The following is a 121,896-nucleotide window of genomic DNA, read 5'->3' as shown; positions in this document are numbered from 1 at the left end:
ATTCGCTCGTCTGGCTTCACACGCATATGAACTTGACATCCCATTCTTAATCCATAGGGCTTTAATATGATGTTGGCCCACCCTTTGCAGCTATAACAACTTCCACTCTTCTGGGAAGGCTTTCCACAAGGGTTAGGAGTGTGTTTATGGGAATTTTTGACCATTCTTCCAGAAGCGCATCTGTGAGGTCAGACACTGATGTTGGACGAGAAGGCCTGGCTCACAGTCTCCGCTCTAATTCATCCCAAAGGGACCTTGCTTTGTGTACTGGTGCGCAGTCATGTTGGAACAGGAAGGGGCCATCTATGGTGATGTCAGGCTTGGATGCAGCTGCTCGGCCATGGAAACCCATTCCATGAAGCTCTCTACGCAGAAGCAGTCTGCATGCCCAGGTGCTTGGTTTTATACACCTGTGGCCATGGAAGTGATTGGAACACCTGAATTCAATGATTTGGATGGGTGAGTGAATACTTTTGGCAATATAGTGTATATCTGATGTGCATTACTCTAATGGATCTATTATGTATCTATTTATATTGAAGTCTACCATTCATATCTCTGTTCGGGGTTGTTTCTGCAACATATGCAATTTTGCAGCATCCTGTTGACCTGCTTTCTGCTCAAGAACTTCCTGTTTTTCATTTGAGAAAAGGTCACTTGGCATTGTACTTTTTCTTAACACCCTTCAGTTTTCTCTCTTACACGCACACTTCCTGATTCAAAACAAGTGCACCGCATCAAGAACACTGCTAGCTGGAAAACATCTGCAGATAAGAGAATAACAATGGCTCAACTCCAAATAATAGGTAAGACTTTTCCAAATTACACATACTCTATAAACAGAGTCTTCTTCTTATCTAGAGATATTAGACATCTAGAAATTTTATCTAGAAAAGTAGTGGTGTGTAGTAGAGCAGGGTTGCCAAGAGAAATTACTTGTAACACAAAATCCATTTATAAATTACAACAGATCATGTTCAGAAAGTGTAGAAACTTTAACAATTCAGAGTACAGCGATCCAGCATCTCCAGACAGAACAAACGTAATGTAAAGTATCTGGATCTGCTCTTTCCACATTTAGGGTTAGTAAATGCATTGCTGTTTACAGTTGTTATATCTTCATGCAGTGGATCTTGTCTGTGTATTTTGTCAACTCTTCTATACACAATATCAGAACAGTTCATTGGAAATATCTTTTCCTGGTTAAAAGCATGTTTTTGACTACAGCTTCTACACAAATTTGAATGTATTATTCATGTTTAGCTCTAAACTCTCAAATGTGTTGGATCAATTTCACTTTTCTTTCATTCAGTGCATTATTTTATGCACCCTGTCCCATATTTAAATAAAGATCATGAAATGTTTATGCAGAAAACTATTTTAAACCATAAATACAGTATGTTATTTATGGTTTAATTATTTCTGTCTAGTCTAAAAAACAACTTCCACAGTTACTAATGACACACACACACAACCCAGACCTTGATCTATTATTAATTTTCCATCAGAATGATCATTTTGGTCCAGGTTGAAATTTCAATGTCAGCAATATGCTGGATCAGTGTTGAACTGTCAGTGAAAGTCAGCAGCTCCTAACACTGTCAACTGTGGTGTTGAATACACACTGGCTTTAGATGAGAGTAGCCAGCTTTTAACACTGACAGCAATGATACTGAATAAACAATGATTTGTAGTAGACCATAAGATCATGTGATGGACGCACCAATGTGAACTTACATGCCCGGCTCCTCAAGTCCTTCTCACAGCTTGATGCTGTCTATATTAGAGGTAAATGAATATTTCTAATTCTTACCATTATTTTTAAAAGTTTGATATGTGAGGGAGAGACAATATTGTCTTATAACTGAATATTAGTCTCTTTATAGTGTTACCTGATTTACAAAATTATTCTTACTTTTACTCATTACAACATTGCTTGATTTCTTGTTTTTATTTTTCAGAGCACCTAAATATAAAGGGCATCTCATGAACTGAGCCAGTTGTCTGATGTTTATGAATTACTGACAGTTTCAGTATGAGTAATGTTGCACTATTAAAAAAGTTTTCTTTAAAGTGTGCTGTTATCCAATCTGAATAAAGAAAAAAAAAATTAAACCAAAGAAATGTTTTATGTTTATTTAAGGCCAAATAGATTTGCTGTAAATAAAGCAGGATGGCTCTGATAGTATTTTACTTCAATAGATTTTTTAAGGGTTAAAATTGGTTAAAACTTTCAGTGTTTGATTCAGAGTGCAAATGCGGTTAAGAATCAAAATGAAGTTAATATTGACACTTTAACATCGATTTGACATTGATTATATGATGGATTGTTATCTGGGTATAACCATATTGGTAGAGTTGTTTTCGTTGATTGAATTAAAATGAAATAAAGAAATTATTCATCTGTTGAGAAATTCTGACAATTAGAGCATGCATACCAACAAATTCAATCATACATTGTGAAATTCCACATTTTCATTCTTACAACCAGCCCCCTCCAGCCCTCACAACTGACACTGAAAAACTAAAAGGTAGGCCAGTTCTTTCTTTCATTGAAACATGCATGCAGAGGCATCCCACAGGACAAACATTAAGTGGTGGTGTACACCAAATTAAGTGAGCTTTTTTGGGCCTCCTCCTTTGGGTCTTAGTAAGTGAAAAAAAAAAATATATATATATATATATTGAGTGTGTTTACATGCACAGCAATAATATGATCATTTACATGTGACTTTTTTCATACCACCACACACAGTTCTCCTACTTTAAGATTCATTCACAAATAAAATTGCTTCTGTTCATATGGAAAGCATTGCCATTCAAAGTGCCACTCTTACTTATCAGTTAGTTTGGAAAGGAATAACATTTGTCATTTGTCATCTCAGATTTGGATCTGTCCTCTGGTCTGAATGTTTCTGTATTCGTGGTTCCTGTTAGTGGCACTTCCTCATGCTCTTAGGGAGAACATTGCTGGTGATGTAGGTAAGGTGCTGCAGCTAGAGCACCTTTTTTTCTGTGTATTTTTGTTCACACACTTTCTATCATATTGCATAATGCTAAAAATGCAAAAAAAACAAACAAAAAAAACTATATTAAGGTCCATAAGTATTTGGACACTGACACAATTTTTGTAATTTTGCCTCTGTACAACACCACCATGAATGTGAAATGAAGCAGTCAAGATGTGATTGAAGTGTAGACATTCAGCTTTAATTCAAGAAGTTTAACAAACACATTGCATATACCATTTAGGAATTACAGCTGTTTTTCACAGTCCCTCCATTTTCACAGGGTCAAAGTAAACTGTACAAACTAACAATTGTAAATGCAAGAATTATGTTTAAGACTTGGACGCAAATCCTTTGCAGTTAATGAACTGCCTGAAGTCTGAAACCCATGGACATCACCAAATGCTGAATTTCCTCTCTTGAGATGCTTTGCCTGGACTTTGCCGCAGCTGCCTTCAGTTGTTGCTTGTTTGTGGGTCTTTCTGCCTTCAGTTTTGTCTTCAATTAGTGAAAAGAATGCTAAATTGAGTTGAGGTCAGGTGACTAACTCTGCCATATCAGAACATTGAATATATCTACCTTTAGAAGCTTTTGTACCTTTAGATGTTGCTTTTGTGTTTTGGGCCATCATCCATCTGTACTGTGAAGTGCTGTCCTAATTGTTTTGCAGAATTTGACTGAATCTAAGTAAAAAGTATAGCTCTATACACTTCAGAATTTATCCTACTACCGACAGACAAAATAGGCTGAACAGAATGTTCTGGGTACGAACACATCACATGCACAATATTCAATATAATAGCATATAACACAGTAAGACGTTCCTCCATTACACTGTAGAACGTACTATAAAATGTATGTTCTTGCCAAGTTAATCAACCTTTCCTATCCTTTTACAGAGAAATATGGCCAGTATTTCCCTCCTTTTAAGCATCTTTTACACATGCTAAGACTCTTCCTTTCAGTCTGTGTACAGACAAATGGGGAAATTAAGTGTTTCCATGTTTATAAGGACCGTCTATGCCAGTGTAGTTTAGTCATTAAGCACTAGAGTAATTATAGGTAATAGCAGATGACAGTAACTAATACTATTGTTCCTAAAAAGGTTAATACATAATGAAGCAATTGTTGTAGTATCCCAGAAAACTTATCTCCATAAGTATTACCGACCTAGTTGAACATCTTGTCAAAAAGTTCTCCCAGATCAGCATTAAGTAGGTCATCCAAATTGTTAACAGCTGGTTGTTCACAGGGTGACAGGATATATTCAGTAGGCAGGAGACCAGCCCTTTTACCTGCATTATCAGCTAAACAGTTACCTTGATATTAAAAAGAAGCGGCAGAAGAATTAGCCTTTATTTTAATAATAGCAACCTACTTTGGAAGTGTGAGCACTTCCATGAGGTCATGCACCTGCTGAGCATTTTTCACTGGGGTACCATTTGCTACCAGGAAGTGTCTCGGTTTCCAGAGCAAACAAAAATCATGGCTAATGCCGTGTATATATTTTCAATTCACATAGATGTTCTTAATTAAACCTTTACCAAGCACACAGGTATGAGTTAGTGCTAGCAGTCCCACCCTGTTGTCCAGTGATTCAGCAATCTGCCAGTAGCTATTGCCTTATACTGTGTTGTGACAGCCTAACCTGCATGGGTCCTCACTCACTATCCTGACATTCAGAAGGCAGTCCTGACATTCAGAAGGCAGTTCTGTCCTCAGATCTGGGTATATTTTTGGCCTTCTTGGTGTTAATTTACAGTGGACTACAGCTTGATTTGACTTTATTTTCTTGCAAATTTGTCTGATGTTTCTGTTGCAATTTTTCATACGCTGACTCCAACTTGTCAGTTCTAGTTTTGAGGTGTGTTATCTCTTGCTCATAGTATTTACACTCAGTCTCCCTAAATTTACCTAACCACTATCTTTTCATATTGCACATCTAATGACCATACTTTATCTGGATGAACAGGCAATTTCTTTTGATAGTATTTGTCTAAACCTGCTAATGTCTAAACTGTTCATCCAGTCTGACATTAAAATCATCATCAGTCCAATGAGATGCCTCTCTAACACTTCTACCAATGATAGTAGGTCTCTCTCCAGCCATAGGCTTACAGAGAGCAGGCCTCAGTACAGGTCTGTGCACACTCTACTGCAGTCTTCCTCTCCGTTTTGTCAACATTAGGGCTTGCTTAGAATGGGCCAATCACCTACAGTGAAGCAACGATAGGTCCAATCCAGGTAATGGCAACAGATGAAGAATTCAAACCCTCCTCAATTCAGAAAGTGGGCGCATCAGCTTGTGGGTGCCATGTGAGAGGGCAGTCAGAGGGGCAAGTACACCCACCCTTCCACATCAGCGGCGGGCAGCAGCTCAGTTTTAAGCCACACTACCCAGAACATATACAACATAATAAACAGACATGTACTAAACCACACTAGGTGCACATTCCCCAAACTACATGCTAAATTGCTCCAAATTACGAACCAAGAAGGAATGGGAGGGAGGCATCAGGCCACCAAACTCAACCTCAGATATGATTATAATCACTTTATATACAAATAAACCAAAAACAAACCACATTAGCATAAACCAAAACCCAAAGAAAAGAAAAATAAAGAAAAAAAAAATATTCAAACACCAAATTAACCCAGCAGTGAGAAAACAGTGGTCATCAGGGCCTTTTTTGGTTCATATTAAAATGATTCATTTGTGATACCGACAAACTGTGGTCACTTTTGTGTTTGTATGTTTCCTTTATATTATTATTGTTATTATTATTGTTACTTAAATTTATTTAAATCTGCCATTTTAATCCTGTTGTAAATGCACTCCAGTTCTAAGAATATAGGCATCCTTGCTATTCCCTGATGCTACCTGAAGGAGGCAGTGTAGCGCTGGCTGTGCTGTGATTATCTATGGTAGTCTCGAAATTTCCTCTCAGACCAAAGAGGCATTTCTGAAAAGCGAGTCATGTCTTCTGTCTCATCCTTTTAACCCTGTTTTTTTAGGTGAGCACTGTATTAAAAATACACTAAAATTCCCCTGAACTATTTAGTACAGCATACAGGTACATATTTGTACATTTCTGTTGACTTACGTGCATTAAATCGAGGTTTAGTGGTTTATAGATACGTAGATGTACAAATCCGTAGGCGAGTTGTAAAATGGCGGACATACTGGGTATTGTTTGGTACTTGTGTTCTAGCTAAGCTCCTAGAAACGCACGTGTTTAAACACATTTTGATACTCATTCATATTGACAAAATTGCAGAACATTATCAAAACAGGTTTCAGCATTTTCTTCACAGAGTACCAGAAAGTGTTACAGACATTGTAAGAGATTTAATAGTGCCAGCTGTTAGCATTTTTGTCATTTTGAGTTTAATGAAACACGGTAAGCAACTGAGCCTCGTCTGTTTTTCTGTCTTTGGTACATGATATGTAATGGATGGATAGTCATAGACTACATATACGAGCTTCAGCAATTCTTTTAGCGTATGTACATTCTGTTGTATTTTGAGAATATTATGTCCTTCAAACCTAGACAAAAACAATGAATTTAGGATGCTGTATTCATCTACTGGACAAAGATGCCTAAGTGGGACTGTAGTATGCAGCGTCCCTCTGATAGGGACATGTTCAGCCTATATTGACGTATGTTAGAAAGCAAGTTAAATATTTGTATGTTTTGTGCTAAATGGTGATGTGTGCTGAGCAAAGAACAAAAGAAAAACAAACAGGGATTCTTTTTATAATGAGAATTGTTTAAATAAACCCAAGACCAGAGAGGCATTTGTGAAAGCAAGCCGTGTCTTGTGTCTCATCCTCTTAACCCTGTTTTTCAGAGGCAAAATCTGTCCCATGGGTCCCAACCCTGGGACCCGTAACACATTCATATACTAATACATCAAACTAATCAATGTCTGCTACATATATGGGCAGACTAGGCTCAAGGCACATCTATTCCAAAAGGAAAAGAATCAAATGTACATCTATTCCAAATGCTGTCAATCAGCCAAGACATGTTTGGTGAGGTTTTATTGCTGTGGTTTACTGCAATATGTGCAGTAAGTGTTTACATGGGTGTTTTGATGATTTTATGTTTTCATGTAATGTCATATTTTTTCTCAGACATTAAGGCATTGGAGAAATTATGTTAAGTAAAGTTGCTTTAAAAATAGTAGCATTGAATGAATATTGCGTATTGTGGGTTTAGTCTGTTTGTCAGTTTAGATCTGTTTAGTTTACTTTTGCCTTTTGCAAATTTCCATGTTAAATAGAATCAGTGCTCTTTACTGTGATTTTATTTGTCATGCTCCAATATTTCTTAATTTTGATCTAAATCTAAAGTGTGCATTTTACATGTGAATTAGCGGTGTAGTTTATTTGACGAGTTGGTTGTTGCTATAAAAACAGGTCACAACCTGATTTAACAAATAATAAGAGTGTCATCAATGCATTTTGTTATTTTTGGTTGAAAAATGCTATAAAGTTGAAAAAATTAAAACACTGAATCTAAAGTTAATGCTATGCTTAATGTGAAAATTACTACTGTAATGAGATTTTATGATGACTGTATCTGGCAAATATCTGGCCATAGATGCAGTATTGCTAGTTAATAATATCAAACGCACAGCTAGCAAACTCAGAAATAATGCAGCATCACTAAATAAACATAAATGAAACAATAACTTTTCAAATGTCTGATATCTGACTCTTACAGGTGACTCACACCATCTCTTTGAGCTGAGGATTGTCCTGCTGGGGGACAGATATGCTGGGAAGAGTTCGACAGGAAACACCATCCTGAACAGAGAGGAGTTTGAGTTAAAGAGAACTGCTCAGTGTGTGAAGAGACAGAGAGAAGTAGCAGGGAGACACATCACTGTGGTTGAAGCTCCAGGATGGTGGAGCAATAAACCTGTAGAGGAGAGCACTGAGTTACTGAAACAGGAGATTGTGCTCAGTGTGTCTCTGTGTCCTCCAGGACCCCACGCTGTACTAATGCTCATACGTCTGGATAGTGTTTTTAAAGAAAATAAGGAAAAAATGCTATATGGGTTTTTGGGGCTTCTTACTGACAGAGTCTGGAGTCACACTATAGTTCTATTCACCTGTGGAGACTGTCTGGGAGACACACCCATAGAGCAGCACATTGAGAGTGAAGGGAAGGAGCTCCAGTGGCTGGTTGAGAAATGTGGGAACAGGTATCATGTTCTCAACAATAAGAACAGGAGTGATGACACTCAGGTCACAGAGCTGCTGGAGAAGATAGAGAAGATGGTGGCAGCAAACAGTGGACGCCATTTTGAAATGGACAGAGAGATTCTACAGGAGGTGGAAGAGAAGAGGAGAGCAGAGGAAGAGAGAGCTAAAGAGAGGATGACGAAGGTACAGAAACAGAATGAGCACATCAGAACATGGATAGGTGAGTGATTTTAAACCAAAATTAGGATACAATAATTATTAAGCCATAAGTTTCTGTATGTGCATTATGTGTCTTATAAGGATGTACAAGTAACCAGAGGAGTTGGCTGAGTATGTAAAAATTCAGGGCTCAGCCTAGTTCATTATAGCATTATTCTTTTCACAGAAATGCATTGCTGGTTTCCATTAGAAAATTGTTAAAAAATAATTTGAAACATACAGACAGAGAACACTGCTTATAACAGAGAATGAAAACAAAAAAAAAACTTAAAAATTCAACATTAGCTCTTACTACAGACAAAGCACTGAGATGTTTGTCTAAATAATTCCATCCTGTATTAAAGTCTGCAAGACAGTGAGTGCATTTGCATGGACCTAATAATGCGATAACTGCAGAAAATCAGATTTTGTCAGTAATCTGCTCAACATGTTTATATGCACTTGAGTAATTAGATAATGTAAAACTCTGGGTCTACGTGAGTCAGGCAGATTTATGCTTTGGAACCAGCCAATAAACTCACAGAAGAAGAAAGTAAAAAGTAAAGTCGAACTTCATGCCACGACTTCTTTTTAAACATCGCGCCACTTTACCTGAAAATATGAACATGTATCATCTAGAAGATGAGAAATATTTAAATCCTTCATTTTGTTGAGAATGTAATTGGTTTCAGCGTCGCTCCAAAAGTGTTTTTCTGCATCTCGTGGCAACGCTGCTTGCTTATTTTCTGGTACAGCAGTCTGTTCTGCACATGCGCAGACTGAGAAATTCAGGCAAGAGTCCACATGCACTTAGAAATCTGATTACTGAACTAAAATCCAGCTCTCTTTATCAGATTCCTTAATCAGATTTCTAGCTCGTAGTGTGGTGTTTACATGACCATTTGAATAATCGGATAACTGCAGATATCCGATTATGATCTGATTATTGAGTGCATGTAAAAACATTCAATGTGTCAACAATATATTTTATGTTGTAAGGCAGTAATGTAACTTATTACAATTTGCTGGTATCCAAGTTGTTGGCTACCTTTGCATTTGTTCACTGAAACTCATTAATTACTGAAAGAAATAGAAATGATTATTAGTCCTAATGGGTCTCACTGGTTATAGTCATTAAGGAATAGGCCTATCCTCTGTGGTCGTGCATACTGTTCCACCTGCTAACCTCTTCTTTCCTTTGATCAGTTCAGTCCTCTCCACATTTCCTGTCTCTCCACATTACCCATGTCTACACATCACTGCTCAAATGTTCTGCTAACACAAACAGTTTTTCTACTTTTTTTAAACCGTAGTTTACTGATACTTTTAAATGTTAAACAGTAATTATGTAAAATTGTCCATGCCTAGAAACAAGCTAAAAACATTCATATTCTAAATATTAAAAAAAAGTTAAAACATAAGCCATTGCACCAGGCATCATTTTGTAAGCCATAACACTAAAAACAAGTATTTAATTTAATTATTTAGTGTGCTTCTAATACACTGTTTTTCAATACCTTTCCAGTGCTCCATATTTAGAATTTGATGGCTGCAGCACATTTAAAAAGCTGGGACAGAGCCAAGTTTACCACTGTGGTACATCACATTTCAAGTGGACTTTTTACCTTTGCTTGATACAAACTTCAGTTGCTCAGCTGGCTGTTGTCATTGTTGGCTGAATCTCCTCTTCATGCATTTTCAATAGGAGAAGGATCTAGACTGCAGGCAGGCCAGTCAAGGACATGCACTCTGTGGCTCCAAAGCCAAGTTGTTGTAGTACGTGCAGAATGAGGCCTGGCATTGTCTTGCTGAAATAACAATGGATTTCCTGGGAAAAGGCACCATCTTAAAGGCAGTATATGTCTTTCTGAATCAATATAGGCCTCTACATCAGTGGTACCTTCACGCATATGCAAGTCTCCTATGCCATGGACCCTGATGCACCCCACAATGACAGATGTTAGCTTTTGCAGCTTTTGGTGATAAAACTCTAGAGGGTCCCTTATGTCTTTGGCATGGAGAGCTCAGTGTCTGTTCTCCCAAAAACAAACTGAAATGTGGGCCCATATGACAACAGTTCCATTTGATATAATCTTAGGCCCAGAGAAATCGGTGGCGTTTCTGCATAGAATTGGTATATGGCTTTATCTTTGTGTAATAGAGTTTCAAGTTGTATTTCTTGATGAAGCAGTGGACTGTGATAAGTGACACCAGTTTTCCAAAGTGCTCTCGAACTCATGGGGCTATATTTAACAAGGTAGCATGACAGTTTCTCATGCAATGCCATCTGAAGGTTTGAAGGTTATGCACATTATACAGTGGTTTTCAGGTCTTGCCCTACATGCACTCAGATTTCTCCGGATTCCCTGAGTCTTTTCGCAGTATCGCGTGGTAGATGGTGAAAGACCTAAATTTTTTGCAATCTTGTGTTGAGAAATTTTCTGCTTGAATCATTTGACAGTTCTCACACGAAGCTTGGCAGAAAGTGGTGAACCATGATCTATCTTCGCTTGCAAAGGCTGAGCCTTTGGTGAATGCTCCTTTTATACCCAGTCATGATATCCTCGCTTGTTAGCAATTCACCTGCTTCTAGTGGAATTTTTCAAAATGGTGTAAATTGAATATTCTATAAACTTTTAATTCTTATCTTGCCTTGTCCCAACTTTCAAGTTTTTCTTGCAAAATATTAAAAATAACTTATTTGTACCCTTTCAGTTAAAAACATGTTCAAGAGAACCAACAAATCATATACTTTTTATTGCATTTAACAAAATGTCCCAACTTTTTCCAAAATACGGTTTGTAACTTTTTATTAATAATTAATAATTAATTAATTGACTTAAGTCAATAACTGTCATGAGAGTACAAGTACTGAAATTGTAATGTGCTACAGCACGTTGTTACTGGGAAAATAATCATTTCACACTGTAACTTTGTACCATGTTACCTTTAAGAATGTTCCTGATGGAGCTGTCTCAGAGGCAGTGTGGATTGGAAGCATAGCAGTCCTCATATAAAGTTCACTATACTTACATACTCTATATTGCCAAAAGTATTCGCTCATCTGCCTTCACACGCATATGAAATTGGGTGACATCCCATTCGTAATTCATAGGGTTTAATATGATGTTGGCCCACCCTTTGCAGCTATAACAGCTTTAACTCTTCTGGTAGGAATTCCACGAGGGTTAGGCGTGTGTTCATGGGAATTTTTGACTTTCTTCCAGAAGCACATTTGTGAGGTCAGACACTGACGTTGGACGAGAAGGCCTGGCTCGCAGTCTCCACTCTAATTCATCCCAAAGGTGTTTCATTGGGTTGAGGTCAGGACTCTGTGCAGGCCAGTCAAGTTCTTCCACACCAAACTCGCTCATCCATGTCTTTATGGACCGTGCTTTGTGCACTGTTGCGCAGTCATGTTGGAACAGGAAGGGACCGTCCCCAAACTGTTCCCACAAAGTTGGGAGCATGAAATTGTCCAAAATCTCTTGGTCTGCTGAAGCATTAAGAGTTCCTTTCACAGCCCCACCAAACTTTACAGCTGGCACAGTGCAGTCAGACAAGTACCATTCTCCTGGCAACCGCCAAACCCAGACTCGTCCATCAGATTGCCAGACGGAGAAGCGTGATTCGTCACTCCACGTCTCCACTGCTTTAGAGCCCAGTGGCGGCGCTTTACACCACTGCATTCGATGCTTTGCATTGCGCTTTGTGATGTAAGGCTTGGATGCAGCTGCTCAGCCATGGAAACCCATTCCATGAAGCTCTCTATGCTGTTCTTGAGCTAATCTGAAGGCCACATGAAGTTTGGAGGTCTGTAGCGATTGACTCTGCAGAAAGTTGGCGACCTCTGCGCGCTATGCGCCTCAGCGTCCACTGACCCCGCTCTGTCATTTTAGGTGGACTACCACTTCGAGGCTGAATTGCTGTCATTCCCAAATGCTTCCACTTTGTTATAATACCACTGACAGTTGACTGTGGAATATTTAGTAGCGAGGAAATTTCACAACTGGACTTGTTGCACAGGTGGCATCCTATCACGATACCACGCTGGAATTCACTGAGCTCCTGAGAGTGACCCATTCTTTCACAAATGTTTGTAGAAGCAGTCCGCATGCCTAGATGCTTGGTTTTATACACCTGAGGCCATGGAAGTGATTGGAACACCTGAATACAATTATTTGGATGGGTGAGTGAATACTTTTGGCAATATAGTTGATGATTTATAAAACTTGTGGTGCCTCCATGGTATAACATCAGTCATGACCCTCTGGTCGGACATATAAAGCGTGTTTTGGATATATGTTGTATACATTTTGTTTCTGAATTGCACAAAAATAAATGTGTAGCACTTCGTCCTTGTTTTTTAATACAATATTTTCACACAAAAGTTGTCCAAAATAGTATGTTTGGTTAAAACAACACTATTCAAAATTTCCAGCAACAGTCAATAGAAAGTGTTTAACAATATTTGTCATTAACATAACTCTGTGAAAAAATTAGTGATGTACTTTTTCAAATATAGCTATATAGTAATGTTGCCTCTGCTTATACTGTAGGTTTTTAAAAAGTACTATTCAAACCCCCAAAGTTCACATATTAAATATTCATGTATTTTTGTAACAGCCATCGCCACCTCAAGTTCACCATGGCTACAGCTAACATTAGTGAAAAAAGTTACGGGCAGCTCATTATCATCACACTTATTTCTAATCACTCCAGTGTTCAACTTAAAGTTACACCCTTGATTTCCATCAGTGTCGTAGATGCAGCATTGCTAGTTAGTAATATCACACACACAGCTACGAAACATGCAAGTAGCACAGTGTAACTATCACCCAAACAGCAACTTTTCAAACCTCTTATATCTGTTTCTTACAGGTGATGCTCACCATCTCTCAGAGCTGAGGATTGTGCTGCTCGGGTACAGATATGCTGGGAAAAGTTCAGCAGGAAACACCATCCTGAACAGAGAGGAGTTTGAGTTAAAGGGCACTGCTCAATGTGTGAAGAGACAGAGAGAAGTAGCAGGGAGACACATCACTGTGGTTGAAGCTCCAGGATGGTGGATTCATAAACCTGTAGAGGAGAGCACTGAGTTACTGAAACAGGAGATAGTGCTCAGTGTGTCTCTGTGTCCTCCAGGACCTCATGCTGTACTACTGATCATGGACTGTATTTTTAAAAAATATATAGACAAAATACTAGATGGATATTTGGAGCTTCTCACTGATAAAGTGTGGAGACACACTATCGTGATGTTCACCTTTGGAGACTGTCTGGGAGACACACCCATAGAGCAGCACATTGAGAGTGAAGGGAAGGAGCTCCAGTGGCTGGTTGAGAAATGTGGGAACAGGTATCATGTTCTCAACAATAAGAACAGGAGTGATGACACTCAGGTCACAGAGGTGCTGGAGAAGATAGAGGAGATGGTGGCAGCAAACAGTGGACGCCATTTTGAACTGGACAGAAAGATTCTCCAGGAGGTGGAAGAGAAGAGGAGAGCAAAGGAAGAGAGAGCTAAAGAGAGGATGATGAAGGTGCAGAAACAGAGAGAGCACATCAGATCATGGATGGGTGAGTGTTTTTATTATCAAAACTAAGTTAAATTAATTATACATTAGACCTTTTACACCCTTTAATTCTTCATTGTTATTACTACATGCGTTAAATAATGTGTAAAGTGTAATAGTTATCACTGAATAATATGCCTTATTATCTGAATGAATAAATATGCGCCATATATAGTTCACTTATCATAATCATGATGTTAGCCTTTGCAATGCTAATATTGCTGAAGGCTGCAATATGCAAATGATTCATCTAGCCAATTAGCCAATTACAATGTTTTTTACTGTGTTCCATGAAATCCAGACCACTAACTAAAAAGCACTGTAGCACAAAAACGAATTGCAGTAAAACTAAACAAGCAAACTCCAAGCACCAAATACATCTTTGCTGATTAAATATATGAAGAGAAATCATATTAATTGGATTTTTATCAAACAGTTGTTAAAATGTATTTATAATTTCATTATGTGGGTTTAGAGAGTTTGTCAGTTTAGCGTACTTTTTGCTGTAAAAAAATTGAAGTGCTTCATTAAAAACGGATTATGTTTGGTTAAATAAATGCTATGATATTGAAAAATTTGAGAACATTTCATCTAACTAACAATGTAAAAATTGATACATTAAAATTTATACAGCAATGAGAGAATGGTAGGAAAAATCTTTGAATTTAAATTACGGAAGAAAATAGCACAATTATAATATACTTGACAAGTTACGATAAGTTCAGGTAACAGGGTGATACTGACCCTTTGTTTGTTTGTTGTATTTATTTATTTATTTATTTTTATTAGAATCTCTATTTTTGGCTATTTTTGTTGAGGATGAAATTTGCAATGTCACCAGAATGCTCAGTGTTAAAATTAGGGTTGCACAATACTGCAATGTTTGATAAAGCTGTCAGATAGGACACTGATGATATGAGAAGTGAGGAATTATTAGTAAAATACTGTGCCTCTAACAAGATGTGAGGCAAGTACAGACAATTTTGTGAATGTGTACAGAGAAATCGAACCTTTCCTTGAAGCAAGTAGCAAAGTACGAAATTACAAAAGCACTGCTCAGTATCGTATAAAATAAAAAGAAATGAAATACTAACAGCTGCTAACATCATAACTGCAAGCATATTGTTCACTGAAATGTGCACTGAAAGACTGAGAAACAGTCAGCATTACCTCAGCACTTTTTTCTAAAAAGGCTGCAAAAACACACACACATCATCTCAACCGCTTATCCTTCTGGGTCACGGTGGTGTGCTGGAGCCTATCCCAGCTGTCATTGGGTGGGAGGCAGGACACACCCTGGACAGGTCGCCAGTCCATCGCAGGGCAGACAGACATACACACACAATCACACACACATTGGCTGCAAAAACAAATAAAAATAATTTTATTGTTAAAGAGGGATACGAAAACAATAAATATTTATTAGTTTATTTATTGTTTAGTTATTGAATACATTTGTTGTGATAGTAGCTATAACTGCCTTGCATGCGTAAAATACAATACTGGGTGTGAGAAGAATCCTAATTTTTTATGCATTTTTACAGGCTAGTAGTTCAGGATTGGGGAGTTTTTGAGTTCTGCGTATATGTGTTTTGTAATATATTCATGTACGTATAAGTTCCTAAATAAACATATACCAAACAACAACTTTTCAGGTGACTCACATTGTCTCTCAGAGCTGAGGATTGTGCTGCTGGGGGACAGATATGCTGGGAAGAGTTCAGCAGGAAACACCATCCTGAACAGAGAGGAGTTTGAGTTAAAGAGAGCTTCTCAGTGTGTGAAGAGACAGAGAGAAGTAGCAGGGAGACACATCACTGTAGTTGAAGCTCCAGGATGGTGGAGTAATAAACCTGTAGAGATGAGCACTGAGTTACTGAAACAGGAGATTGTGCTCAGTGTGTCTCTGTGTCCTCCAGGACCTCATGCTCTGCTGCTGATTTTACGTGCGGACTGTGTTTTTAAAAAAAATAAGAAAAAAATGATAAATGGATATTTGGAGCTTCTCACTGATGCAGTGTGGAGTCACACTATAGTGCTGTTCACTTGTGGAGACCGTCTGGGATCTATACCCATAGAGCAGCATATTGAGAGTGAAGGGAAGGAGCTCCAGTGGCTGGTTGAGAAATGTGGGAACAGGTATCATGTTCTCAACAATGAGAACAGGAGTGATGACACTCAAGTCACAGAGCTGCTGGAGAAGATAGAGGAGATGGTGGCAGCAAACAGTGGACGCCATTTTGAAATGGACAGAGAGATTCTACAGGAGGTGGAAGAGAAAAGGAGAGCAAAGGAAGAGAGAGCTAAAGAGAGGATGATGAAGGTGCAAAAACCGAGAGGGAACATCAGATCATGGATGGGTGAGTGTTTTTATTCTCAAAATTAGAATAAAATTACTATTCATTAACCTCTTAAGCCATAAGGTTGCACATGTGGGAATATAATTTAATTTCTCAGGGTCATAACTAAATACATTACATAGTAGTTTATTAGTTTTTACTGAAAATGTATGTAACAGCCAATTATTCCAAAAAGTTCACTATTACTATACTTCTAACTTTGGTTGTAAAAGCTATCCCTACATTTAGCCACTTGTAGCACCCTCCACTCTTAACCGTCTACAAGCTGTAAGTTATTTATATGATGGTCTCTGAGTTCATTAAAGCTTTTAGCAAGACCTACTCTTGTAGATGTGTTTTACCTGATTTATCCTGTTTGTTTGGGGACTTTTTAACTCTACTCAGTCACAAGTACACAAGTGTAACTAAAGTAAGATGAATAAATTTAATTATGGAACTATTACTGTGTTTGTATGTACTTCCTCTAAAATAAAATCAAAAAGGAAGAAAATAATTGTTAAATAAATTGTTATACTTGGATAGATTAGATACATTCAACTTTGTCATTGCTCAGTACAAGTACAAAGCAACGAAATGCAGTTAGCATCTACCAGAAGTGTAAATAGTAACAATAGTGCAAAACGGACAGTGCAAATGTGCAATAACAGCCATAAATGACATATCTATGAAATATATAACTATATGAACAATGTATGCATTATTATAAATAGATTTATGAATGATACATACACATGCTACTTTAAATAATATATATATGGTATGTTACGTACTGTTAGAGTAAGCGTTTATGTGTTGTATTCTATATACAGTGAACGATCTGTTGTATGGAAATACAAGAGATCATAAATAAATATTGTGGGCCCACCACCTGCAAGATCCAGCATGGGGGACCGGTGCAGTGCCGTATAGGCAGTGGGAGATGGTGGGAAGGCCCTTGCTGGCATAGACCCCTGCGGCAGAAACTGGCTCTTGGTACGTGGAATGTAACCTGACTGGGGGAAGGAGCCGGAGCTTGTGCAGGAGGTTGAGAGGTACCAACTAGATATAGTTGGGCTCACCTCCACCCACAGTGTCGGCTCTGGAACCAAACTCCTTAAAAGGGTTTGTCCCTCTCCTACTCAGGAATTGCACAGGGTGAGAGGCACCAGCGGGTGTGGGGATACTCACAAGTCCCCAGCAGGCTGCTGTGCAGTTGGAGTTTATCCTGGTGGATGAGAGGGTCGTCTCAATGCGAATTAAAATCGCAGAGAGGAAAACTCTGACTGTTCTGTGTGCTGATGCACCAAACAACAGGTCGGAGTATTAAGCCTTCTTGGACTGAATGGGCGGGGTTCTGGAAAGGGCACCACCTACAGACTCCATAGTCTTGCTGGTAGACTTAAACGTTCATGTTGGCAATGACTGGGAGACCTCGAGTGGTGTGATTGGGAAGAACAGCCTGCCAGATCTAAACTCGCATGGTGAATTGTTATTGGACTTCTGTGCTAGGAATGGATTGTCCATAACGAACACAAAGATGTTCATAAGTGTACATGGTACCAGAGCTCTTTGGGTCAAAGGTCAATGATCAACTTTGTTGTCATTTCATCTGACTTGGGACCATATATTCAGGACATTCAGGTGAAGAGAGGTGCTGAGCTGTCAACTGATCACCATCTGGTGGTAAGTGGGATCAGATGGCAAGGAAGACTGATGGTCAGACGCAGTAGGCCCAAGCGAATAGTGAGGGTGTGCTAGGAACGACTGTCAGAGGCCCCTGTTCCGAATGATTTTAACTCCCACCTCCGGGAGAGCTTTTCTAGAGGTCTGGAAGAGATAGGCGACATGCAGTCTGAATGGACCCTGTTACTACTCCAGGCCATACGATTTCTGTACTCCCGGAGTGAGAGCTGTGTTCTTATACTCTGCGTTAAGTCAAGTTCTTTCAGTGTTAGTATTGAACTCCGCCAAGGTTGTGCCTTGTCTCCACTCCTGTTCGTGATATTCATGGACAGGGTGTCAAGGCGTAGCCGTGGTCAGGAGGGCATTATGTGTGGAGGCCGGAGGGTGGCGAGGATGTTCTTTTGGCTGGATCGCATGGATGCCTCTAGTGCTCACTGGAGCGGTTTACAGCTTAGTGTGAAGTGGTTAGTATGCGGATCAGCATCTCCAAGTCTGAGTCCATGGTCCTAGCCCAGAAATGGATGGCATGCCCACTCCAGGTAAAGGACCTGCCCCAGGTGGAGGAGTTTAAGTATCTCGGGGTCTTGTTCACAAGTGATGGAAAGAGGTATCGTGAGATCGGCCGCAGGCTGGGACGGGCGGCAGCAGTAATGCAGTCACTGTACCAGACTGAAGTGGTGAAGAGGGAGCTAAGCCAAAGCTAAGGCAAAGCTCTGTTTACTGGTCAGTCTACATCCCAGCCCTCACCTATGGTCATGAGCTGTGGGTAATGACTGATAGAATGAGATTGTGAATACAAGTGGCAGAAATACATTTTTTTCGCAGGGTGGTGGGCTGCACACAACTACATAGGGTGAGGAGCTTGGTCATCTGGGAGGAGCTCGGAGTAGAGGCGCTACTCGCATTGAGAGGAGTCAGTTGAGGTGGTTCGTGCATCTCACGGCCCCCTGGACGCCTCTCGGTGGGGGTGTACCAGGCACGGCCTACTTGGGTGAGACCCCGGGGTCATCCTAGGACCAGCTGGAGGGATTGTATCTCCAAGTTGGCCTAAGAGCGGCTGGGGGTCCCCAAGAATGAGATGGAAGAAGTTGCAGGGGTCATGGTTGTCTGGGATTCTCTGCTCTCCCAACTGCTACCATGACCTTGTCTGGTTTAAGTGCTTAGTGATGATGATGAATAAATATTGTGTGCAACATGCAAGTAGGAGTATAAGTGGAATGGTGTGGAGTTCAGCAGGATGATGGAGGGAAAGAAGCTGGACGTGAGCCGACTGGTTCTGGTCTGAATGCTTCTGTATCTCCTCCCAGAAGGGAGGAGACCCATCTGTGCACACCGCGCTGGTGGTGAACGTCTCTGATGGCAGAGAGCCGCGTGCCAGTGATGCGCTCAGCGATCTTTACCACTTTATAGAGGGACTTCTTGTCAGCCACAGTGGAGCTGCTGTACTGCACCGTCACACAATTAGTCAGTACACTTTCGATGGTGCTGCAGTAGACGTCAGTGAGAATCTGAGGAGACAGATGTTCTATTTTTAGTCTCCACAGGAAGTAGAGGCGCTGCTGTGCCTTCTTAACCAAGTGTGAGGTGTTGAGTGACCGTGAAAGATCTTCGGAGATGTGTATTCCCAGGAACTTGAAGCTGGAGAAACGCTCTACTTCAGAACTGTTGATTCGGACAGGAGAGTGTGTGCAGCTTTTGTTTTTCCAGTAGTCCACAATGAGCTCCTTGGTTTTGTCTGTGTTGAGTGAGAGATTGTTGGTGGCACACCAGGCAGCCAGGTGCTGGATCTTCTCCCTGTAGACTGATTCATCATTGTTCCTAATGTGGCCAATCACTGTAGTGTTGTCTGGAAATTTATTAATGATGTTAAATGTGTGCAGAGGAACGCAGTCATGGGTAAACAGGGAGAAGATCAGAGGACTCAGCACACAGCCTTGTGGAAGACCGTTGTTCAGGGTGAGGGTGGACATATGATTGCCCAATCTCACAGACTGGGGTCTGTTTGTCAGGAAGTCCGAGACCCAAATACACAGGAGTTTGGTGATTCACACATCACTGAGCTTGTTTAGCAGCTTGGTGGGGATGACTGTAGTGAAGGTGAAGCTTAAGTCAGTGAACAGCATTTGAATGTATGTGTTCCAGTTTTCCAAGTGGGAGAGGGCAGATTGAAGAGCTGTGCAAATGGCATCCTCTGTTGATCTGTTTGAGCGGTATGCAAACTGGAGGGGATCCAGTGATGGAAGGAGTGCTCCTTTTAGATGACTTAGAACCAGTTTCTCAAAGCACTTCATCACAATGGGTGTGAGTGCAACAGTGTGGAAGTCGTTCAGACATGCTGCAGAAGAACGCTTTGGCAATGAAATGATGGTTGTAGCCTTCCAGCATGTTGTAACAGCAGCCTGGGCCAGTGACAGGTTGTAGATGTCAGTGAAGACCAGGACTAGCTGTCCAGCGCACACTCTGACGGCTCTTCCGGGGATGCCATCTGGGCCAGCAGCTTTACCTGCATTTACTCTGCTAATTATGCTCAGTACTATACACACCTCCACTAAAGATAGTGTGGGGAGGCTACCATTGTGAGGAAGTTCACTCCATGTGTTGTGTTTAACAATGCCCTGGTCAAAATGAGTGTAGAACTGTTTAAGCTCGTCTGACAGAGAGGCACTGCTGGCTGGGAGGATCAGTGGGGGATGTCTGTAGTCCGTCAAAGTCTGGATGCCCTTCCACATGCGGCGGGGGTCAGAGTTGTGGAAGTACGCTTCAACAGACAGTTTGTAGGCATGTTTGGCTTTCCTAATGCCCTTCTTCAGGGCCTCCCTGGCTGAGCTGTAAGCCTCAGCATCACCAGATCTGAAAGCAGCGTTACGTGCCTTCAGCCGTAGCCGAACCTCAGCATTCATCAAGGTTTCTGATTAGGAAAGATTTTCAGACACTTGACAGAGGTGACATTGTCAATATAAAGTCCATTTGAGGGTCTGTAGAGGCTTCAGGGCAGAACATACTCCAATCAGTGTTCTGAAACTGATGCTGTAGAGAGAAGACATTCCCCTCTGGCCACACTGTAACAGTCTTTGTAGATGTTTTCACACGTTTGATGAGTGGCACATACTTGGGAGCAGAAACAATGAGATGTGATCAGACTGACCCAGGTGGGGGAGGGGGACAGCCTTGTAAGCGTCTGCAATGTTTGTGTAGACATGATCTACAGTTTTGTCTCCTCTGGTTGGGCAGGAGACATTCTGGTGAAATTTTGGCAGCACAGATCTTAAATTGGAAAGACAGAATAAAAATCCTCAGTGCGATTTTTGAAAGTGAACAATTTAGTAAAAATTGGGACTGGGACCTGACAGCTCCTCAAATGATAGATTACATACAAGTACAGGTATGGATAATTTGTGTAAAGATAATTCACCTTTTAGTTGAATTGTGCTTAATTTTTTTTATTCTCTTAAGGAAGTATGAGAAACGTAAGTTACTTCATATTATCACAATTCTTATTAAGTGTCACAGCTCCCGCTGGCTCAGCAGAAATTAACACCCCTCACTCTGTTCAGAACTCCAACTCCCAGAATCCTCTGGGGATCACATGACCACGGACTCTCAGCCATCTACCTATCCACACTCCAGTTCACCTGATTGTTGATTGTCAACTGTTCATGTGCCCATAAAACCTGTTTGTTTCCATAGCCACCTTGCTAATAAAAATAATAGAAGATTGATGATTATACCATGCTTCTTGTTCAATCATGAATTGCATTTCAATTTCTTTCTCCTATTACTCCTAGTGACTGAAGATGAGAGATCAGAGGCTTGGTCTTTGGCAAGTTCTGGGTACATTTCAATGTCAGGATCTGACAGCAGTTCTGTTTATGGGTCATCACGTGCCAGCAGCTATGAATCTCTGACACATGATCCTAAACATATGCGACGTCCAAGATACGGAATGCCCAAAAAAATATCTTCATTGCTACCTCTCTTCAGTTGGAAAAAACGGTGAGTGTATGTAACTACATGTTAAGTTGTTAATTAATCTTTTTATTAATTTTAATCTAAGTATTATTATTATTATTATTAATAATATTAATATATGAAATCATTACAGTACTCGGTGAGATAGTTGTCTGCAATTTGCAAAGGTCGAGACTGAATCTTATTTACTTAGTGTGTATTAACAGTGCTTTTGTACAAACATTTTCCAACAAAAGTTGAAATTCATTAAAAACTACTACCTTGTAATTTTTCTTACCATACAAAAAAAATTTCTCAGACCACCTGTTCTCATTAATTTAATATAATATAATAATCCTTTGGATCCTTTGGGTTACAATTACATTTTTTAACAGGTAATCAGTAATTTGTAACAGAATACACTTTTAAAGTAACCCTCCCAACCCTGCTGGAAGAACATCTGCCTTTTTAAAGTTTACTAAGTGCTGAGCGAGAATACTGCAGAAACAATGCTATTTGGACAGATAAGGTAAAAATAGATTTTTGTACAGGCCTTAATGAGAAATGTTATGTTTAGCAAAAACTGAATACTGCAATTTAGCAAAAGAACATCATCCCAATGGGTCATGACGGTTCCTGAAAGCAGAGGTTCACAAACTTTTGCAAACAAGGACATTAAATGTTTGATCACTTTGTTTAATAAATGAAAAAACTATATAATAGTTGGTACTATTTGTTTTATTGGGTTATGTTTATCTATTGTTGCACCTATGTAGAAATTCACATAATTCCAAATGGTTCACACATGTTCAAGCAGCACTGTATCTGGAGGAGGATGAGTTCCCTTTAACTCCTGGCTCTTTTCCGGGGTTTTTTCCTCAAGCTCAAGAAATTTTTTCACTGCTGTTGTCTGATGGGACACTAGATTTCTGTAAAGCTGCTTTTTGACAGTGTCTGTTGTAAAAACTAGTATAATAATACCCATAAAATTTAATTTGAATATCATTCTAGATTATCAAATCCAGGAGGCTCAACAATGGAAAATAGGTCAAAAAGTGAACCAAATTACTACTCGGGTGAGTCCTCACAAAATAAAAGTTAAAATGCAAAATAAAAAATGCAGCAAAGCAGCAATCTGCGCCATTATTACGTCAGTGGAGACCTGATGGGTCTCCGTTGACTCAAAAATGTTTGGCTTAGATTTGAAATGTACTCAGTTACCAAATTTAAAATACATGGTAGTATTTGTAATTTACACAATCAGTTGAATCAACACTGTCAGCAATTTAAACAGTGTTTGTAGAATAGCATCAGTACCACTTTTTTCAGACTGAGTACAAGTACACATTTTTAGTATTTACCATACAGAGTAATCCATGTAGAATTATGTAGTTGTAACTGTAAATGAGTGCAATGTACCTTAACAGTTAAATCATTAAAATCTAGCCATTTTTGTGCATTAGCTAGCTATGTTACATTATTTACCTTGGATTGAGTACTGCTGCAGTGGAGAAGAGTGGGTTTTATTCCACATTAGAAAAGTTCTTCTGTAGAGATGTAAGTAAAGTATGTTTCATAGTTTTGATCCTCATCTGTCTGTTTCAACATAGTCTCTGTATTACAGTGACAACAGGACACACATCTGAGGCTAACGCATACGAGGAGCTCACTTGTGGAGTTTGTCTTCTCAGAGACTTTTGTTTGGCAAATAGCTGTAGCTGAGTATCCTCTAAAGCCAGACATACACTGTGTGATTTTAGAAATTTTGTTCTTTGGTGTCTCGCACTGCATGTTTAAATAGTCCATTGCGTACAGACTAAGTTTTTCTAGACTACATGTCTCCACCCATATTGGGGAAGTGGTTGTGATTGTGTCTTTAAAAACGGGCTACAATCACACAGTGTAGGTCTGGTGGGAATCTGTCAAGGTGAATTGTTTATTCTTCACTGTGTTTGTCCATTTGTGCAGAATTGTACACTTAGCTTACGTCACAAATGGTACCAGAATGTTAGTGGATTTTTATGAGTATGAGTAAACGAGCATGGTATCTGCCCGATACCAGTATCAGTATTAATGCATACTTAGTAATCACTTTAAGATAACTGAAGATTCAGAACAAACTGCAGTTTGGCACCACAGGTTTTAAGCTATGGTTGTGGAAAATACTGCCTCAGCTGCTGGGTTTAGCTGGGCTAACTGTGAGAAAGCTTCCCTAGATTCTCCTACAAATGTGAGGTTGCGTGCTTGAACATATTACTACAAATGACAACATACCATTAGTTACATCTAACCTGACTCAACTCTAAGTCTAATACAAAAAATAATTTTATTTGTGCTTGTGTTTTTTTTATACAGAGAAGGCCCTTTCTAGAGACCGTGTGAGTTCTTTTGATTTGCTGGTAGAAGACTGTAGCTCAGCATCTGCACCACACTCTTACACTGAACAAGTAAGTGCATTGTTACCAACTGCACAGTCCAAAGGGGTCTGTTGCAACTAGGCCTGCGACGATATAAAATGTATTAATTAATAACCTAACCTTTTATCATAGTTTATATCATCATAACATTCTGTTAAAAACATTGCATGAATACGGTAAGCATGCAGTACATGTTCTTATATATTTTGGGGACTTCTGTCTTTGAAAAATTCTGATGTTACTTCGTACAATTCTTTATTCTTTTTCAACTATCTTAATGGGAAGCATGTCTTTGGCGCTCAGATCAGTAATACTTTAAGTAGCTGTGTAAACACCAAATGAGACATGGCATATTTCACAAACTGTTTAATCATAATTATGAGTCAACCTAGCATATCATTTTATAACAGAGTTTTATCTAGAAACCTGTACTTTCTAAGCAGCCATCATTCATTCAAATACCATTGCTATAATAATGATAATGCTAATTTCCGATTATACCGATCATTCAGAATATATTGTAGCCTGTTTGGAAAGTGTTTTCTCTGCTAGTTTTGGGTTGTTTGTTTCACAGCATTTATAGTATTTAAGCCCGGGCTTTACCTTAGCACTTTGCGAAATATTTCCAACATATCTGTTGTGTACTGAGCATTCCTAGTCTGTAAGTTTACCAGTGTATGACCTGTTTTCTGCCCTTTTTGCTTGATTGCTGTGATCTTTTCCTTTCATGTATTTGGACATGGACTGTTTACTGGAATGCTCTTGAAGCTCCCTTTGTTCTGAATATTGTGCTGTTTTGCCCTTAGCCTGATATGACTATGCTCTCTGTGTTAACCATGAAACCTCCAGCAAGGTCCAACCCTGTTTTTTAATCTGCGAGCATCTAATCCATTTTGACATCATAACAGAATACTTCACCACCATGCAGATGACAGATCCTGACATGATAGCTTCCGCAGTGAGTAAACAAGTTCAAATGCTGGGACAACACCACTCTTCACTTGAGGAACTTTCTCCATCTGTGGTTCTTCTTACCCAGCACAGAGCCAATGGCAAACTCAAATGGTGGTTGTAATCGATCGCCTTAAAGAACTAAAGAACTAACCTAAGCTGCAACCCCTCAAAACCCACTCGTAGTAGCTACCCTGTTTTATCATATATTGTTAGTAAGCTGGATAAATATGGTGGCTCAATGGACAAATACAAGGGATTTTTACTCCAGTGTTCAAAGTATTTTTGTAATTGTCTGCCCGGTTGTGATCATACTCACATTTCTTTTTTAGTGTCTTATCTAACAGGCAAAGCTTTAGAGTGGGCTGCCACTGTTTGGCCAAATGTAAGACTTAACAAGCACACATGCATTATGCACACAGACAATATTAGCTTGTTTGTCATAGATTCTTCTGAGTATTCCATCATTTTAGGGCTGCCCTGGCCACACAAACTTGACCCCCTTATTTCATGGGCAGATGGGGAGTTGCTTTCCTGTTCCTTACTAGGCCCCAAGTAGCTATTCACTCAATTTTCATAGAGAGCCGCAATATTGAGACCAAAACAGAATTCCACCTGAGTATATAGATGTAAAGGAAGTATTTAGTAAGATTAAAGCCACCAAACCTCCTCCACACCTCCCGTATGATTGCTCCCTCTACAAGCTGTATGGCACAATCCTTCCCAAAGAGTTTATCCTTTGCAGGTTTCTTTTTTGTAGAAAATAAGGGTGGAAGTCTTGGACGTTGCATTGACTACAGAGACCTGTAGCCCAGGCCACAAACTGATTTATATGTGCTTTAGTGTTTAAATGATTCCATTTAGGCATAGCATAGCATAAACCTAATTTTTTATTATTAGACTCCTTTGCCAGCATCCAGGAGAAAAACCCAGTTTTTAAGGCATATTGAGAAGGTCCTGAACAGAGTCATACAGAGTCGGTTTGGCAAAGGGGGTGGAGCAGAACATTAGACTGTGCAACGAAAAGATATTCCAGAGGCGTATAGCTCTGGCCAACCTAGATGACTTGCAGGGACTGTTGGCAGCAGGGATCTTAAAGGAATCAAAAAGCCATTGTGCATCTCCCATATTCCTTGCAAGGAAGAAATCTGGTTGGTTACACGTGTGTGGACTCTAGGACTTTGAATTGACATACCATCCCTGATCAGTATGCAGTGCCACACAATGACACTGGGCTGTCTCAGTGGAAGCAAGTGGTTCTCTTGCTGGATCTCCGTACTGGATATGATCGAATTCCTATGGCAGAAGAAGGTAGAGAGAAAATTGCTTTCATATGTCCACTTGGGTTTTTCCAATTAGAAAGGATGCCACTAGGGGTTAAACGGGCTCTGGCAACCTTTCAAAGTCTTATGGAGAAGGGAGTTTGGGACATGAACCTGCTAAAAGTGGTTGTGTACTTAAATGATTTGAATGTGTTTGGGAAGACTTTGGAGTAGCACGAAGAATGGCTGCTGAAAGTCCCATCAACAGACAAATGCCAGTTCTGTCACTCCCAAGTGACGTACTTGGGGCATATTGTTTTGGAGTACAGCCACACACACAATTGACTAAAGGATACCCCCCACCCAAAAGGGCAAGAAGGCAGCTAGAACTGCCAGTGAGCAAACCTACTACAAGGTCAGTGAGCCTATTGGTGACCGGTGGGATGCGTCATGTACTAAGACTTTTAACCAGATCATTCAGTGCCTCACCCATGCCCTTGTCATTGCTTTTGCCAACCCAGCCAAACCCTATGTCCTCCACATAGATGCTGGCTTGCAAGGTTTGAGTGCATTGGGTAATCAGAGGTATCCTTTGCATGCCAAAAGCTCAGCTCCTCAGAAAAGAACTACCTTGCCCATCAACTTGAATTTCTTGCACTAAAATGGGACTGTGGTTGACACAACTGGTCATTGTTTGCTTGCCAGCCTTTCAGCATATGATTTCGCCATTCACTACAGGCCTGGATGCTACGACATGGATGCTGACATGATCTCCAAGGAAAGCGAGGAATGCCGAGACATGTCTTCTGACAGCATTAAGACTCTCTGCAAATAAGTATGTTGTGGATAAAGTGTGGCCATTTAGGTATAGAATAGTCAGCTAAACTTATTAGAGACTGCTTCTACTGTCCCAAGATGGGTGCTGACATCGAGTAGTATGTCAAGAATTGTGGACGGTGCATTGCACACAAAACACCACCCCAGAGAGTGGCTCCTTTGAAGTCAACAGTAAATGACCATTATTTCTGTATGCCTCGACTTTTTTGTCACTAGAGCCAGACAACCAAGGATTTGCAAACACGCTCTTAGTGACTGACTGTTTCACTCGTTATGCCCAGGCCTTAATGACAAAGGATCAAAAAGGTTCAACTGTTGCTAAGGTTCTGTTTGAGAAATTCTTCATACACTATGGGCTCCCGATAGTTATTTAATAATCAGTATTGGTGGGAAAATATGTTGGCAGATGTTCATTGTTTTGTTTCTTCTTGCACCAGTTGTTCTAAATGTCAAACTCCAAAGACTTTGCCTGCTCATTCTTGGTCTCACATAGCAATTGATTTTGTAACAGATCTACCTCCCTTACAACAATTTACCACTATCATGATAATAGTAGACAGATTCTCATGAGCAGTCATTCATTCTGTTCACTAAATTACCCACTGCTTTTGAAACTGCAAAACCCTTGTTCAATCATGTATTTAAAATGTTTGATATCCCAGAGGACATTGTATTAAGCAGTGGTCCTTAGTTTAAGTCTGGTGTATGGTCAGCATTGTTTGAGCGTATAGGTGTCAATGTCAGCCTAACTTCTGGATATCATCCCGAGTCTAATGGTCAATGTGAAGGGGTAAATCAAGAACAAGGCAAATTTCTCAGGGCACACTGCTATGAAAACCAGTCTGACTGGGCTCGATTCTTACCCTGTGCTGAGATGGCACAGAACTCTCATTATCTCAGCTACAGGCATCACACCTTTCCAATGCATACTAGGATCCCAGCCTCCACTTATGCTATGGACTGCTGTTACCACTAGCGTTCAAGCTGTAGATGAATGGCTGAAGAGGACTGAAGAAGTCTAGGCATCAATGCATCAGCGCATTGAACGGTTTCTGAGGAGGAACATGGCCCAAGCTGATCGTCGACGGGATGACACCCCCCTCTACCAACCTGGAGACCATGTGTGGCTTTCGACTCGGGACTTCAAGTTTGAGGAGGGCTACAGAAAACTAAAGCCAAAATATATTGGTCTGTTCAAAGTTATGGAAAGAGTTAATGAAGGTACTTATAAACTTGATTTTCCCAGACAGTGCTGTGTCTTATGCTCATCTCATGTCATCCTCCTTAAGCCTGTTGTTCTAGGTCCATTGGATGAGGCTCCATGATGAGCCGTCACCACCGGTGATCATTGAAGGAGCCCCAGTCTATGCTGTTCGCAGGTTGCTGGATTCCAGGCAGAGAGGAGGTCAACTACAGTATCTGGTGGACTGGGAGGGGTATGGTCCTGAGGAGCTTAGCTGGGTAGCAGCCCAAGATATATTGGACAGCTTGTTTCCTCTCTTCTGCAGGCTCAGTTGAGTCTATCGAATGTCTTGAGAACTCCATTTCCCATGAGTCATCACCATCAAACAATAGACTCTCATTCCAATGCTCCTCCTCACTGGATTTTTGAGATTACACACCGGTTTTCTGTTACATGTAATGAGTTAGATAAAATTTAAGCCCGGGCTTTAGCTTAGCATTTTGTGAATCACTGCCAACATCTCTATTGCGTACCAAGCATTCCTAGTCTGTAAGCATTCCTGTGTATGACCTGTTTTCTGTGTTACTCTGACTTTTCTTTTTGGTTTTGCTATTGCTCTCATGTTTTTGGACCTAGCCTGTTTACTGGATTGCTCTGGATGCTCCCTTTGTTTTGGATACCATGATCTGTGGTTTTGACCTTAGCCTGTTATGATTACACTCTCTGTGTTAACCCTGAAACCTCAAGTAAGGTCCAACCCTGTTTTTTAATCTGTGAGCGGCTAATCTGTTTTGACATCATAACAGCTACAATATTTAATCTGAAAAGCTACCTTTCCTTAGTTTGTTAGCAGTCAGTCAAGCTGTTCAACAAAAGGTGATGTTTACTATGGTTTGAGACGTTTTATCTCATACACATATGCATGCATTTGTGAGATCTTGTATGTAACATGATCAGAATGTACCGAAAGCTTGTGAAATTGAAGCTACTCTGCATATCTAAAAATCTTTATTCTGCATCTCCACAGTTGTCTATGGCTACTGTAAGATTTATTCCTGAAATAGTTGAAAACAATTCAGAAGTTAAGAATACTAACTTGTACAGGTACAGTGTTTGTTTTATGACATTACTCAAATAAGAGCAGTACAGTCAGGTTGAGAAAGATGTATTTGACCTGTTTGGTCTGAACTTTCCTCTTAAGGTTTCAGTGTCCTCATACTGGCCAGTTTCAGTGCAGATTGACCAACCTTGTGTTTGAGATGGAGGGGAAAGGGGAGGTGCTGTACAGAATAGACTTCTGGGATACCCGTCTGTTGGATGGGTTAGGTCAGATGGAGCCTGCTGGACCTCTGTACAATATCGACTGCTTTGAAGGTTCTATCAGTCATCTGCATCTCCCACATTGTGAAATACAACATGGTGAGTCTAATTTTAATTAATGGTATTTTTTGCAGGCATTTAAACATGATTACAGTTTTACACCTTAAATGCAGTGCAACAAAAAAAAGAAGCTGGTGAAAATGAAGCTGATGTCTGATTCATTGAGAGTAGAAAGGCATAAAAGGCATGAGGAGGTTGCTCCTGCTTGATAGTTGGGTTACATTAGCTTATTTTTGCTGTTTGCAAAGTTTGCTAACATTAACCTAGTTAATGTTAGTTACATTACGTGCTATGTTGTTGTTCACTCTGTTATATTATTGTAATATAATAATATTACCATAATCTTTAATTAATTATCATAATCTTTGCAAAGGGTTTTATTGCCACAAAGATCTGTGGACCCATGCCCATAAATTTGGGGGGCTTCAGTGACTCAGTAATTGTCCAGTCTTCAGTTTGTAGGTGCATCATTTTTATGTTACTTAGTTTGAAACTGTCTTTCTAGGTCTATGTACTTTTTGAGTCTTTCTGTTTTCATTCAGAATTTTTAAGAAATGAAAAAATAAAGCTTATTTTCATTAAAATTCCAGACAAGGCATTTTCCAGTGCTCAATCAGAAGCAACAGGAAGGAAATTTTCTACTTATTATTTACTTACATGTCTTATTCTTTATTGTTAACCCAAAACTAAAATCTCAAGGTACACAATGGTAGCACTTTATTTTACTGTACAGTAATTACCTAGTACCTTTTTTCCAGTGCATAAGCAGAAGAAAAATGAGAGATTAAAGTTTATTTTATTCTTGTTTCAAAATCCAAACACAAGAATTGAAAAATCAAGACATTTTCATTTTCAAACTAGAAAACATAATGGTAGCGCTTTTCCAAAATAGATTTTTTCAGCACAGACTTCATGGGGTGGTTTGACTCCAGTACAGAAATTCCATATTATTTGGTACATTTACTGGTACATTCTCTGTAATATGATGGAAAGACAACTATATAATAATGTGTATTCACAAAGTAACATTGTTTTCTTGTATTTGTGGTATGCAAAGCATAACCATACACAGCGTTCATGACTATGCACAGTGTTATAGATCAGGTCTAGTTTAACAAACAATGGTAAAAGGTAAGTGGTGTGTTTTATGCTACAGAAAATCTGGCCATGTTTTGTAATATAAAACATGGCTGGATAAAGCCAAAACATCGCACAATATTATGGCAAAAATGGAAATGTTTTTTACTAGTACAAGCAAACCAATGAAACAAGACTTTCAGTGCAGAGAATATCTACATAATATACATAAATAAAACAAATGACTAATCTACTAAATCCAAAAATCAGACAGGAGAATTCAGTAACACTTCAGACACAGGAGTTCAGAGCAGAATCTGACGAGTAAGCATGCATGTGTTTGGTAATCAAAGACAGAGAGAAGTTTCTGTTTATTTTGTTTATTGTTCTTTTCCTTCTATAGGTTAAGTAAGTTAGCCACTGTTATCTTCCAGGTTGTTTGGAATTTTGTTTGTTATTTTGTCTGTGGGTCAGAGGACACTGAAATCCGGTTAGTTGTTTGTCATTTACTACTTTAGTACAATATATTTAAATTTTTCCTTTAATCTTGGGTGTGTTTTTGATTCATTCATACACATTTCACACTACAGTATAGACAGTGCTACCATTGCTGTGCTTTAACCTAGATCAGATTTATAATATTGTGTGTTTATGAACATTATGCTGCGAATAAGACAAGAAAGCAAATAATTGGTGTGTAATTACTCTGTACAGTGCTATTTCCATCACATCACAGAGAACTTACTTGTATGTACCCCAGTATAAACCTGCTAGTATGTCTGGTTCATTTCTGCATATGATGACAATAAGAGAATAAGTAGTTACTGTGTAATTACTGTTTACAAATTACACTTTTTACAGTTCTGTTATCACAGTATTAACACAATATTACAGAGAACTTACCAGTAAATGTACCAAATATGGAATGAAATATTGTACCATAATAAAGGTACTCACTCTATCTTTACTCTGTGCTTTACTGTCACATATGCATGTACTTACAGAACCACTGAATCATTAAAAGCTGAAATACACCTTATATACATACATTTCTCACATTAGTTACTCTGTACTTACATGCTGAAATTGCAAAATTCTGCACCAGATATTACTAGTAAGTGCTTCAAATTTACCATTTAATCCTGCTTCAGTTGTTATACATAGTTGATGTTTTCATATAGTTACTAAGCATGTGCAAATATTATACCAGAAAATGACATGTAAGTGCTACATATTTAGCATTAAATTCTGAGTATGTTCTGTTACACATACCTTTTACATGTTATGTAGTTACTAAGTATGCGCAAAGTATGTACCAGAAAATTAGCTATGAAGTACTAGTTATTTAGCATACCATAAAATAAAATAAAGTGCTACCATCAAACAGTTAATCTAAGCACACATTCAAAATGTTCAATAGCACTGACACTTATTTGCTTCAAAGTAAATTTGAACATTGCTCATACACTGTACATTTTAGCTGCCATGCGGTGCTATTAATAGAGTAATTTATTGACAATGTTTCCAAGGTAAATGCCTTTCACGCGACTTTGCTTCCTAAAATCTGAACCCTGTCACTCGTGCAGTATGGCATTTCAAATTAGACCTCCAAAGACCTGGAAAAATACTGCATGACGCACCTTAGAGGCCAACATTATTCATACCATTCGGCTCTTACGCTTTTTGATATTCGCAAGAAATCTCTCTACTTTCAGTGCTATAGAGCGAGCATTCTTATAAATCTGGAAGATTGTCAAAACAGTCCTCACCCAGCGTGCAAGGTAGTTGTGGAACACGTCTTTGACATAATTGCAACCTCAGTGCTGGCTATAAGCCATTTGTGTATAAAGTTGGTATACACATGTATGGTATCTTTGATGATGAAGGCCTAAAATCATTCCAGAGCCTTGAAGAAAAATGTAATTTGCCTGTTTTATCCTTTTTTTATGCATTGAAAGCTTCTGGTGTTCCCTGGTCTAGTCCAAAACCTTCATATCTTTCATAGTTTAGGCAAATAGTTATATTTTATTCCTTTCTTGAAATGCATGGTATCCACAATACATAGATGGATACAATATGAAACTGCTTTATTATATCAAAGAACTCCTAAATGATCTATTCAAAATAGTATATAAATAAGCCATATATTACACAATGTATTGAATTAATTAAAGCTTAGGCAGGAGCCATAGTGTCATTTATCTAACAAACCATAGTTAGTGCATACATGCCTATGTTTTGGACTTATTGTGGATTATGGATACTGTGGATTTATTTTGGTCTTAAGTTCAAGATGCTCCCTCATGATTTTGGCAAAGTCTGTGTATGAAGATCCATGCATTTGAGATCCATGAGATCTTTTACTTGATTACTCCATAGAACCATTGTCTATCCTCACAGCAGCCAAAAAGACGAAAACATTCAAAAACTGTTCCCAAAAATGACACAGACTCTTTGCTCACCAAGTAGTCTAATTCGTTGTTGTCCTCAATACACTGCAGTGTTTTTTCTTCTCTTTATTTTTATACAGAGGAAGACCAGGCTGAACTGGTGGTGGCACATTTCACTGGAGAAAATATAGAGGTCATACAACCACTGAGAGTGACAAACACTCATGTGATCATTTCCATCCAAGACCTTTCCCTCTTTGGCCTTCTTAAAAAAATATTACCTCCTGGTCCCATAAGTGCACAAGTCCTGCTCTTCTATAAAGAAATGATGTGCAAGGAAATCAGGAAAAAACTACACATTCACTTACTGCCAGGAAATGTGCCAGTTGAAGAGGTAATCAGCGTTTTTGCCTTCTCATATTGTCTTCATTACCCTGGAGCCTTCTTTCGAAATCCTAGAGGTAGATTTATTGAAAGCAGCTCTAATTAATGACTGCGCTGGTGGGGGTTGCCAGTGTAGCAGGTCTACTAAGAACTTTCACGCACCTGAACATATCTTGACTTGTATGTCTTTGAGATAATAAGCTATTACTTTGAGAACAGTTACTATATTGAAAAAAAAAGTAATCATGTCAACATAGTAAAAATTTCAAGAGGATACATTTTGTAATAATAATTCAAAATTTTGAAAGGTTAAACATAAGCCAAATTTAGCTTGTGCAAATAGTGCTGCTGGACTTTTTTTCACCTGGCAGAAAGAGGGTTCTGTTTATTGGACAGGTGACTCTGAGCAACAACAATGGGAGTAGGTGGTTCATTATAATAATGCTAACAGTATTTTGCACTGTGAGAAAGAAACTCCTGTAAATGTATGTGCAAAATATGTAAGCAAAATTTGTAATATGTATTCAAAATGTTTCAAAAAAAAGCTCTAAAATATAAGTTCTGCTCATATTTGTCAGTATGTTTATTATACTTTGCTCCTAAAAACACGAGTATCTTGTCATGAGAGCATTGCCAAAGACACATTGTTAACGAAGCTATTTAGTAGGCAGAAGGACTAAGAACTAATCACTTTAGCTAGCATTAGCTAGACACGAGAACAGTGAAAGATATTTCTCTGTTCTCAGTGTTACTTCAACAATTCTTGCATAACTCATCCAACCAGTGTTTCTGCTAGATTCTATGCTATTAAATTAAAATCTACTAGCATTGGTGCTTTGTTGTCTGATTTGCATGCTTTATGACAAGTGCAACAGCCGATGTCTGTGGTGTTATTTTCTGGCTAAGTTAGCTCCACCATGCCTGTGTTCTGTCACTCTGGATTCAGCACCAGAAGACACATGACTCCCGCTGCTGGTACTGATGTAATATTTTAGTATCGGTCAGTATTCAGTGCAAAACTACTCATCCCCCCCCACCCCCCGTGTAAATGGGAATTCAAAACTGGCTCAAAAAATCACACTGTTGTACAAATCCTTTTTTTTCTATGACTAAAGGTAGAAAAAAAGCATAAAGTCGTCACATACTTTGAGACCAGCTCCACATGCCAACTTATCGCAGGAAGAAAGTACAAACCTTCCTGTGATCCCCATGTATCTGAGCCGAAGGTAAAGTCCAGCCTACACAACCACATCAGAAAGGTTGAAATTGGATTTTTAAGACATTTTTCATGCTTTCATTTCAATTTTGCTGCCATTTTGTTTTCCTAGGTTGCCAGATTTGTCCGTGACTATGGCCCAAACTATCACCCAACGTTTGTGGTTTTCTTTCAAGCTGAGGATATTACAGTAAGTATTTTGGATGAAGATGGCGTAGAAGTGTGGGAACCACATCAGATCTTTCTTACAAGCGAAAAACCAGGTGAGACAAGTAAGTAGAGTGTAAAATACATCAGAAATATCTGGATATTATTGAAAAAGCTTTTTCTCTTTGTTTTAACCTTCTGTCCACACAAAGATTTTTGTAAAGTTTTGTAAAACACTCTTCACAGTGAGATCTCTGGGGAAAACACAGCTATTTTGACATCATGCTGTTAACTTGTGCATGGTTGTGGCCTTTTTTTCATTTACTGAGCATGCAGATGCCTGTCTGAAATACAGCAGATGCCAGTATGACAAGGGTTCGATCCCCAGCCTTATTGCTTGTTTAAGTTTCTTCCTTAAATTCATTCTTCCAGTTGTACCTTAGCTTGGCACTTGGGTCTTGCCTTAAACCTGTGGTGGCTCACCTGGTAGGCCTCTGGGATATAAGACAGTGAGGAGCGCCTCAAGGCCTTTGTTGACTCGCACAGTGGGGAACTTCATTGATGCCGCACTAGCCAGGGCTCTCTGCCTTTGATCGCTCTAGACAAGCCCCTACCTGTCTTGGATGGGTAATCTCTCATGTCAGGGCAGTCTCTCACCAAACCAAACAGCTTACGCTGTGCATTGGACAACACACTGAGCAGTCTTTTGATACCTGATCAGCACCCCCAATGTGCAGTGCTGGTCAGATCACGTTACCCTATTTCTTTACAGTTCACATTTACCAGTTGTAAAGTTTCATATTAACTACATAGTATGTAATAGTATGTATATTTATATTGTGTTTTATTGTATAGTATTGCTTTACATGCTATACATTTTTTTTATTCTACAATTTTTTATACTACCAGTTTACCTTACTTGTGTATTCTGTGTTCCTCTTGTGTATATGCTGCTGGCAAACTCAAATTTCTCTTTGGGCTTTATAAACTGTTATTTTATCTTATCTCATTTACGTAAGAGGTGTACCAATAAGATAACTTAATGGTTCACAATAGTTATGTACCAGCAGTCAGTGAAATTAAAGAAGCTGTACATCAGAGTAAAGATTGGACAGTGGCCTAATGTATTCATTCAGATTGTTGGTTAAGTAGTAGTTATGTGGTTTGCTCCATTTCTTTCCCTAATGAAAAGTACAGATGTATTCTGAACTTTGGTCCTACTTCTTAGGACCTTTCTGAAGAACAAAGTCTATGTCAGATTCATGACTTGTTCTTAAACTGCAGAATTGTTTGCAACTTTGTGCTCTTGAGTGTGTGTAGATTCTGTTCTTACCTAAATCCCAAATTGTTGTATGTCACAATCTTTGTGAAAACTGTGTAAGTGGGTTTTAAGAAATTTCTGCTTAAGAAAGTTTGGTGAATGGTGTCCATTGTTCTAGATCACATTATTTCAGGTGTTTATTTGGAATGCTAAAAAGCTTTGGGTTTCTGTCTCATTTTTTCAGGACAGAGTACAGAAGCAAATCCACTTAACATGGAAACAGGGTATGATGTTTTTAAATAATGTATAACTGTTTCACATCCTTTGGTCTCATACAGTACTGCCCATTAAGGTAACACTTCATAATAACTTTGTTTAATAAACTATTAATTGCTCATTAAAAGCTGTGAGCAAATAATTTGAATTGAATTTGAAAAAGTTCAAAATTGTAATAAATGACACTTGGTGTAGTGAGCGGAGCGGCTGCACTCTACAGCAGACGCAGACGCAGATGGACATACAGGGCGGGGGAACCTCTAACAGTGCAGACATTGCAGACCGCTGCCCCAGCATTCACATGGCAAATCTTCGCTCTTTAGGGAATAAATTAGACAAATTTTCCCTTCTAAACAGAACTAATAAGGTCTTTTCTCTGTTGTGCTATGCTTCACTGAATCTTGGCTCACTGAGTTTACTCTAGACAGCGCGCTCCAGCTCCATGGCTTTAACCTCTATAGAGTGGATCGCTTCACAGAGCTCTCAGGCAAGAAAAAAGGCAGTGGAATCTGCTTTTATATCAACCAAGGCTGGTGTACAGATGTCACAGTGTTAATGAAAACATGCAGTCCTAACCTGAAACCAGGTGTGCGTGAGCGAGGAGCTGCACGTTCTCGCAGATCACATCACAAGCATGGAGCTCAAACACACAGACTTTGATTTTATCATTTTAGGGGACTTCAACAGAGTGCAGCTCACAAGCGAACTGCCTAATACCCACCAGGGAGAGTAATATTTTAGATCACTGCTACACTGTGTTAAAGGGGGCTTATCACTCTGTTTCCCTGCTTCTCTGGGCCTGTCCAATCACTCGCTAATCCACCTTCTTCCAACCTATAGGCAAAAGCTCATGTATGCCAAACCTGTAGTCAGTACGTTGAAGAAGTGGACTATCGAGGCTAAAGAAAGAGGCTTTCGGACCGCATGGAATTAACAGATTGGAGTGTGTTTGAGGATGCTACAAGTAGCCTTGATGAATATACAGATACTGTGACATTCTATATTAGCTTTTGTGAAAACACCTCTGCTCCCACCAGGACTCGTTAAATATAACAACGACAAGCCCTGGTTTGATGCCAAACTGAAACAGTTGTGCCAGTCTAAAGAGGCAGCGTATAGAAGTGGAGATCGGGCTCTGCACAATCAGGCAATAAACACACTGAATAAAGAGTAGCAAACGCAGAGCTATTCAAACAAGCTAAGCAGTATGATGTCCACAAACAAGCCCTCAGCCATCGGAAAGTGCCTGCAGAACATCACCAGCTACAAAAGGACCCCCTCCTCCCCACCCCCCACAAGACAATCAGTGACTGTCAACTGGCTGAGGAGTTTAACATCTTTTACTGAAGGTTTGGAAAGCCCAGCTCCTCACACCCATTCAGCACAAGTTCACACCCTCCTGTCATGCAGCCACCTATTCAGCATGCCCTAAAGATCGGTGAGAAAGACCAGCCGTGCCTGTCTTCACAAAAATCTTCAACAAATCACTGGAGCTGTGTGTCATACCATAATACCAAATCTTAAGAAAGCGACCATCACAGGATTAAACAACTACAGACCTGTTGCATTGACCTCTGTAGTCATGAGTCCTTTGAGAGACTGGACTGCTGCTTACTCATTTCAAGGACATCACAAATCCTCTGTTAGACCCACCTGTTTGCATATCAGGCAAACAGGTCAGTGGACGACGCAGTAAACATGGTACTCCATCTTATTCTCCAACAGCTTGAACATCCAAGAACTTGGGTAAGAATTCATTTATTGGATTTCACTTCAGCCTTCAATACGATCATCCCAGGACAGCTACACAAAAGACTGGTCCAACTCAGCATGCCAAACCCCACCTGCAAGTGGATCACCAACTTCGTCACTGGCAGAGAGCAGCGGGTGATATTTGGGAAGTTCGCCTCAAAAGCCCAGATCATCATTATGGTCATTCCACAGGGTTGTGTACCCACTGCTCTTTTCACTGTACACCAATGACTGTACCTGAATGCAGTGCATCATCAGGTCTGCAGAGAAGATAATTGGTTTTAAGCTGCCGTCATTGCTGAAACTGCATGCTTCCAGAACCAGAAAGCGTGCAGAGAAATTCTCCATCTTCCCTCAGGCCAGCACTTCAGCCAAAAGAAGATATTAAATACACATGCACTAATTCCAACTTAAATATATTGTTATATAGTGTCATGCTCAACATTCCATCCTCTGAAACTACCATCTCAGACCAGCGTTTTTTCTTCTAGCACCTCACTTGCCTGATTTGTTACCTCACTTCCCTCTTTTTGCCCCTACATATCTTTTAACTGCTGCTGCACTCAGCACTTTACACAATGCAAGGCTAACAGGTATGACAGTGTGAGTGATGGTCTGAGTGTGTGGTAGGAATGCATGTTTTATTTGACTTTTTTAGTGCTGTAAAATGTTTGTCACATGCTGTGCACTGTGAGCTCCTTGTATGTGTAAGCATACCTGGCCAATAAAGCTTGATTCTGATTGTGATGTAGTTGTACAATTCTGTAATTATTACTGAATTTATTTTCTGAGATTATTTCTGAGTTTGTTGTAAATGTACACAAAAATACTATGTACATAATTTATAAATACACATCAACAACTACATGAAATGTCTTTTATAAACATTTTCAAATTGTGATTACTGATTTGTTGACAGCTATTAATGGTCAGTTAATGTTAAAGCATTTTCATTGCTTATATTAGTTTTTTTTGCAGGGTAGTGTTATACGACAGTTAGATTAATTATATAAGATTCTGTGGAACAAGCTTTAAATTGAACAGTGGTTTGCTTTAAATGGTATGCTTTAATCATAATTTGATTTTATTCTTTATTTCAGAGGCTGAATTTGTGGATGAACACAGACAAAAGCTCATTCAGAGAGTTCCCTCAGTGATGGAGATAGTGGACTGTTTAAAATGTAAAAACATGATCACTGCTGAAATGTACAGCAGCATGCAAACTGCAAAAATGTCTCAGGAGCAAATGAGGATCTTATACAGAGCTCTAGATTCAGGAGGAACAGCAGTGAAAGCAGAATTCTATAAAATCCTTCAAAAGATACAGCCTTTCTTAGTGGATGAACTGGAGGCTGGACCAAGTAAAGCTTAGTGGACTTTTAGAGGGGTTTTCCCATTTGAAGATGTGAACTTAGAAAATGCCCTTGTTTAGGCAACTTAGTATTATTATATATCAGAGATTGCATGAATTTTTGAAGTGTAATAGTGTTATCTCAGTATTTTGTCATAATAATATGAATATTTTTAGTGTTGCAGTAAACTAAACATAAATCTATCTTATCTATATTTACAGGCAGACATGAGAGTCTCAAATATTTCTATGTAGACAAATTGCTTTTTCAACTTAATTTGTTGGTTTGATCCAGCTTCATATGGTGATTTGTTCGTAGTCTACATATTTCTGCCTCATGTTGTTTAAATGTCTCTAATGTTTGCTGCAGGCCAGAAGACAACTGCAGCCGTGAGAAGGTTGTGAAGTTGCTGAGTGTGTATATGGCTGTGTGTATATGGTTGTGTGCTCGTGTAACCTCCCCTCACTACCTACTTTAAACTTAACCTGTAAATGTCACAGTAGTGTAAAGTCTTGTAATACTTCTGTCTACTTACATGTTTGAAACAATGCACTTGTATTGGCTAGGATTAGCAAAGTAGCTTAGAAGATACTATAGAACTTATTCACAAGAAGTGCATACTGTAATAAGATTAGAAATAAAATAATCCATTTGCATGATTAAGGATAAAGTCAAAGCAAAACAAGTGAAACAACAGGAGTTTCTAAAACTGGAGTCCAAGAAATGATTAAAAGCTACAGAGATAACGGGACTCTAAGAACTGTGCAAGACCTGGTAGATCACCAAGAACAACTGTCTTTGAGAGTCGGGAGAAAATCAACTCCACTCTTGGTCAGATATGAAAAAAAGTGTTTCTGTCCATCTTTCCACTGTAAGAAGACAATTCAAGGCTATAGATCTGAAAGGATGTGTAATTTTAAGAAGCCCTGAGGAAAAAAAATAGCTTGTCAAATAAAGAAGCTGCAGGTGTTCTCTGAACATTAGACTGGCCAGAGCTCAACAACATTGACTATGTCTGTAATTACTTGAATTATGAGAAGCAGAAAATGTCACCACCTTCTAAGAATGAAACTTAACAAATCCCTGCAGATTTCTTGTCAAAAACATCAGAGGCATGCTTTATAGGGAAGTGTTGCTGTGGCTATTGGGTTATGTTAACCTGTGCTCTAATTGATGTGTTAAAAATAATCTTGTTATTGTTTTGTCTCAGTTGGACAAAAATGTGTTTATAGTAGTGCCCAATAACGTGGTTAGTATGCTGCCGTCGTGGTGCTGAATAGGCCTTGTGTAATCTACTTTGATATCGTACAAATTCACTAACTACCCAAAAAAGAGTAGCAAGGAAGGGGCCCACAAAATATCTGTGCACAGGAGCTGATAACTTGATGATCCAGGACTGGTTATAGAAGTTAGATAATAACTACTTCAAAGGTTATCTAAGAAGTGGGATAAACAAACTAAAAAACTCAAATAAATTAGTTTTGTTTTCTCAAATCCAACAGTAATGCAAACTGCTGTAAGTGGTTTAGCCTAACTGCTTAGTTTATAGACAGTCCAGTGTTCATTGATTAACTTTTAAAATTTTGACTTTAATTTTGTGACATGTTGGTTCTCTCTTATCAAATCTTTAAAGAAAAGGGGAAAATAAGAAAGCAAATGCTCATACGTTTGTCGTTGTCTTTGGCATCATCTTTATATAGTCACCCATCAGTTCTTTCCCACGCGCACACACTTCCTGAATCAAAACAAGCATTCTCAATCACTGCATCCATAATACTGTTGGCTGGAAATCGTCTGCAGATCAGAAAATAACAATGACTGATCTCCAAATAAGAGGCAAGACTTTTCCAAATCACATGTACACTAAGTCATATTATAGCTATAGATTTAAATAAGAAATTATATCTATAAATGTAGTGGTGTGTAGTAGAGCGGCGTTGCTGAAAGAAATTATTAGTAACATATAATCTGTATTTATATAAATTACAGTAGATCATGTTCAGAAAGCTGAGAAACTTTAACAATTCAGAGTACAGGGATCCAGCATCTCCAGAAATAACAAAAATAATGTCAAGTATCTGAATCTGGTCTCTCCACGTTAAGGGTTAGTAAATGCATTGTTGTTTACAATTGTTAAATCTTTATACAGTGGATTTTGTCTCTGTATTTTGTCAACTCATCTATACACAATATCAGAACAGTTCATCTGAAATATCTTTTCCTGGTTAAAAACATGTTTTCATCTATAACTTCTATTAGAATTTGAACTTATTATTTATGTGTAGGTCCAAACTCTCAAATGTCTTGGATCAACTTCACTTCTCTTTCATTCAGTATATTATTTTATGCACATTCTGTACCATTTTTCGGACTGTCATAATTACACAGTTCATGGACAGACCACGGTAAACAGAGCCTACTATAAACATTTTCTCTAAACAAAACCTCAATATAATACAGTATGTATTTGACCAAGCTTTTTTTTTAGTACTACGTATCCAGATATCACAAAAACAGTACTTTCAAGGTAAGTCAATGGAACCAGAACTTTTTTCATGTCATTTTGTCAATTCTTTGGTCCATTCATTATGAAATTTACACACAATGAAAGAGCATCAGAACATCATTTTTAAATCATGTCAAAACCAGAACAAATGTTTTTGACATATATTGCTCTAATAACATAATTGTTTTAATAATAATAATAATTCATAATTGAAAATGAAGACAAGTAATATCCAGAGAGACATTTATTTAAATAAACATGGTAAAACTACCCAGCTAGCAGGGTGTTATTGATCTATTACTGATTTTCCATCAGAATGATCATTTTGGTCAAGGTTGAAATGTCAACAATATGCTGGATCAGTGTTAAATTGTCAATGAACGTCAGCAGCTCCTAACACTGTCAACAGTGATGTTAAATACACATTGGCTTTAGATGAGAGTAGCCAACACTGACAGCAATGACACTGAATAAACAATGATTTATAGTAGACCATAAGATCATGTGATGGATGAGCCAATGTGCAATCTCACACACCCAGCTCGTCAAGTCCTTCTCACAGGATATTTTTAATTCCTTACATAAGGTAAGGTTTACTGCTATGAAAGAAGACGCATGATGTATGCACAAGTTGTTCTTTATTAAAGGCTGTAGTTGGCCCCAGCCATGCCATACAGAAAGCAAGGCTTTAAGCTAACAGCTAGCTCTAGTATTAGCTCAGGTCTGCATTTACTTTCATCCAAACTCTGACTAGTTCTTCCTGTTGTACAGGTATCAGCACAGAACAAATTGGACTAACCTCGCCTTCACAATAAAAGTCCTTGTAGAATAAACTCAAGAGAATAATGCTGTAGATCCCAAAACTGGATCCAACATGACACACGTTTCTTGAACATGGTAAAATAAAAAGTAAAGTTTGTTGTTTGACTCATAGGAATAACTAAATATTGATCCTTTTTAAAGCACTACCTGATTAGCCATTATGAGGGTAAAATCCTTGCTTATGGCTGTTCATATTAGCTACAACAGCAAACTATTTAACAGTCATTTATTGAGCTGGGAAGTGTTCCTGAAACAACAAATAGAAAGAAAAGTATGCTTACTGTTTTGCATACAAAATTGCTTGATTTCTTGCTTCTATATAGAACTGTTGTATTGTGTAGTGCAGTGGCATAGGCTGAGGATGGTACAGTGGGGTCAAGGTCACTCAAAGTAGCCTCAGCATGAAGTTAATTTTTTAAATCCTTCCTTCTTTTTCTGTGAGTTTATTGGCAGGTTGTAAATTAGGAATTCAATTATTGTTTCCCTCATGTAGGCCTGAAGTGTTCCCCTATCTGACTTTGCAAGTGCATGTAAATATGTTGAACGAATTACTAAGAAAATCTGATTTTCTGCAAATATTGGGTTACAAAGTGCATGTAAACACACACTGTGAATATGAGCATCTGAATATATATATATATATATATATATATATATATATATATATATATATATGTATATATATTGTACAGTGCATTATCATTTCAAATTATGTATTTGTGTTAGATTTTATCCTTCATACACACGTACACAAGTAGATCCCTTGCATTAAATAGCAATGACACTTTGTAAATCTGTAAGCTATGAAGGACACTCTGAATTTTAAATCTATTGAATAGATACATATAGAGTTTAGTAGTTTTCACTGGATAAAAAAGAAAATTAAAGTGATTTTACAGAGGCTCTGTTTTTCTTTAACAGATAACACAGACAACCTCTCAGAGCTGAGGATTGTGCTGCTGGGGTACAGATATGCTGGGAAGAGTTCAGCAGGAAACACCATCCTGAACAGAGAGGAGTTTGAGTTAAAGAGAACTGCTCAGTGTGTGAAGAGACAGAGAGAAGTAGCAGGGAGACACATCACTGTGGTTGAAGCTCCAGGATGGTGGAGGAGTTCAGCTGTAGCTGAGCTGCTCGAAGAGGAGATTGTGCTCAGTGTGTCTCTGTGTCCTCCAGGACCCCATGCTCTACTACTGGTCCTTCGTGTAGACAGAACTTTAAATTTGAATAACAGAAAAATATTTGAAGGACATCTGAAGCTTCTCAGTGAGAGAGTTTGGAGACACACTATAGTGCTCTTCACCTATGGTGACTTGTTGAGAGACACACCCATAGAGCAGCACATTGAGAGTGAAGGGAAGGAGCTCCAGTGGCTGGTTGAGAAATGTGGGAACAGGTATCATGTTCTCAACAATGAGAACAGGAGTGATGACACTCAGGTCACAGAGCTGCTGGAGAAGATAGAGGAGATGGTGGCAGCAAACGGTGGACGCCATTTTGAAATGGACAGAAAGATTCTACAGAAGGTGGAAAAGAAGAGGAGAGCAGAGGAAGAGAGAGCTTAAGAGAGGATGATGAAGGTGCAGAAACAAAGGGAGCACATCAGATCATGGATGGGTGAGTAGTTACATTCTGTACTTAACATCAGTGTCTTAGGACAAGACATTCAGTGTTGCTTTGAACACAACACTTTTAAACATATTAAAACATATTTAAATATGTTTCTATATTTAAATTTCTTTCTGTGTCCAGTTATGCTTACTTTTAATACAGCATGTGTTAAAAAATTAAATAAACAAATAGAAAAAAGATACTACTACTACTACTATTAATAATAATAACAATAATAATAATAATAATAATAATAATCTTTATTTAAATAGCTTCTCTCATACAAATGGAGCTCAAAGTACTTTAGAAATGGAAAACAATGCATAAATGAGAAACAAAATATTTAAAAATTAAAGCATTGAAAAAGGAAGATGAAAATGTATAAAAAAAACAATGTAACATTTTAAATATAAATACTAAAGATTCAATAACAATAAAAAAATCTACAAAAAGAAAAAATAAAAGAATAAAATAGAATTAAAATCAATTAACTAAAATTATAATACACACTTGATCACGTCAAATAATTCAATCAGACAAACTACAGAGTAGACGAAGTATTAAGAAAAGCTTCTTTAAAATTACTTTTTTAAGCTATGCATTAAATGATTCCCGATTCATAATAATATCATTTAATGACTTTGGACCAGGCTTCCATCTAGAGCTGGGCGATATGGCCAAAAATGTTATCATGATAAACAAAATTCATATTGTTCAATATCGATACATATCATGATAAATGTCATTATTTCTTTTTTTTTTTTGCTCCTGGGTGGTTAACTGCTGTCTTAAACTATCCTTTATGGTCAGAACACGAAAAACACTCACCAGACAGTGGAACATTTCACAAATCTGTCATGGGACAGTGGGAGAAAGTTTCTGATTGACTGTTTTTTATCAACTGGAAAAGCACAGCCACAGTTTTTGTAATAGTCACAATTTAAGAAAGAAAAGATTATTTATTTTTATAAACGTATGTTTAAACGTGCGTTCCAGATTATAAAGTATAAACGTATGTTTAAACTGAAAGCAGTGGTTTTGTGTCTTGTTTGATCTATAGTATCATCAGTTCGCCGTGTTGTGCAAGTGATGGAGCGCGGCTTCAAGTTAGCCAGCTGCTAAAAACAGCTACCCTGGAAAGACAGCGCTCGCTCACTCTCCAACGCCTCACAGCTTCCTCAGTTTACTTTTCTTTAAATAACTTGCATGAACCCACTTCTTACTTTCACTTTCATTGCTTGGGAATGCACTAATACTAAAATATGACTGAACGCTGTAACAGTGCTGTAGTTGTGAGGAGCAGACGTGATTTAACGCTGCCAAAGCTTGTTAGGATGTTAGGAAAGAGGTGAGTTCACTGTAGGTCAGTACAGTTACGCCACTTATCTCGTCACTCACACTTGGTCACAGGAGAACAGATGGCCGGTCACTCCACTCAAAAAGGGAATGTATAACTCCACATTTCAGACGTTGCTAAAGTAAATGTTACAGGTCCCAGGCTTGGGACCCGTGGGACAGACGTTGCCCCTGAAAAACAGGGTTGAAAGGACGAGACAGAAGACGTGGCTTGCTTTCACGAATGCCTCTATGGTCTCGGTGTATTTAAACAATTCTACTTATAAAAATATCTCTGCCTATTTTCTTTTGTTCTTTGCCCAGCAAACCTCACAATTCAGTACAAAACATACAAATACTTAGCTTTCTTTCTCACATATGTTAAAATAGGCTGAACATGTCCCTATCAGAGGGAGACAACTGCATACTACAGTCCCATTTAGGCATCTTTGTTCCGTAGCAGAATACAGCATCCTCAATTCACATTTTCTTCAGGTTTGAAGGAGACAATATTCTTAAAATACAACAGGATGTCCATGTGCTAAAAGAATGGCTAAAGCTCGTATATGTAGTCTATAACATTACATATTATGTACCGAAGACACAGATACAGATGAGGCTCACTTAATAACTGCGGTACATTGAACTCAACAAAGAAAAACATGTTCAAAGTGCTAATAACTGGCGCTATCAAATCTCTTAGAACATCTCTTACATGTAAACACATTTTGATACTCATTTACACTGTCAAAATAAAATCATTCAACTTTCTCAAACAAGTTTCAACATTAAATTAAGCTAAACACAAGCAACTAAAAAGTATGTCCGCCATTTTACAACTTAGAATCGGCACGTCTACATTTCTATAACCTACTAAACCTCGACTCAGTGCACGTAAGTCAACACAAATGTACTAATATACGTATCCGTATGCTGTACTAAATAGTTCAGGAGAATTTTAGTGTATTTTTAATACAGTGCTCACCTGAAAAACAGGGATGAAAGGATGAGACAGAAGACGTGGCTTGCTTTCACGAATGCCCCTTTGGTCTGAGAGGAAATTTCAAGACTACCGTAGATAATCACAGCACAGCCAGCGCCCCCTTCTGGTAGCATCAGGGAATAGCAGGGATACCCGCATTCTATTGCCAAGCTTAGAATTTAAGTGCATTGAGAAGAGGGTTAAAAAGGTAGATTTAACAAAATTGAACTAACAATAATAATAATAATAATAATAATAATAATATAAAGAAAACATGCTAACACAAAAGTGACCAGACTTTGTGGGTGTCACATAAATTTGGTGACACATTTCACTCATCACCCTCTCCCTCTCTAATCATGTTGAAAAACTCAGAAGTACGCCCTCTCCTGGTGACAGCAGAGTTGCTTTCCTTTCCTTGCAGTAGAAAACGCCACCAGGGCTGTTGCTAGAACGTGGGAGTGTGAGAGAATGGTCTATTATATTGAAAATTTATCTAACCTTTCTTATCGCTCTATCAAGGAAAAGTTACATCGCGATAATTATTGTTATCGTTTTATCGCCCAGCCCTACTTCCAACCTTATGCTTGAGAAGGAGGGAGGGAACTTGGGCTGGAAATAAGGGTGGCTTATGCTTTAAGATCCCCTTTTGATGAATTGTGATGAGACTGTGAGGAGAAGACCTAGGACTGAGGAACAAGGAGGAGACGGGAAAGTGGTGGGGTATGAAAAATGTGTCATGGAAAGTAGAAGAGGTGGAAATTTACAGGAAGTTAAAGAGGAGAGAGGTGGAGCTTCATAAACAATGATTCTCCTAAACTAGGCTATTTAATTTCTCTATTATTGGAATTACGGACATAGGAGTTCTGTCTTTTTTCAGGAATTCCTGACTGAACCCAACCTGTTACACCTGCTTTTCTCAAAACTGGCAGAATATAATGAAGATATTTAAAGGAAAACATTCTGTATAAATCTTTGCTTTGCCTATTCTAGTGATGATCAACAAGGTTCAAAAGTAAGAAGACACCTGCCCTCCTAATATTATTGCTGAAATAAAGTATATAAATTTGGAGCTTATACTGTATTTACAGCCATAACAGCCTCTACTCTACTCATCTGGGAAGGCTTTCCACTAGTTCAGGGGTTCCCAATTTCAGCTCTGGCGACCAGTGGCGTAACTAGAGGGGAGGCCGGGTGGGCATTCACACTGGCTGGTAGTTTGACTTGACAAATGATGAACTAGAGCACAGCAGCCACATTCATTACTATGTAAAAAAAAAATAATAATAAAAATTAGCGCCCCTCCGCCCCCTGATCTCTCACCAGATTGGTCTTAAAGCACATACACTGTATACGTCATTTAATAAACAAGTTAAATCAGAGCACAACTAGCTTACTCACCTGACCACTTAGACCTACACGCTACTGTAGGTTTACCTCAGAAAATATCACACATCCACCACTGACCAAGATGATCTCCATTACTGATCTTCAGACTGTATCTACCTGATTTTATTAGCCATGGCACGTTGAGCATTTGCTTACAAAAATAGTCCAGTTTCTGCTTCCTAGTGTAGCCGTCTTACATCTAATTATAAACAGGACCCAACAGAACCGTTTTTTATTTTTAAATTAATATTTTAGAGACATTACAGAGGACTTACAAAACACAGACATTACATCATGCATACAGAAATGCTGTTACATTTAAAGGGTTAAGGTAAAGATGTAAATGAGCTTTTTGTACCTACACATTTCCAAGTATTTAAAAAAATCATAGGAAATGCATTATTATTTCCACCAGAATGTTTAAGTGACTGAGCTGATTATTGTGCTTTCATACATGATCTACATTCAAGTCTGGAAACACTTCTTATTGTAAACAAATAATAACAGGCATCTTAAAAAATGATATGTAAACTTATTTATCTGGGCAGTAAGTGTTTATAAGTGCTTACCATTAGAATGAATATAAATATTCCATTGTGGTTTGATGTGTGTTAGCTAAACCATCTTCTAAATCTCTCCTGGAGGAAGTCAAGTGTTTACATTCACTATCCAGTACCTTGTTTATCAAATACATTGTTCAATAAATTAATACTATTTAATAGTATTTATCAAACCTACATAATAAACACCTTCCCTGCCAAACAACACATTTTTTTTTACTGTATCTGTATTTATTTGTATTTATTCCAATGTTATACAGCAATGTATATTAGATGCTAGTGGGTGGAGTGGCATGCCTTGAGAGCATCAACTTATATTTTATTAATTGAAAGTAATTTTTGTATGGTGTGGGGGGAGGCATTAATGGTTTTTGCACTGGTGACCCTGTGCACTGCACATGTGTGTGTTTTCCCTACTCCACACACCTGCCTCAGCCAAGGAGGAGCTTGTTAATTGCTTAATTGCTGAATTGAGTCAGGTGAGCTGGATGAGACAAAGCACAAAGAGGTGCATGATGTTGGTTCACGAGGACTGGGATTGTGAACCTCTGCACTAGATGTTTGGTCATTGCTGCTGGGATTTGATGTCCTTAATCCACCACTCTGCGATAAAAATGGAGTTGCTGCCAACTTATGGGGTCATTGTGTTTGTATATTCATTTTTTTGACAGGGACAATACAGGGACAAACACTGTTACATAAAATGTTCCGTAAATGTCTTTGCTTTTAAGAGAAGAGAAAATGCAACATAATAAAACAAATAAAACAGCATGGAAAATAAGTGTAACAGAACATGTTTACAGTGTACGTTGTTAAAAATATTGGTATGAAACAACACTTTAAGCAGAGAGAAATAACAGAAACCGCTTTACGTATGTAGGTGGTGTTGTAGAACCCCACTCTGACTGCAGTTCACTAAAACATGATCCTGCTTTTATATGGTGACATCTTAAAAGGCTGAGAAGGTTTTTATTTACTTTACTGCTGCATCCAGGGAATGCTGTTAGGTTGACCAAACGATCAGATGAAAGGATGTCCTTGCTATCTCAGTAACGCTTGCTAGGTTACTGTGTGCTCATCATCAGCTTCCTCTCAGGATGTTTCTTCAGCTTAAACAGAGAGAAAGGACAGAGTTTTGCTAAAGCTGTGTGGGTGGGATGACCCACATCAGCATTGTGATTGATGAGGACACAGATTATGTACCCATTAAAATGAGCTAGTTAACGTTGGAAAGTTATTTACCTAGACATGCGTTGTACATTGTGTACAAAGTACACTCAATGAAAAGCTTAGGTGTGTAGTGCCCTTGTAGAACTTAAATACAAAAAATATAAGAAAAAATATATTTACACACTCTAAATATATACACATACACACAATATAGGCATTAATATACACCACTATTGCATTATTTCCAATGCACAGTAATATAAGTTATGAAATGAAAAGCTATGATATGTACAGTTTTACACATTACCATGTATGCAATTTGTGAGTCTGAGGTAGATAAATGAGATGCAGGGTATACAGGGGATAGAATACAGATATATATATATATATATATATATATATATATATATATAGATATATATATATACATATCCAGATTATGCAAAATAAGAGTAGATGTGCAAGATGACCATCTATATGTGTAAGCATAGATTTGAGACTGGACTTAAGGTACAGTACGATCAAAATAAGTCTGTTGAGATGTGGATGCAGTGTAGATTGTCCATGAAGATCATCATGATGATGACTCAGAGGTGTAGTAACAGGCCTATAGACCGATACACCAGCACTACTGGCTGTTCAGCAGCCTGATGGTCCGGGGGGAAGAAACTGTCTCAGAACCTGCTGGTTCTGGACTTTATGCTTCTGTATCGTCTCGCACTTGGCAGCTGTGAGAAGAAACAGTGGCTTGGGTGGGTGGAGTCCTCCTGGTCAGGCAGCAGCTGGTGTATAAGTCCAGGAGGTTTGGAAGCTGGACCCCGGTGATGTGCTGGGCTGTCCGCACCACCTTCTGCAGAGCTTTCCGCTCAATGGCAGTGCAGTTTCCATACAAGGTCGTGATGGAGCCTGTTAGAACGCTCTCCACAGTACATGTGTAAAACGTCCCAAGGATGTGGGGGTTCACATCAAACCTCCTCAGTCGCCTGATGTAGAAGAGGCGCTGCTGTGCCTTCTTCTGCACCCGTGTGGTGTGGTCGGTCCACGTCAGTTCCTCTGAGATGTGAACACAAAGGAACTTGAAGCTGCTGACCCTCTTTTCAATGGCTCCATTGATGGTGATGTTTGTGTGCACTTTCTCTTGCTTCCTGAAGTCCACTATGAGCTTCTTGGTCTTGTTGACATTGAGAGAGATTGTCCTCCTGGCACCACTGTGTCAGGAAGCTGACCTCCTCTCTGTAGACCTCCTCGTTGTCATTGGAGATCAGGCCCACAATTGTGGTGCCGTCTGCAAATTTAATGATGACATTGGAGCTGTGTCTGGCTGAACAGTCATGGGTGTACAGGGAGCGCAAGAAAGGGCTAAGCACACAGCCCTGAGGAGCTCCTGTGTTAAGGGTCAGTGAGGAGGACGTGATGTTGCCCATCTTTACCACCTGGCGTCGGCCCGTCAGGAAGTTCAGGATCCATCTGCACAGAGAAACCCAGATCAAACCCAGATCCCAAAGCTTTATGTCAAGCCTTGAGGGCATGATGGTGTTGAATGGGAGAGGGCAGTGTGTAGAATCAGGGCTATTGCGTCATCAGTGGCTCTGTTCTGTCTGTAAGCTGCAGTGGGTCCAGAGTGGCATGTAGTTAGGAGAAGATAAAGTCTCTGATCAGTCTGCGTCATCCAAACATTCCTGGAGTGCAGAGTCTGATTGGTCCGACCAGCAGCAGACCTCTCTGATGGTGGGTGGTACCCTTTTCAGCTTCTGCCTATGGGTGGGCAGGAGCAGAATGGAGAGATGATCCGATTTGCTAAACGGAGGTTGGGGGCTTCGTACGCCTCACGGAAAGGGGAGCAGCAGCGGTCCAGCGTGTGTGACTTTTGTGTACTGCATGAGATATGTTGGAAGCACTTTGGGGCAACTTCCCTAAAGTCCCCAACAACAATGGAGGCAGCCTCCAGCACATGGTCTCCTGCTTGTTAATAGCCTTGTACATTTTCCTGAGTGAAAAGGTCTGTATGAGCATGTGGTGGAATGTACAAGCGGTAACAATGGCCCTTGAAATCTCTCTTGGTAGCCTGCAAGAGATGATTAGATATTCCAAGTCCAGGGAGCAGAAAGACTTGATGAAGTGTACATTCCTCCTGATCACACCAAGCACTGTTCATCATAAAACATACACCTCCCCGTTCAATCGTCCTGGAGAGGTCTTTTGTTCTGTCTGCACGGTGCACAGAGAACCCCATGGGCTCGATGATGGTTAGTGGAGTCACATGATTCTGAGAAGTCTGCAATGGAATGATAGTCCGTCTGAGAACCGGGAAGCGTGACAGACATAAAATAGTTCAAGACGTAAAGTAATGGCTAAAGTCAGTAATCTTGGTGATTACTGAAGATTTCATAAATATTAAAAATAATTTATTTTCATCCCAACACATTCCTCCAGAGGCTTGGTTCAGCATATACGCAGGGCCTATGTTTACAGAACAACAGAGTACAAGTAAACAAGACATAGAGTACACACAATGCACACACAATACACACAAATAAATACAGTAAAACTCCAACTTACAGTTCAATAACTATAGAACAGTCTAACACTAGACTTAAAGCTCAGTTTAAAAAGAGTGGAGTAGATACACAGAAACATATAGTATGAGGCAGATGAAATTGGTATGAAAGTGAGTCATGCAAAGTGTCCTTAGCACACTGAGATCTAAAACATTAGTGGAGACCATGTAAATATAGGAAAAAAACTGTGTATGTGTGAGTTACCACAGTAAACCATTTTAAGCTCTGATGGCCGACATGACAACATGATTGAGTAGAATACCATGTAAAAAGATTTTATACCAAAATATGAAATATCATATTTGTAAATTTAAGCCTGTAGTATCTTATTGAGATGTCAATTGGAAACTGTGAACGATGCATAAGGAAAAAGAGGTTTGAAAACTAAGAAAACAACAAAACTAAACAAAACAAGAATTGTAGTGACAAATATACTTACAAAACTTTGCGAACTAAAAGACAAACCTAAAAGCTCACAAAAGAAATGGTTCCATGCTGGTAGAGGCAAAAAACCCAAAAAAGTATCCAGTCGGCATCCACAGGGCACGTGCAAAATAAATCTCAGAGCAAAGAAATCCCAGGCACACCTTAGAAAAAGTATTAAAAGCCTTTACTGAAACATGGCAATGAGTATAAAAATGTGCCGCTGCATTGCAGCCTTCTCAGGCCTTCATCACATAGAACAATGGCATTTCAATTCATCATTCTCTTTTCACAGTGAATATAGAGGAGAGCTCAGATACATCTTCTGTGGGAGGATCATTCAGATCACGAACAGGAGATTTTTATGCATCAACACGTTCCAAAGACTCATCTCACAGCTCTGGATTTGGATCTTTAAGATCAATTCCTGAATCTCTGTGCTTGGAAAGGTCTGATAGCATGAGATTACCACCTTCCAGTGAGTACAACATATTTGTTATTATTACTTTATTTTTTTTTACATACATTTTAAGTAAAATTTTAAAATCTTGAAAAAGATACAAGGTTATAGAGGAGGAATGAGTAGAAAAAGAAAGCTTCAGAGCAGTCAGAACAGAGTGAAAATGGTTCATAGTGCAGTCGCCCAAGATGAGGACTCCACATGGTGCACAACAACTGCAGTTATTTTCAATATGAGAAACTGCGCCAGCGCTGTCACTTATCTTCACCACAACCAGAACATATCAACTAAATATATGCCAACATTTGTCAGTCTATTCCTTAGTTGGTGAAACTAAGAGACTGGATAATTTTGCACCAAGTAATTAAATAACAAATGACTAAAGGCCAGAGAGTGAAAACTGAACCATGTTCTTTTCCTCATTCTTTACAGTGAGTAGAGAGAAGAGCTCAGATAAATCTTCTGTGGGAGGATCATTCAGATCACGATTAGGAGATGTTTTTGCATCGACACGTTCCAAAGACTCATCTCACAGCTCCGGATTTGGTTCTATTACATCCATTCCTGAGTCTTTGAACTTGGAAAGGTCTGATAGCATGAGATTACCACCTTCCAGTGAGTATTACAGATTTACATTTTTAAACTGGCGTTATATTTTTTTCATTTAATAAAAAAATTATTCTTTTGAAAAGCGAAGAGTTCATTTTGAATAGAAAGCTTCTGGTTTAGCAAATGGCTTGTGTAATCTATTCGACCAATTTTCCAACCAACACATTTCAGGTATTTTATTAGATCATTCCTTTTTTCCTCTTATGAAATTTTTTCTTACTTTATTTATTTATTTTTTTACTGTTTTTACCCTATAAATTATATGCTATAAAAGGTGTCAATATACATTGCTCAAAAGTAGTCCTAGGACACTGTGAATACAGTTCACATGTTGCTCATTTATTACTTTTCAAGCTAAAGTTACAATTTATCTTTTGTATCCATTTGAAAAGTTATAACAACCAGCAATAACGACCACATTTGATAACTGAAACTTAAAATGACCCCAGTAATGAACTGAAAACTTACACAAGGTAAATAAAAGTACTGAAAAATCAGTTGGACAATCTCTGTCCTTTATTAGGTCAGTATTTAGCTTTTGGAGCACAGTTTAAAGTCTTCTAGGCGTGCAGTGCATGAGTCTGCAAAACTCAAACCCAGGCTTGTTGGAGTTTCTGTTTTAGATGGTCAGAATGTTGTGGATTTTAAACACTTTGTGTTCTCTCAAGATTTCAATACATTTCTACTCATGATTTTGGAATTTACAGTGTATCTGTAGACATTTTGTTACCAGAATGAATTACCAAGAGACTCAGATATTTGACAGTTTGACTCAATATTCAATATCCAAAGCAATGTCTTTTAGAATGTTAATGAAACTGAGTCTGTTGTATTGGATTGTGACTTTCCAAGTATAGCATTGAAGATTTCTGCTTTAAACATATGCCTTTGGATTAATGTCCCAACATTTGTTTTGAAGTAAAGTGGAGGTTAGGTGAATGTTTTCTAGCTTTCTATTTCTCAATAGGACCCAGTATATTAACTGATTACTCAAAACCACTATATGGCCAAAAGTAAGTGGATACCTGACCATCACACTTAAGTAAGTTTGTATGCGCTTGTTGGACATCCTATTTCAAATTATGGGCATTAAAATGAAGTTTCCCCCAACCCCCTGCAGCTATAGCAGCCTCCACTCTTCTCAGGAGAACTTTCTACAAGGTTTTGGAGTGTGTCTGTGCCCATTCTTTCAAAAGAGCATTTGTGAGGTCAGGCACTGATGTTGGACGAGAGGGTTTGGCTCACACTCTCTGTAGTGAGTGATGCCACAGAGGATTTTACATACTACACACTTCAGCACTCAGCACCCTGCTCTGTGAGTTTGTGTGGTCTGCTGCTCCCTGGCTGAGTTGTTGTTCCTAGAAGCTTCCATTTCACAATATTAGCACTCACAGTTGGAATTTCATGAACCTACTTGTGGCAAAGTTGGCATCTATGTTGACAGTCTATAGAGATTGCATGGCTATATGTTTGTTTTCATACACCTGCAATGGGTGTGGCTGAAACACCTGAACTCAATAGTTAGGACCAAGTTGTGTCCACGTACCTTTGGCTATAAAGTGTAGCTGAAATTATGTATTTTTGAATTTGGTTTAGCACAATTTCCCAGCCATGTCTCAGCAGAAGGAAGGAGCTGCTCTCTCCCATCATGGCTACATATAGTCCCTTTGACTGCTGCGCTATGTTTTAATGTGCTTCATAAAGGCTTATAGAGTAAAGTGCAACATGAAACATCATATGAAATAAAATGCAATTTATTTGGAAACTGATGCTATATAATATAGCTGAAATTATGTTATTTTTGAATATGGTAAAGCACAATTTGCCACTTCATACTCGGGTGAAATTTGGTGACTTGCCATGCTCAAATATATGTTTACATTTGAATTTATTTAATAAATGATCCATACTATCTCAGAAACTAAAACTCATGATACAAGTTTTCATTCTCTGTTTTCTTTATTGCTCTTTCCAGTGAGCAGAGAGGAGAGGTCAGATACCTGGTCTCTGGGAAGTTCTGCGTATGGCTCATTCAGATCTCGATCAGGACCTGACTCTAATTCTGTTTATGGATCAGCACATACCAGTGTCTCAGCCCACAGCAGTGGATCTTTAACAACAGTTCCTGAATCTGTTCAGAGTTCAAAATCTAAAGAAAAGTTCTGTTTCCAAAAATTCTGAAATTTTTCAGACGTACACCCAGCAAAAAGGATGGTGTCAGTGAAGACACAGTTGCAGTGAAGCTGTTGTTTAACGATGCTGGAAGAAATCCTTTTTTTAGTTCTTAGTATCTGTATATAATGACAACTGAATATTTTCCACATTACCGAAATGAGCTTTCATTTAGGACAGATGTTCCTCCTAAGAAACACCCAAGTTGACTTTCAGAAACTGCTCATTTCTCTCGTTCCCTGTCTTTCTTGTGTCTCCATTGTTAAGCTGATCAGGATTATATTTATCTATATACTTCACAGCATAATGATGCAACTCCGCTGCAGTTCGTGACTATTCAGTGGAATGGAAGAACAACAGCTTTGGCCCATGATTTTCTAATCTTACTATTGTTTTATTAAAACTGGAAGCCTTTCTGAAACAACTTTCTGAAAATGCTCACATTTTGCTCTGCTTGAGTTTAATACCAAAGAAGTGCTCAGTGCTCATACAGAGTCAGAGTTTTGAGTTTGAGTTTTTTTGAGGTTTTTTTCCATAAAAAAAATAACACAAGGTCAAAGAGGAGCTACCTTCTGTGTTCTTTCATTTTGTATCTGCTTCACCAACAACTGAGAAACAGGTAGGAGAGAATCATTCGCTCATTATTTTTTGTTATTTTCAAAGGAAACTGGAGCTGGAAGTGTCCAACTAACAGCACATCATGTTCATGATCCTTAAGGGGAATATATTTAATGATTTACAACATTTTACACCAGCTTGTTTGGTATAGTACACTTGAAGAATATCACTGCTGTCAGAACAAAATCTCCATTTTTGAGTTTTTCAGTTTTTGACATAATTTGATGTTTGTTGCCCTTTACATTGTATGTAAAGTTCATGGTGAATGGACCAAAAGTAACGGCCCTTGGAAAAAAGTCTGGTTCTATTGACTTACATTAAAAGTAAAGTAGGTTTTTTCCTTCTCCTGTAAAGTTACCATTTTGAAGATATGAGGTTTTGTTCTGACAGATGCGAAACGCTGTATATTATACAGGATGATGATACAGTTTTCTGCATGGTGATTAAGTTTAGCTTTGTCTGAACTTCAGTCCAGAAGGGTGTTTTTACTCCTAGCCAGATTACAAGAGGGCAGCGAGCCACTCTTTGTCCACTGATGGATTTATCAGTTCTGGTAATTTAATTGTGTAAAAATGTGTTCTTGATTGTATATGATGTTTTCTTTCTTATCTAAAAGGCTATGTGCAATTAAAACCTGTCTAACACACAATAACACTCCATCACCAAGTCAGTGTCACTGCAGTGCTGAGAATGATCCACCACCCAAATAAGACTTGCTCTGTGGTGGTCCTGACCAGTGAAGAACAGGGTAAAAGGGGGCTAACAAAGTATGCAGAGAAACAGATGGACTACAGTCTGTAACTGTAGAACCACAAAGTGCACCTATATGCAGGGATGGGGGAGTAGGGGGAAGTGGCGCACTACTTTTTGTAGCTAACTACAGATTTTTGTAGCTAGTAGCTGTAGCCACTACAGTTTTATGAAATATAGCAAGCAAGCAAGCAAAGTTTATTTGTATAGCGCTTTTTACAACAGGTGTTGTCACAAAGCAGCTTTACAAGGAAATCAGCATTACAGAAAGAAATCCGGGTCCAAGCCCCCATGAGCAAGTCAGAGGTGACAGTGGCAAGGAAAAACTCCCTAAGAGAAACAGGAAGAAACCTTGAGAGGAACCAAGACTCAGAAGGGGAACACATCCTCCTCTGGTCAACACCGGATAGTAAACGTTAGTATAAAGTATTATAGTACAAAAACAAGTGGAGCAAATTATTAATTTGATTAGTTTAGTTCATGCAGCAGCAGCGGCAGCAGCAGCAGCATCAGTGGGGTCAGGTTGTGAGGGTGAGGTTTGCACGGCGAGCAGTGGCACCCGATCAAGGCAGAAGAGGCAGCAGCATCAGACACACAGGATGGGCAGCTGTTCAACTCGGCAAAGGAAAGAAAGAAAGGAAAAACACACAGAGTCAGTTCTGTAATGGGTGACTGATTAACTTGATTAGTTTCAATGATTGATTAGTTCAAATGATTAATTTTGATTAGTTCATGTAGCAACAGCAGCAGCATCAGTGGGGTCAGGTTGTGAGGGTAAGGTTTGCATGGTGTTGTACAGCAGGAGGCTCAATGTTGGTAAGCCGGTCCAGAGGGCTGGCGAGCAGTGGCACCCGATCAAGGCAGAAGAGGCAGCAGCATCAGACGCACAGGATGGGCAGCTGTTTAACTCGGCAAAGAAAAGAAAGGAAAAAAACACAGAGAGTCAGTTCTGTAATGAGTGCCTGATCACATATTACAGTATTACGGAGCAGCAGAGACTCCGGCAGGTCTAGATCTGACAGGGAAAACTAACTATCAAAGGTGTGACTATACAAGTAAGTTTTTAGTCTAGACTTAAAGACTGAGGAGGCTGTGTCTGAGTCCCGAACATTAACAGGAAGATTATTCCAAAGCTGGGGGGCTTTGTATGAGAAAGCTCTCCCCCCTGACGTAACTTTATTAATTCTAGGTACTAATAGTAAGCCAGCACCTTGTGATCTAAGTAGGCGTGATGGTTCACAGTGAGAGAGAAGTTCACTCAGGTACTGAGGGGCGAGTCCGTTTAGAGCTTTATAAGTCAGTAAGAGAATTTTATAATCAGTGCAAAATTTAACTGGTAACCAGTGCAGGTTTGATAAAACTGGGCTGATATGGTCAAACTTTCTGGTTCTTGTGAGATTCTGGCTGCAGCGTTCTGGACCAGCTGAAGCTTGTTAAGGCTTTTGCTGGGACATCCAGACAGCAGGGCATTACAGTAATCTAGCCTTGAAGTAATAAATGCATGAACTAACTTTTCTGCATCCTGTAGAGATAATGCATTTCTTAATTGAGCAATATTGTGGAGATGCAGGAAGGCTGTTCTAGTAATATTAGTTATATGTGCGTCAAATGACGGATCAGGATCTATCATCAACACCAAGGTTTTTTACAGATGAGCTTGATGCAACTGAGAAATTGTTAAGTTTAAGTGTTAAAGTAGACAGTTTCTAGCCGCTTTTGGACCAAGAAGCAGAACCTCCCTTTTAGCTAATATCTTTAGCGCCTACAGATTTTTGTGTAGTTATAGCGATAATTTTCGCAACAATTTCGCTAGACGCTTCAGGCAATCCGCACAAAATCTGAACCACAGAATGCGGCCGTTAACTGGGCTGGTGGCAATTGTGCAATCCTGACTGAGCCGCGGACAGTGTGAGCAAACGGTCACACGCTGCACCCACGCGCTGATCACCCCTTACAAGTAGGCTTAGCTCAGGGGTCGCAGCCGAAATGTTAAGAAGAGGCATTTTGTCCTTTCAGCAAAAATGAAACCACCTTGGTAGTCACAATTTTATATCCATTTTACCATCTTGGCTGTAAATATGTCTCAGTATGTGCTGATGTACTAGCACAGGCTATAAATATAATATAAACACAAGTGCAGACTTTGCTCTGCTTTAGGCTTTAGCTCAGCAATAGTTGCATTTCTCGCATCTCCGTCAGGAAACTTTTCCGCGAAAGTAGAGTTTCTTGTAAAATGTCTCTCAATGTTTGACTTTTTAAGAGGCTGAAGTCGCTTCTCTTTCACCAGCTTCTTGTTCAAATTGTCCCGTTCCACCTTAACCAGTGCCTGAGGTGGCATAATGTAACTGCTGCGCCATTTAAGGTGGAACGGGACAATTCAAACGAGAAGCTGACTTCAGCTTCGTGACTTAGTGTCTGACAGTTTCTTATTGCAGATTAAACATATCAGGAAACCAGCTGGAGTGATTATAAATGCAGATAAGTCCATTCGTCTCCAAATTATCGATGTTTGTTAGCTGCTGAGACTCTCTGCGTCGCCGTGTGACCAGCAGTCTGCACTCTTCAATCTTCAGGGTGAATTAGCAGTTCTACATTATCTCTAGCTTTTAAGACCATTTATTGTGAAAACTGTGTTAGAACTGTGTGTTACAACAATTTTACAGCAAAGGATGATTGTTATTTTACCTAAAAATCTAGTGCTGCTGTTGAGCCACATCAGGGCAGTAAAAGAGCCGCGTGTTGCTGACCCCTGGCTTAGCTAAAACGGAAAAAACGTTTTCGTAATAGACTATTACTAATAGCAACGCGCAGAGCCAGAGTCACTGATGAGGATTTTGAGGCTAAAGTGTCATGTCTGTGTATCTCGCTGAAATGTTTAAATTGGAGCAGTTTTATTTCAACAGTTGACAACGCTTTGCTCAAAATTGTTCGGTTTATATTCAGTTAAAAATCGTTCTTCAATGGGTTCTTTAGTAAAGAAAATAGTTTTAAATAGAACCACGAACACTCCAGGAACTCTATCCTTGATTAAAATGTTCTTTGCATCATGAAATGTTCTTCAGATTAATTCAGAATGTGCTGTAAATGGTTCTATAAAGAACCTTTATAAAAAAAGGCTTTATATAGCACCAAAGGGTTCCTCTACAAGCTTGGCATCATAACAATAGCAGAACCCTTTTTGGTGCACAGCCATTTACAAAAAGGTTTGATATAGAAACATCTACAGCACATTATCCATTAATCTGAAGAACCATTTCAGGAGGGCAAAGTTCCCCTTTATCATGCAAAGGGTTCCTTTAGTGTTCGTGGTTCTATTTACAACCATTTTCTTTACTAAAGAACCCTCGAAGAACAATTTTTAAGGGTCAATAATAAATAGAGTTTTTGCTTGGTTTATATAATATAGTCGAATTACATTGGACATGTACACCATATTGGGGCCCATAGCTGTCTTACAGTCAAGGTTCGGCTCAAATCCCTTGAACACAGTTTCTCAGATCAGTTTCTCTTTGTTAGTCTGAATTTCTCTATAAACATCCTCCCACTTTCTCTAAGCGCTGTTTGATAAACGCTGGTTAAACAGAACGGCTGTGTGGTTTGAATATTTCCAGATAAAATTTCTTTAATGCTACAGTGCTTTCTGGAAGCCAGGCCTGGTTGTGGCCTTCGCTGCTTTAGCTGGACCGCTATCATCTGCTGCCATCTTGTGACCATAGTGTGAACTGCAAAGAGTCAGGATTCTCCACTGAGAAAACCACTCACTTCAGTGTTACACGCTCCAGCTGTGATATGTCGGGTCCCGGTGTGAATTTGTTCTGAACTGTGCCATTGGGGTAGTTTTAAAGGATTTAAATACGGCGTCCTGTTATTTGCAGTCATTGTTTGACTCAGAAATCAGAAGGTTTTGCCATGTGTTTCTACAGTCGAGCAGTTCTAATAGAATATTGTTTTTCCTTCAGCTTTGTTGTAGTTGTCCCTAAAGCCCATCGTACACGTTCTTTCTCAAGGCGCTGAAATGGTGGAAAAGTAATGGAAAGCAAAACGTATGAAGGGTAAATGCAGTGGGATGACTGTGGAACATGGAGGATCTTGTCTTCTTACATTTCCTGAAAAGCGGGAGCTACTGTGGTGTGTTTTCTGTTCTCTTGTGAAGGGCGTTCTGGCTCTTTTCAGTGAGTCAAATATATTTGCTGTGTTCACAAAGAAGAACCGACTCTTTCAGCCCCCAAACGACTCTTGATTAGGTGTCAGTTTCCCTCAAAATGAGCCAGGATAGTAATATTATTATATTATGTATCACTTAATTTTCAATAAATCCTTAATCTACCTTCAAAAATTCCGTATGGTGGTTATTAAAAAGATAAACAAACAAAAACAACTAGAACAAAGGCAGGTCAAAAATCAAATACGAGTCAAAAAACAAGTCAAAAATCGAAAGAATTAGCAGACAAGCATGAAAAAGCAGCCAAACCTTGCTATAATAGGGGGAAGAGGAATGTGTACATAATATGTACCCATTTATTTTGTCTTTATTTCCAAAAAACGGCTCTTCAATGCGAATCGGCTCCCAGCGTTCACCTAAAAGATCCGATTCAAAGAGCCGAGTCGTTCGCCAACGACACACCATTACTTCACGTCAACGACAGAGAGACAGAAGCAGGTAAGGAAAAGTCGCCACACTGATTTGTTTTCACGAGAATTTTGAATTTTTCATGTATGAATCTTAAAGCACATCGTTTCCACGACGTTTAACTGAACGACTGAATGACTTCCCGCAGTTTAATGTAACCGTGTAGCGCATTAGTAGCCCACTGTCGTATGATGGTGTTACATTTACATGATGCAGAGTTCTCTACGTGCTGAATGACCCGCTTCGTGTGAATTTCACTTTTAAGTACTAATTCGAACCTTTTTAATCGAAAGGGGTGATTTTGCTTTAGTTCAATTGTGAAAAACAGACAATTCAGGAAGTGTTTACAGTTTCACTTTGACATCCTGAGCTCCCTTTTGGCGGTAACCCACCGAATAATCCTACTCGCTGTTGTAGATTACACTGGATTACACTCCTGTTCATATACATACATCATCTGGTGCCTGAATGCAACTGCTGCACCGTTTAAGGTGGACCTGCTAAGTTGGAATAAGAAGCTGACAGATAGGAAGCGACTTCAGCGTCACGGTTGCTTTCCTTTCGTCAGGGTTAGAAAGCAATATTGATATGTGTCTGTACTGTTCATTTCTGTTTTTACTATTTCGTTCAATAAAAAATAGATTTACTTTAGTTGTTTAGTATGATTCTTATTAAAAGAGAAGAGACAGAATACTATGCCATTGTTAACCTACAAAAAGCATCCAAAATAGTTTTAACTGAAAGAAAATACATTCATACACTATAATGTGTAATCTTAATTATTATTTTTTAGTCCATGCTGCCCACTACTAAGAACCTGTCTTGTGTTTAAACTGAATAACCAGCTTATGTTCTCATCTACAACTAGGCTGAGCAGCTAGCTAACAGGCTAAAATACAGCAAACACAACAACACAACTCCATCATTAATATCACTGACTTGAATTAAAGTACTTATTATATGGTTTACTGTGAAGAAAACACTGAAGAATGTTTTTTAAACGGTTTTCACACATCAAATGTCCATGTTTCAGTCAGAAGTTAGATCCAAGCTGAATCTAGTAAATAGTGTGATGTGTAAGTCTTAAAATTCTAGCTTCTACGGCCAAATAGTGCACTCTTTATCAGAGGTGGCAGAAATGCAAAGTCTCTTACTTAAGTAAAAGTACTAGTACTCAAGTAAAAAAAAATACTCAAGTAAAAGTTGAAGTGCAACTTAGATTTTTTACTCCAGTAGAAGTGTAAAAGTACACGCTTATAAATGCACTTTAAAGCAAAAAACAGCATTTCTTTTAAAATCTCTAATTCAATTTTTTTTTTTAAACAGGATATTTTTCTACTGAGAGTTAGAGATACACATCCATCAATCTGAGTGTACATAATGGTTTATACTAGAACTACATGCATCATCCACCATAATCCACTCATCTAGGGCACCCAAACACGTTTACATGTTTGATTTCCTTTATGAGAATTGGATAGATATTGGATGGATATTGTTGGAATCTCTACTAAGAAATGAACTGTCAATTTTTATGTCAGTGGTCAATACTGAACACCAGATCGAATAAGTTCAAGTTTAAGAGGCTTTATTGTCATTTCAGCTGTATACAAGTACACAGTGAAACAAAACAGCATTCCTCCAGGAATACTCAGTGCAGACAACAGAGTGCAATATATATGAAAAAAAGTACAATAAACATAAAACAGGACACAGACAGTACACGGTACTGAGAGTATGTGGAGCTATGCAAAAGGAGGGTGTAACATACTATGACATAGCTGAATAACAGATAGCCTAGCATATATGAGCATATCAGTCACAGAGGTAGCAACCAGAAAATGCAAATCAGATAAATGAATTATATTGAGTAAAGTATTTTAGTGTAAAATGCAATAATTATATTTAAATAAAGTGGCACAGACATAATCTGGAAATGCAAGAAGTGGGGAGAGAAATGGTGTCATTTGTTATGTATGTATGTGTGTGTGTGTGTGTGTGTGTGTCCGTCAGTTCAGTCCGTGGGAGTTGAGGAATCTGATTGCTTGTAGAAAGATAAATCCTTTAAGTAAGGCCATGACTGGAATGGCACTTGTTTTCAGACCTTACACACACACACACACACAACGTGCTAATGTCCTGCAATGTTATTACATCAAGTTTTAGTTTGTTCCTAACAGCAGTGCAGTCATCACCCTTAATATTTCAACACCCACCCCCTGATACAATAGCAAGAAAGCTGGATTTACACAAACAACACTGTAGCACCTTCACTGTAAAGCATGCGTCGACTCAGCAAAGATACAACTTCTGTGCAGCGAGGAAGAGTGAACTAGTTTAAAATAGGACAGCTGAGTTATACGAAGTTAAACCTACAAAGTTAAAAATTTACATGATGTGCAAAGATGAGGAAAAACAACACAGCAATCTTAAACACCTAAACCTGTTCATACTAGGCTAAAGCATACTGCCACAGCAGACGTAAAACATGTGTATGGTCTATTTATGTCTTACCTGTAATGACGTCCATCAAGGTGTCTGAACGTAACTGCTACATCATTTAAGGTGGAACGGGAGATGAAGCTTCAGCTTCATCTAATCTCTATCCACTATACAAGTCTCAGTTACAGTCCTGGGGCTGTATTACTTGAGATGGGTCTGCCTACATCACTGCTGATATGCATTTGGGTGTGATATTTGTAGTTTGAGTGTTCTTGTGTTGTGGGTTTATTCATTAACTCTCAGTAACCAACCCAAAACTCTACCAGCCCACCAGGAATTCTCTCGATTCTCCTAATAACCCACTCCGAGATTGAGTAAGGCCATGGATGTAGGTTTTTTCTCGATTCATTGTCCATATTAAATGTTGATTCGATGTTGTCACTTTCTACTTTCTTTCTGTTGTCTGTTCTCACTGCTGGGCTCTGGAAGCCATGAAAGTAGCCAATCACAGGTTCACTTTGCTCCCCCTTCCCCCTTTTCCACACCCAATTGGATTCTGATATGCACATTTGCCTGATTATATATTTACATGGATGTGGCTGAATCCCACATGTCTATTTTTTAGTGATATTATGCACTATTGGGGTGCAGGATCCAGTATTTAAATTCCAACATAGTGCACTATGTAGGGAGTAGGGAGCCAATTGAGATTCGGATCCAACATGAGAAAAGGGGCACCACTAGGTATAATATAGACTCTCAGTGCTACTTTAGTGACCAAAAGGTACTGGTTTTCAATGGTTTTGCATTATACAGTGCTATGTCATTGCATGTTCATTATTATATAACAAAAAATCAAACAGTTCATGAAATTACCACAATATACAGTTCTTCTCCATGGATGCTTGGCAATGATACCATACGCTAAAGGAACTACAATTCTTGGCGGAATCCTTGTCAATTATTATTAATAATAAATTATTTTCTGAAAAATTATCGTATTTTTTTTGGCTGCCGTTTTGTAAAAGAGTAAGCCACTCGGGGTCATGCGTTGCTGTGATTTTATCAGGGGGAAGAGACTAGAACACCCTTCTCCATAATAAAATCACAGTAACGCACATTGGTTTGTTGCTTTATTAGGGCCTGTATGATTCTTTTTAGTCAGGTCCTCAAGTTCACAAACACTGTTTAGTTCAACATTGTAGTAAGTTATTACTTTGTAGATGCTGTGATTAGTGCTTAGCCATTAGCATTTCGTTTACATGTTGGTAACAAGACATATAATTTTTCATGTATAATATGCAAGGAATAGTAATTAAATTATAAGTTAAAAGAAAATACTTCATGATCAGAGATTAAAAACACAAAAAATGCATACCTGTGGGCTGTATTATTAGGTAATGAGTTGCCAGATTATAAGGTATATAGTAAAAGGTATTATAAGCTAGTAGCATGTTGCACCACTTTTAGCTTTCAGAGCAGTGTACATTTCGCCTGGGCATGGATTCTAAAATGGCAGATAAAATGGCACCTTTGTTTTTTAATAACTTTTTTTGTAAATGAAATGGGTGAGAGTGAAGAACCATTTTAATACTGAAGTCAATGTGCGAGATTCCCATCATTACTAAAGAACAAGAAAAAACTAGAAGCCAATGCAAAAGTGTCACCTATTTTTTTGTTGAAGATAGAGTCTTAGTTAATTTTCACATTCACATTATTGTTATAATTATTTCATTTTCATAAGAAGCAGTTGAATATTCAATATTCACAGTATTCATAGCATAACATTTTTTAGTAGACTAAACGGACACAATTAAACTTTTTTGTCATGCAGGTTGTTTCCATCACTCAGAGCTGAAGATTGTGCTGCTGGACATTGAGAGTGAAGGGAAGGAGCTCCAGTGGCTGGTTGAGAAATGTGGGAACAGGTATCATGTTCTCAACAATGAGAACAGGAGTGATGACACTCAGGTCACAGAGCTGCTGGAGAACATAAAGTGACAACATGCAGTGGACACTATTTTGAAAGATTTTACAGGGGGTTTGAGAGAGGAGGATCACTGAAAAAGACATAAGTGAGGAATGTGCAGACAGAAGACTTTACATAAAAAATGAGTAAGTTTTTTCATGTTATTTCAAGTTTAAATACATTTTGTATTTTGCAGTCTGTTTCAGAATGTGAGTGCAACAGGTGACAGCCTGTGCACATGCATTTCTTGAATCTAATTTGGAGCAGTTTCTGAAATATTCAAACCCTTCTGGCACCAAAAACCATGCCATGGTCAGAATGACAGATCACATTTTTAGATCACATCACACATTTACTGTTACTCTTTATCAGTATGACAAACTGAGTGCAAGCAGAGTCTCCAGCAGGTCTGGGTATCGCAGCGTAATTAAAAAGCAAGAACCAGACAGAAGCACAGGCATGAGGGCTTCCTGAGGTGTCAGTACCCTTCCACTTTACCGTCAACAAACTTCAGTGAGTGTCTCAGAGTGGCAGATGACTGCACGTCAGTTTACCTTAATTCTCTATGTCCGTTAACCTCCAGATCCAACAGTGAAATGCATTACCAAAGACTGGAATACACAAGTAGGTTTTTAGCTTAAAAACTGAGACTGTGCCTGCATCCCAGTCCCTCACTGGAAGGTTATTCCGCAGCTGGGGGCTTTGCAGGAAAAAGCTCTTTCTCCTGCTGAAATTTTGAAAATTCTAGGTACTCATTAGAAAGCCAGCATCCTGTGATCTAAGAAGGCACTACATAATAGATGATGAATTCACTTAGATGTTATGGAGCAAAGAGAATCTAGACCTTTGTGAGATTGGACTATGGTAGAGGAGAAAGGATGGGAAGGGGTGTGTGATGATTAAGGATAGAGTGGGATAAATGAGAAAGGATATGATGAAGGGGAGGGACAAATTAGTGAGGGGTAGAATGAATGTAGAGGGGTGGAATTAATAAATAGGCTGGAATGATGAGCATGATGGATGAAGTGGGGCTGAAGATGAGAAAGGAAGAACATCAGAAGAGAAACACTATTGTTCACAATAGGATATTAATCAGCATCTGTATTCATATTAGAAACATCCACATACAGGAAATGGAAGGAATGGAAACGGAAATATAGAAATGGAAACTTATGGGAAGTTAGAGGAGTCAGTGTTGATAGGGACAGCAATGAGGTGGGGGATTAGCGTCAATTGTGCAGGAAGTGAAGGATCTTGGAAGTTCTGCAGGCCAGAAGTGACTGGAGCAGGCATGACAAGTTGGGTGTGTACTCATACATGTGTGCAATCACCAAGACAAATTCCTTGTCTGTGGCGAGATCAAATATGCCAGCTGAGGAGTTGGAAGACTTGGAATGGGGTGGTAGGATGGTGGAAGAGAGGATGGGATGGATGTAAGGGAAAGAAGATGGGAAGGGGTGTGTGATGATTAAGTATAGAGTGGGATGAATGGGAAGGGATGTGATGAAGGAGAGGGATTGGATAAATGAATCTATGTAGAAAGAAGGTAGAAGGATAGAATTTATAAGGAAAGTCTGGAGTGAAGAGAGGGAGGGATGAAGTGGGGCTGAGGATGAGAAAGGAGAACATCAGAAGAGAGACACTGTTGTTCAGAATAGAATACTAATCAGGCGCCGTATTACAGAAACTTCATATCTTTTTTTTTTTTTTACTTAAGATCTCACGGGTCAAGATAAGATTTTTCACAAATTCATATTACAGAAGCAAATCTTTTCTTAATTTAAGAATCTTACAGCATCTTTTCTTATCTCAAGTTAGGAAATCTTAACTTACTCGATCAGTCAACAATCAACTGTCATGTCTGTTGCCTATCAACCGACCATACGCGCATAGCTGAAACGTAAACACGTAATCAAATTAATCAAGTTAGTTAGTCAGACAGCTAACGTTAGCTACCATTTCTGATTTAAAAAGGTCAAACAAAACTAAAGCGCGATAAACATAAAGAATATTGTGTCAGCGCTTCGTGCTGTTTATCAGAGCGTCACTTCTCTGCAGTTTCAGTTTCAGTTTCCTAAACACTTTAGCCGAGCGCACTAACGTTATTCCTCCTAAAAAACAGATACACATTCAGCTCCGTCTCCTCATTATTCACCACCATCACTGTAATATTTTATCTGATGTGTTGTCATCAACATTAACAGACGAAGGTAATAAGAGGGGACAGTGGAGATTGTGTCTGCAGCGTCTGGGGTTTTAAAAAGCTGCTAGGAAAAAAACCTCACCAGTCAAAGCAGCATTTTCAGTGTAGTTAAATGTAGCATCATTATGCTGGTTATAGTGAACTGTGCTGCCTGTCACTGCATAAAACAATAGAAACAGACAGTTAAAACAAAAGTTAAGACAGCTCTTTATCTTAAAGTTAGGATAGAATTTAAGAACTTCTGTCTAGTTGGGATGTTTCTGTAATAATGTTTTCTTATCTGGAGTAAGTTGTCATGGTGACTAAGCAGATAGGATAAGATTTCAGACTTGAGAAGTTTCTGTAATATGACCCCAGCATCTGTATTCGTTTTAGAAATGGAAACTTATATGAAGTTAGATTGAGAGGAGGAGCTTCAAGCCTGGTCCTTCTTCCAAATTTTCACCTCCATGCTCTGTCAAGGTGGCTGGGTTTGGTAGAGTGGGCTGCACACTGCTCATGACTATGGCTGGGGTCTCAGCTGTAGCAGGAAGCTGTGGCTCGCTCTGCTTTTTCTTGTCAGTCCATCCAGCTGTGGGTTTGCTCAGCATCCTCACTGGTGTATGTGTCTGCAGTTTAGGCCCAGAAAAAAGGTTGATGAGAGGCCACATGAGGTCACTCAGCGGTTCCTGCTAATCTGCTTGCTTGTCTTCCTTGTTTTCCCTGGGATATTCCTTCAAATATTTGTGCTAACAAGAAAAAAAGTTAGAGAAATACCCATACCAACAACTGCAGTGTGCTTCTGGGCCTTGCTTAGCTCCCAGCCAGACAGATGCAACCACAAGGGGGCACTGCCTGCATTCGCCATTGCACACTGGCTGAGAAGCTGGTCTCTAGTCATGTATTTTTAACATGTGACCATTTTACTGAACCTTATTCACACCCCTTACAGATTACTACTTACTTCTTTCTTGCTGTAATGCAATAACCTCTAGTATCTTATTCTTAATTTTACTAAATCCTAATATATAAGATCCAAATTACTTGTGGTGTACATTCACATTTAATAGATAAATAAAATGACAACTGATACATATACACTGTGATGTAACAAGAGGACAATACAAATGACTTTGCAGACATAGTGTAGATAATGTCTGGATTCACCAGGGATGTAAGACAGTGCAGCATATGGCATATTGTGACAAAGCTCAGCTTATAGAGTTTAATAAAGAATTTGTCCTCAAACAAAAATCTTAAACGGTTGTAAAGTGTTTATGTTTACATACAACATGTCTTAAACATGTCAGTAGTGAAACTGTAAAAGAAACTCAGACATAGGTGTAAGTTTCAGTCCATTTTAATTCAAATTTACATGCATGGAGTTTAGCGGCCCAAACACTAAGCTCTTCTACTTATCACTAATGCACACAAAGGTATATATACACTGGACAAGCTGTACAAACCATATGGCATCTGTGACATACAGTCCAAGCCTTATAAGGAATGTGGACTCTCCTACAGGCCTACAGGATATGCATGAGACACTGTTTGGCTCCCCAGTACAAAACAGAGCATGGTGACTAAAGGTCTGCTCCCATACAGGAGAGAGTATTGACAATACTTAAAGAGTTTTAAACAGAAAGCATTTCTTTTGACAGCACACACTGCTGTACAGTGTTTCGTTTTGTATGTTGTTTATTTCTGTGAGTTTAGTTAGAAACAGTGGTAGAATTAATTGAATTTCTCATTAGAGATGTGAGCATGTGCACAGTTGAGGGTGATTAAACTTGGATGATAATATGTTAATTTCTTAATATGGGTAAAACCATGGGCATCTTTTTGTGCTTTTTTCTGTTGTCTTATGACATTTTGTGAACGTGCCATATCAAGCATCTTTTTATCAAATGCAGAAAATATTATGGTCTTGAAAAAAACTTGACTTCCCCTTGAGTTTTTTCGTAACTAAGCATTGCCCCCTCTCATAGATGAAACAAACCGTCTCTCAGAGTTGAGGATTGTGCTGCTTGGGTGTTTAGAAGCTGGGAAGAGTTCAGCAGGAAACACCATCCTGGGCAGAGAGGAGTTTGACTCGCAGAGAACTGCTCAGTGTGTGAAGAGACAGAGAGAAGTAGCAGGGAGACACATCACTGTGGTTGAAGCTCCAGGATGGTGGAGTAATAATCTTGTGGAAGAGAGCACTGAGTTTCGTAAGCAGGAGATTGTGCTCAGTGTGTCTCTGTGCCCTCCAGGACCTCATGCCGTACTGTTGGTCATACCTTTGGGCATTCAGTTTACAGAGAATGACAGAACAGCATTGCAGAAACACCTGAAACTCCTTACTGAGAGCGTCTGGAGTCACACTTTAGTCCTGTTCACCTGTGGAGACTGTCTGGGAGACACACCTATAGAGCAGCACATTAAGAGTGAAGGGAGGGCCCTCCAGTGGCTGGTTGAGATATGTGGGAACAGGTATCATGTTCTCAACAATGAGAAAAGGAGTGATCACACTCAGGTCACAGAGCTGCTGGAGAAGATAGAGGAGATGGCGGCAGCAAACAGTGGACGCCATTTTGAAATGGACAGAGAGATTCTGGAGGAGGTGGAAGAGAAGAAGAAAGTGGAGGAAGACAGAGCAAAAGAGAGGATGATGAAGGTGCAGAAACAGAGAAAGGACATTCAAGCAAAAATGGGTAAATGGATTATAACATTTGTTTGTTAATAATACAAATCACGTCTAGAATTTTGACTAGCCATGTGTCTATATAAAAGTTGTATCACAGTAATTACCTAACTTTTTATCATGGTTTAAGATATCATCACAATATTGTATTTAATCTCTCAGGCCCTATGGACCCCTATATGGCCCCACAGTTTAGTATCTCTCTCTTAAGCCTACATAACTTGCATGATTACTAGTAGTTATTCACAGAAATTATTGACAAATGAATCTTTATTAACATATTTAACATCAAGAACAATAGTAAGTCTATGGTTCAAGGAAAAGAACACTATATGCTTAAAGTCAATTTGAACATCATTATGTGACTTTATAACCGTCCACATAATGATGTTAGCTTATCTATAATCATCATATAAACTTTCAGTTTTCAATTAGGATTCAAACCACTACCATAGAACACTGACTTTTACTGAGAGCATATAATACCAGTCTTTTCTTAAACTGTAGATAGCATATTTTAATTTCTGTATTGCAGTTTGCAGTGAACTATTCAACCTAACGTTTCAACCTAAAGTCTAACTCTTAATATTAGTTAAGCTAGTGTCTTAGCTTGTTAGTAGTTAGTTTTTAGTCTACTGAGTAGATTAACAACACTGCTTTCTTGTGTAAGTATTTTTTACTATGGTTGCAGGTCTTTTACTTCATATACACAGCATTTGTGAGTGCAGAGATGTGTATGTATGTGAGAACCTGCATTTGTTCCTGCTCCATGTCAGATGGCGTGTGAGTTTTTAAAATTTTTGATGGAGGAAAAAGTTGTGAGTCTACTCCTCCCTCTGCTGTGCTGTAGCTGTGCTTGCAGTGTTCATTTACCTGCATCTTTAATCCGTTCAGAGGAGGGCCCAAATCCAATTTTAGGCATGTCCAGATTGTTTCCAGACTGATTTTTGATAGTCTGGACAGCAAAAAACCACATGAAATAAGATTTTTTTTTCCCGATTGGATCCAAACTACATTTGGAGGTGGTTTGAAAAGAGATTCCAATCAGATTTCTACAGATGCACCTCAGTCTGGCCACTCAAGTCGGATTTCAAAGTGTCTTGTGTCACTTGCAATTCAAGTAACATCAACATAGCTATGTAGCTACTGATGCCTATGTTGTTACCCCAACAACCTAAGAAGATAGGCTGGCGAGGTCTGGACACACAAATCTGATCTGATCATTTACAAATAAAAGTGCGAACAGTCGTCTCAAAAGACCTGATTTGAGATTTGTGATAATGTAGATCAAGTTAATGATATTGCTTTTTGTGGTAATGCAGTTTTTTTCTCCTACAGGTGACAAACATCATATATCAGAGCTGAGGATTGTGCTGCTGGGATACAGATATGCTGGGAAGAGTTCAGCAGGAAACACCATCCTGAAAAGAGAAAAATTTGAGTTAAAGAGAACTGCTCAGTGTGTGAAGAGACAGAGAAAAGTAGCACGGAGACACATCACTGTGGTTGAAGCTCCAGGATGGTGGAGGAATGTACGTGTTGAAGGCAGTGATGAGCAAATTAAACAGGAGATTGTGCTCAGTGTGTCTCTGTGTCCTCCAGGACCTCACTGTCTGCTACTGGTCATACGTGTGGACTCTAAGTTAAAAACAAAACAGAGAAAAGCATTAGAGGGACACCTGGAACTTCTCGCTGATACAGTATGGAGTCACACTATAGTGCTGTTCACCTTTGGAGGCCGTCTGGGAGACACACCCATAGAGCAGCACATTGAAAGTGAAGGGAATGCCCTCCAGTGTCTGATTGAGAAATGTGGGAACAGGTATCATGTTCTCAACAATGAGAACAAGAATGATATCACTCAGGTCACAGAGCTGCTGGAGAAGATAGAGGAGATGGTGGCAGGAAATAACGGATACCATTTTGAAATGGGAAAAAATTTTATGGAAATGAGTGGGCCAGCAGAAAATTTGAGAACAAACAAACAGATAACGCCCAAGCAGAGAAAGAGGAAATCCAAGTCTACTACGAGTAAGTCACAAAATTATATATTTGTGTGTGTGTGTGTGTGTGTGTGTGAGAGAGAGAGAGAGAGAGAGAGCAAGACAGAGGGTGAATCTCAAATCTTCATGCTAAACAAACAAAACATGCTTTAATGAAGTATGTATGGCATGCAGAGAAAGAAACTCAGGCCTAAAAGCATGTACTGTTTTCATTTTACAAAGAAGAAATGCTGTGACACTATAAGGCCAAAAGTCTGTGGACACCCCTCCAAATAGTTGAGTTCAGGTATTTCAGCCACAGCCATTGTTTAAAGTCAAGCAAATGCCCATACAATCTTAGACAAACATTAGCAGCAGAATGGGTCATAGTGGTTCTGTGACTTCAAACATCATATGATGTTTAAAGGCACTATCATAGAATGCCACTTGCCAAAAGTCTATGAAATTCCTGCCCTGCTGGAGCTGCTCTGGTCAACTGTATGTGCTGTTGTGAATTGGAAGCGTACAATAACAACAACTCAGCCACGAAGCGGTAGACCACAAACTATCAGAGCGAGTCTGCCATGTACTGAATTGTGTAAAAATCACCCATTGTCTGTTGCCACACTCACTATGGAGTTCCAGACTGCCTTTGGAAGCAACATCAGCACAAAAATAGTGCATCAAGAGCTTCATGAAATAGGTTTCCTTGGACAAGCGGCTGCACACAAGCCTACGGTCACTGGTGGTGGAGGTTTGTAAGACATGCCACTGCTGAATCATACTTCACTATCTGGCAATCTGATAGACAAATATGGGTTGGTGAATGCCAAGGGAACACTACCTAGTGAATTGTGTAGTGCCAACAGTGAAATTGTTTATGTAGTGAGAGTTTGCATGACTGTGTAATTAATTCTTTTTCATGAACTATGTGTGGAAAATCCAAAACATGCTGTTTTCATTTCAAATTAAATATAAAATGATACCTGAAACACTGGGGTGATTTTCAGAGTAGTAAGATATTTCAATTTTGTGATAGGGACATGACCTTTGTGTTCAATTATCACAGGACCACCCTGTAGAAGGGGTGATATTGGAATATAAACCCAAACATCTCCCATATGGAAGGAAAACCAATCAGATTTGAGGACCAGATATGACAGGGACTGGGACTCTCCCAACATCTAAACCCTATAAGTCACAGCATCTCAAGTTTCTCTTTGAGTTGTGGGGGGGTGGGGGTTCTGACTTTCAACTTCTCATGGCCAAACAACTGAGTTAGACCATCTTGTGGGGTGCTCACAGTCAGGAGTGCTCAGTACCTACCAAGTGTGGCAAAAAGATGTTGGGCACCCAAGGCTCATTGATATACGAAGGCAACAAAGACTGTCTGGTCTGAACCAAAAAAGTGCTACTGTGGCACAAGTCAAATAAATTTTAACTTTTATTGGTTAAACACACCTTGCTGCATATAGGGCATGCTAACCCCTGTCCACCGTTGAAAGCACATGGAACATGACAAGTTTAAGACATTGCCCTGGCCTTGTAATTCCCCAGATCTCAATCCAATCGAGCATGTGTGCGATGTGCTAGAACAACCTTCAGAGGTCTTGTAGAGTCCATGCCTTGAGTTGAAGCTGTTTTGGCAGATGCAGAGGACGAACAGCATATTACACAGGTGGTCATAATGTGTCAGGTTCCTCGGTCTCTCTCTCTCTCTCTCTCTCTCTCTGCACACTCTATCTCAAAAGTCAGGAAACACCCATATAAAATGAAAACAGTTTGGCAGACGGTGATACAATTTTAGACACAAACTGTGGGGGAAGGGGGTCGGTGTGTGACACCTTAAACGAGTAGAGGATTTCACCAGAAGAACTTCGCTTCATTTCAATTTACCATAAGGTCTACAGAATGTATTTGATATGCTGTCCACCATGTTCGAGTGTTAAGGCTATCATTTTCTTCCATTCATGATGAACTTTCGCCAAAATATCTGGCTAAATGGCACCTGCGACCAATCCACTTCTGGGGAAACTGCACATCATGATAGTCTCTGACAACACGTCTGTAATGAGGTGGGGTGTCATCTTGGAAGAATTCAGGGAATGTTTCATCCTCTGACAATGATGAAGGAAACCCGTCTTCATCTAACAACCTTGTGTAACAGCTTGCTCTTAATCTTCCGTCAATAAAAAAAGGTCCCACAATTCGGGTATCCCAAACACCACATCATGACATCATATCATGACGCAACCGCATTAAATGATCAGTCCAGAGAGAGTTTGTTTCTGACCAGTATTGGTGATTCTGTTTGTTGACCTCACCATTCACGAAGAAATCTGCTTCGTTACTGAACAGCACCTGATAGGGAAAACGAGGGTTAACGTGAAGTTCCTGTGTCACCCATTCTGCAAATTCTATCCGACGGTCTGGGTCGTCCTCGGTCAGGTGTTGCAGCATCTGAATTTTGTAAGGGTACCTTTTATGAGTAAACAAAATTCATTGAATTGAGTTAACCCCACAGTTAACCCCACATTCCAGAGACAGATGAGGGATGCTATGGTGCGGGCTCTTGCTTAATTGAGGCCAGAACAGTGGTTGCAGTTGCTACATCAGTAGCGGTTTCTGGTCGTCAAGCTTTCGGTTTAGTGGTGACAGAACCTGTTTCTCGGAATTTGGCAAGAATTTTTGCAACTGCACTCTGGGTAATGAGAGGCCTGGTTGAAAACTTCTGCAATGACGTGTGCTTTGTTCACTGAAAATTATTTTATTTAATTCTCTACTCATTTGATGTGACACACACCTGTCTTCCCATTTGTAAAACTGAAGTTGAATCCAAGACGGTGGCATTCAAGATGGTCGCCATGGTGGTGACATGGCCTAACAGGTTTCCCCCTTGCCTACAGTTTGTGTCTAAACTTCTATCACTGCCTGCCAAACCATTTTCATTTCATATTGCTATTTCCTTAGCTTTGAGACACCTTGTGTGTTTCCTCAGCTTTGAGACCGTGTAACAAAAGTATTTGGACACCTACACATTACACCTACAGGAGCTTTTACGACATCCCATTTTAAATCCAAAGGCAGTAATATGGAGTTGGTCCAATCTTTGCAGCTATAACAGCTTCCACTCTTCTGGGAAGCTTTCTACAAGATTTTGGAGTGTCTGTAGGAATTGTTGCAAATTCATCCAGAAGAGCATTTGTGAGGTCAGACACTGATGGTGAACGAGAGGGCCTGGCTCACAATCTCCGTTCTAGTTCATCCTTAAGGTGTTTGATGGGGTTGAGATCAGGGCTCTGTGTGGGCCGGACAACTTCTTCCACACCAAACTCACCCAGCCATGACTTTATGGACCTTGCTTTGTGCACTGGGGCTCAGTCATGCTGGAACAGAAAAGGATCTTCCCCAAACTGTTGCCACAAAGTTAGAAGCGAACAGTTGTCCAAAATGTCTAGTTATGCTGAGGCAGTAAGATTTCCTTTCACTGGTACTAAGGGGTTCTAGGCCAACCTCTGAAAAACAACCCCCTATCATTATCCCCTCATCCACCAAACTTTACAGTTGGCACAGTGCAGTCAGGCAGGTAATGTTCTCCTGGCATTCACCAAACCCAGACTCGTCCATCAGACTGACAGATTGAGAAGCGTAATTTGTCACTCCACAGAGGTTTCCACTGCTCCGGAGTCCAGTGGGGGTCAGTGCACAGTTACTTTAAATTTGATTAATCTAAGCAACAGAAAAAGTAATTGTGGCATGTGCCAAGTGTGCACAAGTTTGTACACCCTTCCAGTTATAGAAAACTTAACTATCTCATTAGGACTGGTTAGATAGGTCAAGAATTGTCATTAGGAAATCGAGGGCATAATAAATTCTCTGCTTCTGCAAACCTTGTGCTAACATTTAACAACACTGGGCTCCTATAAGCAGTGGGCTGAGGATCTCTAAAGCAAAGTGATGCTTATAATGCAGGGTAAGACTATAAAACATATCAAAGTGCTTCCAGCACACAACTTCCCCTGTCAAATATATGTCATTAAGAAAAGGCAGTTATTGGGAACTGTGGAAGTTAGGACAAGGGGTAAAGAGAAGCAAGGCAGACTCTGAACAAGAACAGTGAAATCATTACACTACTGCAGGGACACAGAAAGGTGTTTTAAGTTGGGGGTGCAAAAATTTTAAGCAGCATATATGTGACATGACTGAAATCACAGAAAATTATTTATTTATTTTGCTCGTTTTCAATAAACGAAAAGTGTCATGTAGTGGTACAATGAGACCAGACTACTGCAGGTACTGCAGCCCCTTCATCACCCCCACTTCCTGCATCCCTGCACTAGTGTGCTTCAACCCAATGATCAATATATAGATCTTGCGTAAAAATTTCTATATAAATGTAAGCGGGGAGTAGTGCTTAGTAGGAATTATGTGTAATACCTAGTACGAGTTATGTGTAATACTTTATCTAGGAAGATCGAATAAGTGACAGGATCTGAGTTCCCACATGCGATGCTTTTAGTCTCTAAGCTTACCCATGTAAGTATGTTGGTACCTATCTTCCTGCAAGTGATGACCAAGGTTAGCTTTAGGAAACATCTGGATCACAGTATCAACCTGAAGTGTAAAGTGTAAGCTAGTCAGACCTAGCATTAGACCCACACTTCTTTAGCAAGAGATAAACAGCAAACAAATAAATAAAACCAAATTATTAAAGGATGATTTATAAGTGCTTTTTCTTTTAGCTTCAGCTCAGCCTTCACTTTGAACCAGGTAATATTTGTGCAATCAATACCAACACATAAAATAACAGAAATGACAGGTGGCAATGACCATGTAAAACTTCTGGATATAAGCTGTTATACAGTAATACCCTCAGCGTCTTTTCAGGATAACAAGAATTCAAGCGGCAAATAAAGCTGTCAAAATTTACCATGAAGTGCTTTCACTTCACGCAAAAACTTTTCATTCCTTTAACTGGTATAACAGTTTGAATCAACACAAAAAATGAGCAGCCACTACTCTTTAACAGCAAAAATATTAACTTTTCAATTCAACCGAAGAGTAGAAGTTACTCAGTGTCTGATAAAAAGTTGTAAAAGGAACTCAATTACCAGTCTGAAGCAGTGGGACTGATGCTGGAAGATGTCTTTGAATGGCAGGGTGAACTCTTCTTAAACGGAGCTTAAGAGAGTAAAGCTGCACCACATGTCCACAATACATTAACAGAAAATGGCGCCTGCTGCAACTCGCTTCTCTTTCAGCCCCAAGCAGCCACCCGCAGAATGTTCTCGAAGCACTCAATCCTCCACAGTACCCCAGAATGAATCACAAACCCTCTCCAGTGTCCGTGGAAGAACTAACAGTCCATCAGAACTACAAAACATGCTCCAGTAAGCCTCCAAAAACCGTTGAGCCAGTTTAAAAAACACACACACAACGAAAATCGGAGCAGCATTCACATCATCTTCCTCTCGCACAGCACACTTTCTTAGGCCCATCCACGAAGGCCACTGATATGCTACACGTTCATGGACAAACCATAACATAAATGCTTAGCTTCAAAGTGAAAACCCATCTCTATTTGTCCTCCGCACAAATAACATTATAATACAGCAAAAGGACCTTCTTAATGTACACATCACTGCAATATATGGTAAGACAGTTTTCACCATGGCTAAAAAGAAGACCCAACTGCACTTTGCATTTATCAACTGTTTACATGTAGCATCTTTTTAACAGTAGGAAAGTCATTCAGTTGTCAAGGCTTTTGTTGTAGCTCTCTAAAAATCTGCACTTCTATCCTTCAATGACATTCTATTAATCTAATTTTTAATGTAAAATTAATTTTTAATTTAATGTTTCATTTCTTCTCTTTGAAATCTATTGTTTTTAATCATGTTTTAATTGTGTTTTAGTTTCTATTTTCCTACATTTTTTAAATACGAATTTGAAGTATCTTTGTATTTTCTTATATGTAAAGCACTTTGTATCACCACAGTGTATGAGAGGTGCTACATAAATAACCTTGCCTTGCATTGTCTTCATAATTCCATAGTCCACTCCTTGAGCCAAATCAGATATTTCATTTATCATTCCCATGTAGCTGCTACAAAACAAAACTATAGAAAAGTTGCTGATACAATTGTTGAGCACCATGTCTGGGGAACAACTGTTTGAACCAAAAATAAATCATGTTGATTTTAGCATAAAAGTAAACATGAGGCTGCTTTTCAGACAGCTTTTTCTCAGCTTTGTCCTCACAAAGTAAGAACTAAGTCCAAGATTGCACCTTGAAGAAGGTCAAGAGCAGTATACAGCAATGGCAGCTGGTGGTCAAGTTTGGGTATTAAGCACTATGGTGAGGACACAATATACAATGGAGCATATCAGTGCTCAAGATGTATTTATCTTTGCGCATAAGGTTTTTTAATTGCACAGTCCCCATCTCCCACAGACCCCACACCCCTTCTGTAGCATTATGGGGAGAGTGAATTGGTGATTGGTGACAAACCAATAATCCTGCACCCGCCCCCCCCCTCACTCACCCTTTTGCACTGCCAACATGCCACTGAAACAGGCCATCCCTTTGCAACACCTGGTAAAATTTTCTAGAACCACCACACACCTTCTCTCATTCCAGACTGATGAAAATGTCCAAGACAAGCTTTTTGGCTCATATCATAATGGGGTGGAAAAAGTAAACAAAAGTAAAACAGAAATGACATATGCACTACTCTGCTTTTTACATGAGGAAAACTACAATTTGGCAATTACATCCGGTCACACTGGTGGTTAATTTTAGTGATATGTAAATGGAATCCAGTCAAAGTTTATCCAGATACAATCAGGACACCTAACATGTTAATGCAAGGTGTAAACATGTTCGTTAATATTCCTGTCTAATTTTTCCTGTCTTTTTTACTTTATTTCAGTTTCCGATGCTGAATTTGTGGATAAACACAGGGAACAGCTCATTCAGAGAGTTTCCTCGGTAAAGGAGATTGCAGACCACCTGATGGGGAAAATGACTAATGAAATATACAACAACATTGTAACTGCAACACCACATCAGCAGCAAATGAGGATGTTGTACGTACAAGTGCTAAACCCAGGAGGAGCAACTGTGAAAGCTGAATTCTATAGAATCCTAAAAATCAAGCAACCTTACATAGTGGAAGACCTGGAGGCTAGACCAGCAGGGCATTAGTGGACTTCAACCTATTAGTGGACTTCACACTATTGAACACACCAAACACCTCATTAGCTAATAACATATTTGTAATGTTTTAAACAGATGTGGGATTTATGAACATTAGCGGCATTACATCAGCCACTGCTACAATAAGAGATGCTCCATAGTGAGCTCATTTATCAACAAATACATTTGAAACTTTTCGTTTAAACTGATGTTAGCAGGTGCTGTAAGGTATCAGTCTGTGCCTGGGCCCTCTGTTAAGCTCACATTGGGAACAGGTAAGGCAAACAGACTCTCCTTGCTTTAGTAAGAACTGGCATTGCCTGTGCCTGGCCTTACTTAAGAAGAGCGCTTGGGTCTTATATGGTTAGCAAGTGTATTTGTATTACCTAACTCATGTATAACCTCATATATAACTCAGTTCTATATTTTGTATATGTTCATCGCAAATCAGTGTTTTTTTCTTGTATGATTATGGCCACATACAAAGAAAGAACACAAAACATATAAGGGACTCAAGCAAATTCCATATATGAATATTCGGTAAGACAAGTATTAGCATAATACATTAGTAATATGGTGAGAAATGTTTTTAGAATGGTATGATGAAAGATGTAAGATTTATCCACAGTTTGTATATTATCCCTATATTTTATTTACAGTCAATTTCATAATTTCAGTTTTAAACATGTTCTTGAGGGTCTGGTATTCAATTTTTGTATTAGTGCCTATAAAGTTACTGCACTAGTTCTATATTATTCACAGAGATTTTTATTTACCTTACATTTCCATAAATATTACACGATATTGTGTATAAACATACTGCATTACAGTGACACAGTGACAAAAAAGCTTTAACTTGGTGTCCAGCTTAAAGATACCAATATCAGTTAATAAAAAAAATCTTCATCCCAAAGTAGTAGTTTCTTGAAGAAACAATAATCTGCTTCATCAAGGGTGGCGCCACACCTCCAAAAGTGGTGTCTTAAGTGATTCAACTTATTAACTTTCAGTAAAATATATATATATAGTTAAAAACAGAACTGAATCAGAAGCTCATACTCTAGAAGTTCTTTGAGTGAGCAGAAAGATGAAGCATTGGTGGCTGCACTGAAATCACCACAAGGAATGTTGTGTCTTAATGGTTGCAGTAAGACGTTTTCATAGTGTTAGTTTAATCGTAATGTGTCAAATCTAGTGATGGCAAGAACAGGGCTTCTGAGAACTTGAAGCAACTTCATAATAGAACCATTTTCATAATAGTGGTAAGAAACATTCTGACATCAAATATTCAGCCTCCTTGTCTATATTATATATGCGTTGATGGTTGTTTGTGTGAAGCAAAGTTAAAGATATTTAATTAAAATTCAGTTTCTCAATTGAACTAAATAGATCCATGGAAAACATGCATCATTGTGAAAAAGCACAGGAAGATGCCCTTTTAGAAAAATGTTGAATAATCATTTATATCCATGTCAATGTGTTCATATGCTGGATTTTTACCTACTATACGATTAAGTTATGGGGAGAGCTTGAATGTGCATTTTTTGTTATTAAACAATTCACTTATTTTTTTATAAGGAAGCATCTGTTCCGCTGTGCTAAATTAATTGTTTGTATAATAATAATAATAATAATAATAATAATAATAATAATAATAATTTGGTGAAGTGACCAGCTAGTTAGGTAACTTAATTTTAATGTTCAAAAATAAACTGCGTTTACAACACTGTCAGCACAAAAATAAAATGTCTAAAAACTGACAGTTTTGGAAACCCTGTTAACTTTAATCACACCAGTGAAAAGGTTCAGCCACTGTGGGTTAAAGTGGTGATGTTAGGGGTTCATGCCGGGTGAGGAGGAGGCTTGAGTGAGTGGATTGAGCCTCCAAGTGAGTTAAATCTAGAACTGTCATCTTCTTTATCTGCTGTTGTTCGGACTGTTATGACTCTGAGGACGTGTCCCACATTATGACTGGGAGACTGATGCTGATTCCTAAAGCCACAGTAATAGATGACCTTGAAAATCTTCCACATTATTCCTTTTATTAAGCCTAATTCACGCCTTGAATTGGAGTATCTCCAACTGAACTGACCTGTTGTTTGTATTTTTCATATGGATGTTAAGTTTTTACGTTTCTACTAGTTCTACACTAGTTACACCACCAGCATTTTAAAATGCAAGTTTGCCAACATGCTTGAAAAAAGTCAAAGAAACTTCTTGTTGTCTTAAATTATAAATAATAATCTCCAAATGTTTATTCTTCAAACTCCTGACCGTATTTTAGTCAAGCTTACTTGAAAGTCTGAAGGCAGTTGGTTTACTGAAATTTTCCAAGTAATGTGAGTAACACTAAGGGAAATGTCCTTTTTTGAGTACTGTCCACTTGAAGACCACTTAAACACAGCCTGAATCATTCAAACTGACCTTTAACTGACTTTTTAATGTTGAGCAGATCTCAGGTTGGCTTCCATAACATTCCACCCTTTCTATACAAAGATCTATTAAGATTTACAAGCTTGTGATGTGGTGAGTTTTACACTCTATCACCAGCCCTGATACATTCTAGAGACTGGTAGTAATGTTACTTACCTCTATTCCTTTGATGTGCATCCTTTAGAGGATGTCGGCGAGAGCTGGGGCTCCTCTTATCCTAGTCGGACGGATCCACCTACGTAGGGAGGGGGGTCCACTCTTGTGCAAGTCCTGTAAAGAAAAAGAAACAGTTAGAGGGATCATGATCTTTATAAGTAATATTATTATACTTACCAGTAAAACTGTCATGGTTGCAACCAGGTGTATGTTGTTACTGTACTGTATGTGTTTTGTGTGTGTGTGTATTAGTTATGTACCCCAGGGTTGGGGTTTGGTGTAGGCTGGGGCAGAGCTTAGAGTACAAGAGCTCCAGGTCAGCCATTCAGAAAGAGGTCTCACTTGTACTCACCCGTGTAGCTCGAGTTAGCTTGTGTTAGAGGTGTGTGGAGTTCCAGCCTCGCAGCTGTTACTCAAACCTACTAAATATCCATCCATCCATCCATCATCTAAACTGCTTATCCCTCTGGGTTGTGGTGGGGTGCTGGAGCCTATCCCAGCTGTCAATGGGCGGAAGGCAGGATACACCCTGGACAGGTCGCCAGTCCATCACAGGGCAGACAGACAGACATACACATTCACACTCACACACACTCACACCTAGGGGCAATTTAGCATGTCCAATCAGCCTGACTGCATGTCTTTGGACTGTGGGAGGAAACCGGAGTACCCGGAGGAAACCCACGCAGACACGGGGAGAACAGGCAAACTCCACACAGAAATGACCCTGGTCACCCGGCCAGGAATTGAACCCAGGCCATTCTTGCTGTGAGGCGACAGCGCTACCCACTGCTCCACCGTCCCGCGCCACCGTCCCGCCCTCCCTACTAAATATTGTATATATTATTGTATTTTCTTTCCATTTTGTTCAGTGTTTTGTTTGTTTATGTCCTGTCGTTTAATAAAATCGCTTCTTGCACATATTTGGAGTCATCACGTTAGTAAGCGCTGGCCCACCCACACATACCTGAACCACGAAGCCCACAAGGAACCAAAATCCTCCACCCGGGTGGTATCACCATCTAACAGAGCTAATTTGGAATGTTTTAAGTAAAGTTATAATATTACAAGTAAAAATATCATTATTCAGATAATAAGTAATTTTGAGATTTTATGGCATACGAGTCTTTTTAGTGGTCTTTGATCTAAAACATGGCATAAATACTTGTTGGTGGTCTTTGATTGAACACATTTCATGAGTATTTGTATTACCTATAATCTAACATCTGGCAAACATGTTTGCTAATAACCTTTTGAACTAACACAAGGCTTTTTAACATTGTCCTTACCTGACATATGATGTTTGATCTTACACATAAACCTTGATCTAAAACAGAGCCCAGATAATCACTAAAAGTCTTTAAATTGATGGTTGGCCTTTGATTTGATACCATAGCGTTTGATCCATAATGTCATAAATATTTGCTGGTATGTTTTGATTTAACATGAATGATCATGTAATCACAGATTTCTCCTGTGTTAGTGAACTAAATGTCAAATCCATGTGCATGTTTGAGTTTGAGTGGTGGCATTTTTTCCCTTTAGGGGACCGCTATGATCTGCTGCCCTCTAGTGACCATAGTGTGAAATGCAGATTGGTCATGAGTTTTCCAGTGAAAAAATAACTTAATTTTGCCATGTTTACTAATACAGTCACCAGCTGTAATGTTCTGGACCCTTTATTTGATTTTATTCTGAATTGTATAGTCAGACTGCAGTGGGATACAGGTTTTGGAGAGTTTATTGATTGATGTTTCTGCTGATCTACTTCTGCACTTATATCCCCTTTGGTTAGGCCTATTGAAAGAAAATGGTGTCCTCTTATTTGCATTTATTGAGTCAGACATAAGGAAGTTGTTGTGGCTGTGTTTATCATTGTTCTGCAGTGCAATGCTAAAGTAATAGTGCTTTTATAGTTGTCCATAAAGTCCTTTCACAAAGCACTGAAGTCTTTAGCAGTGAAAAGCTAAACTCTGGGAAAAGAAATGTATTGTGGCAGATGGGTTTAGTCCTGTCTCGTCTCCCTTTGCCTTAAAAAAGACCTTCGGTGAAGGACCTACTTTTGCTTATTTCTTTGCATTGTCATTGGCTGGGAGACACATAAGAAAGAATAATTTGCACATTATTTTTTGGTATTTTCACAACCAAGTTGGGATTTTTGTGGTGTCCATATAACAAATCATGTTCTTGAACCTTTACAGGAATATAACAAATGACTTACACCAGTCTGCTTACTCTTCTACATCTGAAGCATGTACTGTATTCTGAAGTTTTCTACATGGTGATTAAGCCTAGTTTCATATCACAGATTCTTTCAGTACAAACAGGGACTTTTGCTCTTAGTTCTCTTGTATAATTTTCAGTTTTAAAAATGATGAAAAAAGCCTTGTGGGATTAATATACAAAAACTATATATATATATATATATGCATATGACCGCTCTTATCGCTGGATGTGTTTGTTTTTCATATTGAATAATGACTGATGATGTAAGTTTACTCTATGGCAGTTGTAATCATTTACACATTTGCTTTTGGTGGCATTAGTTGTTTTAAAATGTTAAGATCTGCATGTTAATCCTATACAATATTGTGTTGTAAAAAATCCAACTGTTGTTAGGCAAATATTAAAAATACAGTTGGCCCAACTTTCTCATGATTTAACTGACTTAACTGTACTGTACTGAGTTTATGTCTGATTCATAGCGGACACGCTGCATCAGCTGACAATTTCAAGTTGATGTAATGTTTTTATATGAGTTCTAATAACTGGGCGGGTCTGCTGTTCAGCAAACTGACCCAGTAGCGTCCAACTGATTTTCACAGAGCTACACAACAGAGTATATCAAACCCAGTGTACAAAACCACTCATAGAAATATTTATTGCTGCCAAACTTAACAGCTATTAATGTTGGCAAACCCTGTTTTAGTTTATGTTGTACATTCTCTACAATCTCAGAAAAAAGGTACGAAACTGTCACTGGGGCAGTGCCCCTTTTGTCACTGGGGTGGTTCCCTGAAGTGTCCATCTCAGTACCTTTAGTCAGGGAACATAACTGTACCATAATCCACTAAAATTATATTGTTGTATTGACTCCATACACCCTGTCTCGTCTCCAGGCTTTTTATTTCATTGTTCTGTTTTAAAACATTGGGTTATGAAAAGGTACAAACACATACTTTTCACTCGGAAAAGCTTATTTAAGGTGCACAATTGGACCTTAAAACCACTGTTGTATCTCTGAGGAAACATTTACATTGTTTATACCTTGATGAACAAAAAAATGCACCTGCACAGAACCTTTATTTCTAACAGTGAACAGTTGGACTAAGTATATTTTCCAATACTAGGCTGGCTGTTAGCTTACATCTACGCTTGCTAACATGCTAACGGGCTAATTAACCCAGCTAACATGAAGAGTCAGCCCCAGCTCAGCGACGGCTACGGGTGACGCTCGGCAACTGATTAGGCATGAAATTAAGGGCAGATTCTACCTGTATTGAGGCAGATCCTACCTGGACTGAGGCAGATTCCACCTGTATTGAGGCAGATCCTACCCGTACTGAGGTCCGAGCCGTCATCAATACTCCACCTCAGAGGCGGGAAGCGCGCGCTTAGAGCCGCTTCTGGAAACTTCGGAAGGCGGCTGGTAAGTAGCTAAACTAGCTAAATGCTTGGTTTATTTGACGTACCAGTTGTTTTTCAGTCAGACATTTACTCAAAACTAATCCTACAATTTGTTGAACTTTTTCTCTTGTTAAAACGAAAATGAGCATCACTCTCTACCAGGCAGTTAGCTAGTTAACGTTAGCTTAGCTAGCTCGCCGGTATCTGTCACTGCAGCTAACTAGGCTAGGCTAGCGAATCTCCTCTTTTAGATGAATGTTTGCTCTCATAAAATAATGAGTAAATTGGGTTTGAAGGTGTCGAATTTATGTCCCATTTCTAATAAACCGGTGTGTAAACTAGCTAACTAACCTGTTTGCGCAAGCTTAAGCAACGTTAGCAGGCTAAGTAATTAGCTGGCTTAGTTCCGGCTAATTTATGCTAAGTTAAGCCATGACGAATAAAGGCGCACATCTGTCCAAGAGAAGTGGAGTGACTGGTGTTAAAAGATAAAACCAAATCTGAGGCAGTGACTCGTGCTGGAGTTACAGTTAGGTTAGTAAGTTATTTTTCCAGCTAAGTTGTTTGGTAACTAGATGCTTCAAATCCTTTATCAGACTGATGTTTGTGAAATCTTCATTCTCTCTTCCATCCATGTCGCTGCTCCAAGGCTTAACAAATATCTTCTCTTGTAATGACCTTCACATTTCCTGCATCTACCACTAGCATTTCTAGGTGTAGAAGTAACTTTTATTTACATTTTCTCTAGCATGTTGCTGGTTTGTTTAGCCACCACACTGCAGCTCTAGGAGCCTTCTCGCCAGGAGTAAACAAATACAAAACCCCTGAACTTGAGGAAAAATAGAAATTCTCTTTGTAAAATAATACTTGAGTTAAAGTAAAAGTAGTCTATTTATGATTTTACCTACAAAAGTTCTTGGTTTTAAAGTCAGTGCTCATCAGATGTAATGCATTGAAACTATTACTAGTTATTTTTTATTTTATTTATATATTCATTTGCATAAAAAGTTATTGCCATTGAAAATGGTAAAACAAGAATTTAGTGTTTTATGAATAATTAATTGTGCTTAGTATGATTATAGACATTGACAAACAATTGCAGTTATATTATTTTGATGAATACTGTCAGGGAGGCCTGAGTGACTGCAGACATTAGAGTTACCGGTTTGTGTCTGTAGCTAAATCTCCTCAACGGAAAGTATTCATCCATTTTTTTTTTTCTGATACTTAAATATATACTATTATTACTACTATGTACTATAATTTAAAGCAAATACTGAAGCACAAATGTTGACTGAACATCTCTACACAAGTAATATTTAACCAAAAGTATTTCTGCATTTACTGAAGTTTGTAATGCTTGTCTTAAGAATGTTCTGTACTTTGTCCTAAAAAGCCTAAAAGAGCCTGGGAACAAAAACATATTTCTCAGGTATGAAAGCAGCATCTTGGATTTGAGAGGCTTGAATGCCTGAACAAGTTTACATCGTCAACAGAAATATGCCTGTGTCTGTTTCAGTTGATGAAGTTAGCATTTTAAACCTTTACCAGATGTTTTCTTTTCCTACAGCCATCCACCTGCTGCTTCTGGTTCTTGACTAATCAGGACTTACAGCTTGTCCCAGGTGCTTTCGCTTACAGTATTGTTTATAGTGTTGCTCTTCCTGATATTAGTACATATTTTATTAAAACTTTTACTACATTCTTTAGCACAAAATATTGCCGATATTATGTAGTTTAAGATGTATTTGGAACTATGGCTCACATGCTTTGCATTTTTCTTTACTGTAAAACTGTTGATTGAAAGCAGTAGAGCTTTCAAGGTTGTGTGCTGTTGTAAAAAACAGTACATTGTTATTCACAGTAACATGCTCTTTCTTGTATTCTATTGCTTATAGCTTTTCTTTTTCTTGTTGTTGATCTGTATATTTATTTTTCACATTATCTACTTGTTTTGTACTGTTTTACTAATTCTGTCTACTTTTCTTCATTTTTGATGCAGCCATGAAAAATCTACCTTCATAAGCTGCAAGTGACAAAGAAACTAACCAGAGACCTTCACATCTGTTAAGGAACGAGTATATTTAGCTCAGTGAGGTAGGCTTCAGATGTTCATTCGCTTGCTGTCTCTTTCTCCCACACATGCTCTACATTTACACTCCCTGGCTGTTTTTAAGGTACCCGTAACTTACAGATTACAGAGCAATAGATTGCATAATTTTTGGCCCCCTTTCACCGTTCTTCAATGGTTGGAACCTCCACAGGACCCTCATTATTATTTGGTATTATTTGGGTGGCGTATTGGACACAGCAGTGATGTTGTAGTTTTTAAACACAGTGTCCACTCACTGTCCACTCTATTAGACACTCCTACCTTGTTGGCCCACCTTGTAGACGATATCTCATCTGTTGCTGCACAGTTTGTGTTGGTCATCCTCTAGTCCTTCATCAGTGGTCACAGGATGCTGTTGGTTGGATCTTTTTATTTATTTATTTATTTATTTTTTAGGTATTTTCAGTCCAGCAGTGACACTGAGGTGTTTAAAGGATCGCTGTATCTGATACAGTAGTACCCGTACCACACACAGTACCATGCCAGTGTCAATGCTGTGCTGAGAACGAAATAATAATAATACTTGCTCTTGCTCTGTGGTGGCCCTGGTTGGGATCCTGATCACTGATAAACAAGGTGAATGGGGTTAACAAATTATGCAGAGAAACAGATCAACTACAGTCTGCAGTTGCAGAACTACTCGACTGCACCTGTACATTAAGTGGACCCGATTACACCAGTTTAGTTTGTATTTTTTTGGGAATGTGGACTGTGTTCTTGAAGTTTAGTGACACAACTGAATATTCATTAGTCCTGATTTTTAATTAATATTTTTGTTAACTGTAGAATGCTTTGTCTAAGGAGTGAGAATGTAATGGTTACATAAACTAAGTTTTCTTTGTTAAAAAAAAAGTTAGTACAACTCAAAAGAGCTTGGCTCAAGACGAGTTGTACTTCTTAGTTCATCAAATGTTCTCATGTTAGCTTAACTAAATATTTCTTTTATTGTTGACAAAAATGTCAGTCGTCATAACTAATAATTTGTAAAGGTTGAGTAATTTTTTTTTTTAATTGTGCAAACTATAATCTGGGTGATATCTAAAAGCAATCAGCATGATATTTTTCCTCAATCCTTAATCTATACATAAAATACTGTAAGTTTTCTCATTAAATTACAGCAGCAAAGACAGTGCTCCCCAGAGCTTTTACAAGAGCTTTTAAAGGCCCCATTATAACACAATGTTTTAAGAGTAAAAGTAGAGCTGGGCGATATGGCCAAAAACGCTATCACGATAAACAAAATTCATATCGTTCGATATCGATACATATCGCGATAAATGTCAAATCATTATTTCTTTCACGTTTGAAGGCTGATTTTGCTCCTGGGGAGTTAACTGTGATTTTAAACTATCACTTATGGTCCGATCATGATAAACACTCGCCAAACAGTGGAACATTTCACTAATCTGTCATGGAAGAGTGGGAGAAAGTTTCTGAGCTGTTTTTACCAGCTGGAAAAGCACAGCTGCAATTTTTGTAATAGTCATGATTTAAGAAAGAAAATAGATTATTTTTAGCTGTCTGGTGTCGAGCGCTCGGCTACCCCGTTACAAATGCTAAACAAGTGGCCAACAACAGCGCTAATCTCTTTAGTTTCTCAACAACGTCAACTTGGTTCGCTAGGTCACTGCTGTCACTCCTACCACATCCATGTCAGAGCATATCACAGTATTCAGACACCAGCCAGCGACGACTGGGTTTCTCTATGCTACTGTAGTAGTTTAAGGGGTGAAACGCAGTGTATCTGACGCTCGCTGTGTAAAAGCATTATCTGCAGTGTGAATCTCTCACACCAGTCACAGAGTCCTCCTTTTAGGTATGTTTAAACTGAAAGCTGTGATTTTGTGTCTTGTTTGATCTACCGTATCATCAATTCACCGTGTTTTGCCGGAGCGCTGCTTCAAGTTAGCCAGCAGCTAAAAACAGCTAGCCTGGAAAGATAACGTTAGTGCTCTCCCGCTCTCCAATGCCTCACAGCTTCCTCAGTTTACTTTCGTTTAAAACAGGGCTGTAACTAACATTAACCCACTTTTTTCTTTCACTTTCGTTGCTCGAGAGTGCACTAATACTAAAATATGACGGTTTGGCGCTGTAACACGGCGCTGCAGACGTGATTTAACACCGCTGAAGTTGTTAGGATGCACGGAAAGAGGTGAGTTCACCGTAGGACAGTACAGTTACACCACTGACCTCGTCACTCACACTCGGTCACAGGAGAACAGATAACATCCACTCAAACAGGGACTGTATAACTCCGCGTTTCAGCCGTTGCTAAAGTATAATTGGCGATCCTTTTTTTACTTGTGGCCCCCTCCCTCTCTAATCAAGTCGAAAAATGCGCCCTCTCCTGGCGACAGCAGAGTAGTGTCGCTTCCCTTGCAGTAGGAAACGCCGCCAGGGCTTTCGCTAAAACGTGGAAGTGTGAGAATGGTGTATTATATCGAACATTTATCGAACCTGTCTTATCGCTCTATCGAGGAAAAGTTATATCGCGATACTTATCGTTATCGTTTTATCGCCCAGCCCTAAGTAAAAGAGAATAAAACATTATGTATACATTTCATTTAATATTATTTATTGCCTTTTTCTGAGAACATTACCCATCAACGAGGATCAGAGGAACTTTCTTTGCAGGTAAGAGCCAATTTAGCTGCTCTTCTTTAACACTCTGAACCCGTGCGGTAAAGCTAGCATTATAGCCTGCGTGGCAGAGAGAAAAAAAGACAGGCGGTCACAGACAGACTTGACTCTCTATATCTATGGAGGTCATTGTCATGTGAATACAAATAAGTGTGCAGTTGGCACACTTTTTGCAAGTTGCCTTCAGTGTGCTGTGGCAGCTGAGTTCAAATGTGTTTCATCCTGTCTCGTCTCGCTTTGCCTAAAAAACACAAGGATCTACCGTGTACTTTCACTTTCACTGTTTACATTGTCAGTGACACACTGTGGGCAGGATTTTATAGTCTACATCTACTGTATCTTTCACTGTCTTTACTCGAGGTTCTGAATTTCAGGCTTTTTTGAGGATGATGATTTAGTATCATCTTCCAGTGTTTTTGCCTTTTTCCTTGTTGGTTATTCTACACAGCTCCAACAGTATTAGTGCCGAAATATACCAAAACCTCCCCCTTGTTACAAAAGCAATTTGACTGGATAAAGTTCTTATGTACAATTATGATCAGTGATTGTGTAAAAGATGAAGATGTAAGAAACTGGTCAATTGGTCAGATGGTGATGACTAACACAGACCCTGAGGATTCATATTTAATTAGAATAAAATGAATAAAAATTATATTAAGCTTTATATAATTAAATTAAGGAAAGATATGTTACATTTCCATAACATCCTACCAGAGTCTATGTGCATCTGCTCAGGGAAACTTTACGTCAGAGAGACCTTAGTGTTAAGACCAAACACCTTGAGTTCTGTAAAGACATAAAGTGACAGGAAATATTAGCTTTAAAATTTAATAGAGTGGTTTCTGATTGGATGTGTTGGGTCTGTCTGTCACTTGTCTGTCAGCTGAAATTCCATCCTTCCAACAACTAAAGCTGTAATGCTTGGAGATTTTGAAAATTTAATACATTGGCTCAGAATTATACATATTTATTGATTATTTAATTATTAATTAAAACCATGGTTAATTTTATATTGCTTCCTGAGTATATATCTATACTTCAGACTGCATAGTCCATCTGTTTCTCTGCATACTGTGTTAGCCCCCTTTTACCCTGTTCTTCAGTGGTCAGGACCCACATAGGACCACCACAAGGCTGGTGGGTCATTCTCAGCACTGCGGTAACACTGACATGGTGGTGGTGTGTTAGTGTGTGTTGTCCTGGTACGAGTGCATCTGACACAGCAGTGCTGCTGGAGTTTTTAAACACTGTGTCCACTCAGTGACAGTAGCTCATCTGCTGCTGCAGTTGGTCATCCTCTAGTCCTTCATCAGTGGCCACGAGTGCTGTTGACTGAATGTTTTTGGTTGGTGGACTATTCCCAGTCCAGCAGTGACACTGAGGTTTTTAAAAATTCCAGCAGCACTGCTGTGTCTGATCCACTCAGAACAGCACAACACACACTAATACTCCTCCACCATCGGTGTCACTGCTGAAAAGTTGCTGAAAAGTTGCTGAACTGTGGTTCTGAACTGTTCGAAACACAGCAGGCAGTTGGTCATGACTGATGGATGTCGTCCGAATTAAAGGGGTGAAATAATGCACTTGGGAGCTCAGTGAAGTTAACTCCTTTTACTTAGTAGTAGTGGCAATGTGTGATTCTGTAATACAAAATAGAAAAGGAATGACAGAAATATCTTCCCAGTGCAGAAAAAAAAACACAAACTAAGCATTAGAATAAAGGCAGATACTCCAGTGTTCTACTATACTTATACTATATTATTCTACTAAATAGTAGAATACTGTTACACTGTTTACTTACAGGGTTCTTCTATTGTTACAATGTCAAGCTTGTTATAATAGAAGAACCCTTATTGGTACTATGTAGAATCCTTTTCAGAAAGGTTGTGTGGAACCATCTACAGCACATTCTCCATCAGTCTGAAGAACCCTTTCACGATGCAAAAACCCTTCCCGATCATGGAAAGGGTTATTAGAATGTTCATGGTTCTATATAGAACCACTTTCTTTACTAAAGAACCCTTGAAGAACCATAACTTATAAACATAAGTGTGTAGGATTGAGAAGAGAGGGGACTTAGCCTGAAATTTCACATGAGTACAACTTCCAGGTCCCTCTCCCTACCTCTCCGCTGTGCTTCAGCCCTCCCTCCAAAGCCTCTCCATGCAGGGTAGGCTGCTGTACAGGCTGGCAACTATGGCAACTGAAGAGGCCAGCATCGGTCCCAAAAAGCTGCAGTGATTTTCAGTGGATTATTTTGCTCTTTCACATTGTGAAAGTGGTCACAGCTGCTGAGGCCAGACATTACAGTTGTGAAATGTCAACATTGCTGGTCAGCAAACAAGCAGACAGAAGTAATCTACAGCAATATCTATGTGGTAAAAGAACTGTGACATTCTTAATTCAGCGCTTAGATGTTCGTTTGGTAACAGAAACTGTTGTGAATAGCTGCACCATTGGGAAGCATAATATTTTTTTATTGAAAATGAGGAACAGGTAAAGAATTACAAAACCCAGGGAGTTGAGACTCAGAGTAAGAGTGCCGTCTTGTTGCAGGAAGACTTCAGGCTCCCCCTGCTGTGCTGAAAAAGTGAGAGAGGGAGAAAAAGACAGGAAAGCTGGTCCGCTCAGCACTTCTGACCTGCAGCATCACTGCTCCTCTAGCATGTGTCCAACAGTAGGTTACTAATATACACTAACAGGATTACTGATAATATAATTATTGTACAATAATAGAATATATGTTTAGTATGACTGCCTATATAGTACAGTAATATAACATTGTAGTATTTATTATGATTCACTATTTAGCCTCACATGATTCAATTTTTAAATTTTCTGGCCTATTTTACATGTGTTTTAGTTTTACTTGACCAACTCCCCTCTCCCTTTGCCATCAATCCAAATTCAGCTGAATATCGACAGGCAATAGTCAGAGTCACAACGCCTGCAAACACTTAATCCATAAGTCATTTCACCCTCTCCCCCCTCCACTCTACAATCATATGTCCCAATGTTATATTCAACTTCCACCTCACCTTGCGAAAAATCACGTTTGGAAGCCTTTTTCTCTAATTCAACAATGTTGGATGGAAAGTCATTAAGAGAAGGAAATGTACATTTAATAGGCTGTTCATGGTTAATGTTATGTATTGCTAACTTTATCCCATATCCTAGCCTAACCTATTATCTGTTAACATTCCCTAAATCTACTAATTTAGTAGGGGATAATCCACTAACCTGCTTTAAAATACATGTAATTTGATTCAGATGTACAATTACATACAAGCTGATTCTTTAAAGGCCTTACCCTTTAAAAGTCCATCACAAACAGTCTATTCTGCTGCAATTCTGCTGCAGGATGCAGGCTCCTGTGTTCCTGTGTTCACAATCTGGCCTAATTCCTCCATCAGAAAGACTGCTGTGATCCAGAGGTTTATTTACCTTTTAAATCGTTTAGTATTTTTTTTTGTTTATTCCAGAAGAGATTATGTTGAAGACAGTTAGTAAATAGTGTGAAGTGCAAGCTATTGAATTCTAAGGATGAGGAAATATTGCACTGTAGTACAGCATAATGTGTGTTTATGGTATTAAATAAGTAAAATGTAATGCATATAGTGAACTAGTTACAGACATCTTGAATAATTAATGTAGACTGCTTTAAATGTAATGCTGTAGGCAAAGAGGCTACACAGACAAACATTCAAAACAAATTTGTTAATGCTACGTAACATAGTAGCAATGACTTGGGGAGAAAAACATTCAATATTATTTATTGGCCACTTTAATAAAACAATCTAAATATAAAATATAACACAGAATAACTTCAGTTGTACATTTTGTTATCTATCAATACATATGTAAACAACGTAATATGAATTACATTTTAGCTTTCAGTAATATTGCTGATGTAAATACAACCAAGTAGTAAGCTAAACTGTACAGATAATTTTTGTTAACAGCTAGAATATAAAAACTTAAACAATATCTTACAGTGCCGTATGTACACAACAAGTGATAGAATGAAGTTGCTTTTGTTATTACCTTCTTTTTAACTTTCACTTTTGACTTGGAGCTCAGGTTGTTTCAGTTGGGATCCTAGCAACCACCTCTGTTCATGCAAAGCAGGGAGTTTTGTAGAGTGCTGTTTGAGTACCACTTATCACCAGTAGGTGGTGGTAAATTAGCACATTCAAACAACCACTATCCCCAGTGAGAATAAGCAGAACAAATTGTACATGTGAATGTTTCAAGCTGATCAGATCAGAAGAAATGGTCATAAAAAAAATTAAATAAATGAAATAATAGGTACTGTTTTACTGTTTCGTCAGAAGCTCTTGCTTAGCTTGCATTAGTAGGCTTATTTTAAAAATATTTATTGATCTCTCCTATAGCCAGAAAGCATATTCTTAGTTTTTGTTACTTTTTTCTTACCGTTGCCATTAATTGAGTGAGTGTGTGGTAGTGTGACAGAACTGAGCCTTGTTCCTGTTTTACTACTTTAGATTATGTTACACAGGCAGCCCCACCCAAACTGGATCAAATAGGTAAGAACACCTAACTCACAGTAGCCTGAATTTTATAGATTGCAGTGTTGTACACTTTATTGTGGATTCTACACCCCTGAGTGGATTCCTCCAGTAGTACCCTGTGTAACATCCACAGTTAATGTGGGAACAGGGAAATACTGATTCAGAAAGTTCCCTAAGTGATGGAGGTAGCAGACTGTCTACAAAGTAAAAACATGATCATACCATACAACGACCATACAACTATTTACACCACTTTATGTTAGCTTAGAGCTAACATCATACAAATCCTCTAGGTGCACTGACTGAAATGACCATTATTGTAGCGGCGTGTGTTTTTATTTACTTTATTTATTTATTTTTTTTATCAGTATTAATTCGTTTAACCCCTTAACACTCCAGGCTTATTACATACTAAGGCTTATTATTCATTAAATAGAGGGACTTCAGTGCAAACTATTGGAGCTTTTTTAGGTTATAGAAGTGTGTAATAAAACTTTGGGTCCTCTGGTGTGCTCATGGCTTGATAAGAGGTTAATCAATAAGCACCATTATTTTCATCAATAAGCTGCTGTGAATGTGGTTTATTTACTCCATTGCTGAATCAGTGAGAAGGTCCACAGCTGGACAGAAAAAATGAGAAGGAATTTGGGAACAGAGTCTGAGGACCTGTTTTTACCTGGTATTAACGCCTGTCTTGAGTTGTATGATCGTAAATGGCCAGTGAGATGGGAAGCCGTTTACAAGTAGCATTTTCATGGGTCTCTAATGCATCTCCAGTGACCATGTATGATCGTATTGTGTGACTGAGGGGAGAGCAGCAGACTTTGTTTACATCTGTACTTGGTGTTATCCACTTCTGATCAGATCACCCAAGACATATATCAATACCAGGTGTGAGCAGGATTCTGTGCATGCAGAAGACTTGAATATGAAATTGAAAATGACATGTTTGTGGAAACTGGCATTGTTGAAAATCATGTAGTTATAAATATTTAGATGAAGTTAAATGAAAAAGCATCAATGGAGCTTCTTCAAGAGGAGAGACAGGAGGGCTCTGTGTGAGCTCTGAACAATTATGATATATTGTTATATGTGATACAGATGTTATAAACAGATCTCAGGTTGATTCAACATTTTTTTATGTCAAACCTGCCTGACTGGTTATGGAGGAGGAGCTACTGTACATGTAAATAAATTTTGTTCACTGTTCTTCATTTTAGATATTTCCTCATCAGCAGACAGACGGGTAAGAATTGTTTTGGTAATTTTACAATTTTGTTCATTTTAAGAGTGTCTTTTGTGAGTGGGTTATTTTACTCAAAAAATCATAGTGCAGAAAAAAAACCTTTTAAAGAGGAGTAGATTTGTATATAATACCAGTGTTAAGGTTAAACAGTTGTCATTATATCACAGGCCTTGGAGTCACATCTTTTCAATGACATTTAGACTATTCTTGTGTTCTTGTGTACCTTTTTAGTTTGAACTTTCCTTAATTTGTCTGTATCTATCTTATATACTTTATATGTCTATCTTAAAAATGAGTAAGTGAATTGTATCTTTTTATAAAAATGAAAGAATTTAGATTGCATTTTAGACATCTGCAGTAGTTTTCTGATTGTGTGTGGAGTGGCATGGCTGTATTTTTTTATTTTGTATAAAATATTTGTACTATGAGCTGATAACAGGGATTAGTTGGTCAAGGCATTTTAATGTTATGCCCTTTTAATTCTGAGCAGGTGATACACACCGTCTCTCAGAGCTGAGGATTGTGCTGCTGGGGTGCAGAAATGCTGGGAAGAGTTCAGCAGGAAACACCATCCTGAACAGAGGGGAGTTTGAGTTAAAGAGAGCTGTCAGTGTGTGAAGACACAGAGAGAAGTAGCAGGGAGACACATCACTGTGGTTGAGCCTCTAGGATGGTGGAGTAATAAACCTGTAGAGGAGAGCACTGAGTTACTGAAACAGGAGATTGTGCTCAGTGTGTCTCTGTGTCCTCCAGGACCTCATGCTGTACTGTTGATCGTAAATGTGGTCAATGTATTTAAAGAAAATGAGAGAAAAATACTAGATGGATAAGAACTAGATGGAAAAAAGCAATTAATTAGCATTTTAAAAAAAATGTTGTGCAGCTATTTTTCCCTGTTTTTTTTTTTAGAAGTTGCAAACATTTGTAACAGTGTCTAAATTTCCATACATATTTTAAAAACTGTCCCCTAAAATCTCATGACTGTAACTTGTCACTTTGTCGTTTATATACATTTGAGTAAGTGTAGCTTTTAAATTAATCAGTTTTACATAAAACTGTCCAAAATTTGGACAGTACAATTTATTATAATGTCTAACAGAAAGACAATATAGCAATATACAACCCCATTTCCAAAAAAGTTGGGACGCTGTGAAAAATGTAAAAAAAACAAAAAACAAAATGCAATTATGTGCAAATCATTTAAATCCTATATTTAATTAAAAATAACACAAAGACAACAAAATCAAATGCTGAAATTGAGAAAAATATATGCTCATTTTGAATTTGATGCCAACATGTTCCAAAAAAGTTGGGACAGGGCAACAAAAAGCTGGTAAAATCGTGTAATACTAAGAAACACCTGGTGGTTAATTGGCAACAGGTCAGTAACATGACTGGGTATAAAAAAAGCATCCCAGAGAGGCTGAGTCTTTCAGAAGTAAAGATGAAAGATAGTGCAACAATTCAATAATAACGTTTCTCAACATAAAATAGCAAAAGAACTTTTGTTTTTCATCATCTACCGTACATAATAACATTAAAATATTTAGAGAATCTGGAGAAATCTCTGTATGGAAAAGTGTCTTATGGTTCAGTATTCATGATGGTATAGGGATGCATTAGTGCACATGGCATGGATGATGTGCACATCTGTGAGGGCACCATTAATGCTGAATGATATAAACATGTTTTGGTAACATATGCTGCCATCCAGATGACGTCTTTTTCAGAGAAGGCCTTGATTATTTCAGCAAGATGATGCTAAGCCACATTCTGCATGTATTACAACAGCATTGCCAGTCCAGGTGCTAAACTGACCTGTCTGCAGTCCAGCCTAGTTACCCACTGTAAACATTTGGCGTAGTATGAAATCAACTGTTGAGCAGCTGAAATCCTGTATCAAACAAGAATTGGCAAATATTTCACTTGCAAAACTACAGCAATAGGTCTCCTCAGTTCCTAAACGCTTACAGAGTGTTGTTAAAAGAAGAGGTGATGAAACACAGTGGTAAACAGACCCCTGTCCCAACTTTTTTGGAAAGTGTTGTTGGCATCAAATTCAAAATGGGCTTATATTTTGCAAAAACAATAAAATTTGCACTGAAGTCCCTATATGAATCTATGTACAAGTACACAGTGGAGCAAAATTCCGTTCCTCCATAACCAACATGGTGCAACATGGAACAAAATAGACAGTGCAAACGTGCAGACATAAATGTACAACATTAAACTAGAAACAAAACAATGAATACGATAAATAAAATAGACATTAAACACATGGATTAGTTTATGGATTTATGGATTACTGTTGTGGTTTTATGTGACTATTTTGTTTTTACTGCGAAAATCAAAAGTATTTTGGTAACACTTTCTATGAATGTCACGTTTGTAAGCATCTATAAACACATTTATAACATGTTATAATGCATAATCAGTGCTCTCACTTTAAAATGTTACATTACATGACAGCAAACCAAGTACCCATGAGCCCCTCCCCTGAACCCCCTCTGACATCACACTGAGCGTGAAGTCACTGTGGAGTGAAGGCCTGGAGAGGGAGAGGCGCTAAAGTGCAGTGCTGTAATTTGTTCCCTCACTGGTTCTAATGTCAAGCGCTAGAACCCTTCACTCTGTAACACTACACTACAGTACAGTAATGCTAATTTCTGCTAGCATTCTATTGGATATACAGTGTTAAGTTATTGCAAAGCTAACGGTGGTGTACATTGACTTTCACACATTGGGTAAAATGCTGATGGCAGCACTAGTTTAAAATCTGACATTTGAAGCTTGTAATGTGCTTTATTGTGATATTTTAGTGTTTAAGTAAATTCTTCAGAAAATTTCAACTTGAAGCCTCAATCTTAACACGGAAGGAGGCTTTAGTACAGTATGCTTCACTTAGCGCGGACAAATACAACTAACGAGCTGTTATAATTTGTTATGAACAGTGCTTATAATGCATTATGTTAACAATTCATTATGGATAATAAGCATGCCTATAATGTAATGCATTTTTATAAATATTTATAGCCATGTTAATGATGCCTTATGAATGCATTATAACATGTTAATGTGTTTATAGATGCTTACAAATGTGACACTGACAGAAAGTGTTACCAGTACTTTTTTAAAAACAGGTCACAGGTTATGGTAATGGGATAATTTATCAAAATAAAAAACTGTTTGACAAATAAAATAAGGATTATCAATATATTGTATTATTTTTGGTTACGTGATTCAAACCTGAAAACACTGAAAACGTTTAATTTTACTTTGTGCTACAAGGTTACAGTAATGAGGTTTTACGATGATTGTTATAATGAAAAAATGTCAGGACTTTTAAGGTGAAAAAAATCATGAATTTAGAGCAAAAATAACCCAAAATTGGACACACATGACAAAGTAAATAATCCCAGATAAAAGGGAGATGCTGGTCTACTGTTCATTTTTCATTCAAATTATCATTTTGTCTGAGGTTGAAATTTTCTGTGTCAGCAAATTGTTGAATGAACATTAAAATATTGATAAGTTGTTGGAAACAAGTATCATGTTTTCAACAATAAGAACAGGAGTGATGACACTCAGGTCACAAAGCTACTGGAGAAGATAGAGGATATGGTGGTAGCAAACAGTGGACGCCATTTTGAAATGGACAGAAAGATTCTACAGGAGGTGGAAGAGGAGAGCAGAGGAAGAGAGCTAAAGAGAGGATGATGAAGGTGCAGAAACAGAGGGAGCACATCAGATCATGGGTGGGTGAGTGTTAGAAATTAGATCACAGTTAAACGGTGTATTGTTTAGTAATCATTATTGCTGTACTGGATTAGTCAGTACTGATTTTCAGAATGCTGCAGTGTTTAAATTCACGCTCTAACTAAGTGCAGTGGTTTTCCTTGGTTTTTACTGTGTGAGTTAGCGCTAATAACTGAAATTAAGGCAGCTTTAAATCTAGTTGTTCTGACTTGTTCTGTTCTCATTCATAGTGCTATTGCAAGAGGTGAGAATGACAATATTTTAGTTCAGTTATATTCAGTTAGTTTTTGCATGTTGGCTAACTTTATGTTTGCTAACTTATCCATATAACATTGCTCCCATTTTCCACTACCTATGCTTCAAAGTATAGGAGTTGGGAATGGGATGTCCTGCGTCTTATGGGTGATCCACCATTTTGGAAGGGTTTTCAGTACAGGCTGGTTTTGAATAGTTGAATGAATCTTCCTTTCCTATCAGCTTTTTTTTTTTTTCTTTTTTTTGGCTCATCTGAAGCCCATGCAGAGCAGACTAGTGGATCTACATGACTACCAGGTCAAAGTTCAGAGCAAAACCAGGGAAAGCACCACAGTAAGAGAGCCAGTAAAGCTCTTTTAATATTCTTATTGTACAGATTTATTTGAATAAATAATTCAGTCATTTAGTACATTTATTGTGTTTTGTATCAGTTTATTAGCTTCACACATTCACTGTTTTCCAGTTTAATGGTGTGAGATGAAGTTGTGGTGTGACTAGGCAAGTAAGATTAACTGAATTCTCGTGAACTAATGAATCAGACATCAAAGCTTCATAAATAGTAATAAAAAACTACCAGCAGAAAAGTAGTATTTTAAAAAGGAAGTGTTGTCCTTTGCCCATATTTTATAGAAAATGCAGATATGTGAGCAGTGTCTACTCGTTTTAGAATGTTTTCACCCAAAATCTCAGTACTGTAATTTGTCATGATGTCATTTTTTTAAGTTCCAACAAGAGAAACTTTTGTACTAATAATATTTTTATATGAAACTGAAATTAAAAGTTGTCTATTTTAATACACATTTAGTTCAAATAACGACATTTAAAACCACAAACTAAACTGATTTTAAGGAAAATGTGTTCAAGTATACATTCTCATTACTATAACAACTCTGGGTAAAACTACAGTAATGTTGTATAAACAGGTTTTTCAACACATGATGCACCAGAGATGATTTAATATCAAACATGGCTGAACAGTAACATTGCCTCCTCTCTTGCTGTATATTTTTTACAAATATTATGTGACTCAAAGCCTCAGTGTTTGTATTTCATATATGCATGTATTTCTCACTATCATATAATTTAAGTCAGTGTTATGATTATTAATTCACCTGATACAGTAATGACACCTTATTTTGTCTATAAAGTTGGAAAATTTGAGTCGTTAAACATCAGCTGTAGTACAGATTTTCCAAATGCTGCCAGTCTGACAGGACATGTTTGGGGAAGTTTTCTTCAGGTTTTGTGCTGCAGGCTAATGTACAGTTAATAGAAGCTGTTTCTCAAAGCATAGAGGACATATTTTTAAAGTAACTTGATAAGAAACTTCTGTAACAATAGAATAATTTTAGTTGTTGAATAACCTTAATTACTCACAGGTCTGTGAGCCTTTAATTTTGTTGTATTTTCTACTGTCACAAGGCTTTTCAGTTAATCTGTACTGTAAATACGTAATAAAGTTTATTTGTTCATTTACTGATACTGTACATGCAGAAGTTTAGTAACACTCACACCGTCTCTCAGAGCTGAGGATTGTGCTGCTGGGGAACAGAAATGCTGGGAAGAGTTCAGCAGGAAACACCATCCTGAACAGAGAGGAGTTTGAGTTAAAGAGAGCTGCTCAGTGTGTGAAGAGACAGAGAGAAGTAGCAGGGAAACACATCACTGTGGTTGAAGCTCCAGGATGGTGGATTAATAAACCTGTAGAGGAGAGCACTGAGTTACTGAAACAGGAGGTTGTGCAAAAGTAACAAGACACCTGCGCTCCTAATATTATAGCTGAAATAAGGAATATAAATATGTATGTAATTAAAAACCATTAGCGCCCCTCTGCCCCAGATCTCTCATCTGATTGGTCTTCTTAAAGCACAGACACTGTATACATCGTGTAATAAATGGTTTTAAATCAGAGCTGTGCAGCACAACTAGCTGGCGCGCTAGCTTAGTTAGTGAACTAGCCTACAGTATCACAGTTTGTAGGCAGAACTTTGCAAAGTGGATAAAAAGAAGAGAGAGAGGTTGAGCTGAGAGGAAAAGAGAATAACTAATCAAGCAACAGAGCCACAGGTCAGTCTTTAGCGTCCTCTACTCACCTGACCACTTAGCTAGGCTGCTAGACCTACTACTGTAGGTTTACCTCCATCAGGAAAAAACACATTAATCCACCTCCACGTGATTCTAACTAACTGTTTTCATTAACGATGGCACATTCAGCAAAAATAGCCCATTTTCTGCTTCCTAATCTTACATCTGATTACAAACAGGACCCACCAGAACCGTATTCAATCATGTGGAATGTTTTCTTACATTTGCCGTTTCTGCTCAGACCTATAAAAGTTTTTTATTTTTAAATGAATATTTTAGAGACATTACAGACGACTTAGGGAACATTATTACATCATGCATGCAGAAATGCTAATACATTTACAGGATTACTGTAAAGACATCACTGAGCTTTAACTGCACATGTCCAAGTGTTTAAAAATCATATGGAATGGATTATTATTTCTGCCAGAATGTCTAAGTGACTGAGCTGATTATGGTGCTGTCATACATGATATACATTTTAAGTCTGGGATCACTTTTTATTGTAAACAAACAATAAAAGGCATCATCAGTTATTTATCTTGTCAGCAAGTGTTTATTTGTTCCAGAAACACTGCCATTATAATAAATTTAGATAAACAAATAAAAATCCATTGTGATTTGATGTGTGTTAGCTAAGCCATCTAAATCTCTCCCAAAGGAAGTCCAGTATTTAAAGTCACTAACCAATACCATACTATACTGTACTATACAATAGTTTATAAACTGTTAATTAGAAAAATTGTTATGGTCACAAAATGAGCATGAAGCAGGTGTGTGTATGTGTGTGTGTATGTGTGTGTGTCTGTGTGTGTGATTTATCACATATTAATGTCTACAAGCATGTACACAGGATTATCCTTTGGAAGGTAGCAGGTTTGCACCATTGCAGAGCTTAAAATGGTTTACTGTGGTAACGTGATTGAATAGAATACCATGTAAAAATAATAACATATAAAATATCTTATTTGTATATTTAAGCTGATAGAATGGTGTGATTACAGTAAAAATAATGTGTGATTATTCCTGTAAAACACATAATTTAGGCTGCATGGCCTAAATTATTGTAGTAAAAGAGGTAACTGGACTTGTTAGAGGTAAATGTTCCTGCAATGTCTTTTCATGCAAAACGAAGAGTCCTGGTTTTTGTTTGTACAGCTGTATGTAAAACGTTTGGGTGCCTCTGGTCAAATGACATGTTCTGTTGATTTTCTAAGTAAAAATAAGTTAACCCACATTTTGCAAAGTGCATAGTTGTCTTCTAGCCTTCGTAACTTCAGAATGGTTCAAGGTACAGACATGATACACATATCAGAACACTCAGCAGACCCAACCCTCACTAGCCAGCATCACAGCAGCATCAAAAAACACCAAAATACCTCATATTGCTCTGCCTTTAGCCTCTTCAAATTATAAACAAAGGGTTACAAATAATGATGATTTACACATCAGAACACTCAGTAGACCCATCCCTCACTAACCAGCATGACAGGAGCATCAGTGAGTAATCCGACTCAAAAAACACCAAAAATCCTCATATTGCTCTGCTTTAACAAAAGGTTAAACAGTGACAGGATTCACACATCACAGCACTCGGCAGACCAGCCCTCACTAACCAGAGTGATTTCATGCACATGTGTCACACCAGCCAGCAATCCTGTTCCAAAATCACCCAAAACCCACTCGCTACCAGTATGTTGTATCTCTGTTTTTAGCCTTCATATTATAAACAAATGGTTAAAATAACAACGATTTACACATCAGAACACTCAGCAGACCCAACCCTCACTAACCACATTGAATACCCAGCTCTAACCAACCCACAGCCAGAGATCCAGTGCCAAACTCCACTGTAAAACCTGCTATTAGGGCTCTGATTTAGCCTTGATATGGCAACAAAAGTTTTAAAACAGAGCCACAATTCACCACCATTCAAATCCTACATTTACGTCCATTTAAGTACCCAGTTACACAGCAGGTGTACGTCCTGGAACAACTTCTCATGTCTTGAACAATCACATCTAAATGCAGATAATAACCACAAAAATGGTCAGACTGAGGCACATATGAGCCCATGTGCTCTCCATGCACTGTCCACATACATACCCTCTGCAGTTCATACCTGTGCTGAGAGGGGGGGGGGGCAACGCAACAGAGGGCGTGTTCCAATCCACTAGACTGAGTGCACTTCAATCTTCCCAGGCACTAAAACACATTTTATCAGATAAATGATAAAAAAATATAATAAATATTATTACATAAAGAATAATACTTAACCCTGTCAAAAAGCAAGACTGAGTTTCCAAAACAAAATCTTTTACTCAAAATACATATTTTAACAAATAAATAACACTAAATATGATTAACATTGTCATGAGTTAAAAATATTTACATGGATTACATTGATTTTGAAGGTTAAAAATATCTGATATTAAATATGCAAATCAGTTTGAACTTAAAAATGAAGCCTGTCTTGCTGTGTATCAGAGTTTTAGTACTCAACATGAATCCAAGTGTTAAATTTGTCAGGAAGAGTCAGGAGGCTGGATATTCAGATTCCAGGTTTTATTCACATGCATGCAGAGAATCACGCATGAGCACAGCTTGGTCATCAGCCTTGTGGTCAGCAGTGTGTTACCAGTACAGTCTAACAAGAATATTATAGAAGGACCTTATATACATTGAAAACTAAGGGGGAGGAAGGAGGTAAAGGAGTTTGAGGGATAAGAAGGGGGGTGTACAAGGAGTGTATGAAAGGAGATGTAGGGTGTAGAGATAAGGGGGGTGATTGGTATCATCTTAAGGTCATGAGACGAAGGGTCATTTCAATACAAAAAAGCAAGGGGGAGAAGGTGAGTGTGTGACAGTTATCACTTCTCTAATAACATAAGGGAAAATAACATGTTGAGAATATTTTCTCAGAAAAGAAGAGAAAATCAATCAAAAACGTGGCCACCTTATGCTAATCATTTATTTTTACTCAATAATAAACAGTAGAATGAAACACAATCAAAATTCTAACATTTTCAGCTCACAGACACTCCAGACTAACAAGTTCTGAAAAGGTATCAGAGGCAACTGATTGTTTAAGCAATCATTGTTAATCATTGTTAGTTCTGTATAAGCAAAAATGCAGGTGCTGGGTTTTGATCAAAAAATAGCAAAATACATAAAGATATCAAATTTCTGTCAGCATTTACATATCAAAAAATGGCATACCTGAGTAGCTCAGAGTCTCCTGAAAATAACAGCATATGACGTGTGACGATCTCATGTAAATATTATTGTAATTGGAATTGACCAAAATACCAAAAAATGTATGCAAAATTAAACTAGGGTTCTGAGAGTTAATACATCATCCTCTACAGAGAACACACTTCTGCATATTTTAATGCACAGTCACTGTTTATTTGCTGATGCTGTGACACATGGCAACTGCAGCTACCTTTAAAGTGAAAAACTGGACCATTTTTATTGGTCAGGGCTCACACTCCCAACACATCCGGCCATTTTATAGGTTCCTGTAACTATAAAGGATTAAATACAGCATTTTCAAGCTACAGAGCTGAAAAATGAAATCATTCTCTTTTCTCCATGATTCACAGTGAACATAGAGGAGAGCTCAGATGAATCTTCTGTGGGAGGTTCATTCAGATCACGAACAGGAGAGTTTTTTGCATCGACATGTTCCAAAGACTCATCTCACAGCTCTGGATTTGGTTCTTTACCATCCATTCCTGAATCTCTGCTCTTGGAAAGGTCTAATAGCATGAGACAACCACCAACCTGTGAGTTTTGCACTTTTACATTTTTAAATTGATGTCATATTTTTTATTAACAATAATAATAATTTCTTCTTTTAAAAAGTGGAGAGTTTATTTTATATATATAGCTTTTGCTTTAGCAAATGGCCCACCTAGTGTGTTTAACCCATTTTACAACAAACATACTTCAGGTATTTAATCAGATCATTCCTTATTTCCTCTTATGAAAAATATTTTTTTTTTCTTAATTTCTTTAATTTTTTTACTGTTGTTCCCATATAAACAATATGCTATAAAATGTGTCAATATATAGAGCTCAAAAGTAGTCTTGGGACAATCTCTGAATACAATTCATATCTTGTTCATTTATGAATTTTCAAGCTAAAGTGACAATTTATTTTTTGTAACATTATATAATAAAAAGTAAAAAAATGGTGCAATTTATTTATAAACTGATGATATATGCTGTAGCTGAAGTTGTTTTTCTGAACACAATAACTCACAATTTCCACAATACAATAACAAATTAAATGATTCTAAAAAATAAAAAAGTAAATGATATAAGTGTCTTAAGACTTTGATCATACAAGCCACTTCATACTCTGGTTACATTTGCTTGCCAATTATGCTCAGATCAGATGGTGCCTTTCATGCTTAAATAAAAGTTTACATTAGAATCTCTTTAATAAATGATGCAAATTATCTCAGAATCTAGAACTCATATTACACTTTTTCATTCTCTGTTTTCTTTATTATCTGTTCCAGTGAGCAGAGAGGAGAGGTCAGAGACCTGGTCTCTGGGAAGTTCTGCATATGGCTCCTTCAGATCTCGATCAGGACCTGACTCTGATTCTGTTTATGGATCAGCACGTTCATGTCTCAGCCCACAGCAGTGGATCTTTAACAACAATTCCTGAATCTGTTTAAAGTTCAAAATCCAAAGGAAAAGTTCAGTTTCTAAAAATTCCAACATTTTTCAGACGCTCATCCAGCAAAGAAGACAGTGAGGACACAGCTTCAGTGAAACATAAACTGAAAAAGTGAGCTGTTGTTTAACGGTGGTAGAACAACATATTTTTAGTTTTTAGTATCTGTATATAGTGACAACAATGACAATACAATCTCTTCCACATCACTAAAATGAACCCACACCTTCATTTAGGACAGATGTTCCTTCTAGGAACCACCCAGGTGGACTTCTCCTCATTTCTCCCTGTTCCCTATGTTTCTTGTGCCTCGATTGTTGAACTGATTAGGTAATGTTATTGCATAAATTTCATTATTTATGATTGTCTTACGCACCTATCAGTTGTAAGTCAAAATGCTGTGTAAACTGATGATGCTGGGATGTATATAATTTGTATGACTGTGCTGTGGAAGACTGGAGTTCTGAGAACTCTGGGTAAACAAGCTTAATGATAGGGATACCTTAAATACTTCATTAATTAGTGAGCCGTGTCAGCCTGGCTGTTAATCCTTACCTATTCCAAACGGTCCTAGTCTGAATATTTTATTTAGATGGTAAGTATTCTCAGTCAGAACGAGTGATGGAGGAATGCCAAACAGTATATGACTTTGTAACATGTTATTATAAATAATAGGTGTCAGGACAACTTGCACCTTTGGCTCATGATCTACTCTTACTCTTCTATTAATATGGAAAGCTTTTCTGAAAATTTGTAATGCTCACATTTTGCTCTGCCTGGCTTTAATTTAGTCAAACTGCAGTACAGAACCGCCAGAGCCATGGTGGTAAGCGGACATTCGCCTCACCACTTTCAAAGTACTGTGGCGACGCCCCACTACTTTCTGAGTTCAGGATACGACATAAAAACCCTGCTTTCTCTAAACTGCATTGAGCACTGACCAGCATGAACAGACAGAGTAAAACTGGGCAGCAGAGCCAGTCAGAATCTCCATTTCAGCTGGGAAGTGTTTTCAGACCTGCCTTGGATGGTGCGGACTCTCCAACTTTTCTTTAGTTCGGTTTTGACATGTGAAAACCTGAATTCAGGCAGCACCAAACAGCTAAAGAGCACTAATTCACAATCGAATTCAACACCAGAGCATGTTTTTTTTTCTTCCACTGCACTTTTTTCCACTTTTCTCTGTACTGTCTGCACAACCTGCTACTTTAACATTTCACTCTTTATAAACGCTCCCACACGTAAGTGTTTATTGATCAGAAAGTTTGCGGGGATTCAAGAGCTTGTTCCTGCTCTGGAGCTGCTGTAAAAAACAAAAGACAAGCAATAAAATAATAATATGCATTTGATTTTGGATTGTTTCGCATATTTTTGGGCAAGCATCAGCGACCTGATCAGTTAAAGTTAATTTGGTATTCGCAAAGATGATAAGCCTCTCTATTTTCTGTTTTCCTGGTGGTGACTGTGAGAGTAACAGAGCACTGGCATCCCTGCAAAACGTCTGATCAGTAAACAAACACTCACGTGTAATTTAGTCCACTTTACCCCTTGCAGTCCACAATCTGAACCAAAGGAAAAAAGTAAAACGTCACAAAATTAAACTGGGTGGTCTTTAGAGAATTAACTGGCCATGGAAACAGCCTGATGTACAAATATTAGCTAAGTTTGCTATCCGGGTCTGCACCTACTGAAGCAGCATCAAAACAAACACTGACACTGTTCATGATCAGGTTCAGAGGTGAATAAAGGAGCCTAAACCAGTACTCAAGTAAAAGTATTGATAGTTGCATAAAATAATTAGTTCTCTGAGCTGGCAAAAAATTCTAGATTCGGTGTTTTTTAGACACACACACACACACACACAACCATTTATTGCATGTTTCTGTTCTCTTGTGAAGGGCGTTCCGGCTCTTTCAGTGAGTCAAATCTATTTGCTGTGTTCACAAAGAAGAACCGACTCTTTCAGCTCCCAAATGACTTGATTCGGTGGCAGTTTCCCTCAAAATGAGCCACGTTAGTTTCATATATATATATATATATATATATATGTGTGTGTGTGTGTGTGTGTGTGTGTGTTACTTCTTTTTATCACTTAATTTTCAACAAATCCTTAATCTACCTTCAAAAATTCCATATGGTGGTTATTAAAAAGACAAACAAACAAAAACAACTATACTGAAATTCACTGGATACATTTTGAGCAGACAGACAGTGTAAATCCATCAGGCAGTCATAACAGAAAACAAAGGCAGGTCAAAAATCAAATACGAGTCAAAAAACAAGTCAAAAATCGAAAGAATTAGCAGACAAGCATGAAAAAGCAGCCAAGAACCTTGCTATAATAGGGGGAAAGAGGAATGTGTACATAATATGTACCTATTTATTTTGTCTTAATTTCCAAAAAAAAAAAAACGGCTCTTCAATGCGAATCGGCTCCCAACGTTCACCTAAAAGAGCCTATTCAAAGAGCCGAGTCGTTCGCCAACGACACACCAGTACTTCACGTCAACGACAGAGAGACAGAAGCAGGTAAGGAAAAGAATTTTTAAAATTTTGAATTTTTCATATGTCAGTGTTGAAGCACATCGTTTCCACGATGTTTAACTGAATGACTGAACGACTGAATGACTGAATGACTTCCCGCAGTTTAATGTGACCGTGTAGCGCATTAGTAGCCCACTGTCGTATGATGGTGTTACATTTACATGATGCAGAGTTCTCTACGTGCTGAATAAACTGTCTCGTTTAAATTACACGTTTAATTACAAATGCAAACCTTTTTAATCGAAAAGGGTGATTTTGTTTTAGTTCAGCTGGGTAAAAAAAAATCCGCTGTGAAAACCAGATACTTCAGGAAGTGATACTTTCAGGAAGTTTCATTTTGACATTACGAGCTCCGTTTTTGACCGCGATAAAATTGGTTTTATATTCGAGATTCGACACACATTCGCACTTCCTACGTCAAAAGCGTTAGAAAGAGCACATAACGAAATTTTCTCTTACAAATCCCTTCTCCTCAGAACTCGAGCTCCTAACACTGTTTCTTTTTACTGTAATTGCTTTTTCAAAGAACTTGTCGACAAATTACCCGAAATTGATGATTGATTTAAAATTAATATTCTACACAAATAAAATTAAAAAAGCAGAATTCAAATGGAGTGTTCTGCTGAATTTTAATTAATATTGTAAAGACCAAAAATTCAATAGCTTCTTACAGTAGGAGTCAAAATTATGAAACCAAATGCATTAAAGAGCCGTATTACTACAACTTACTATAGGAACCGGAATTTAAAGAAAGCCTTGAGGTGAATATTGATTAATGTTTTAATAATAAAACACACAGAACATAAATGTAGGGGTCAAAACTGTAATCCAAATGCATTAAAGAGTGTCCTGCATGTGCAGCTTAATACAACAAGCAGAGTTTAGATCAACTGTTGGTTTGAATTATAATTAATATTTTATATGCAAAAATTCAATAGCTTCTTTTTTGAATGGCCTAAACTTGTCAGACCAAATGCGTTGAGGAGTATTCTATTGTTGTAAGCAACTACGGTTAACAGAATTCACATTAAGTGTTGAGTTGAACTGTAATGAATATTTTCTGTACAAAAAATTAAATAGCTTCTTTAGTGAAGAGCCTACATTTGTCAAAACACATGCATTGATTAGTTCTTGATTATTTAACTAACTACAGCAAGCAAAATTTGAATTAAGTGTTGGGTTGAATTATGATTAATATTTTATATACAAAAAATTCAATAGCTTCTTTTTTGAAGGGTCTAAATTTGTCAAATCAAATGCATTAAAGAATTCCCTATTATAATAATTAACTACATCAAAGAAAAGTTGAATTAAGTGTTGGGTAGAATTATAATTAATAAGTACAAAAAAATCAATAGCTTCTTTAATGAAGGGCCCACATTTGTCAAACCACATGCATTGAATATTTCCCCGTTGTTGTAACCAAATACAGCAAGTAGAATTTGAATTAAGTGTTGGGTTGAATTCTAATTAATGTTTTAAATACAAAAATTTCAGTAGTTTATTTACTGAAGGACCCATATTTGCCAATCCACATGCATTGAAGATTTCCATATTATTGTAACTAACTACAGCTAGCAGAACTTGAATTCTGCTAGCAGAAAGTGTTGGGTTGAATTATTATTAATGTTTTAAATACAAAAAATTCAATAGATTATTATTATTATAGATTATTGAAGGGCCCACACTTGTCAAACCAAATGCATTGAAGAGTTCCCTATTATTATAGCTAATTACAGCAAGGAGAACGTGAATTAAGTGTTGAAATAAAATTAATATTTTAAATTCAAGTAACTCCATAGTTTCTTTACCAAAGGGCCCAATTTTGTCAAACAAAATGCATTAAATAGTGTCCTTCATGTGCAGCTTACTACAATGAGTAGAATTTCAATTAACTGTTGAGTTGAATTATAATAAATATTTTATTAAAAAAAAAATCAATAACTTCTTTTTTGAAGTGCCTAATTTTTTCAAACAAAATGCATTGAGGAGTATTGTGTTGTAACAATGGCTAACAGAACTCAACTTAAGTGATGCGTTGAATTATAATTAATATTTACATTAATATTAAGTACATATAATTAATACTTAATACTTATATATAACCAATTCAATAGCTATTTTGTTCAAGGCCCCACATTTGTCAAGCCTAATTAATTGAAGAATTCTCTATTCTTGTAACTAACTGCAGCAAGCATAATTAAATTAACTGTCTATGCTTTCAAATTATTGTAAATAAAATATTAATTATATTTTAACCACATAAATTACATTCTGATTACTGTAGAAAGCATTAGTATTAATCATAATTCAACCCACCATCTAATTTTGCAATATTTATTCAAATTTGACATGATTTGAATTGTACTTGCTGTAGTCATTTATCATAACAAAGTACTCTTCAATGCATTTGGTTTGACAAATTTAGGCTCTTCAATAAAGAAGCTATTGAAGTTCTTGCTCAAGCAAAATTATTATAATTTAACATGAGACTTTATTCTTTAACATTATTTAATTCTTTCTATAATGTTTTTAGATTTAAATTTTGATTATTTAAATATTAATTAAAATGAAAAATTGGACTTTTTCAATTTGGCTTACTTCAGTCTGTTGCACAAAGAACACCCTTAAATGCATTTTCCCTGTTTAAGACACACAATTGGTTGGACAAAATTTGGCCCTTGAGTGAAGAAACTATTGAATTTTTTGTATTTAAAATATTAATTATAATTCAACCCAACACTTAATTCACATTCTCCTTGCTGTAGTTAGTTATAATAATAGGGAACTCTTCAATGCATTTGATTTGTCAAACGTGGGCCCTTCAGTACAAGAGCTATTGAATTTTTTGTTTATATAATATGAATTATAATTCAACCAAACAATTAATTCAAATTTTGCTTGCTGTATTTACTATAAAAGGGAACTGTTCAATGCATTTGATTTGACAAATTTAGGCCGTTCGAAAAAGAAGCTATTGAACTTTTATATATAAAATATTCATTATAATTCAAACCAACAGTTGATCTAAACTCTACTTGTTGTATTAAGCTGCAAACACAGGACACTCTTTAATGCATCTGGATTACAGTTTTGACCCTACATTTATGTTCTGTATGTTTAATTATTAAAACATTAATCAATATTCACCTCAAGGCTTTCTTTAAATTCCGGTTCCTATAGTAAGTTGTAGTAATACGGCTCTTTAATGCATTTGGTTTCATAATTTTGACTCCTACTGTAAGAAGCTATTGAATTTTTGGTCTTTACAATATTAATTAAAATTCAGCAGAACACTCCATTTGAATTCTGCTTGCTGTAGTAAACTGTATTACCGACCAGCTCTTTAATGCAATGGGTTCACCATTTTGGTCCCTATAGAAAAACAATCCATTGATTTTATTTGTGTAGAACATTAATTTTAAATCAAGGTCCCCCAGGGTAAAGAAACCACAGATTATTGTGTGTCACGTTTTAAACTTCAATACAAGTCAAATTCTACTTGTAGTAAGTTGCAATAAGAGGGCACATATGAATGAATAAAATGTTACGCCTTACAGTAAAGAGACTATTTTATTTTTTAAATGCTTAAAACATTAATTAAAACTGGTGTTTATTGACTTGCTGTAGTTAGCTGGAATAATAGAACAGACTTTAATGCCTTTCATTTTACAAGTCTGGGCCTACAGTAAGGAACCTACTGTTTTTTTTTTTTATTATTATTTTATTTTGTGAATTTAGAATATTAATCATAAATCAACAGTGAATTTAATTTCTGCTGCTGTAGTAAGTTACAATTACAAGAAGGTCTTAGTTGCTTGGGTTTTAGCTGGCCCTACAGTATAGATGCTATTGAGATTTTGACATTCAGAACAAGACTTGTACATGAGGACGCGTACTTTGACGACGGTCCCTTACTTTTGTACGTGAAGATTCACTTAATGCACAGTTCAGTTTCGGGTATTGTTTTAACAATTTCTTTGAAAAAGCAATTACTGTGAATAGCTCCTAAACAGCTACTAAATAGTGTTAGGAGCTTGAGTTCTGTGGAGAAGGAATATGTAATAGAACATTTCGTCTTAACGCTATTGACGTCGGTAGTGCGAATGTGTGTCGAATCTCAAGTATAAAACCAACTTTACCGCAGTTCCATTCTGGTGGTGACTCTCACCGAATAATCCTGCTATTCCTTGTCTCTGTCATAGATTACATTAGATTACGAAGGTGTTTCTATTCATATACATATATTTTCATTTAGAACAGTACATCAAAAAAAATCTGACAGTAATTTTGAGTTCCTCAAACTTGTTATATATAAATGTACAGAAGAAGAACTCGTGTTTTACATTTTTTACCTGATTATTTTAAGTTCAAAGAACTCAACATTTCAGATTAACTCGGTTACTTTAAGTTTAAAAGCTGTGTAACTTTTTATAGTGCAATTACACGCTTTCCCAAAACTAGCGACACAAACAGCCTCGAGCACAGGGTAAACTTAAGCTTTACTTTTTATTTTTATTCATTCACCATAAAAATTTGTTCTATAGAAGAAAGTGTTTCACTCTGGCTCCTTCAGGAGAAACTAACGACAGTTAACTGTGCGCTGCTGTGTGTGTGAATGAAGGGCCTGGAGTAGTAGCCCCAGCACCCCATACTCCCAGAGAACCTCCCACAAGATATCTCGGGGAACATGGTCATAAGCCTTCTCCAAGTCCACAAAACACATGTCTACTGGGTTGGCAAACTCCCATGCCCCCTCAACGATCTGTGAGAGGGTGAAAAGCTGATCCATTGTTGGCCTGGACAGAATTCGCATTGTTCCTCCTCAATCTGAGGTTCAACTGTCGGTTGGAGTCTCCTTTCCAGCACCTTGGCATAGACTTTCCCAGGGAGGCTGAGCGGTGTGATACCTCAGTAGTTGGCACACACTCTCTGGTCCCTTTTCTTAAAAATAAGGACCACCACCCTGGTCTGCCAGTCCAAGGGTACTGTTCCCGAGGTCCATGCAATATTGCAGAGGCGTGTCAGCCACCACAGCCTCACAACATCCAGAGCCTTAAGCATTTCTGGACGAATCTCATCCATGTCTCTCAGATTAAGGAGTTACTCAAAGTGCTCCTTCCACCAACCGACAATATCATCATTTGAAGTCAGAGTTTTTCCATCTCTGCCAAATACAGCTTGGACAAAGCCACCCCGACTGCTCCTAAATTGAACTTGGTGTTCGTTATGGACAGTCCAATAACAATTCACCATTCGAGTTTAGATCGGGCAGGCTATTCTTCCCAATCACACTTCTTCAGGTATCCCAGTCATTGCCAACATAAGCTTTGAAGTCTCCCAGCAACACTATGGAGTCTGTAGACGGGGATCTTTCCAGAACCCCGCCCACTCGCTCCAAGAAGGCTGAATACTCGGACCTGTTTTTTGGTGCATAAGCACAGACAACAGTCAGAGTTTTCGTCTCTGCAATTTTAATTCGTATTGAGGCAACCCTCTCATCCACCGGGACAAACTCCAACTGCACAGCAGCCAGCTGGGGATTCATGAGTATCCCCACACCTGGCGCCTTTCACCCTATGGAACGCCTAAGTAGGAGAGGGACCAACCCCATCCAGGCGTTTGGTTCCAGAGCCGACACAGTGGGTGAAGGTGAGCCCAGCTATATCTAGTTGGTACCTCTCAACCTCCTGCACAAGCTCCACCCCCCCCGGTGAGTTTACATTCCATACACCAAGAGCCAATTTCTCCCGCAGGGGTCTACGCCGTCAAGGGCCTCCCCGCCATCTCCCACTGCCTATATGGCACTGCACCGGCCCCCCATGTTGGACCTTGCGGGTGGTGGGCCCACATGGTTCCCCCACGTTTCCTTTTTGGGTTGAGCCCGGCCGGGTTACGTGGGCTGCCCGGCCACCAGGCACTCGCCAAGGAACACTACCTCCAGGCCTGGCTCCAGGAGTACGTCGCATTAACCCTCTCCGGGGCAGAGTACATGGTTTTCTGTGTCCCTTTGTCATAGACAATTTTTGGATCCTGGATCTGCTTTGCCCAATCACTGATTCTCCAGCCCTATATATATTGTCGGTTTGTCCATACTTCTTCGTGAAGCATTGCCCCAGTTACATTGAGTGTACTCAGTGTTGCTTAAGTGTCTGTCCTGTTGTGGTTTTGTCCTGATTTGTTTTTTGACTCAATTTTTGCCTAGCCATTTTTTACTGTTTTGCTTTTCCTGGTTTTTGACTCTGCTTGTGTTTTTTTTGACCTTTCAGTGGATGTCCCTGTTGACTTTTGTTCACTCTCTCTTGATTTTGTCCTTTGCCTATTTAGTCAGTACGAGGTTGGATCTCCCTTTTTCATTAAAACCTCAAAACTGTTTTTTATCAACAAGCATCTGATCTGTTCTGACTTGTTACATTTCCTGTGAAGTGATAAACTGTTGTCCACTACTCCCTGTGCAGTTCACTCCCTATGGTTTGGAACCGCCCTTAAAATGTCTGAATACCCTGTGCAGTCCACTACGAGGGCGATTGGAATGCACATTAAAGGAACTACATTTCTTGGCGGAATCCTTGTTCACCCGGTTTTCTCCCCAATTTAGTCGTCTCCAATTCCACCCGCTAGTTAGGACTCCCCCAATCACACGATGCTATCAACGCTAGGAGGGTGAAGGCTAACACAGGCTTCCTCCGAGACCTGTGAAGCCAACCACCGCTTCTTTTTCGAACTGCCGCTCACGCAACGTCACTGGACAGCCGAACGCGCTCGGAGGAAAGCGCCAACCGCCAGATCTGTTACGTCAGCTAACAGACGCCTGCGCTGACTAGCATCGCGCTGAGTGATGGGGGGAGAAGGAGGGGCCATCCTACCCACCCAGAGAGAGCGAGGCCAATTGTGCTCTCTCGGACTCCCGGCTACGGATGGCTGTAGCATCACCAGGGATCGAACTCGCGATCTCCTGATGATAGGGCCAACGCTTAGACGGTTGCGCCACTCGGGAGCTGGTTATGTCAATTATTTTTAATATTAACAAATTATTTTCTGAAAAACTGTGTTTTATCATATTTTTTCGCTGTTTCATAAAGCAATGAGTCACTAGAGGCCGTGTGTTACTGTGATTTCATCAAGGAGAAAAGGGTTTTAGGCACGCTGTTTTGCTTGGTGCCTAAGAGCACACTCTTCCCTGTGTTAAAATCACAGTAACACTGTCTCGAGTGGCTTGTTGCTTTATTAAAGCCTGTATAATGCTTGTTTGTCATGTTCTCAAGTTAGTTTCACTTTCACAGACACAGTTTAGTTCAAGGTTAGTTCACAGCTGCTGTGATTAGTGCTTAGATGTTAGCATTTTCTTTACATGTTTGTAGCGCTGCTTCATGTTGGTAACGCTGTTAATCTCTGCGTGGATGATGTTACTGTGATATATGCAATCTGTGGCTTGGGTTAGCGAACACTATCTTACTGTTTATTTTACAGCTGCAGACTCTCTCTCTCTCTCTCACACACACACACACATATGTGCCCTCATATCGATGCTGTAGCATTTTTAATTACAAATCATCTGACTCCCTGTTCTCCCTGAGCTCTGATGGGAAAAAATGGACTATATATGTATGCAATGGATCTGCTTAGTGCAAACAGTGCAGTGTATACAGGTATAAACAGGTACACTATATGGACAAAACTATTGGGGACACATACATAACACCCACAAGAGCTTTTATGATATCCCATTCTAAATCCATAGGCATTGATATGGAATTTGTCCCCCTTTGCAGCTATAACAGCTTCCACTCTTCTGGGAAGCTTTCTACAAGATTTTGGAGAGTTTCTGTGGGAATCTTTGTCTGTTCATCCAGAGGAGCATTTGTGAGGTCAGACACTCATGTTGGACGAGAGGACCTGGCTCGCAATCTCTGTTCTAGTTCATCACAAAGGTGACCGATGGGCTTGAGGTCAGGGCTCTTTGAGGGCCAGTCAAGTTCTTCTCCCCAAACTCACCCAGCCATGCCTTACGGACCTTGCTTTGTGCACTGTGGCTCAGTCATGCTGGAACAGAAAAGGTTCTTCCCCAAACTGTTCCCATAAAGTTGGAAGCATAGAATTGTCCAAAATGTCTTGGTCTGCTGAAGCATTAAGATTTCTCTTCACTGGAACTAAGAGGCCTAGGCCAACCCCTGAAAAACAACCCCACAGCATTATCCCTCCTCCACCAAACTTTACAGTTGGCACAGTGCAGTCAGGCAGGTAATATTGTCCTGGCATTCACCAAACCCAGACTCGTCCATGAGACTGACAGATAGAGAAGCGTGATTCATCTCTCCACAGAATGCGTTTCCACTGCTCCAGAGTCCAGTGGTGATGTGCTTTACACCACTCCATCTAATGCTTGGCATTGTGCAGTTTGATCTTAGGCTTGTGTGTAGCTGCTCAGCCATGGAAACCCAAAGCGAGAAGCACCTAATACACAGTCCTTTTGTTGGTGTTGCGTCCAGAGGCAATTTGGAACTCTTTAGTGATGATTCAACAGAGGATAGGCACTGTGCACTTCAGCACTTGGTGGCCCCTCTCTGTAAGTTTGCATTGTCTACCGCTTCCTGGCTGAGCTGTTGTTGCTCCTAGATGCTTCCATTTCACATTAATAGCACTTACAGTTGATGAGCAGATCTAACAGGGCAGAAATTTTACAGACTGACTTTTGGCAGAGGTTGCATCCTATGACGGTGCCATGTTTAAAGTCACTGAGCACATCAGCACATCAGAAGGGGTGGAGGATAAGAGAGACTGGTTTGTTTGCTGCCTTCAGTCTTCAACAGCTATGGGTGTGTGGGTAAAGAGCGTGTGAGTGTCTGTGTGGGGGGATATGATGGATGCGATGGCTGTAGGGAAGAAGCTGTTCCTCAGTCTGTTAGTGCGTGTCCTAATGGTCCTAAATATTTTTGCCCGATGAGAGGGGGACAGACAGTCTGTGACCTGGGTAGATTGAGTCCTTAATAATGCTAGCCCTCTTATGTAGGTGGCTAGCATAAACTGTGTTTAGATTTGAGAGCTTAGTTGACTTTCTTCAGGAGAAAAAGAGTAATTGGCTGTAGGTGTTATATTTTTGTATTCTTAACTTGGCCACCTTTATACAATTAATCTCACAGAAATGTTACTACATTAAAATACACACTTAAAATCCAATTTAAAGGTATTTAAAATGTTGTTTTTCCAAATAATAATAAAAGAAAATCTATTGAACTGCATTTCATAACAACTAAAAATATAACACATATGCATAAAGCATGAATGCCCTTAGATCACTGCTTCCATTTTCATTCATAAGAAGCAGCGACGGTTCATATAGCTCTTGGTCAAATCTCATTCCCTTGCACTGCAATCACTGAACAATTTAATGTTTCAAGCATTTTAAGTTAAAATCAGCTGACGGAATAATTGGAAAGTATTCTTCTCATTATGTTTACAGTGAGTGGGGAACACTTGAATATATGAGAGAGTTTATTTCAACCTAGGTTTATACATTTCGGGCAACCTTTGATTGAATTCAACTTCAAGCTTAAACTCTATTAGTGCAAGTCACCGATAATATTTGCAGAACAGATCTGAAATCTGAGAGAGCAGCTGTCAGGAATGTGTAGACTCTAGATGTTCCTCCTTGAAGTAAGTTACCACATTTAAATGTTGTGCTCACTCTGTGGTGATGCTCATGAATCTTCTGCATTGGATAGAAAAAAAAAAAAAGAAATTGGAACTGAAGTGTATCTGAGCATGAGAGAAACCTCAGTATACTCAACACAGACAGACACAGAAACATGCAAAAGGAAGCAAATGATCCTAAAGATGCACAAGAGATTATATTAAATTGAGCAGTTTTAAATTACAGTCACATATTTTTATTGTTCACCCTGACCTACGCAGTACTATTAGTAACAATCTATTATTATTAGTGTGTTATGTTTTTTTCTGCTTTAGCTAAGCCAGGGGTCCTCAACACGCGGCTTCACAGCAGCACTAGATTTTAGATAAAATAACATAATCCTGCTTTGCTGTAAAATAAAGCTCTGCTGATCGTTCTAACACACAGTTCTAACACAGTTTTTCACAATAAATGGTCTTAAAAGTTGGAGTTAATGTAGAACTGCTAATTCACCCTTTAACCCTGCAGATCAGCATGCAGACTGCCGGTCACACGGCAGTGCAAATAATAACAGTCTCGCCTAGCTAGTAGCTAACGAAACGGCAAAGAGAGAGATTTAAGACGAACACTGATAATTTGGAGATGAATTAACTTATTTGCATTTGTTGAAGAACTCAGCTGGTTTCCTGATACGTTTAATCTGCAACGAGAAACTGTCAAAAACTAAAAAGTCACAAAGCTGTCAGTTTCTCTTTCGAAGGAGAAGCGACTAAAAAGTAAAAAGTAAAAAGTAAAAAGTCAAACATTGAGAGACATTTTACAAGAAACTCTAGCTATATTCACAGAAAATTTCTTGACTGAGAGGTGAGAAAAGCTGCTATAGCTGAGCTAAAGGTTAAAGCAAAGCAAAGTAAGTCTGTGTTTTTGTTTATATTTTTAACCTGTACTAGCACATTAACACATACTGAGACATATTTACAGTCAAGATGGTAAAATGGATATAACATAGTAGTTGCTCCCAAGGTGATTTCAATTTTGTTGAAAGACAAAATGGCTCTTCTTAACATTTTGGTTGCCAACCTGGTTAAGCCTACTAGTAAGGGGTGATCAGCGAGTGACCGTTTGCTCAAACTGTCTGCGGGTCAGTCAGGACTGCACAGTCGCCGCTAGCCCAGTTAACGACATCGTTCTATGGTTCAGATTCTGCTTGAAGCCTGTAGCGAAATTGTATCAAAAATTTTCGCTATAGCTACACAAAAATTTGTAGGTGCTACAGCTATTAGCT

General features: G+C 38.5%; 1 protein-coding gene across 1 annotated transcript; it reads left to right on the top strand.

Annotated features, from left to right (window-relative positions):
- The first annotated feature begins 703 nt into the window (after positions 1–703).
- Positions 704–81,830, top strand: LOC118815053. The gene is made up of 23 exons (XM_036580987.1): positions 704–806; positions 7,739–8,443; positions 13,303–14,001; positions 15,653–16,357; positions 21,805–22,012; positions 22,979–23,043; positions 24,323–24,414; positions 29,645–29,721; positions 29,819–30,036; positions 33,605–33,858; positions 34,964–35,074; positions 35,177–35,327; positions 36,717–36,755; positions 39,601–39,861; positions 40,222–40,241; positions 44,074–44,742; positions 51,976–52,181; positions 52,292–52,473; positions 66,724–66,886; positions 67,442–67,482; positions 71,029–71,733; positions 73,062–73,754; positions 80,638–81,830. The coding sequence occupies exons 1-23, from the start codon at positions 785–787 to the stop codon at positions 80,910–80,912; spliced, it is 6,561 nt and encodes a 2,186-aa protein (XP_036436880.1). The 5' UTR covers positions 704–784; the 3' UTR covers positions 80,913–81,830.
- Positions 81,831–121,896: the final 40,066 nt, after the last annotated feature.

Source organism: Colossoma macropomum, unplaced genomic scaffold (assembly GCF_904425465.1).
Source record: "Colossoma macropomum unplaced genomic scaffold, Colossoma_macropomum, whole genome shotgun sequence".
NCBI lineage: Eukaryota > Metazoa > Chordata > Actinopteri > Characiformes > Serrasalmidae > Colossoma > Colossoma macropomum.
The sequence above is the reverse complement of the archived record's forward strand: the minus strand, read 5'-3'. Positions and strand labels throughout refer to the sequence as shown.

Excerpts from the sequence above, each read along its gene's own strand:
- LOC118815053 (XM_036580987.1), top strand. The coding sequence starts at position 785 with ATGGCTCAACTCCAAATAATAG. Across the intron at positions 16,358-21,804 it reads GAACATCAGATCATGGATGG|TGACTGAAGATGAGAGATCA; the intron begins GTGAGTGTTTTT and ends TATTACTCCTAG. Across the intron at positions 44,743-51,975 it reads GAGCAGAGGAAGAGAGAGCT|CTTCTGCCTATGGGTGGGCA; the intron begins TAAGAGAGGATG and ends TACCCTTTTCAG.